The sequence below is a fragment of the Heptranchias perlo genome, chromosome 9 (genome assembly GCF_035084215.1).
Source record: "Heptranchias perlo isolate sHepPer1 chromosome 9, sHepPer1.hap1, whole genome shotgun sequence".
NCBI lineage: Eukaryota > Metazoa > Chordata > Chondrichthyes > Hexanchiformes > Hexanchidae > Heptranchias > Heptranchias perlo.
In genome coordinates, this window is record NC_090333.1 from 11,819,336 (window position 1) to 11,963,514 (window position 144,179).

Here is a 144,179-nt window from a genome sequence, read left to right on the forward strand (position 1 = left end):
AAACTGTATGCAGTATTCCAGGTGCGGTCTCATCAATACCTTCTATAACTGCAGTAATACCTCCCTGTTTTTATATTCTATCCCCCTAGCAATAAAAGCCAACATTCCGTTGGCCTTCTTGATCACCTGTTTCTTGATATCACGTGGAGTGAATCGAATTGGCTGAAGACCGGCTTCTGTGATGGTGGGGATATCGAGGAGGCCGAGAGGGATCATCCACTCGGCACTTCTGGCTGAAGATGGTTGCAAACGCTTCAGCCTTGTCTTTGGACTCTGCCATCATTGAGGATGGGGATGTTTACAGAGCCTCCTCCTCCCATTAGTTGTTTAACTGTTCACCACCATTCACCACTGGATGTGGCAGGACTGCAGAGCTTTGATCTGATCCGTTGGTTGTGGAATCGCTTAGCTCTGTCTATAGCATGTTGCTTCCGCTGTTTAGCATGCATATAGTCCTGAGTTGTAGCTTCACCAGGTTGGCACCTCGTTTTTAGGTACGCCTGATGCTGCTCCTGGCATACTCTTCTACGCTCCTCATTGAACCAGGGTTGATCCCCTGGCTTGTTGGTAATGGTGGAGTGAGCAATATGCCGGGCCATGAGGTTACAGATTGTGCTGGAATACAAATCTGCTGCTGCTGATGGCCCACAGTGCCTCATGGATGCCCAGTTTTGAGCTGCTAGATCTGTTCTGAATTTATCCCATTTAGCACGGTGGTAGTGCCACACAACACGTTGGATGGTGTCCTCAGTGCGAAGACGGGACTTTGTCTTCACGAGGACTATGTACGTGGTATTCTTATTGAATGGTGGACCAGGTTCGAGGGGCCAAATGGCCTACTCCTACTCCCATTTCTTATGTTCCTATGTTCTTATGAACCAAAGGGGAGATGAGGAGAATTTTTTTTTACGCAGCGAGTTGTTGTGATATGGAATGAACCGCCTGAAAGAGTGGTGGAAGCAGATTCAATAATAACTTTGAAAAGGGAATTGGATAAATACTTGAATAGGAAAAAATTTGCAGGGATATGGGGAAAGAGCGGTGGGTATAGGACTAATTGGACAGCTCTTTCAAAAAGCCGGCACAGGCACGGTGGGCCAAATGGCCTCCTTCTGTGCTCTATGATTCTAAGAAAATTTCACTTGAGGCATAAATATTGGCATTCATGATGTTGAAGATGTATCAAAAAGCCACGAGGTGCAGGTAATGGAGCAGCACAACAAACATTTTATAGAAATACCGCTCAGAAATCCATTAAAAACGCAAAATAGGGCTCACCGATCCCAACTCAATCGTTCTTGAGGCTGAGAAAATAATTTTGTTACAAATACTCGTCGGGGCAATTGCAGCCCCATAGGGGTGAACTTCCACGGGGTGGGGGGTCTCCAGGTCCTCCGCAGAGATGACCGAAGACCCACAGAAACCTCGGAAAAACACCATTAGTTACAGCGAGCAAGTAGGAGAAGTCCCCTTGAAAAGTCACCCCCATGTGTGTCTTTTTCAAACTTAACTTTTGGAAAATAGTGGGCAGGTATTTTATAGTGTTTTGCAAAAATAGCTATAAGGTATTAAAATCTTGAGTCGGTAACAGCGGAAGTGATAGCAATTGCTGTTATTCCTCCTTCTTCCAGAAGATGGCGCTGCAACCTCTACCAAACAATATTGCAAGAAAGCCTCTTAGTTAACAACAACTTGCATTTATATATTGCCTTTTACGTAGTGAAACGTCCCAAGGTGCTTCACAGGACCGTTATCAAATAAAATTTTGACACCGAGCCACATAAAGGGATATTCAAACAGGTGACTAAATGTTTGGTAAAAGAGATAAGTTTTAAGGAGCGACTGAAAGAAAGGGAGAGAGAGGTAGAGATGCGGAGAGGTTTATAGAGGGAATTCCAGAGCTTAGGGTCTAGGCAGCTGAAGGCATGGCCACCAATAGTGGAACGATGGAAATCGGGGATGCGCAAGAGGCCAGAATTGGAGGAGCACAGAGATCTTGGAGGGTTGTAGGAGGTTACAGAGATAGGCTGGGGCAAGGCCATGGAGGCATTTGAACACAAGGATGAGTTCATTATTCTTACCATTCTACTCTTGTTGGAGCCAGTTTTGACTTTTGGGCGTCCGACCGGCATTGAAGAGCTCCCCCGCGATTTTGTCTCTTTGGTTCCATCGCTCATGGAACTGGTCGGAGTTTGCACAGCACAAGCTCCAACCAGTTCCAACCAGAAATGGCGATCGGGGTCTTATCTACGTCATTGGACCCCGATTTCCATGTTATCGCTTGAAACAGTCATGTGCTTTGGACACTTGGCTATAAGCCCCTTTCAAAATGGAGCCGGCTGCATCACCATTGTTAATGGGGGCGGTGAGCCTACCAATCCCACCCTGTTAACGCCAGGCAAAGGCAGTGGAAACGGACCCTGTTATGTTTTGCCCCCTTATTCACTCACAAGCAGGCATATACACCTCTACCTCTTCTGCTGAACTCTCGCAAGTACCTCAACTACCATCAGCTTTCAATTGGTTTTACAGAACATGTTTGGCTGTGTATTTTTCAACATAAACATGTTCTGATGCCAAAAGATGTCAGAAAGACAAACTTAGCATGATTGGTTAAAAAAAAGGAAGATGGGTGTAGTTCCCTCTGAATGCACAGTGCTTAATACCTTTCCACATAATTCATTTTGTACACTAGTAGAATCATAGAAAGGTTACACGCATGGAAGGAGGCCATTCGGCCCATCGAGTCTGTGCCGGCTCAATGCAAGAGCAATCCAGCGTTTTTCCTTTCAAGTACTTATCCAGTTCCCTTTTGAAGGCCATGATTGAATCTGCCTCCACCACCCTCTCAGGCAGTACATTCCAGATCCTAACCACTCGCTGTGTGAAAAAGTTTAATACTAAACCATTTGAAATAATGGGTGTCAAAAGAGTGGATAACGGAGTTATGAATGTAATTGCCTGAAGCAGTTCGCTAAGGTAGGTTTGTGCAGCCACTTTAACGACCTTTGGGATCTGAGCAGTATATTGAGGAGTAATTACGCATAGTTACCACCCAAGTGATAATGTCTGATTTAGTACACTTACTCATGGAAACCTACTACTGATAGAAAGGTGAGCCACAGGAAGAAAACATGTACACGGTAATTGTATTCAGCATCTTAATGAGGCTGAAATTAGGCCCAGGATCTTGATTAATCTTCTCAGTTCTGGTGAAGGGTCATAACTGAAACTATCTTAATAAGCAACAACCAATCATTTCAACAAATGGTTCATTCCCGCCCCCCCACCCCACCCCTAAAGACCTAATTTGACGCTTCTGTGCCTAACTTGCCGAGTGTTTCCTGCACTTCCTGATTTTATTTGCAGATTTCCAGTATTTTGTTTTGTGCTTAGCTCTATCTCTGTCCCACGCTCCCTTTGAGAGTGTGAGATCAGTACTTTTACTCTTAAAGCTATTAACAGTGACTATTTTAGCAGGATCTTAGCACTCCCATTGAATGTCTGAGGAGGAATTGCTTTGCTCAAAGACTGAGAGAGATTTGGAATAATCTACTGAACAAAAAACATTGGGGTTCTTCCACTCTTTCCCCTAAAACATTAACTTGTCACTTCTCTCCGTAGATACTGGGACTTGCTGAAGTAGTTCCAACATTTTCTGTCAGAGATAGAGTTACAAGATTCTCTGAACCATGTTCCCTTCAAGCACGAGTGGGACTAGTGTGGGATCACCACACGAAACTGCAGCACTTCACTCAGTGTCACGACTTTTGCCTCTGAGTCAGAAGGTCGTGGGTTCAAGTCCCGCTCCAGAAACTTGAGCACAAAACTTAGGCTGACATTCCAGCGCAGTGCGGTGGCAATGCTGCACTGTCACAGGTGCCGTCTTTCGGATGAGATGTTAAACCGAAGCCCCATCTGCCCTCTCAGGTGGACATAAAGATCCCACAGCACTATTTCAAAGAAGACCAGGGAAGTTCTCCTCACTGTCCCGGTCAACATTTATCCCTCAACCAACATCACTAATAACAAATGATCTGGTCATTATTACATTGCTGTTTGTGGGATCTTGCTGTGCACAAATTGGCAGCTGCTTTCCCTACATTACAACAGTGACTACACTTCAAAAGTACTTCATTGGCTGAAAAGTGCTTTGGGATGTCCTGAGATTGTGAAAGGCACGATATAAATGCAAGTTCTTTCTTTCTTTCACGGGGGTGGGGGGGTAGAATGGGGTATCTAGAGCAGCATCTCACCCATTGCACCAGAGTTTCTGGCAGCACAGGGTCGACGTCTCATTGTGAGGTCAGCGCTGGGGGTCACCTTTGGGCATGATCCTGGCATAACCTCCAGGATCGGAGCCCATGGATTTACATCCCCTTTATAATCAAGTCCTTTAAATTGATTCGCATTTGGCTCTCTCATGTCCGGCATTCAAAATGTCCTGTCAACTTTTGGCTGTTTCAACAAATTGTGTCCTTTTAATCCCCTCGCCCGCCCCCATAGAACAAACACACTGCAAAGGTCTTAATGACCTGAATCTTTAGAAAGGATGATAAAGCAAAGCAAAGAAAAAAATGATTCGAGGGACCAACGCTGGCTGTTAAAGGGCAGATGATAACTTGGAAATGTTTACTTAGAAACATCTAGAACTGCCTCTGATGGCTCAGTGAGCTTATCCAATCAGTAGCTGAATTATACAGCTTCCAATCCCCTGGCTGTATTGAGTTAGTTACATAGAATTACATACAAGTTACAACACAGAAACAGGCCTTTTGGCCCAACTGGTCTATGTCGTTGTTTATGCTCCACACGAGCCTCCTCCCACCTTAACACATCTCACCCTATCAGCATATCATAAGAACATAACAACATAAGAAATAGGAACAGGAGTAGGTCATACGGCCCCTCGAGCCTGCTCCGCCATTCAATAAGATCGTGGCTGATCTTTTACTTCAGCTCGATCCCCATATGCCTTGTTTCCCTTAAAAATCTTTCAATCTCAGTTTTGAATATACTCAACGACTGAGCACCCACAACCCTCTGGGGTAGAGAATTCCAACCCTCTGAGTGAAGAATTTTTTCCTCATCTCAGTCCTAAATGGCTGACCACTTATCCTGAGACTATGACCTCTAGTTCTAGACTCTCCAGTCAGGGGAAACAGCCTCTCAGCATCTACCCTGTCAAGACCTCCAAGAATTTTATACGTTTCAATAAGATCACCTCTCATTCTTCTATTCCTTTCTCCTTCATGTGTTTATCCAGCTTCCTCTTAAATGCATCTATGCAATTTGCCTCAACTACTCCTTGTGGTAGCAAGTTCTACATTCTCATCACTCTCTGAGTAAAGAAGTGCTTTTAGAATTCCTTATTGGATTTATCAGTTATTATCTTATATTTATGACCCATAGTTTTGGACTCCCGCACAAGTGGAAACATTTTCTCTACGTCTACCCTATCGAACCCTTTCATAATTTTAAAGACCTCTATCAGGTCATGCCTCAGCCTTCTCCTTTCTAGAGAAAAGAGCCCCAGCCTGTTCAGTCTTTCCTAATAGGTATATCCTCTCAGTTCTGGTATCGTCCTAGTAAATCCTTTTTTGCACTTTATCCAGTGCTTCTATACCCTTTTAATAATACGGAGACCAGGACTGTGCACAGTACTCCAAGGGTGGTCTAACCAAGGTTCAATATAAGCTTTACATAACTTCTTTGCTTTAAATTCTATTCAAAAGTTGAGTTGTCACGGTGAGAGTTGGAAGGCTGCAGTTGGCCTTGGCCTTAGCACGCAGGCTTGAAGAGGGAAAATGCGACGAGGTTTCTCGCTTCAGGCCGCTGACCAATGACTCCTACCGGAAAGGGCACCATTGGATGTTGGGTGAGCACAGGATTGGGCTTGACTGCGATGCACTCTGTGATCAAATAGCCCGCTGACACTCACTGCAAAAAGCTTGGGCATGAATAATGGCCACTTGGACAAGAAACTGGGCAAGGTACAAGAGGGTGACCGGTGCCTGTGGAACTGTGCCTCAGCAAAGACTCAATTGTTTCAGGGAAAGCGGGGAGGGGTGAGAATTGGTGTTGACAATGAAAATTGGTGAGATTAAAACAGAGGATCTAGATTCGGAAATAAACTCTTCCTTCACACTCAGACCTTTCACAAGACTATATTTATGTCCCTTCATTAAGGTGATAAGCTTGCCTCAGTGGTCGAACTGTTTCCTCTGAGTCAGAAGGTTCAAGTCCCACTCCAGAGCCGAGCACATAATCTAGGCTGATACTTCAGCACATTACTGAGGGAGTGCTGCACTGTCGGAGGTGCCGTCTTTCAGATAAACCGAATTTTTCCCATCTGTCCTCTGAGGTGGACATCAAAAATCCCATGTAGCAGAGCAGGGGAGTTCTCCTCAACCAACGTCACAACAACAGATTATCTGACCATTTTACTTATTGCTGCCTGTGGGATCTTGATGTGCACAAATTGGCTGCCGCGTTTCCCTACGTTACAACAGCGACCACTTCCAAAGTTCTTTGTTGGCTGGGAATCACTTTGGGACATCCTATGGTCTTCTTTATTAATATTGGTAATGTTTTGGTTAAGCAACACTGTTATTTCATTTTTACTTGCCGATTTTCCCCTTTGGTTCTTCTATGACCCTCTCCAATTTAAAACTAATTCCTTATTAAGCCATTTTTTTTGGCCAGTTCTTCCCGAAAGCCGATCTTAATGAATCTGGAAAGTGTACACCAGGGTTCCCACAAGTTACATGAGATCCCTGTGTCAGGACTGGGCAGCCTTAACGCCAACCAACCGACATCACTAAAAATAGATCGCTTGGTCATTTATCACATTGCTGTTTGTGGGACCTTGCTGTGAGAAAATTGGCTGCTGCATTTCCTACACTAGAACAGTGACTATACTTCAAAAGTACTTCATTGGCAGTAAAGAGCTTTGGGACATTTTTGGGACAATTTGGGTGCAGAAACGTCCCACAAACAGCAATGTGATAATAAGCAGCTAATCTGTTTTGTATTTAGTGATGTTGGTTGAGAAATAAATATTGGCCAGGACACCGGGGGGAAATCTCCTGCTCTTCTTCGAAATAGTGCCATGGGATCTTTTATGTCCACCTGAGAAGGCAGACAGGGTCTTGGTTTAACATCTCATCCAAAAGATGGCATCTCCGACAGTGCAGTATTCCCTCACTACCGGGCTAAAGTGTCAGCCTGGATTACATGCTCAAATCTCTGGAGAGGGACTTGTAGCCACAACCTTCTAACTCAGAGCATGAGAGGGCTACCCACTGAGCCACGACTGACAACTTTAACTTTGGAGAGCTTGTCAAATGCAGAATGTATTCCAGACGGGCGAATATCTAATAACTCACAAGTGACTGAGTTGTCAGGTTTTCCTCATGAGCGGAATGAATTCTGCGTCCAACAATTAACCACTGAGTATCTTCTATGTGTGAGATGCTATTACGAGTGGGGCATATTGGTCATCCTCGTGACTAGAATTAATTCTCTATTTCACAGTTGCCCTGCTTGACTATTCTATTTATACAAGACATTTATAAGTAATGACATTTAAACTGTGTTTTATTTATCTTTTCTGAGGACTATCAGAAACATGAAAGTCACTTCGGCACTTAAGGTATCTCTTCCTTCTTCCTGGAGCTGAATGGCCATCAACTTGATAACACCTTCCCCAACATAGACAAAGAATTCAGTATCGAGCACTTCACTGCGGTGTCACAAAACCCAGAGAAAGTTCTAGTTCTGTGAGTTAACTAGCAAAGGTGTCAAATAAACGAACAAATGGAAAGCAGAAAAACAACAACTTGCATTTATGTAGCGTCTTTCGGATGAGATGTTAAACCGAGGCCCCGTCTGCCCTATCAGGTGGACGTAAAAGATCCCATGGCACTATTTTGCAGAAGAGCAGAGGAGTTCTCCCCGGTGTCCTGGCTAATATTTATCCCTCAACCAACATCACTAAAAACAGTTTATCTGGTCATTATCACATTGCTGTTTGTCGGAGCTTGCTGTCCACAAATCGGCTGTTGCTTTCCCCAACAGGGACTACACTTCAAAAGTACTTCATTGGCTGTAAAGTGCTTTGGGACGTCCTGAGGTTGTGAAAGGCGCTATATAAATGCAAATTGAACCCACAACCTTCTGACTTAGAGGCAACAGTGTTACCACTGAGTCAGAGCTGAAACATAAGAACTAGAGGTGGGTAAGAACACAACACAACTCTTTGTAAATGGGTTTATGGTTTAGCAAACAGAGAAAATCCCATACCTCAATATTGTTTGATGGAGAAACAGACTACTTTCTTTCTTACATGCTGCTACAGCGTGTTTTAAGTGTAGCGTGTACCTTTGTGTGATCGCGCATGTGTGTGCGTGCACATAAACTCGGGGGAGTTAATTATCCCAATGCAGACTTCTAGAGGCAGAATCACACATAAAGAACAGTTCTGTGAATTGAAGCAAGGTGGACGAGAGAGGCAAACAGAATCCCATAACTTTTTTGCACAGAGGGTTGTGAAAAGCACTGACAACTCAGAGTTGGTGTTTGAGGCAGGGACCAAACCAACAGTAAAGAATAGATTGGACAGGTGGTTAAAAGAAAGGGGAATAAAGGGATATGGGAACAGGATGGGCACATAGAATAATAGAAATTTACAGCACAGAAGGAGGCCATTTGGCCCATTGTGTCTGTGCCGGCCGAAAAAGAGCCATCCAGCCTAATCCCACTTTCTAGCTCTTGGTCCGTTGCCCTATAGGTTACGGCACTTCAAGTGCACATCCAAGTACTTTTTAAATGCCATGAGGGTTTCTGCCTCTACCACCCTTTCAGGCAGTGAGTTCCAGACCCCCACCACCCTCTGGGTAAAAAAAATTTCTCCTCAACTCCCCTCTAATCCTTCTACCAACTACTTTAAATCTATATCCCCTGGTTATTGACCTCTCTGCTAAGGGAAATAGGTCCTTATTATCCACTCTATCTAGGCCCCTCATAATTTTATACACCTCCATTAAATCTCCCCTCAGTCTCCTATGTCCCAAAGAAAACAACCCCAGCCCACCCAATCTTTCCTCATAGCTAAAATTCTCCAGTCCTCGTAAATCTCCTCTGTACCCTCTCTAGTGCAATCACATCTTTTCTGTAATGTGGTGACCAGAACTGTACGCAGCACTCTAGCTGTGGCCTAACTAGTGTTTTATATAGTTCTAGCATAACCTCCCTGCACTTATATTCTATGCCTCGGCTAATAAAGGAAAGTATCCCATATGCCTTTGTAACCACCTTATCTACCTGTCCTGCTACCTTCAGGGGTCTGTGGACATGCACTCCAAGGTCCCTCTGTTCCTCTACACCTCTCAGTATCCTCCCATTTATTGTGTTCTCCCTTGCCTTGTTTGCCCTCCCCAAATGCATTACCTCACACTTCTCTGGATTGAATTCCATTTGCCACTTTTCTGCCCACCTGACAGTCCATTGATATCTTCCTGCAGTCTACAGCTTTCTTCCTCACTATCAACCACATGACCAACTTTTGTAGCATCTGCAAACTTCTTAATCATGCCCCCTACATTTAAGTCTAAATCATTGACGTATACCACAAAAAGCAAGGGATCTAGCACTGAGCCCTGCGGAACCCCACTGGAAACGGCTTTCCAGTCACAAAAACAACTGTTGACCATTACCCCTTGCTTCCTGCCACTGAGCCAATTCTGGATCCAACTTGTCACTTTCCGTTGGATCCCATGGGTTTTACTTTTCTGACCGGTCTGCCATGTGGGACCTTATCAAAAGCCTTGCTAAAACCCATGTCGACTACATCAAATGCGTCACCCTCATCGACCCTCCTTGTTGCCTCCTCAAAAAATTCAATCAAGTTGGTGAGACATGGGGGTAGGATTACTGCTCGTAATAACTTCCCCACCCCACCCCCCCACCCCAGGTGACTGCCAGGAGGGTAAGCGCCAACATGGACTGGTTATATAGGAACATAACAGCAACATAGTAACAGTTTCAGGCAGGAGATGACCTTTGGTCCATCCATCCCACCTATCCACAGTATTCCCTCAGTGCATTTCTAATAATCCTGCATCTCATTTGTTGACAAGAAGCTGTCTAGTTCCTTCTTGAAACCCATTAAGGTTTCTTGTTCCACCACCTGTGCCAATAATCTGTTCCTCATTCTCACCACCCTCTCAGTAAAAAGGTTCCTCCTGCATTTCCTATTTTCTTTTGTTGTCGTTAAATTGTAAATATGACCACAAGTGTTTAAACTCTGTTCATGGCAAAAGAGCTTAGTTGGATCCAATTTGTCCAAACCTTTCATAATTGTAAACACTCCTGTTGTGCAGAATGGCCTGTTTCTGTGTTGTAACATCCATGTAATTCTATGTAACCCATTTCAAAGCGTTTTGGGCCGGACACAACCCCCTTATCCCTCTTCCCCATCCTTCCCCCCCAACCCCCAGGTGGCTGTGCCTAGAGAATATTCAGACATTTGTAATCTTTTCTTGAGATCAATTTGCGACCACAAGCTAAACAGTGCTATAACTTTTCATGCTGAGGTACCTCAAACTCTGTGCAAAATTATCAAACTTTCTAGCGTCACCCTTCAGGCTAAAGTCCACCGTGGTTATTTATTTTGTTGAGTAAACCTCTCCATGATTTGTAATCTGTACGAACCATGCCATAAAGTCACCATGACCTGGAACTGCAGAGTTGTGCAGCAAGAAGCCTGAGTTACTCCATGCTCGTGTTAGTTTAGCTCGTGTTGATAGCACTTGAACCTCAAGATCAAAAGGCTGTGGATTCAAGCCCCACATACTAGCAGTAGAACATGTAAACTAGGTCGACATTCCGGTGCAGTACTGAGAGAGTGCTGCACTATCAGGCATACTGTCCTTTGGATAAGACACTAAACTGAGGTTCTATCTACCTGTTATGGGGCAAGTCAAGGATCCCGCACTACTAGTTGAAGACCAGTAAGGAGTTCGCACAGAGTCCTGGCCAACATTCCTCCCTCAATCAACATAACCAAAAACAGATTGATTTGTCATTCAGTTTTGGGTTTTTTGGGGGGGATTGTTGATTGTGCAGAGCAGTTACTCAATGTATCAGTCTTAGCTCAGTTGGTAGCACTCTCGCCTCATGAATCAGAAGGTTATAGGTTCAAGTCCCCCTCTGGAGACTTGAGTACAAGATTCTAAGCTAGAGACTACAATGCAATACTGAGGGGATGCTGCATAGTTGAAGGTGCTGTCTTTTGGATGAGAGGTTAAACCAACGCCCTGTCTGCTCTCTCAGATGGACGTAAAAGATCCCACGAGTGGGGGAGTTCTCCCTGATGTTCTGGCCAATATTTATCCCTCAACCAACACCACTAAAATAGATTATCTGGTCATTATCTCATTGATGTTGGTGGGACCTTGCTGTGTGCAAATTGGCTGCTGCATTTCCTACATTACAACAGAGACTACACTTCAAAAGTACTGCATTGTCTGAAAAGCTGCTTTGGGACTTCCTGAGGTCATGAAAGGTGATATTTAAATGCAAGTTCTTTCTTTCTATCTAACAACAGTGACTATACTTCAAAAGTAATTTATTCTGTGAAGTACTTCGAGACATTTCAGTGTGATAATAATGTGCTAAATAAATATTGAGCAAGGTGAGAATTCTTTGCTTGCTGTGCTGAAGTGGTGAGAAATTCTACTTGGTGGATTGAAATGAACATACCCACATGCACATATCGCCTTTGCCTTGTGCACCAGTTCCTAGAATCATAGAATGATACAGCAGAAAAGGAGGCCATTTGGCCCATCGTGCTTGTGCTGGAAAAAAAGATTTCTGGGGAAGTAGGGAGCAGAAAAAGCTTTTTTTTAAAATTAATTCTTGGGATATTGGCATCGCTAGTAAGTTGGCATTTATTGCCCATCCCTAGTTACCCTTGAGAAGGTGATGGGGAACCTTCCTGAACCTCTGCAATCCGTGCAGTAAAGATTCTCCCCCTGCTAGATTGGGAATTTGAGGATTTTGACCCAGCGACAATAAAGGAACGGCGATATATGTCCAAGTCAGGATGGCGTGTGACCACAAGGGGATCTTGGAGGAGATGGGGTTTCCATGTCCCTGCTGTCCTTGTCCTTCTAGGCAGTAACGGTCGCAGGTTTGGGAGGTGCTGTCATATCTCTTCCCCATTAGCGCGCAATGTGCATTTTCTGGCAAGCTAAGGCCCATCTGGAGGAAGCTCCTATTTGAAACAGGCAGGAATGGATCCACTGCCCGTTTTACACTGCGCCCAATTTTAACTTCCATTGTCCTTCCACCGGGCGGGTGGGGTTAAAATCGGCCACAATGGTTTGAACAAAATTATTACCAATTATATTGCTTTTCAGCGAATCATTCTAGCAGGTCTTACCTATAATTATTGAATAAGTAGACACTGGGTGAGAAAATGGGTTCCTAGTGATGACCAAATACCCAAAACATAAGAAGATGGTTAAGTTAACTTGTGTCTTTCCTGTTTCATCAAACTTCTCTGCTACCAGACTTATTGGTCCCAGTAAAAAGTTGCATAGTTTCCTGTGGATTTGGGGTAGGCGGAGACTTGCGGTGGCAGTAATTGGGACAGGATATGCTGGATCTCCACCCCATTCAAAGTTTCCTGTGGAGGCGGGGCTAGCAGTTGTGTATTCACCTTCTGACTCATGGGGAGGGTTGTGTTAGCAACTCCAACTCCAACTTACCTTGTTCAAGGCTCTAGGGCTCCTATCTATAAACCGTGCAAAAAGCTTCTCTATGGAGATGTTACAGATTCCATCATTAGTTCAAATCTTGGATGGTGCAATCCCCTCCAGAACGCAGCACAAAAATAATATATGACCCTGAGTCATCCAAAAAGGGACTAGATTATAATTTCCAGCAGAGGGAACACAAGAGTATTGTGAAAATACGCTATTATATACTCAACTGGTCATTTACAAATGAAATATAAAAGAGGTTAGTTTTATATTTCAAACATTAAAGCAAAAAGATAACAGCAATTTTTTGACATGTCGAGACATTTGTGCAGACTCTAGGTCACCATAACCCATAAAGCAATACAGTGCCAAGGTCTAGTGCCAAGTGTGACATAGAGAGATTGCAAATACACTTTTAAAACAGAAAAGCCTATCTCTCTTCAAAATCATTGCAAAGACATTCATTGAAGATCTTGTTTACTGAACAATTTTTGCTACTTCCAAAAAAATTAAATACTTTATCCTCCACTAGTCCATGAGTCAAACCAAACTGCATGGAAAATGATTGGTCGCAGAATAGGGCACATGCGGTCACATGGGTTTGAGTATTTGCTATAAAGGGGCAGCGAGAGACGCAAGTCGCATTTGGTATTTATTATAATGAGGGCGTTTATTTTTGCACTGGTCTTTGTCCTTGTGGGTAAGTTTATATTGCCTCAATCTTCAGGCCATGGAGAGGGTGCAGAGTAGATTTGCTAGAATGATAGCCAGGATGAGGAACTTCAGTTATGTGGAGAGACTGGAGAAGTTGGGATTGTTCTCCTTAGAGCTGAGGAGGTTAAAGGGAGATTTAATAGAGGTGCTTTGATAGAGTAAGTAAGGAGAAGCTGCTTCTACTGGCAGGAGGGTCAATAACCAGAGAACGCAGATTTAATATAATTGGCAAAAGAACCAGGCGGAAGATGAGACGAATTATTTTTTACGCAGCGAGTTGTTATGATCTGGAAAGCACTGCCTGAAAGGGTGGTGGAAGCAGATTCAATAGTAACTTTCAAAAGGTAATTGGATAAGTACTTGGAAAAGGAAACATTTGCAGGGTTATGGGGAAAGAGCGGGGGAGAGTGGGACTAATTGGATCGCTCTTTCAAAGAGCCGGCACAGGCACGATGGACCGAATGGCTTCCTTTTGCGTTGTAAGATTCTATGATCATATTCAGTTCAACTACTTATGCGAATTGTTCGAGCAAAAAAAAAAGCAATATTTTAAAAGTATTTCATGAATGGAACACTCTTTCTGACTTTTCTTCATTGTTTTTTCCCCTCAGGGAGCCAACAATTGCACCATGGTAAGGATTTTTTTCTTCTGGATTTCAAGTGGCTTAAGAATGCCATTTTTTTTTAACCACTGACCCTGTACATGCTTAAACTATTACTAACTCCCTTTACTTGTAGAGCCTGTTTTCCGTCAAAGGAAGTCGTACATTTACCAGTATGAAGGCGTCATTCTGACCGGCCTTCCAGAAGATGGCTTGGCTAAGGGAGGTCTTAAGATAACCAGCAAAGTGCAAATTACTTCAATGGGGCAGAAGAACCACCTCCTTAAGGTAAGTATCATTTAAGTTACGGAATCGTAGTCAGCTAGCATAATTTAAATTGTACCAAAATTCGGTGGGTAGGTTTTCCAATTGCGCCCTCCCATGGAAAATCGCGGGTTGCACAAGCCTGGTCCCCCTACATTCGCTCCCGAGCTGAGAGCTCCCATTTGCCCTGAGTTGATCAATTGAATGCAGAAAATGCTGGAAACTTAAAAAGCCATCCTCTGAGAAAAAGAGTAAACAGATTAACATTTCGGTTAGCAAAGCTTTGGCAGAATTGTTCAAAAACAAAACATGGGATTGGGGAGAACAGGTAACATTACGAATCAAAGTTTCTAATTTAGTAACGTTCCTTCAGTCGGTCCCATAACGGGGTGGAGGGGGAGAGGTGGAGGCTGGGAGAAGGGGCCTGTCTATCCACCTTCCTCCTTTTCAATTCTGATTTTTTATCCTCAAAGACCTTTTTCACTTTTCAAACGCTGACAGGCCTGCAGTGCCTTCTCAGAAATTTCTGTTCTTACTTCAGATTTCCAGCACGTACAGTTTTTTTATTATTATTATATTTTATTTTATTATATCTCGGTTATTTAAATATTGCCCAGCGGTGGCCATCGCTAACGATTGGCTATTTTATAACGAGTTGGCAAATTGTGCCGAAACGGGGGTGAGATTTTTAATTTGCCCTTCGGGTGTCAAGTTTGTGATTGGCATTGGCCGCCCATTATAGAAAAGGCCCGATTTTCATTCCCTTGATTTCAATGTCAATGAAAACAGGGTGGTTTCTATAACGGGCGGTCGATTTGCAACGCCAGCTTTACACCTAAGCGGCAAGTTTAAAATCTACCTCTGTAATGCCATGTGTGGCCATTTCCCCGACTGCTAGATTTTAATTGCCAGTGACGTCATGCTTCACCTTGATAAATATGTACAAATGTGCTTTTAATGGTCGCGGGGAGGGGGAGTTGAAGATCACGTGGGGGGGGGAGTCAAACATCACCGGGGTGGGGGGGGGGGCAGTGTGGAGTCGGACATGGTAGGGGGAGAAGGGCAGGGGGTCGGACGATCACGGGGGGTCGGATCGCGGGAGGTAAACATGGAAGCTTGGTGGGCCGGGGGGGGGGAAGCACTCCTCCTCCTCCTCCTGCCTGACAAGCAGTGCTGTAAAGTCACTTACCTGATGGATCCAGACCTCCTCGGGTTTCCCGCGACCCGGGGAACCTGGCCTGCAGGTGTTAAAAATAAAACTTTACTTACAATGGAGGCACGCAGCCTCCTTGAAATATTTTAGTGAACGACCCACCGCCTGAGAGCGGATTGGTCGCCCTCGTCCCGACCCGCCTCCGTTAAAACCGGAAGTGGGCAGGTTAGAGGTGGGTTGCCCGTTTTTAACCCCCCACAAGCCCTGGGGTGTTAAAATCACCACCTATGCCTCTATTTATAAAGCCAAAGATCCGCATGCTTTTTTAACAGCCTTATCAGCTGTGCATTTTAATCCCTGCTTCCACTCCTCCCACAAGTAAAAAATGGACTTGTTGCACAGAATGCACTAAGGCTCTGCTCTATTACAAACTGGGGCTTAATTCAGTTATCATAAAACCACTTTTACTTTGCTCTTAACAATAATCAACATTTCTTCAAGTTAGTAGACCAGACAAAGGCACCAGCAACCTTAATATCTAATGATGCAGTTATACTGCCAAGTACACAAAAGTGACAATATAATTCCAGAGTGCAGTGATGTCAGACCCTCAGTGAGGCCACCTCACACCCCTTATGTTTAGCACTGCCTTGAATATAACTCCAGAGCAGTGTAAAGAGCTCAGACGGACCTCGTGAGCACTTCCATAAGTGTACTGGGGTAAAAATTTGATATGACCCATTTTCGGGCAAATAAACTGATGGTTCGACAGAAATTGCACCTTCTTGTTAGCTATGGCTCAGTTGGTAGCACTCTCACCTCTGAGTTAGAAGATTGTGAGGTTCACGTCCCACTCCATCTGGCTGATGCTCTAGTGCAGTCCAGTTCAGATGAGACCTTAAATCGGAGGTCCCGTCTGCCCTCTCGGATGGGTGTAAAAGATCTAATGGCACAATCTTGAGAAGAGCAGTAGAATTTTCCCCGGTGTCCCTCACCGACATCTAAAACCTGGTCATTATCACATTGCTAGCTCGTGGCAAAGAGGCAGCTCGTGGGCGTTACCAGGATCCAATTCGCGCTGCTTCCCTCATCGGCAGCTGTTCCCAAATAAGTCCCGGGTGGTGGAGGGGCTTGGGGGCTAGTGTAGGCCAGCAGCAGCCTACATTAGTGCTGTGGAACTGGGAGGGACACTCTTACTCTTCCTGGCTCCACATTACAGTAAATTTTTCCTGTTTGTTGGTTAGGCTGTCACAAACGATTTGGAAATCCTGGCAGAGCAGGCCCGGCGCCCAATTTCTCGAAGGAGTCCTTAACAAGCGTTAGGCCCCTCATTAACATATGCAAGGGGCTTAATGGCTGTTTAAGGCGGCTGCCCCGGGATGCCTGAATATCGTCCGAGGCCAATACGACGTTGGACATATTTCAGGCATCCATGGGGCACGGGACATGGCCCCTCAAATTTGCTCCTTTTTGCCCCTCCCCCATTCCCCTCCCCCCCCCCCCCCCCGCAGTTTCCACGTGAAAAACAGGCACAACAAGGATTAATTTCTCCCCCGCTGAGTCTTTTTTAATGTTTCGTGCAAAACTCTCTCCTGGCAGCAAGAGTTCAATTTGCAGTCAGACGAACACAACAGTGGTCTTGTTGGCTGCAAATCGCAGTCCAAGATCTCCGGTGTCAGACTGCTAGCACAGTACAACTACTGCCTAAAAGTATGAATAAAACTCAGTGTTACATACAATCGTTTCTTCACATGCACTGGCGTACATTTTATAATTATTAAGCAGTGACCGAGTGGTAATTCGTACAAGCGTAGATCAACGCTCTCCAAAAGCACTTAACGTTTCTTTCTTTTGAAAAACATTATTGTTCTTTGCTCTTCCTCCCTCAAGATTATCTCACCTCAAATTCAAGAGTACAGCGGGATTTGGCCAGACGATCAATTTATTCCAGCTCGGAAGCTGACTCGGAAGCTGAGCGTGCAACTCAGCAAACCTATAAGGTTTGAATACAGCAATGGCCGGGTTGGAAACATTTACGCCCCTCCAGACCTGTCCGAGAATATCCTCAACATCTACAGAGGCATTCTGGACATCCTGCAGATCAGTATTAAAAAGACGCAGAATATCTATGAGTTGCAAGAGGTACATCATTTTTTTTTATTATTATACCCATTCACGGGATGTGGGAGTCGCTGGCACATTTATTGCCCATCCCTAGTTGTTCTTGAGAAGGTGGTGGTGAGCCTTCTTCTTGAACCACTGCAGTCCGTGTGCTGATGGTGCTCGCACAGTGCTGTTAGGTAGGGAGTTCCAGGATTTTGACCCAGCGACGATGAAGGAACGGCTGATATATTTCCAAGTCGGGATGGTGTGTGACTTGAAGGGGAACTTGGAGGTGGTGGTGTTCCCACTCACCTGCTGCCCTTGTCCTTCTAGGTGGTGGAGGTCGTGAGTTTGAGAGTCCGTAACATGACAAGAGTGTTGGCGATATTTTTTCCATGTTGTACTGTGCACTGATCAAGTCTGTTGTTTTGCCTAGAATGGGGTGGAAGGCATCTGTCACGCAAGCTACGTAATTCAGGAAGATAAGAAGGCCGGACGCATCACTGTCACAAAATCCAAGGATCTGAACCGCTGTCAGGAGAAAATCTCAGTGACCAAGGGTGCTGCTTATACTCAGTCATGTGAAATCTGCCAACTGGTAAATGCAAAAATTATACTTTGTGTGGACGCTTAGTCAAGAAAAAAAATAATGAATAGCAGAGAAATCAGATGAACGCTTAACACATTTAAATGACCCTCCACGCCTACCTTTTCAGTGGAGATAGTAGCCTTCCATTAAAAGAGGGGGCAGAGAAAGGTCAAACAAACATGTTTTTTTTATTCGTTCATGGGTTCATTCGTTCATGCACCATTTGTATGCTAATATCACGCATCATATCTGGGTTAAAGTGAATGTATAAGCATTAAACACTGCTCTCATATGTGGAGAGGCTTTGCTAACATTTATTTCATGCTCACTGTACATTCACTTTATTTTTCCTTTACGCTCAAGATTAACGATGGAATTAATTGAAGTGCTTCCTATACAGTTTCTTACAGAGGTAATTTTGACCTTGTGCGATAGTGCAAACCGGGTGATAGCAAATCGGCAGCCCTCAAAATTGCAATCAAGCTCGTTGAAATCAATGGAAATACATTTTACACTATCGCACAAAGTCAAAATTGCCCCCCATGTGTGTTCACTGCTGTGAATGCAGTTTTCTTTTTCACTCAAAGGTTTCACTATAAAATTCTAATTAATCTAGAGTCATTAAGACTGTGGACAGTAGGGGTTCAATGGATGTGGGACGTATGGGTTTCCAGGAGACATTTGATAAGGTTTGGCACACGAGATTGCAAGCGAAAATTAAGACTAATGGAACCAGAGGCAATCTTTTGCAATCTGGCTTTGGAGAGAGTTCAGCAGGGATTCACCAGAATGGAAGGAGTGAGCTATGATGGGAGATTGGATAAACTCGGGTTACGTGCCCCGGAAATGAGGAGGATAAGGGGTGATCTGATCAAAGTGTTCAAATATTAAAGGGAATTGACAGGGCTGACAGGGAATTACTCTTCTCCATATTAGGCAAATCCCAACCGGAGTCAGGATCTTAGAATTTGAGCGAAGCCAGTTAAATGCAAATCCGGGAGAAACGTGTTCACACAAAGACTTGAAGGGAAAGTATTAACGGATATGGAGAAAAAAAAGCAAGGAATTGGAAGGAAATGGATCAAGCTGCCTTGACAAACAAAACAACAGGCTTTTAATTAGCCAAATGGTCAAACTCCTGTTCTTAAGTATTTAGGTTCCTAACTGGACCAGTACATCATGAATTCTTGAGGGAATAGCAGTGATGTTGAAACTGCACAGAAATTCCTCATTCCAGTTGGTGAGAGGTATTAGAGACTATGGGGCAAATTTTAATCTTCACTGCACAGGTGGTAATCGATTTTAGAACCTGACCGATTTTAATTCCATCAACTTCAATGAATTGAAAATCGGCCGGGTTCTATAACAGGCCATCGATCCGCTTGGCCAGATTGCCACCAGACGAAAATTTATCAAAATCAGCCAGAGGCTTATGTGGAGGGAAAGAAACTTAAGACAAGGCCACTATAATTAAAATCAAAGTCAAACAGTTCCTGTTCTCTTCTTACGTAGAAAGGCAAGAACCTGCGGAGTGTTTCCACTTACACTTACGCTATGAAAAGTACAGAAGACGGGGCTGAGATTTCCGAAGTCATAAGCCAGGAAACACATCAGTTCACCCCGTTTAATGAACTTGATGGTGCTGCCAGTACGGAATCAAGGTAAACGTAAAAGAATATTTCCTATTGCAGGATGTGCAAGTTTCTCCATAAAGCTGTGTTCCAAACCTTGTAAGTGTATAACCTGTTCCTTCCGTGCAGATTATTTATTTATTGCCAATTTTCTTCCCTCTTTGTTTCCTGAAGGCATTAGCTCCTTATTGGGGAACTGGCCATCGGACATCCTCTGGTACCTAGTCCAAGTAACTATTCTTCATTCATGAAGCCAGACAATGGATTTTGGTAGGCTATCAGTCCTCACAACTAGAACTGACCCTACCTTCACCCAACATCGCCATGATTCACACTCTTTCCATGCCATTGGGTTGCGTGTCATTCTGTGGCAGTTTGTTAATAGAGAATGACCAGAACCCCTTACCTCTCCCTAATCTGAGCTCAATTTCAGCCCCCTCCTTTGCAACTCTCGCTGAGATCAGCGAAGAAGTTTAATAAATTATAAATTATTGGTTAGGCTTCAGCTGGAGTATTGTGTCCAATTCTGGGCACCACACTTTAGAAAGGATGTCAAGGCCTTGGTGTTAATTATATGATTTATATCAATGAGTGTTAATTGTATTCAGGTGGTGGGTCTCAACTGGGGACCCTCATATCTTTTTTGATAGGAGAGCTTATCTAGGGTGTGGTGTGTGTGTAAGGGGAATCTCTGTGAATAAAGTCTTGGAAACAACTGAAGACCAGGCTCTGGTATTCGATCCTTCACCACATGCTGTATAACTCTATGACTCTATAATATGGGATTAGAGTAGACAGGGCTGATGGCCGGCGCGGACACGATGGGCCGAAGGGCCTCTATCCGTGCTGTATAACTCTAACTCTATGACATGGCTATCCAACTTTAACACTTGGAGGGGGTGCAGAGGAGATCTATTTGAATGATACAAGGGATGAGGGACTTGTGTGGAGAGACTAGAGAAGCTGGGATTGTTCTCCTTAGAGCAGAGAAGGTTAAGAGGAGATTTAAGAAAGGTGTTCAAAATTATGAGGTGTTTTGATAGAGTAAATAAGGATTCGGATCCTACACATTGTGTTAAACAGCTAAGCAATTGGAAGAATCGTCGATGAATTTGTGTGTACTTTTGCAGTTTTGGATGTAAATATCAATTATTGGGGTTCATTTTGACTTTGGGAAATGGTGTAAAGCGGGCGATATCGATTCAGCTGCCCGTTATACATCTCTCCTGATTTTCATTTCCACTGAAGTCCAAGTGGAGCCACCCAGCGCCCTGCTCACCCCCCCCCCCCCAGACCAGCATCTTCCTCCTGGGGTCTTCAGCAAGGGAGGATGCTGCAGATGTGACCCCACATTGCCCAAGGCCTGCTTGAGCAGGCCCTCCTCCTCCTTACACAATGAACTTTGGCAGGATCAGTGGTGCAGTTCGACAGTGGGCTCATTCCCAGCATTTACTCCAAGTTGAACTCTTACCCGGAGTTTCAGGCCAAGGTCTCTCGATAGTATAAATCATTTACCAGGGAGGACCCGTCCACCATGGCGGATGATGAGATTCGCTCGTCTCAGAAGACAGCTGTCCACACAGTAAGTCCAGTGCTTCTCTAAATTATTTGAATTCTGCGTAATAACTTGTCTTTGGTTTTGGAAACAGGCAGCACCTTTTCTTGTTGGAATTAATAAATCAGTCGTCATCCATGCCAACTGAGCCCATGGAGAAGCGGGGGACTCTGAGATATCAGTTTTCCAATGAACTATTGCAGATGCCAATGCACTTAGTCAAGACCTCACTTAATGATACTCAGGTACATCTGATTGTGATGCTTGCATAAATGTATGAAATTTGTACTTTTATCACCGGTGGGCTGAAATCGCATTGTGTGACATTCATATTTAAACACGCATTCACCTCACGCATAATTGTAGATTGCTATCGTTCTTTTTGAATTATCCTATTGAAAATTCTATTGCATTCCAAGACTCTGCTGCCCATTTCCTAACTCGTGCCAAGTCCCATTAACCCATAACCCCTGTGCTCGCTGACCTACATTAGCTCCTGGTCCAGCAATACCTCGATTTTAAAATTCTCATCCTTGTTTTCAAATCCCTCCATGACCTCACTCCTCCCTATCTCTGTAACCTCCCCCAGCCCTACAACCCTCCAAGATCTCTGCGCTCCTCCAATCCTGACCTCTTGTGCATCCCCGATTTTAATCGCTCCACCATTGGCGGATGTGAGTGACCTATTAAATGGTTCGGTCTTTAATCAAAAAGGCTCTGAGCTGGTTTGTTTCAAAGTATAATAGGTTTTTTTAAGAAGCTGTAATAAATAGTAAAGATGTTAAAATATAAGAATACAATTAAACATACTAATAAGATGTTGGATACAACCTGGCAAAATTCATCACCATACAAGGTTTCGAGGTGCACTTTTCGAAGGTCCTTGATATTACTTGAGTGTGTCCAGCCTCGGTATAAGAACATTCTAACAAATATGATTTACTTCTCAGTATGTACACATTTATTAACACAAACAGTTCTACAGGGTCGTGTGCAAACTCGGGCCCTTCCATCAATCATCCTCTCTGTCTCATGGAGCTGCCATCCATTTTACTCCCTTTACACTCCAGATGACACACAATATCTGACATCACCCCCCTCCCCCCCCGCCCCCCCCATGATTAGTTTTCTCCAACTTATCAAGGGCACTATGTTTGCCCAAAGCATGCTGTATTCTTACTAAACTATGGCCAACTCCCTTTACCCATATTATGCACATGGGGTAAGGATGACACAGGATGTTCATTACTCAAGGATGCCTCATTTACACAAGGTGACCAAAAGCCTCTGATGCTAACATACAGGGAACAGAAAACCTTGTTCACAGGAAAAGCCTGTATAATGCTTTTCCTAACAAGGTTAGCAATATTATATGGAAAGCTTTTAAAATGCTTCTCTTACAGTGGCCGTGCCTTCAGCTGCCTAGGCCCTAAGCTCTGGAATTCCCTCCCTAAACCTCTCCGCCGCTCTACTTCTCTCTCCTCTCTTAAGACCCACTTTAATAACCTCCTTCGACCAAGCTTTTAGTCGCCTGTCCTAATATCTCCTTATGTGGCTCGGTGTCAAATTTTGTTTGATGATCACTCCTGTGAAGCGCCTTGGGACATTTTACTATGTTAAAGTGGCTAAATAAAATGCAAGTTGCTGTTGTTGTTGTTGAATTAATAGAATTGTGAAAAAGTATAGAAAGAGTTGCATTGACAATTAAAGATAGAACAGTTGTACATTACATGTTGGATGTCTTATATATACTGTCTAGTTATTAGCTTATGGAGACACTTAAAATTGTCCTCATTATTAATGACCGTTCAGTGTTTCTACTCTGTATTTTCAAAGATATCGGATGTATCAAAACTAACCCTGGGTTAGCAATTAAACCATAGAGTGATTAAACTAATAGATATTTTGATACAGAAGCAGGCTATTCAGTCCATAAAGATAAGAACCCCATCAGAGCTGTGTACTCTAATTCTGTTTATCTGCTCTTTCTCTATCCTTTTAACACATCAAGTTACATTGAGTTACATCAAAACTACAGCTCAGGAACAGGCCATTCGGCCCAACTGGTCAATGCCGGCGTTTATGCTCCACACAAGCCTCCTCCCTCCCTACTTCATCTAACGCTATCAGGATATCCTCCTATTCCTTTCTCCCTCATGTGTTTATCTCGCTTCCTCTTAAATGCATCTATGCTATTTGCCTCAACTACTCCTTGTGATAGCGCATTCCACATTCTTACCACTCTTTCGGTAAAGAAGTTTCTCCTGAATTCCCTATTGGATTTATTTTATATTTAGCGACTATTTTATATTTATGACCTCTAGCTTTGGAGTCCCCAACAAGTGGAAACATTTCCTCTATGTCTACCCTATCAAGTCATCCCTCAGCCTTCTCTTTTCTGGAGAAAAGAGTCCCAGCCTTTTCAGCCTTTCCTGATAAGGATATCCTCTCAGCTCTGGTATCATCCTTGTGAATCTTTTTTGTACCTTCTCCAATGCCTCTATATCCTTTCTATAATATGGAGATCAGAACTGTGCACAGTATTCCAAGTGTGGTCTAACCAAGGTTCTATACAAGTTTAACATAACTTCTCTGCTTTTCAATTCTATCCCTCTAGAAATGAACTCTAGTGCTTGATTTACCTTTTTTATTGTCTTATTAGCCTGCATCGCTACTTTTAGTGATTTGTGTATCTGTACCCCGAGATCCCTTTTGCTCCTCTATCCCATTTAGACTCTTATTATCCAAGCAGCATGTGGCTTCCTTATTTTCTACTAAAATGCACCACCTCACACTTATCTTTATTGAAATCCATTTGCCAATTACACACCCATTTTGCAAGTTTATTAATGTCCTTTTGCATTTTGACGCATTCTTCCTTCGTATTAACCACACCCCCCAATTTGGTGTTGTCCGCAAATTTTGAAATTGTACTTCCGAATCCCGAGTCCAAATCATTAATGTGAATTGAGATTACCTTGCATCATTAAATGTTTATCAAATGTCCCCAAGTTCAATTGACTTGACTTCAATAGTTCCTTGTGGTAATGGATTCCATAAGCGAATAAGCTTTGCATTTTAAAAAATATTCTACCCTCCCCATTTATGGTCCTAGTACTAATCCTGAATTTATTTCCTTTGTTAGTGATTTATTTATTGAATGTAAATAATATATTTTATACTAATCTTCATAATGGATGAGCAAAAAGACTGAAACTAATTGGCAACCCCTTTATATAGATGGTAACAACAGCTTGTATTGATACAGCGACTTTAATGTAGACAAAGGGGCTGGACAGCATGCCTATTGATAGATTATTCCAGTTTGATAGATTGAGGAGGACCAGTGGTCATGCGTGTTAAACTTCGCAAAAGTAGAGAGTAGTGAGCCTCTGGAACGGGTTGCCGGGTGGTGCGGTGGGTGCTGACTCTCTGCACACCTCCAGGAGAGAGCTGGGCCACTTCTTAATTGGGGCAGGAATTGCATCATTTAGAAGGTAAATGGTTTTACAGATTACACTTGATCCATGTGATCTCCTGGGCTGGTTTTGATCGCCTGAGACGGTCAGGGAGGAATTTTCCAGAGCATTTTTTTCTTTATTGGCCCAGGGATTTTCTCTTTTTTTGCATTTCCCAGGAGATTACATTGCTGCAGGGGTAGGGGGAGGGGTTAAGTGTCTAGTCAGAGTGCAGGCAGGATGATGGACCAGCTGGTCTTTCCCAGCCCGTCATTTTCGTATGTTCGTGTGTTCACTTCGTAGTGGCATAAGGAAGATAGAACTGAACATAAGAACATCAGAAATAGGACAAGGAGGAGGCCATATGGCCCCTCGAGCCTGCTCCGCCATTCAATAAGATAATGTCTGATCTTCAACCTCAACTCCACTTTCCCACCCGATCCCCATATCCCTTGAATCCCTTAGAGTCCAAAAATCTATCTATCTCAGCCTTGAATATACTCAACGACTCAGCTTTCATAGCCCTCTGCGGTAGAGAATTCCAAAGATTCACAACCCTCTGAATAAAGAAATTCCTCCTCATCTCAGTCTTGAATGGCCGACCCCTTATCTTCAGACTATGCCCCCAGTTCTAGACTCTCCAGCCATGGGAAAGAGCCTCTCAGCATCTAACCTGTCAAGCCCCTTAAGAATCTTATATGTTTCAATGAGATCACCTCTCATTCTTCTAAACTCCAGAAAATGTCGTCCCATTTTAATCAATCTCTCATCATGGGACAATCCTCTCATCCTAGGAATCAATCTAGTGAACCTTTGTTGCACTGCCTCTAAGGCAAGTATATCCTTCCTTAGGTAAGTGATTTATTTATTGAATGTAAATAATATACTCCAGGTGTGGTCTTACCAAAGCCCTGTACAATTGTAGCAAGACTTCCTTATTCTTGTACTCCAACCCCCTTGCAATAAATGTCAACATGCCATTTGCCTTCCTAATTGCTTGCTGTACCTGCATGCTAACTTTCTATGTTTCTTGTACGATTTCTCTGAACACCAACATTTAATAGTTTCTCACCATTTAAAAAGTGTTCTGCTTTCCAATTCTTCCTACCAAAGTGAATAACCTCACATTTCCTCACATTATACTCCATCTGCCACCTTCTCGCCCACTCACTTAACCTGTCTATATCCCTTTGCAGACTCTTTGGGCTCAATTTTAAAACAGAAGTCTGGGTGCGTTAGGGGCTGGAGGGGGGGCAAAACAAAATCGGCATCTTCTGGAGCGGGCAGGAACCCCGACTCCAACACGCTATAGAACACGATCCAGAGTCATCTTGAAATGTGCATGAATGTAATTAATTATTCTGGCAAGCGATTTCAACGCTGCCTCAGTGTGTGTTTCCCATGCTGTGTGAAGCACGTCATGGTGAAGGAGTCGAGTTTCAGCCAGCAGCCATTTGGACACTTAAATGCCTGTTTGACAGATGGGGATAAAAGGTGAGTTATTGCAGCAGGGCACTCTGTTCTCTCAGACAAACATTTGGCTGGGAGATCTTTGTGTTTAGACTGAAAATTCTTGGTTTCCACTCAGAATTGTTCTGTTTACACATATTTACCAACTTTTCGGACCCCCTCAAACTGACACCATCGGGATTGGGGGCACAATGGCTGCACTCACCACTACATCCGAGGACGAGCAACATCACCATCCTCGCCAGGCACGGTGTGCACTTCCGCCACGTGGAGCTCCACAACACAGTGCTGCGCCACAGGCACCTGCACAAGAGCACGGAGGGCAACAACAGAGGGAGCGACATCGCAGGAGGCACTACCCTCGTCAGAGGGTCTGCAGAACGAGGCTCAGCTTCCTGGACCTCTCTGAGGAGCAGTGTACACAGAGGCTGAGAGTGAGTCGCCAGATGGTCGCAGACATCTGCAGCCTCCTCCTTGCTGAGCTGCTCCCGGCTGGGCCTGGCGGCATCTCATTACCCGTCGCAGTTAAAGTCAACACTGCCCTCAACTTCTTCGCCTCCGGATCATTCCAGGGGTCTCTCTCGTCTGCACACAAGTGCATAAGGCAGGTCACCGATGGTTTGTTTCACAGGGCCTTGCAATATGTTAACTTCCCCATGGACGATCTCAGCCAGACGGGATTCCACTCTGTGGCTGGCTTCCCACAGGTGCAGGGTGCAATTGATTGCACCCATATAGCAATCCGAGCACCTCCACACGAGCCAGGACTGTTCATCAACAGAAAGGGGTATCACTCCATCAAAGCTCAGCTCGTTTGTGACCACAGCAAAAGATTTCTTCATTTGTGCGCCAGATTCCCTGGCAACTGCCACGATTCGTTCATTCTGAGGGAATCCAACATCCCGGGCCTCTTCCACGCGCCGAACACCCTTAAGGGCTGACTCCTCGGGAACGCACGGCTCATGACACCTCTGAGGAACCTCATCAGCGAGCAACAGCATCGATACGACAGCCACATCACCACCAGGTCTAAAACTGAACATGCGATAGGGTTGCTGAAGATGCAATTTAGGTGCCTCGATCATTCTGGGGGAGCGCTTCAATACGCACCAGACAAAGTGGGTCGCTTTATAGTAGTGAGTTGTGTCCTGCACATCATGGCGCAACAGAGAGGGGTGCAGGTTGAGGAGGCGTCATTCCCATCCACATTGAGGAACAACACGACCAGGAAGGGAAGGAGGAGGAGGAGGAAGACTAATCCATGGGCAGAGCAGCCGCTCACCTGGCTGCTCGTGAGGCCAGGGAATTACTCATATGTGAACGGTTCTCGTAAGATCAGAAAGTGAGAAGAGTCCAGTCCTCACACCACCTGGAAAGACCAGCGCTAACACCAGCCACCACCTTCCCACCACCCCCCCCGGCCCCCGCACAAAACAGTCCTGCAACTACACATTCACCCACTATAAAGTCACCCACTGGATGGCATCAAGTGTTGCCATTCATGGTCAAGCACATGAAAGGGCCCTATCACAAAAGGCAGTCGAGAATGGGCAAGACGTGACAGTAGTGGTGAGAATGATAACATTTAATGTGACTTTAACAGAAACCAAATATGAATAAAAAACCTGACAGTCTGTCAGACACCCTTGTGCACACCCTTTGTGATCACAAATCCTTAGCCTTTCTCTTCCTACCACTTCTACGTGGTGCATCTCCTGTGGCTGCAGCAGAGGTAGTGGCAGGTTGCTCATGTCCATGGCCGGACTGCTTAGATGCTTTCGGTCTACGCCCTCTCGGCTTTGGAGCCCGTGAAGGCCCCTCCAAAGACTGCTCCAGCTGCACCTGTGCAGGGGCTGACTCAGCCACCTGGAGAGGGGGCACCATTGCAGATACTGGTTGAGAGGGGGACAACAGGTGAGACATGGGAGCACTTTGAGTGGCGTCCCCACTTCCATGTCCCCTTTCGCCATCATCCCTCTCCTGGGCCAGGCCCACATCACTCCTACCACCCTGCTGGACAACAGTTTGGAAGACATGTGTGATGCCTTGTAAGGCCACTCCTAAAGTATCTGTCAGCCTGTTTAAGGCGGCAGAATGGTGTTCACCTTATGGTGTTCACCTTGAGTCCGAACGGCTGTTGTCAGGGCCTGAATGGACTCATTTGTGAGCTGTGCTTGAAGCTCAATGGAGGCTAGCCTTCTCTCCATCGCAGACATTTCCACACTTACCTGTGACACTATCTCAGACATTTCAGCAGTTACGTGCGACATTATCTCAGACAGTTCCTCACGCCCCTGTGTCACTATCTGAGATTCCCTCGCGTACCTGGGCCACCATTCCAATAATGCAGAAGTTGGACTCCTCCATCCTCTGTGCTATTGTGGAGAGTGTGTGTGGCACCTGTTCCAGTACCTCGCAAATGTGCTGCTGTCGCTCGGTCATTCTCCTTTTAAAGGATGGCCCCTGGGGTTCAGCATCTGCGTCCAGCTGAGCAGAGCCTGGAGAGGAGTGCGCCCACCGACGCGGACTCTCCACAGCTGCCCCTGCCGCCGGTGTCTGTTCGTGCTCACTTGTGTGTGGTGACTCACCAGGTGCCTGGAGGTCCTCTGAGGAATCGCCCTCTGCCGTCACTGCGGTCATTGAAGGGCCTGTGAGAGAACAGAAGGCGATATTAAACATCATCACAGATGTGCCATGTTGCGATGAGCATACTGAGGTTTTCAACATGGCAAGCATTAACATCAATTCATGTTGTGTGTGATGAATGTTAAAGTTGTGTCAACAGACGTTTGTGGGGTGCCAGTCTCAGTGTCTCCGGCGGACAGACACTCGAGCTGATCTCCAGAGCCTCCTCCTCCGCCTCTGTTAGGATCTCTGTTTGTGGAGGCCCCCCTTCCAGTCCTCGCCCTCTCGCGTGCATTTTGCGCTCTCTTCTATAAAAGGGAGAAAGTTCAGACGTGTGAGTGAGTGATGGCGAAGTGGCCAACCGATGAATGCATTGCTTTGGGTGAGGCTGACCGTGAAAGAGATGCATCAGAGACATCACATTGGATCAGGATTGGGGTGAGTGGTAGTGGTGGGGTCACAAATGGGGAGGTGAGGAAGTGCTCAGCAAGTGAAGGTAAGTTGAGGATGAGCCTTCAGTGGGTGTGAGGCGTGATGTGATGGAGTAGTCTTGGCAGTGCAGAATGAGTTAGGGGAGAGGGGCACGGTGAAGTGCAACACAGAATGTAGAATCAATAAGTGTACTCACTTTTGCTGACCTAGTTAGGTCATTGGAATGCTTCCTGCACTAGACCCAGGTGCGGGATATGTTGCTGCTGCTGGTGGCCTCAAGCCAAGCCTTCTTGGTGGCAGAGGCAGGGCACTTTCTCCTGTCGGCCGGGTAAAATAGTTCCTTCCTCCTCCTCACCCCGACCCGTAGCAGCTGAAGTGAGGCATCGTTGAATCTTGGAGCAGCCGTGCCCCTCTGCTGCTCCATTGATTCTTCAATGGATTTTGCTGGAGCAAAGGCCAAGGAGCAATGGCCCTTTAAATCTAGACGCTGCAGCTGACAGCCTGTCGTGCGGGTGCGCAGTCCGCCCACTGCGCAGCTTTCGGACGGCAAACCCAGAAACAAGATTAATGGCCACCAATTAAGCCGCGATCGCATGGGGAAAGGTAAGTTTTAATTAGTGGGGTTTGTCGCGAGCCCATTGACCCCTCCCGCAGCCCTTTTAAAAATGAGCCTTTTGTGTCCTCTCACAGCTTACTTTCCCACCTACCTTTGTATCGTCAGCAAACTTGGATACATTGCACTCGGTCCCTTTGTCTAAGTCACTAATATAGATTGTAAATAGCTGAGGCCCAAGCACTGATCCTTGCAGCACCCCACTGGTTACAGCCTGCCAACATGAAAATGACCCGCTTATCCCTATTCTCTGTTTTCTGTCTGTAAACCAATCTTCTACCCATGCTAATATATTATCCCCAACCCCATGAGCCGTTATTTTGCATAACATCCTTTGGTGTGGCACCTTATGGAAATGCCTTTTGGAAATTCAATATACTACATTCACTGGTTCCTCTTTATCTACTCTGCTAGTTACATCCTCTAAGAACTCTAATAAATTTGTTAAACACGATTTCCCTTTCATAAAACCATGCTGACTCTGCCTCATCATATTATGGTTTTCTAAGTGCCCTGTTACCACTTCCTTAATAATGGATTCCAGCATTTTCCCGACGACTGATGTCAGGCTAATTGGCCTGTAGATCCCTGTTTTCTCTCTCTCTCTCTCTCTCTTTCCTTTCTTGAATAGCGGTGTTACATTTGCTACCTTCCAATCCGCTGGGACCACTCTAGAATCTAGGGAATTTTGGAAGATCACAACCAATGCATCCACTATCTATGCAGCCATCTCTTTTAGAACCCTAGGATTTAGGCCATTAGGTCCAGGGAATTTGACTTTTAATCTATTGGTATTAATTGCTTTAAATTCCTCACTCTCATTAGCCCCTTGGTTCCCCATTCTTTCCGGTATGCTTTTTGTGTCTTCTACTGTGAAGACAGATACAAAATATTTGTTTAACATCTCTGCCATTTCCTTATTCTCCATTATAATTTCTCTTGTCTCAGCCTCTAAGGGACCAACGTTTATTTTTGCTACTTTCTACCTTTTTACATACTTGTAGAATCTCTTACAATCTGTTTTCATATTTCTTGCTAGTTTACTCTAATATTCTATTTTCTCCCTTTTTATCAATGTTTTGGTCATCCTAAAACTTTATATCAATGTCTTGGGTTCGAAAACTTTCCCAATCCTCAGTCGTACTATTCTTCTTCGCAACATTATAGTCCTCTTCTTTTAATCTAATACTATCCTTAACTTCTTTAGTTAGCCACAGATGGATCACTTTTCCGTGGAGTTTTCATTTCTCAATGGAATGTATATTTGTTGAGAATTTTGAAATATTTCTTTAAGTGTTTGCCATTGCTTATCTACCATTATGCCTTTTAATCTAATTTCCCAACCTACCTTAGCCAACTCGCTCCTCATACCTATGTAATTGGCTTTATTTAAGTTTAAGACTCTAATTTCGGACTTAAGTATGTCACTTTCAAACTCAATGTGAAATTCTATCATATTATGATCACTCTTCCCCAGATGTTCTTTTACCGTGAGATTACTAATTAACCCTGTCTTATTACACAATACAAGATCTAAAATAGCCTATTCCCTGGTTGGTTCCATGACGTATTGTTCTAGGAAACTGTCTCTAATGCATTCCATGAACTCGTCTTCCAGGCTATCTTTGCCAATTTGATTTGTCCAGTCTATATGAAGATTAAATTCCCCTACGATTATTGCATTATCTTTGTTACAAGATCTTATTATTTTTTGACTAATATCCTGCCCAGCAATATAACTACTATTAGGGGGCCTATAAATTACTCCCACCAGTGTTTTCTGCCTCTTGTTATTTCTTATTTCCACCCATACTGATTCTACTTCCTGATCCTCTGAGCCAAGATCCTTTCTCACCACTGTCCTTATATCATCCTTTATTATCAAGGCTACCCCCCTCTTTTCCACTCTGCCTGTCTTTCTGAAATGTCAAGTATCCTGGAATATTTAGTTCCCAACCTTGGTCCCCTTGCAACCACGTCTCTGTAATGGTTATTAGATCAAACCCATTTATCTCTATTTATGCCATTAATTCTTCTATCTTGTCATGAATGCTTCGTGCATTCAGATAACGAGCCTTTAATTTTAACTTTTTACAATTATTCCCTGCCTTGACCTTATTCATTGATGCACTGTTTGCTTTAAGCTCTGTCCCTTCCTGCCACACTCTGCTTATCTTTACCCAAACACTACACTGCTCTGTTGCCTTGTCTTTTTTCGTTAGATTTCTAAATTTCCCCTCACCTGACCCTTTCTCCTTTTTAGTGTAAAGCCCTATCTACAGCCCTAGTTAGTCGATTCGCCAGGACACTGGCCCCAGCTCGGTTTAAGTGGAGTCCGTCCCATCGGAATAGCTCCCTCTTTCCCCAGTACTGGTGTCAGTGCCCCATGAATCGAAACCCCTTCCTCCCACACCACACTTTGAGCCACGCATTTTTAACTCTGATCTGTTTGACCCTGTGCCTCGTTCTCCCAGCTTTTAATTTAACCCACTGCCCTAACTTAGAGAGCAAACAAAGCTGTAATACTCACCAACCAGTCACCTACCTGCTGTCCTGTGACATCACTTTTTTATCAATCCAACCGAATATATAATATATTATATATAATATATAATATATACTGCCTCCATTCCCCGCTCTTTATTTACCTGCTCCGCTCCAATCCCCAATCAGATCCGTTCCTGCCTCCACTGCTTCCAGTGTAACTGAAATGTATTTATAAAGACTGATGAAGTGATTTAGTTGTTAAATAAGGAGACTGTTAGGGCATATTTACACTACAACTGTAGCACTGGTGTGTAGCGGTCTCAATCTGGGTTCAGGGCTCAATCTGACACTGGAGCGAAGTGGCTTGAGTCTTCCGAGAGAAGGCATCTCATCCACTTCAATCTGGAAAATCAGGTCAGACCTTTACACATCAGTCTGACTCCTGATAATCCAAAGTCGTCTCATGCACACAAAAAAAATTGAATTATCTAATAATCTGAACGAAGCGCCATCATTATCACAGCAAAGTGGGGAGTACAGTGCTCAAAAAACTTGGATTATCAGATCATTTGAACTAGGTGACTTTGGCCGGAGATTTCCACAGAGCTTTGCTGCTGTCACTTCACTGGAAGTGTGGCATAAACTTAGTGTTCACACCGTACACTAGTGTACACGTTGCATATCTGGCAAAGTGAGATCAGCTTCGAGGAAATTACCGACCTTTGAACTGTGCACAAACTTAGCGTTGGTGCAATGCCGAAACAGCGTTGTCTGAATGCTAATCCTGTGGGAAACCTGCGCCCCTTTTCACTTCTGTGGAACACATTAGGAAACTGATAACGAAGGAAGTTCGTTACTTCTGCAGGATTTTTGGCTTCACGCATTCAAGTAGAGTCAACAGTCCACCCAGATCATTCCGCCATCCCAGTTGCATCCGTAATTTTATTTTCATTCTTGGCATATAGGCAACACTGCCAAGGCCCATTGCCCATCCTTAGCTGCCCTGAGAAGGGAAGGTGGCGATGGGCTTTCTTCTTGAAGCGCTGCAGTTCGTATGGTGATTCTTCGTGGAGCTTTGATACAACGGAGTAGCTCACTGGGCCATTTCAGAGTGCAGTTCAGAGTCAACCACTTTGGGGTGGGACAGGAGTCACACATGGGCCCAGCTGGGTAAGAACAGCAGGATCCTTTCCCTAAAGAAAACTAGTTGGGTTTTTACAACAATCCGACAGCTTCATGGTAACTTTTTTTTTACTAATACCAGATTTTATTTTTATATTTTTTTTAAGCTGGGATTTGAACTCACATTGTCTGTATTATTAACACAGGCCTCTAGATTATTAGGCCAGTACCATAACCACTGTACTACCAAACCCTGGCTGTTCTACCTTCTGAAACACCATCTTCAGGCAGTTCTCGACTGGATGATTTCCTTCCACAATTCAGGGCTAACGAGGAATAGAAAAATAAGAATGCTGATGAAGACCGGACCTTCACAGCTCAAGCTGGCAGTGATGTTGATGAAACAAAGTTTGCTGATGATACAAAGCTAGGTGGGAAAGTAAGCTGTGAGGAGGACACAGAGTCTGCAAAGGGATATAGACAGGTTAAGTGGGGTTTTTTATTCACTCATGGGATGTGGGCACCGCTGGCAAGGCCAGCAATTATTGCCAATCCCTAATTGCCCTTGAGAAGGTGGTGGTGAGCCACCTTCTTGAACCGCTGCAGTCCATGTGGTCAAGTTACTCACAAAGTGCTGTTGGATAGGGAGTTCCAGGATTTTGACCCAACAACGATGAAGGAACGGCGATATATTTCCAAGTCAGGATGGTGTGTGACTTGGAGGGGAACGTGCAGGTGTTGTTTCCATGTGCCTGCTGCCCATCATAGAATCATAGAAAGTTACGGCACAGAAGGAGGCCATTCGGCCCACCGTGACCACGTCGGCCCAAAAACAGCTATCCAGCTTAATCCCACTTTCCAGCACTTGGTCCGTAGTCCTGTAGCTTACAGCACTTCAGGTGCACATCCAAGTACTTTTTTAAATGAGCTGAGGGTTTCTGCCTCTACGACCCTTTCAGGCAGTGAGTTCCAGACCCCCACCACCCTTTGCATGAAAAAATTTCTGCTCAGCTCCCTCTAATTCTTCTAGCAGTTACTTTAAATCTATGCCCCCTGTTCACTGACCCTTCTGCTAAGGGAAATAGGTCTTCCATATCCACTCTATCGAGTACTGTCATAATTTTATATACCTCAGTTAAATCTCCCCTCAGCCTCCTTTGTTCCAAAGAAAACAACTCCAGCCTATCCAATCTTTTCTCATAGCTAAAATTCTCCAGCCCTGGCAACATTCTCGTCAATCTCCTCTGTACCCTCTCTAGTGCAATCACACCTTTCCTGTAATGTGGTGACTAGAACTGTACGCAGTACTCATGTTGTGGCCTAACCAATGTTTTACACAATTCTAGTATAACCTCCCTGCTGTTATATTCTATGCCTCAGCTAATAAAGGAAAGTATCCCGTATGCCTTTTCAACACCTTATCTACCTGTCCTGCTACCTTCAGGGATCAGTGGACATGGACTACAAGGTCCCTTTGTTCCTCTACACCTCTCAGTATCCTCCCATTTAATGTGTACTCCTTTGCCTTGTTTACCCTCCCCAAATGTATTACCTCACACTTCTCTGGATTGAATTCCAATTGCCACTTTTCTGTCCACCTGACCAGTCCATTGATATCTTCCTGCAGTCTACAGCTTTCCTCCTCACTATCAACCGCATGGCCAATTTTTATATCATCTGCAAACTTCTTGATCAAGCCCCCCCACATTCAAGTCCAAATCATTAATATATTCCACAAAAAGCAAGGGACCTAGTACTGAGCCCTGCGGGACCCCACTGGAAACAGCCTTCGAGTCTCAAAAACACCCGTCGACCATTACCCCTTGCTTCCTGCCACTGAGCCAATTCTGGATCCAACTTGCCACTTTCGATTGGATCCCATGGCTTTTACTTTTCTGACCAGTCTGCCATGTGGGACCTTATCTTACCCTGTATGCTTCATGTCATCCAGGAGGATCCAGATTTGGCAGTCCCACCCTTTTTCTTTGTGGGAACATGTTTACTCTGAACCCCTTGAATGCCTGACGCCTGACACTGATTTACCTTCAAGTAGCTGTTTCCAGTTCACTTTTGCTAAATCACTTCTCAGCTTAGTAAAATTGGCCTTTCCCCAATTTAGAACTTTTACTCCTGTTCTCTCTCTGTCCTTTTCTATAACAATGCTAAATCTAACTGAATTATGATCACTACCACCAAAGTGCTCTCCCACTCTTACTCCTTCCACCTGCCCAGCTTCATTCCCTAAAACTAAACCCAGAACTGCCCCCCCTCTTGTTGGGCTTGCTACGTGCTGGCTAAAAAAGTTCTCCTGAATGAAATTTAAGAATCCTGCGTCCTCGATACCTTTTGCACTGATTGTATCCCAGTTAATATTAGGGTAGTTGAAATCCCCTACTATTACTGCCCTATTGTTTTTGCGCGTCTTAGAAATTTGCCGACATATTTGCTCTTCAATCTCCCTCTGACTGTTTGGGGGTCTATAGTACACTCCCAGCAGTGTGACTGCCCCTTTTTTGTTCTTTAGCTCAGCCCATTTGGCCTCATTTGATGATCCTTCTAACATATCATCCCTCCTCACAGCTGTAATTGTTTCTTTTACCAATATTGCCACCCCCTCTCCTTTTTTATCCACCTCTCTATCTCATCTGAAAACCCTGTAACCAGGAACGTTGAGCTGCCATTCCTGCCCCTCTTTAAGCCATGTTTCTGTAATAGCTAAGATATCGTACTTCCACGTGTCTGTCTGTGCCCTTAGCTCATCTGCCTTATTCACTATACTCCTTGCATTGAGTTATATACCATTAAGCACTGCCAAACTCCTTTGTTGTCTAGTTTCTAACCTTTGTTTCCTCTGCCTTCCAAACTCACTTACTAATTTTCTGCCTTCCATTTCCAGCTCTGCTTCTCTCCCTTCTGGATCTACGCTCAGGTTCCCATTCCCCTGCCAATCTAGTTTAAACCCTCCCCAATAGCACTAGCAAACCTACCCGCGAGGATATTGGTCCAGGCCCTGTTAGGTGCAAACCATACGGCTTGTACAGATCCCACCTCCCCCAGAACCAGTTCCAATGCCCCAGGAATCTAAAGCCCTCCCTCCTGCACCAACTCTTCAGCCACGCATTCATCTGCTCTATCCTCCTATTTCAATACTCGCTAGCGTGTGGCACCAGGAGTAATCCGGAGATTAATATATTTTAGGTCCTGCTTACTAATCTCTTTCTTAACTCCTTAAAATCTGCCTGCAAATTTGTCCTTCCAGGTGGTAGAGGTCGCAGGTTTGGCACTTTTTGTCGAAGAAGCCTTGGCGAGTTGCTGCAGTGCATCGTGTAGATGGTACACACTGCAGCCACAGTGCGCTGGTGGTGGAGGGAGTGAATGTTTAATGTGGTGGATGGGATGCCAATCAAGCGGGCTGCTTTGTGCTGGATGGTGTTGAGCTCCTTGAGTGTTGTTGGTGCTGCACTCATTCAGGCAAGTGGAGAGAATTCCATCACACTCCTGACTTGTGCCTTGTAGATGGTGGAAAGGCTTTGGGGAGTCAGGAGGTGAGTGACTCATCGTAGAATACCCAGCCTCTGACCTGCTCTTGTAGCCACAGTATTTATGTGGCTGATGCAGTTAAGTTTCTGGTCAATGGTGACCCCCAGGATTTGATGATGGGGGATTCAGTGATGGTAATACCGTTGAATGTCAAGGGGAGGTGGTTAGACTCTCTCTTGTTGGAGGTAGTCATTGCCTGGCATTTGTCTGGCAAGAATGTTATTTGCCCCTTATAAGCCCAAGCCTGGATTTTGTCCAGGCCTTGCTGCATGCGGGCACGGACTGCTTCATTATCTGAGGGGTTGCGAATGGAACTGAACACTGTGCAATCATCAGCGAACATCCCCATTTCTGACCTCATGATGGAGCGAAGGTCATTGATGAAGCAGCTGAAAATGGTTGGGGCTAAGACGCTGCCTTGAGGAACTCCCGCAACAATGTCCTGCGGCTGAGATGATTGGCCTCCAACAACCTCTACTATCTTCCTTTGTGCTAGGTATGACTCCAGCCACTGGAGAGTTTTCCCCCTGATTCCCATTGACTTCAATTTTACTAGGGCTCCTTGGTGCCACACTCGGTCAAATGCTACCTTGATGTCAAGGGCAGTCACTCTCACCTCGCTTCTGGAATTCAGTTCCTTTGTCCATGTTTGGACCAAGGCTGTAATGAGGTTTGGAGCAGAGTGGTCCTGGCGGAACCCAAACTGAGCATCGGCGAGCAGGTTATTGGTGAGTAAGTGCCGTTTGATAGCACTTTTATGGCACCTTCCATCACTTTGCTGATGATTGAGAGTAGACTGATGGGGCGGTGATTGATCGGATTGGAGTTGTCCTGCGTTTTGTGGACAGGACATACCTGGGCAATTTTCCACATTATCGGATAGATGCCAGTGTTGTAGCTGTACTGGAACAGCTTAGCTAGAGGCGCAGCTAGTTCTGGAGCACAAGTCTTCAGCACTACAGTCGGGATGTTTTCGGGGCCCATAGCCTTTGCTGTATTCAATGCACTCAGCCATTTCTTGGTATCACGTGGAGTGAATCAATTTGGCTGACAACTGGCTTCTGTGATGGTGTGGATCTCGGGAGGAGGCCGAGATGGATCATCCACTCGGCACTTCTGGCTGAAGATGGTTGCAAACGCTTCAGCCTTGTCTTCTGTGTTCACGTGCTGGGATCTGCTATCATTGGGGATGGCGATGTTTACAGAGCCTCCTCCTCCTGTTAGTTGTTTAATTGTCCACCACCATTCATGACTGGATGTGGCAGGACTGCGGAGCTTTGATCTGATCTGTTGGTTGTGGAATCGCTTAGCTCTGTCTATAGCATGTTGCTTCCGCTGTTTAGCATGCATGTAGTCCTGAGTTGTAGCTTCACCAGGTTGGCACCTCATTTTTAAGTACGCCTGTTGATGCCCCTGGCATGCTCTTCTACACTCCTCATTGAACCAGGGTTGATCCCCTGGCTTGGTAATGGTAGAATGAGGAATATACCAGGCCATGAGGTTACAGATTGTCGTCGAGTACAATTCTGCTTATGGCCCAGAGCACCTCATGGATGCCCAGATTTGAGCTGCTAGATCTGTTCTGAATCTATCCCATTTAGCACGGTGGTAGTGCCACACAACACGTTGGATGGTGTCCTCAGTGTGAAGACGGGACTTCGTCGCCACAAGGACTGCGCGGTGGTCACTCCAACCAATACTGTTATGGACAGATGCATCCGCAACAGGTAGATTGGTGAGGACAAAGTCAAGTAGGTTTTTCCCTCATTTTGGTTCTCTCACCACCTGCCACAGGCCCAGTCTGGCAGCTGTGTTCTTCAGGACTCAGCCAGCTCAGTCAGTAGTGGTGCTACCGAGCCACTCTTGGTGATGGACATTGAAGTCCCCCACTCAGAGTACATTCTGTACCCTTGATACCCTCAGTGCTTCCTCCAAGTGCTGCTTAACATGGAAGAGGACTGATTCAACAGCTGAGGGAGGGCAGCAGGTGCTAATCATCAGGAGGTTTCTTTGCTTATATTTGACTTGATGCCATGAGACTTCATGGGATCCAGAATCAATGTTGAGGACTCCCAGGGCCATTCCCTCCTGACTGTATATCACTGTGCTGCCACCTCTGGTGTCTGTCCTGCCGGTGTGTTAGGACATACCCAGGGATGGTGATGGAAGAGTCTGGGACGTTGGCTGAAAGGTATGATTCTGTGAGTATGGCTATGTCAGGCTGTTGCTTGACTAGTCTGTGGGACAAAAACATAGAAACATAGAAAATAGGAGCAGAAGTAGGCCATTTGGCCCTTCGAGCCTGCTCCACCATTCAATATGATCATGGCCGATCCTCTATCTCAATACCATATTCCCGCGCTCTCCCCATACCCCTTGATGCTTTTTGTGTCTAGAAATCTATCTCGCTCCTTCTTAAATATATTCAGTGACTTGGGCTCCACAGCCTTCTGTGGTAGAGAATTCCACAGGTTCACCACCATCTGATTGAAGAAATTTGTCCTTGTCTCAGTCCTAAATGTCCTACCCTGTACCCTGAGACTGTGACCTCTCGTTCTGGACCCCCCAGCCGGGGAAACATCCTGCCTGTATTCAGTCTGTCTAGCCCTGTCAGAATTTTATGTTTCAAAGAGATCCCCTCTCATTTTTCTAAACTCTAGTGAATACAAGCCAAGTCGACCTAATCTCTCCTCATATGACAATCCTGCCATCCCAGGAATCAGTCTGGTGAACCTTCGCTGCACTCACTCTATGGCAAGTATATCCTTTCTTAGGTAAGGAGACCAAAACTGCACACAATACTCCAGGTGCGGTCTCACCAAGGCCCTATATAACTGCAGTAAGACATCCTTGCTTCTGTACTCAAATCCTCTTGCAATGAAGGCCAATATACCATTTGCCTTCCTAACTCCTTGCTTTTAGTGACTGGTGTACAAGGACACCCAGGTCCCTTTGTACAACAACATTTCCCAATCTATCACCATTTAAATAATATTCTGCCTTTCTGTTTTTCCTTCTGAAGTGAATAACTTCACATTTGTCCACATCATACTGCATCTGCCATGTATTTGCCCACTCATTCAACTTGCCTAAATCGCCTTGAAGCCTCTTTGCATCCTCCTCACAACTCACAATCCCACCTAGCTTTGTGTCATCAGCAAACTTAGAAATGTTACATTTGGTTCCCTCATCCAAATCATTGATACATATTGTGAATAGCTGGGGCCCAAGCACTGATCCCTGCGATACCCCACTAGTCACTGCCTACCACCCCGAAAAAAACCCATTTATTCCTACTCTGTTTCCTGTCTGTTAACCAATTTTCAATCCATGCCAGTATATTACCCCCAATCCCATGTGCTTTAATTTTGCATGCTAACCTCGTATGTGGGACTTTACTAAAGGCCTTCTGAAAATCCAAATAAACCACATCCACTGGTTCTCCTTTATCTATTCTACCAGTTACATCCTCAAACTCCAGTAGGTTTGTCAAACATGATATCGATTTCATAAATCCATGTTGACTTTGTCTAAACCCGTTGATATTTTCTAAGTGTCCTGTTATCACATCCTTTATAATAGACTCTAGCATTTTCCCTACTACTGATGTTAGGTTAACCGGTCTGTAGTTCCCTGTTTTCTCTCTCCCTCCTTTTTTAAATGGTGGGGTTACATTTGCTACCCTCCAATCTGTAGGAATTGTTCCATAATCTATAGAATTTTGGAAGATGACAACTAATGCATCCACTATTTCCATGGCTGCCTCTTTTAGTACTCTGGGATGCAGATTATCAGGCCCTGGGGACTTATTGGCTTTCAGTCCTATTAATTTCTCCAGCATTTTTTTTACTGATACTAATTTCCTTTAATTCCTCCTTCTCACTTGTACCTTGGTTCCCTAGCATTTCTGGGAAGTTATTTGTGTCGTCTTCCATGAAGACAGAACCAAAGTATTTGTTTAATTGCTCTGCCATTTCCTTGTTCCCCATTATAAATTCTCCCGTTTCCGACTGTGAGGGACCTACACTTGGCTTCACTAATCTTTTTCTTTTTACATACCTGTAGAAGCTTTTACAGTCCACTTTTATGTTCCTTGCAAGTTTACTCTCATACTCTATTTTTCCCCTCTTAATCAATCTCTTGGTCCTTTTTTGTTGAATTCTAAACTGCTCCCAATCCTCAAGCTTGCTACTTTTTCTGGCAATTTTATATGACTCCTCTTTGGATCGAATACTATCCTTAATTTCTTTTGTTAGCCATGGTTGGGCCTCTTTTCCTTTTGTGTTTTTGCGCCGAAAGGAATGTATAATTGTTGTAATTCATGCATTTGTTCCATGAAAGTTAGCCATTGCCTATCCACCGTCATGCCTTTTAATGAAGCTTCCCAATCTATTATAGCCAACTCACTCCTCATATCTTCGTCGTTTCCTTTGTTTAGATTTAGGACAGCTCTCCCAATTTTGGCACAAGTCCCCAGATGTTAGTGAGGGGGACTTTGCAGGGTTAACTGGGCTTGGTTTGCCTTTTCCACGTCCGGTGCCTAGTAATTCGTCCAGTTTTATTCTTATTATGACTTTTTGTAGCGGAATTGTACAGTTGAGTGGCTTGCTAGGCCATTTCAGAAGGCAGTTAAGAATCAACCACATAGCCGTGGGTCTGGAGTCACATATAAGCCAGATCAGGTAAAGTCAGCAGGTTTTCTTCCCTAAAGGACATTAGTGAACCAGATGGGTTTTTACGACAATCCAGTAGTTTCATGGTCACCAGTACTGATACTAGCTTTTTATTCCACATTTTGTTTAATTAACTAACTAAATTTAACTTCCCTAGCTGCTATAGCAGGATTTGAACTTATATCTCCAAGATTATTTGTCCAGGCCTGCGGGATTACTAATCCAGTAATATAACCACTATGCTACCGTACCCAACAAGAGTACAGTATGTGTAGGCAAGAAGATGGCAGATGGATTATAATGTGGGGAAATGTGAGGGTAGTCACTTTGGTAGGAAGAATAGAAAAACAGAATATTTTTTAAATGGTGGGAAACTATTAAATGTTGGTGTTTAGAGAGATTTGGGAGTCCTTGTACACAAAATACAACAAGTTAACATGCAGGTACAGAAAGCAATTAGGAAGGCAAATGGTATGATAGCCTTTATTGCAAGGGGGTTGAAGTACAAGAGTAAGGAAGTCTTGGTGCAATTGTTCAGGGCTTTAGTGAGACCACACCTGGAGTACTGTGTGCAGTTTTGGTCTCCTTACCTCAGGAAGGATATACTTGCCTTAGAGTCAGTGCAACGAAGGTTCACTAGATTGATTCCTGGGATGAGAGGGTTGTCCTATATGGAGAGATTGAGTAGAACTCTCTAGAGTTTAGAAGAATGAGAGGTGATCTCAATGAAACATTAGATTTTGAGAAGGCTTGACAGGGTAGATGCTGAGAGGATGTTACCGCTCATGGGGGAATCTAAAACTAGGGGGCATAGTCTCAGAATAAGGGGTCGCCCGTTTAAGACGGAAATGAGGGGGAATTTCTTCTCCCAGAGGGTCATGAATCTTTGGAATTCTTTACCCCAAAAAGCTGTGGAGGCTGAGTCATTGAATGCATCCAAGGCTGAGTTAGACAAATTTTTGATCAGCAAGGGAGTCAAAGGATATGGGGAAAGGGCGGGAAAGTGGAGTTGAGGTAAAAATCAGATCAGCCACAATCTCATTAAATCGCGGAGCAGGCTCGAGGGGCCGAATGGCCTACTCCTGCTCCTATCTCTTTTGGTGTTATGGAGAGGCTGTTTCCCCTGGCTGGAGAGTCTAGTACTATGGGACATAGTCTCAGGATAAGTGGTTGGACATTTAAGACTGAGATGAGGAGGAAATTCTTCACTCAGAGGATTGTGAATCTTTGGAATTCTCTATCCCAAAGGGCTGTGGATGCTCAGTCATTGAGTAAATTCAAGACTGAGAGATAGATTTTTGGACTCCAGAGGAATCAAAGAATATGGGGATCGGGTGGGAAAGTGGAGTTAAGATTGAAAATCAGCCATGATCTTATTGATATAGCAAAATAAAGGAAAATCCTAAGATGTTTTATAAGTATATTAAGGGTAAGAGGATGACTAAGGAAAAAATAGGGCCCATTAGGGACAAAAATGGCAATCTGTGTGTGGAGCCGGCAGATGTAGGAGGGGTTCTAAATGAATTTTTTGCATCTGTTTTCACTATGGAGAAGGACGATGTAGACATAGAAATACGGCAGGGGGACTGTGATATACTCGAACATATTAACATCGAGCGGGAGGAGGTATTGGCGGTTTTAGCAGGCCTAAAAATGGATAAATCCCCAGGCCCGGACGAAATGTATCCCAGGCTACTGTGTGAGGCAAAGGAGGAGATTGCGGGGGCTCTAACACATATATTCAGAACCTCTCTGGCCACAGGGGATGTGCCAGAGGACTGGAGAACCGCTAATGTAGTACCATTATTCAAGAAGGGGAGTAGGGAAAAACCGGGGAACTACAGGCCAGTGAGCCTAACATCAGTGGTAGGAAAATTATTGGAAAAAATTCTGAAGGACAAAATTAGTCTCCACTTGGAGAAGCAAGGATTAATCAGGGATAGTCAACATGGCTTTGTCAAGGGAAGATCATGTCTGACTAATTTGATTGAATTTTTTGAGGGGGTGACTAGGCATGTGGATGAGGGTAACGCAGTGGATGTGGTATACATGGATTTCAGTAAGGCCTTCGATAAAGTCCCCCACAGGAGACTGGTCAAGAAGGTACGAGCCCATGGAATCCAGGGTGCCTTGGCACTTTGGATACAAAACTGGCTTAGTGGCAGAAGGCAGAGGGTGATGGTCGAAGGTTGTTTTTGTGACTGGAAGCCTGTGGCCAGTGGGGTACCACAGGGATCGGTGCTGGGTCCCTTGCTGTTTGTGGTCTACATTAATGACTTGGATATGAATGTAAAAGGTATGATCAGTAAGTTCGCTGATGATACAAAAATTGGTAAGGTGGTAAATAGCGAGGAGGATAGCCTCAGTCTGCAGGACGATATAGATGGGTTGGTCAGATGGGCGGAACAGTGGCAAATGGAATTTAACCCGGAAAAGTGCAAGGTGATGCACTTTGGAGGGACTAACAAGGCAAGGGAATACACAATGAATGGGAGAACCCAAGGCAAGGCAGAGGGTCAGAGGGATCTTGGTGTGCAAGTTCACAGATCCCTGAAGGCGGCGGAACAGGTAGATAAGGTGGTAAAGATACTTGCCTTTATTAGCCAAAGCATAGAATATAAGAGCAAGGAGGTTATGATGGAGCTGTATAAAACACTGGTTAGGCCACAGCTGGAGTACTGTGTGCAGTTCTGGTCGCCACACTACAGGAAGGATGTGATCGCTTTGGAGAGGGTGTAGAGGAGATTCACCAGGATGTTACCAGGGCTGGAGCGCTTCAGCTATGAAGAGAGACTGGGAAGATTGGGTTTGTTTTCCTTGGAGCAGAGGAGGCTGAGGGGGGACATGATTGAGATGTACAAAATCATGAGGGGCACAGATAGGATGGATACTAAGGAGCTTTTTCCCTTCGTTGAGGGTTCTATAACAAGGGGACATAGATTCAAGGTAAAAGGCGGGAGGTTTAGAGGGGATTTGAGAAATAACTTTTTCACCCAGAGGGTGGTTGGAGTCTGGAACTCACTGCCTGAAAGGGTTGTGGAGGCAGGAACCCTCACAACATTCAAGAAGTATTTGGATGAGCACTTGAAATGCCATAGCATACAAGGCTACGGACCAAATGCTGGAATATGGGATTAGAGTAGACAGGGCTTGATGGCCGGCGCGGACACGATGGGCCGAAGGGCCTCTATCCGTGCTGTATAACTCTATGACTCTATGAATGGCAGAGCAGGCTCAAGGGGCCGCATGGCCTACTCCTGCTCCTATTTCTTATATTCTTATGTTCTTTTATCTGTATTCCCCTCTCCTCTTCGGATGAGGCTCCTCTGCTTCAGAGAGGCAAGTCAGATGATCTGTTTGCTACCTAGGTCCCTCCAACTTCAGGGGAGAGTTTTGATAGATCCTACTCCTAATTTGACAACTCTAGGATTAAGGCTTCTGTTCCTCTGCCTTCTGGCTAAACGCGGTCTAGTTAATCTTACCGTCCAAGGCGACAACTCGGGGCTTAGGCTTCAGTGAAGCTCCTGCCTCAAAAACTGGCCGAGGCCATGAACAGAAAATCACGGCAACCTCCAAAGCTCAAAAGCACAACACGAATTTGGCATGCAATATAATAATGAAAGCAACAATAAAGGACATGCTGTTGAGAGAACAATATGCGGGATGATGGGTGAGGTTGTTTCCTGGCTTTTCAAAATTATGCTCTTTTTTAATTTCTGTGTGTGGTATTACTTGCAAAGGAATCAATACCTAAACCGAAAATCAGAAAGGGACAAATATTACTGTGTCTAAAATTATTTTTTTTTAAAGTATTGATGTGGGAAAATGATTTGTTAGAACTTAACAATTAAACACCCTGGGGGCAATTTTCAACTGTCCACCCCCTCCCCTCCCATTTCTCACCTGAAATACAGGCAGCCAGCAGTTGAAAACTGGAACGGGGGGCACCTTAGCCATTCCACTAAGGCCCGCTTGATGCAATTCTCAGCTGGACCTATAAATGAGCGAGCAACATGCCTGCCTGTTTCCAGTGGGAGGCTGTAAAGGTGGCCGGCCTTTCCATGTTCAGGAACCAGGAATGGAACAGAGCGCTGGCACAGAGACAAAAGTGTTGCAATGGGTGTTGAGTTATGAAGACCAATCCCCCGATTGAGGTTCAAAAGGGGTCACGCTCCTAGCAATCCCTGCTCGTGCTTCCCTCCAAGCACACATAGTGCCCTGTGGAAAATCCACTCTGATTCCCAGGATCCATGCAGATGGCACATATCAGATAATTGCCATTTTCTATCAATTGTAATGGTGCGCAGCCTTGTAAACTTTACCTTCTGGTGTGTATCGGTACGCTCACTGATAGTCTCACTGTAACTGAAGAATACCAAGCAAAATGTGGGGACTCTCGGTCGTTCACTAATTCCCTACCGCCTGTTGGTTCTGCCCATCATGATGGATAATGGACATCCCACTTGCATATCAACAGTGCGTAAACTCATAAACTTGGTTTGTTTAACAGATTGCCGAAGCGCTGGAAAATTTGGTTCAAATCAACCAAGACAAAGCTCATCCTGACGCTCCACAAAAGTTCCTGCAGCTCATCCAGCTCCTGCGTTCGGCAACTTTGAAAAACCTTCAAAGTATTTGGAAAAAGAATGCACCCAAACAAAACCACAGGTGAATAAGGAGTGTGGGGGTGGGGCAGGGGGGTGAAGGTTGCTTAAGAGACACACATCAGTGCTTGGCTTGAATTCTACATACCTGTAGGTGCTTTCTTATGATGTTGCAGTACTGCGTTCAGTTCTAGACACCGCACCTCAGGAAGGGTATATTGGCCCTGGAGGGGATGCAGCGCAGATTCACCAGAATGAAACCAGGTCTAAAGGGTTCAATTATGAGGACAGATTTCATAGACTAGCCTTGTATTCCCTTGAGTATAGCTGATTCTTGAGTAAAGAAGGAGATAGTAGAGCAATTGGATAGGATAAAAATAGATAAAGAGGAGGTACTTAAAAGGTAGGCAGTACTCAAAGCAGAAAAGTCACCTGGTCCGGATATGATGCATCTTAGGTTGTTGAAGGAAATAAAGGTAGAAATTGCGGAGGCTCTGGCCACAATCTTCCAACCCTCCTTAGATATGGGAGTGGTGCCAGTGGAGGAGGATTGCAAATGTTACACCCATCTTCAAAAAAAGGGAGAGGGATAAACCCGGCAATTACAGGCCAGTCAGTCTAACGTCAATGGTGGGGAAACTTTTAGAGACAATAATCCGGGACAAAATTGATTGGCACTTGGAAAAATATGGGTTAATAAATGAAAGCCAACACGGGTTTGTTAAAGGCAAATCGTGTTTGATTAACTTGATTGAATTCTTTGATGAAGTAGCGGAGAGGGTTGATGAGGGTAGTATGGTTGATGTTGTGTATATGGACTTCCAAAAGGCATTTGATAAAGTACCACATAATAGACTTGTTAGCAAAATTGAAACCCATATGATTAAAAGGACAGTGGCAGTGTGGACACAAAGTTGGCTAAGGGACAGAAAGCGGAGAGTAGTGGTGAGCAGTTGTTTTTCAGACTGGAGGGAAGTATACAGTGTCAGTGTGGGAACCACTGCTCTTTTAGATATACACTAATGACCTGGATTTGGGTGTACAGGGCATAATTTCAAAGTTTGCAGATGACACGAAACTCGGAAATGTAGTGATCATTGAGGTGGATGGTAACAGACTTCAGGATGACATAGATGGACTGGTGAAATGGGAAGACACATGACAGGTGAAATTTAACACAAAGAAGTGTGAAGTAATTCATTTTGGTAGGTAGAATAAGGAGAGGCAACATAAAGTATATGGTACAATTTTAAAGAGGGTGCAGGAACAGAGAGACCTGGGGGTGTACGTACACAAGTCTTTGAAGGAAGCAGAACAAGTTGAGAAGGCTGTTAAAAGGCATACAGGATCCATGGCTTTATTAATAGAGGCATAGAGTACAAAAGCAAGGAAGTTATGCTAAACAGTTATAAAACACTGGTTAGGCCCCATCTGGAGTATTGTGGCCAATTCTGGACATCACACTTTCGGAAGGATGTCAAGGCCTTAGAGAGGGTGCAGAGGAGATTTACTAGAATGGTACCAGGGATGAAGGACTTCAATTATGTGGAGAGACTATAGAAACTAGGGTTGTTTTCCTTAGAACAGAGAAGGTTAAGGGGAGATTTGATAGAGATGTTCAAAATCATAAAGGGTTTTGATAGAGTAAATAAAGAGAAACTTTCCAGTGGCAGAAGGATCAGTAACCATAGAACACAGATTTACGGTAATTGGCAAAAGAACCAGAGGCGATATGAGGAAAAATGTTTTTACACAGCAAGTTGTTATGATCTGGAATGCACTGCCTGAAAGGGTGGTGGAAGCAGATGCAATAGTAACTTTCAAAGGGAATTGGATAGATACTTGAAGGGGAAAGTTTACAGAGCTATGGGTAAAGAGCAGGGGAGCGGAACTAATTGGATAGCTCTTTCAAAGGGCAGACACAGGTATGGTGGGCCGAATGTCCTCCTGTGCTGTATCATTCTATGATTCTACTAAGGGATGATCTAATTGAGGTGTTTAAGATGATTAATGGATTTGATAGGGCAGATAGAGAGAAACTATTTCCTCTGGTGGGGGAGTCCGGAACACTGGGGCATAACCTTAAAATTAGAGCTAGGCCGTGCAAGGGTGATGTCAGGAAGCACTTCACACAAAGGGTGGTGGAAATCTGGAACTCTCTTCCCCCTCAAAAAGCTGTTGAGGCTGGGGGTCAACTGAGCATTTCAAAACTGAGATTGATAGATATTTGCTAGGCAAGGATATTAAGGGATATGAAACTAAGGCGGGTAAATGGAGTTAAGGTACAGATCAGCCATGATTTAATTCAATGGTAGAATAGGTTCGAGGGGCTGAATGACCTATTCCTGGTCCTATGTTCTCCGTGATTAATCTTTTTTGCTCTGAAACTAGACGCTGGATTTTGGATACCCTACCAACTACAGCGACACCTGAGGCAATTCATTTCATCCAAACAAGAATTGAGCAGGGAGAGCTCACACAGGTTGAAGCAGCTCAGGCTTTGGTTTTTGTATTACATTCCATCAAAGCCGACTGCCATGGTGTGGATAATGCTACGGTATGACCTATCTTCTCTGTTGATATAGTGATGTGCTGAGTAGAATAGGGGGGGGTTAAAGGGATAGTGTGCGTGGTTAACACATTTGTGCATAATTCCCTGTCCGCTATTTGCATAGCTCTTCATCACATCCTCGGGACATCCCAGCATGCTTCACAACCAACTGATCATTTTTGAAGGGCACCCACTGTTGTTACTTAGGCAAATGCAGCAGCCAATTAGTGCATATCAAGATCCCACAAACAGCTGTGACTTCGGTCGTGTGGGCTTTAAGCTTTGGAAATCCCTCCCCAAACCTGTTGCCTCTCTAGCTCTCTCTCTCCTCCTTTAAGACGCTGCTTAAAACCCACCTCTTTGGCCAAGCATTTGGTCACTTTTCCTAATGTCTCCTTCTTTAGCTCAGTGTTAAATGTTTGTCTGATTACACTCCTGTGAAGCGCATTAGGATGTTTTACTACGTTAAAGTTGCTATATAAATGCAAATTATTGTTGTAAGTGAGATAAATGGCCAGATAATTTGTTTTTGGTGGTGTTGGTTAATGGAGAAAAGTTGACCAGGACACAAAGAACTACCTGCTCTTCTTCAAACAGTGCCACGTAATCTACTAGGTCGACTTGAAGATAGGGCTTCAGTTTCAATCGAAAGATCTCTGACAATGGAACATCCCCTCAGCACTTTGGCTGGAGTACAGGCCTAGATCATGTTGCCCAAGTCACTGGAAGTGGGTGCTTGAACCCATGACCTTCTGACTCAGAGGTGAGCGTGCTACCAACTGAGCCAAGCTGATGAAGGGATTAACCGGTTTAAACATGATTCATGGGTGGGTGATTGAGGGCTGCGGTTAGCTGGCACATACTGATGGCAGGAGTGATGCAGATCAGTGGTGCTGGAGAGGAGAGTAGGAAGGGGTGTACAGTAATTTAGGGGCGGTCACATTATCCACCAATTTTGATGAACCATCAGCTGAGGGGAGGGATCCCATCCAATATGGTGGAGCTTCAAGGGTCCAACCTATCTACAAGATTCTAAGTTGTCTGTTGAGGGTTCTTTTCGGTAGTTGCGATCTAAATTGCATTCACAAAAGATATATTTCTCACGACGTTAGCCGTGGCTGAGTGGTTAGCACACTCGCGTCTGTGGAAGGTCGTGGGTTCGACCCCAGCGACTTGAGCACAAAATCCAGGCTGTCGGAGGTGTTGTCTTTCAGTTGAGATGTTAAAACGAGGCCCTGTCTGCCCATTCAGGTGGACGTAAAAGATCCCACGGCACTATTTCGAAGAAGAGCAGGGGAGGTCTCCCCGGTGTCGTGGTCAATATTCATCCCTCCACCAATATCACTAAAACAGATTATCTGGTCATGATCACATTGCTGTTTGTGGGATCTCGCTGTTCGCAAATTGGCTGCCACATTTCCTACATTACAACAGTCACTACACTTCAAAAGTACTTCATTGGTTGTGAAAGGCGTTTTATAAATGCAAGTCTTTTTTTTTAAAAAAGAATCTCTTATTTCTACATTACCCTTGTTTTATTTTCTGATAAACTGTAGTGAGAGAGGAAACTAACATCAATTTTATAGCGATCATCTTTTTTTAATTTTGAAGAGCAAAATGATCTTGAACTAAGATGTGCTGGGATTGTACCTACTGATGCCCTCCCACTGGAGTTTATAGGGCCGGGGGAGAGCACCTAATTTACACGGCATAATGCACCTTCTGGGGTGGGGCTGTTCCACCCCCCACCATCAGAAAACACCCATACCCCCAGCTGCCCCTTTTGTAAGGGGACCACAGTTAAAATCTTCAGGGATCCAGACCATAATCCAGGTCTGGGCTTCCCCCCATCCCCCCAACCCACCTCCCCCCACCCCCGACTCCCCACTTCCGATGAGACCCACTTCCACTCTTCAGAAGGCCAGCATGCCTCCAAAATTACACCGGGTCCCTAAGAAGCTGAAGACGCCGGAGTTCGCAGGGTAGGGAGCCCCACTACCTCTTGTGGTGCCCTTGTAAGGACCGTGAAACATAACCCCCAACAGGCAGCTCACTGACCACGTTACAAACTGGGATCCCAAACCAAAATGGTTCGTTCCCCCCCCCCCATGAGTCGCCTGCGCACGCCCCACTCACTACCTGCCCGATTTATGCTCCACATGAAAAGCACCCTCACCCCCCCATATTTGAGTTTACTTCAGAAATCTTTCTTGTTTTGGCCAATCATAAATTGACAGCAAAATATTTCTGCTTTTCCCAAGGTGCTTTTGTCCAGCCCTTACATGCAGAGAAACCCCTTCCTTCGCAGAGTCACGTTGCTCGCTTACGGATCGTTGGTCCAAAGATATTGCACGACTGTCCGGACTTGCCCTGACGAAGCTCTCCAGGTACGTGAGTATCAGAAACCTGGCCGTAGATTCTTGCCTGGGCGGTGAGCTGAGGGAACAGATCAATAGAACGGAAATCAGGCGGATTCTATAACAGGCAGGCAAGAATCAACCCCCCCCCCCGCCACCGATCTCTTTTATATATAAATACAGTCCCCACCACGTTTAAAACGGGCAGCCGTTTCTATTAGCCAAAAAACGCTAATCATTTGCAATAGCATCAATTTCAAAGCTGCCGGTTACAGCGTCTTAAGGTCTCCATTTATTTCGGGCAGAAACAGCTGCGTTTACACACCAGTTCACACCTCGTTAAGGTGCACTGAATACAAAAACAAACTATAAGTAAATAAAAGTAATGTTCAGATACCTTTTCTATACTTAAACCCTTCTAATCCCCTCTAAATGGTGTGAGGTTACGGTTTGTTCTAAGCACCGACTGAAGTTTAAATGAAGCTACTTACATTGCATGTAGTCTTGTTTAGTTTATTCAATAGTGATCTGCGACATTAATTACTGTAATATCGCTACCCCGTTATACCGGCCATCGCGGATAGCACGCAAATTGCGTTTGCCACGAACGTGCCCGCCTTAAGCGGTGGGGACTGTAATATTGGAACATAGAAACAGGGGTGGGCCGTTCAGCCCCTCAAGCCTGTTCTGCCATTCAATTAGATCTCGGCTGATCTGTGTCTTAACTCCATCTACCCGCCTTGGTTCCATAACCCTTACTACCCTTGCCGAACAAAAATCTGTCAATCTCAGTTTTGAAATTTTCAATTGACTCCCAGCCTCAGCAGCTTTTTGAGGGAGAGAGTTCCAGATTTCCACAATCCTTTGTGTGAAGAAAATCTTCCTGACATGATCCCTGAACGGCCTAGCTCTAATTTTAAGGTTATGCCCCCTTGTTCTGGACTTCCCCACCAGAGGAAATAGTTTCTCTCTATCTACTCTACTGAATCCTTTAATCATCTGAAGTAGATCACCCCTTAATCTTCTATTCTCAAGGGAATACAAGCCTAGTCTATGCAGCCTGACCTAAGCATTGTAAGCGCCCATTTTCCAGGCTCTACGTTGATGTTCTGTTCTTTGCAGCCACTCCACGAGCTTGTCATTGAAGCCAGGAGCAGGGTCCAGGAAGGAGAAATGATCCTCGGCCTCAAAGCGATTGGCAACGCAGGGCAGCCAGCGAGTATGAAGCACATCCAGAAACTCCTGCCGGGATTTGGGAACGCCGCCAGTGGCATCCCGAGCAGAGTCCAAGGGGAGGCCGTGATGGCCCTGCGTAACATCGCCAAGAAGGAGCCGCGCAAGGTAAGATGAGATGGCTTCGCGCAGCGCAGAGAAAAGGGGTGGCGGGACTGAGGAATTCACTCCCGAGGCACGTGGTTGTGGCTGAAACCGTGGCGGGGGTTTCCCCGCCGTGCTTCCAATGTCAACATTCGAGATGAAGATTGGATAGAGGAATGAATTACATAAATTTACATTGAATTTACAGCACAGAAACAGGCCATTGGACCTAACTAGCCTGTGCCGGTGTTTATGCTCCACATGAACTTCCTCCCACCCCTCTTCATCAAAACCCGATCAGCATAATCCTTCTAGTCCTTTCTCCCTCATGTACTTATCTAGATTCCCCTTAAATACATTTATGTTATTCGCCTCAACTACTCCCCTGCGGTGGCAAGATTCACATTTTCATCATTCTCTGGGTAAAGAAGTTTATCCTGAATTCCTTACTGGATTTATTAGTGACTATTGGATATTTACGGCCGCGAGTTTGGGACTCCCCCACAAGTGAAGGAAAAGAGCTGGCACAGGAACGATGGGCCGAATGGCCTCCTTCTGTGCTGAATCATTCAATGATTCTAAGAAAGACGGGATATGGCAACAGGGAGGGTAAATTTGTTTAGAACTATTTTCTCACATGGAGGGCAAACACCAACATGGACTGGTTGGGCCGAATGGCCTGTTTCCATGTTGTAACTTCCATGTGCAAGAAGTTTAGGCATTGACCTTTTACTAATGGGCGCAATAAGCCCAGACTGATCAAAAGATCACAAAATAACGCCAGATAAGGAATACCATTTGTCCATTTTAATTCATCCATCGAGAAAGATCCCATTATTCCCCTATTGTAGCATCTAACCACCTCACAAATTATTCTAAGCTTTCTGCCTCCACCATTCCATCCGGAAGCCCATTCCGCACTATAATGGGAATGAAGTTTCCCCAGTCTGTTGGCTTGAGGGTCTCATGTCAATGGCATTTAGCCAGTCTCAGTACAGTTCAGAAGCCAACACAAAACTATCCGCAATTCAGCACTAATTGGCATTAAGTCAGCATTAAAAAGGCAGGGGGGAGATGAGGAGAATTTTTTTTTGGCAGGGAGTTGCTATGATCTGGAATGCACTGCTTGAGAAGGCAGTGGAAGCAGATCCAATAGTAACTTTCAAAAGGGGCATGGATATATACTTGAAAAGGAAAAACTTGCAGGGCTATGGGGAAAGAGCCAGGGGAGTGGGACTAATTGGATAGCTCTTTCAAAGAGCCGGCAGAGGCACGATGGGTCGAATGGCCTTCTTCTGTGCTGTATGATTCTATGATTCTAAGTTGGCAGTCTCACTCAGAGAAGCCACAGCAAAGGCCGGTGAAAATGTGCAGGAGGTTCAGGCTGAGTTGGGGCTGATTAGACGTAGTTTTACATTGCTGTACCTTTTTTTTTTATTCGTTCACGGGATGTGGGCGTCGCTGGCGAGGCTGGCATTTATTGCCCATCCCTAATTGCCCTCGAGAAGGTGGTGGTGAGCCGCCTTCTTGAACCGCTGCAGTCCGTGTGGTGACGGTTCTCCCACAGTGCTGTTAGGAAGGGAGTTCCAGGATTTTGACCCAGCGACAATGAAGGAACGGCGATATATTTCCAAGTCGGGATGGTGTGTGACTTGGAGGGGAACGTGCAGGTGGTGTTGTTCCCATGCGCCTGCTGCTCTTGTCCTTCTAGGTGGTAGAGGTCGTGGGTTTGGGAAGTGCTGTCGAAGAAGCCTTGGCGAGTTGCTGCAGTGCATCCTGTGGACGGTGCACACTGCAGCCACAGTGCGCCGGTGGTGAAGGGAGTGAATGTTTAGGGTGGTGGATGGGGTGCCAATCAAGCGGGCTGCTTTATCTTGGATGGTGTCGAGCTTCTTGAGTGTTGTTGGAGCTGCACTCATCCAGGCAAGTGGAGAGTATTCCATCACACTCCTGACTTGTGCCTTGTAGATGGTGGAAAGGCTTTGGGGAGTCAGGAGGTGAGTCACTCGCCGCAGAATACCCAGCCTCTGACCTGCTCTCGTAGCCACAGTATTTATATGGCTGGTCCAGTTAAGTTTCTGGTCAATGGTGACCCCCCAGGATGTTGATGGTGGGGGATTCGGCGATGGTAATGCCGTTGAATGTCAAGGGGAGGTGGTTAAACTCTCTCTTGTTGGAGATGGTCATTGCCTGGCACTTACCTGGCGCGAATGTTACTTGCCACTTGTGAGCCCAAGCCTGGATGTTGTCCAGGTCTTGCTGCATGCAGGCTCGGACTGCTTCATTATTTGAGGGGTTGCGAATGGAACTGAACACTGTGCAGTCATCAGCGAACATCCCCATTTCTGACCTTATGGTGGAGGGAAGGTCATTGATGAAGCAGCTGAAGATAGTTGGGCCTAGGACACTGCCCTGAGGAACTCCTGCAGCAATGCCCTGGGGCTGAGATGATTAGCCTCCAACAACCACTACCATCTTCCTTTGTGCTAGGTATGACTCCAGCCACTGGAGAGTTTTCCCCCTGATTCCCATTGACTTCAATTTTATAGAATCATAGAATCATAGAATCATAGAAGTTACAACATGGAAACAGGCCCTTCGGCCCAACATGTCCATGTCGCCCAGTTTATACCACTAAGCTAGTCCCAATTGCCTGCACTTGGCCCATATCCCTCTATACCCATCTTACCCATGTAACTGTCCAAATGCTTTTTAAAAGAAAAAATTGTACCCGCCTCTACTACTGCCTCTGGCAGCTCGTTCCAGACACTCACCACCCTTTGAGTGAAAAAATTGCCCCTCTGGACCCTTTTGTATCTCTCCCCTCTCACCTTAAATCTATGCCCCCTCGTTATAGACTCCCCTACCTTTGGGAAAAGATTTTGACTATCGACCTTATCTATGCCCCTCATTATTTTATAGACTTCTATAAGATCACCCCTTAACCTCCTACTCTCCAGGGAAAAAAGTCCCAGTCTGTCTAACCTCTCCCTGTAAGTCAAACCATCAAGTCCCGGTAGCATCCTAGTAAATCTTTTCTGCACTCTTTCTAGTTTAATAATATCCTTTCTATAATAGGGTGACCAGAACTGTACACAGTACTCCAAGTGTGGCCTCACCAATGCCCTGTACAACTTCAACAAGACATCCCAACTCCTGCATTCAATGTTCTGACCAATGAAACCAAGCATGCCGAATGCCTTCTTCACCACCCTATCCACCTGTGACTCCACTTTCAAGGAGCTATGAATCTGTACTCCCAGATCTCTTTGTTCTATAACTCTCCCCAACGCCCTACCATTAACGGAGTAGGTCCTGGCCCGATTCGATCTACCAAAATGCATCACCTCACATTTATCTAAATTAAACTCCATCTGCCATTCATCGGCCCACTGGCCCAATTGATCAAGATCCCGTTGCAATCCTAGATAACCTTCTTCACTGTCCACAATGCCACCAATCTTGGTGTCATCTGCAAACTTACTAACCATGCCTCCTAAATTCTCATCCAAATCATTAATATAAATAACAAATAACAGCGGACCCAGCACCGATCCCTGAGGCACACCGCTGGACACAGGCATCCAGTTTGAAAAACAACCCTCTACAACCACCCTCTGTCTTCTGTCGTCAAGCCAATTTTGTATCCAATTGGCTACCTCACCTTGGATCCCATGAGATTTAACCTTATGTAACAACCTACCATGCGGTACCTTGTCAAATGCTTTGCTGAAGTCCATGTAGACCACGTCTACTGCACAGCCCTCATCTATCTTCTTGGTTAGCCCTTCAAAAAACTCAATCAAATTCGTGAGACATGATTTTCCTCTCACAAAACCATGCTGACTGTTCCTAATTAGTCCCTGCCTCTCCAAATGCCTGTAGATCCTGTCCCTCAGAATACCCTCTAACAACTTACCCACTACAGATGTCAGGCTCACCGGTCTGTAGTTCCCAGGCTTTTCCCTGCCGCCCTTCTTAAACAAAGGCACAACATTTGCTACCCTCCAATCTTCAGGCACCTCACCTGTAGCGGTGGATGATTCGAGGACCCGCAATTTCCTCCCTAATCTCCCATAACGTCCTGGGATACATTTCATCAGGTCCCGGAGATTTATCTACCTTGATGCGCGTTAAGACTTCCAGCACCTCCCTCTCTGTAATATGTACACTCCTCAAGACATCACTATTTATTTCCCCAAGTTCCCTAACATCCATGCCTTTCTCAACCGTAAATACCGATGTGAAATATTCATTCAGGATCTCAACCATCTCTTGTGGTTCCGCACATAGATGACCTTGTTGATCCTTAAGAGGCCCTACTCTCTCCCTAGTTACCCTTTTGCCCTTTATGTATTTGTAGAAGCTTTTTGGATTCACCTTTGCCTGATCTGCCAAAGCAATCTCATATCCCCTTTTTGCCCTCCTGATTTCTCTCTTAACTCTACTCCGGCAATCTCTATACTCTTCAAGGGATCCACTTGATCCCAGCTGCCTATGCATGTCATATGCCTCCTTCTTCTTTTTGACTAGTGCCTCAATCTCCCGAGTCATCCAAGGTTCCCTACTTCTACCAGCCTTGCCCTTCACTTTATAAGGAATGTGCTTACCCTGAACCCTGGTTAACACACTTTTGAAAGCCTCCCACTTACCAGACGTCCCTTTGCCTGCCAACAGACTCTCCCAATCAACTTCTGAAAGTTCTTGTCTAATACCATCAAAATTGGCCTTTCCCCAATTTAGAATTTTAACTTTTGGGCCAGACCTATCCTTCTCCATAGCTATCTTAAAACTAATGGAATTATGATCACTGGTCCCAAAGTGATCCCTCACTAACACTTCTGTCACCTGCCCTTCCTTATTTCCCAAGAGGAGGTCAAGTTTTGCCCCCTCTCTAGTCGGGCCATCCACATACTGAATGAGAAATTCCTCCTGAATACACTCAACAAATTTCTCTCCATCCAAGCCCCTAATGCTATGGCTGTCCCAGTCAAAGTTGGGAAAGTTAAAGTCCCCTACTATTACCACCCTATTTTTCTTGCAGCTGTCTGTAATCTCCTTACATATTTGCTCCTCAATTTCCCGTTGACTATTTGGGGGTATGTAGTACAATCCTATCAAAGTGATCTCTCCCTTCTTATTTTTCAGTTCTACCCATATAGACTCAGTGGGCGAACCCTCGGATATATCCCCTCTCACTACTGCCGTGATGTTCTCCCTAATCAAGAACGCAACTCCCCCTCCTCTCTTACCTCCTGCTCTATCTTTCCTATAGCATCTGTACCCTGGAACATTGAGCTGCCAGTCCTGCCCCTCCCTTAGCCATGTTTCAGTAATAGCTATAACATCCCAGTCCCATGTACCCATCCATGCCCTGAGTTCATCTGCCTTGCCCATCAGACTTCTTGCATTGAAATAAATGCAGTTTAATCTAGACTTCCCTTGGTCTTTGCCCTGCTTTCTCAGACCATCTGTCCGGTCATGTTCTGTACACTCTCCCTTACTGCCTTTTGTTTCTGTCACCACTTTATTTCCCACTGACTTCCTGCATCGGTTCCCATCCCCCTGCCACATTAGTTTAAACCCTCCCCAACAGCACTGGCAAACACTCCCCCTAGGACATTGGTTCCAGTCCTGCCCAGATGCAGACCGTCCAATTTGTCCTGGTCCCACCTCCCCCAGAACCGGTTCCAATGGCCCAGGAATTTGAATCCCTCCCTCTTGCACCATCTCTCAAGCCACGTATTCATCTTAGCTATCCTGTCATTCCTACTCTGACTAACCCGTGGCACTGGTAGCAATCCTGAGATTACTACCTTTGAGGTCCTACTCTTTAGTTTAACTCCTAACTCCCTAAATTCAGCTTGTAGGACCTCATCCTGTTTTTTACCTATATCGTTGGTGCCTATATGCACCACGACAACTGGCTGTTCACCCTCCCCCTCCAGAATGTCCTGCAGCCGCTCCGAGACATCCTTGACCCTTGCACCAGGGAGGCAACATACCATCCTGGAGTCTCGGTTGCGTCCGCAGAAACGCCTGTCTATTCCCCTTACAATCGAGTCCCCTATCACTATAGCTCTGCCACTCTTTTTCCTGCCCTCCTGTGCAGCAGAGCCAGCCACGGTGCCATGAACCTGGCCACTGCCACCTTCCCCTGGTGAGCCATCTCCCCCAACAGTATCCAAAACGGTATACCTGTTTTGGAGGGAGATGACCGCAGGGGACCCCTGCACTGCCTTCCTACTCTTCCTCTGTCTGTTGGTCACCCATTCACTATCTCCCTCAGTAATTTTTATCTGTGGTGTGACCAACTCACTGAACGTGCTATCCACGACTTTCTCAGCATCGCGGATGCTCCAAAGTGAGTCCATCCGCAGCTCCAGAGCCGTCAAGCGGTCAAACAATAGCTGCAGCTGGACACACTTCCCGCAGGTGAAGGAATCAGGGATACAGGAAGGAGCCCTGAATTCCCACATCCCACAAGAGGAACATGACACGGCCCTGGGATCTCCTGCCATGACTTAACCCTTAAATTAGCTTAAGAACAACTACAATGTCAAGAGAAAAAAAAAGGAAAGAAAAACTACTTACCACTCCCTTTAAGGAGTTTACTCCTTTAAATTGTTCTCAATTTAGAGAATGTTAACTACACTAGCGACCTTGATTCACTAAAAAATAAACGCTACTTCCTATAAGACCTGCAGACCTTCCCTTTCCTTTTACTTCAGTTACTGTAGATAAGTAGAAATACTGACCTGAACCTACTCACCAATCAGGTGCCTCCCCTGTGTCGCGTCCCGATCTGATTTCTGACGTCACTTCGAACTCGGTCGCAGCTCCGCTCGGCTCGGCTCCTCTCAGCGCTCTGAAATCCCGCCTTTTATCGGACGCTCCCTCCGCTCGGCTCGGCTCCTCTCAGCGCTCTGAAATCCCGCCTTTTATCGGACGCTCCCTCCGCTCGGCTCGGCTCCTCTCAGCTGTTCTCAGCGCTCTGAAATCCCGCCTTTTATCGGACGCTCCCTCCGCTCGGCTCCTCTCAGCTGTTCTCAGCACTCTGAAATCCCGCCTTTTATCGGACGCTCCCTCCGCTCGGCTCGGCTTCTCTCAGCTGTTCTCAGCGCTCTGAAATCCCGCCTTTTATCGGACGCTCCCTCCGCTCGGCTCGGCTCCTCTCAGCTGTTCTCAGCGCTCTGAAATCCAGCCTTTTATCGGACGGTCCCTCCGCTCCGCAGGGCTCCTTGGTGCCACACTCGGTCAAATGCTGCCTTGATGTCAAGGGCAGTCACTCTCACCTCACCCCTGGAATTCAGCTCTTTTGTCCATGTTTGGACCAAGGCTGTAATGAGGTCTGGAGCCGAGTGGTCCTGGCGGAACCCAAACTGAGCATCGGTGAGCAGGTTATTGGTGAGTAAGTGCCGCTTGATAGCACTGTCGACGACACCTTCCATCACTTTGCTGATGATTGAGAGTAGACTGATGGGGCGGTAATTGGCCGGATTGGATTTGTCCTGCTTTTTGTGGACAGGACATACCTGGGCAATTTTCCACATTGTCGGGTAGATGCCAGTGTTGTAGCTGTACTGGAACAGCTTGGCTAGAGGCCTGGGAGTGTCAGAACCTATATTTCACGAGTGCATGCCAGCGCAGAAGAGCTTTCCCTGAGCCAGTGCAGTCCGGAGAATGCCAGGTACATATTGTAAAATTGCCTACAGGGTGCTGGAACTGGAAAGAGATTAATTGACATCCATCACTCTGAGCTCAGAAAACTAAGTACTAAAATTGATTTTACAAAATAGCCACTCAAACTGAAGGGTGCCATTCTGAGTTTACAGTACAATAACTGTACCTGCGGCATGCATGCCTTTATTCTTTCTTTAAAAGAAAGAAAGACTTGCATTTAAATAGCACCTTTCATGACCTCGGGACATTCCAAAGTGCTTTACAGCCAATGAAGTACTTTTGAAGTGTAGGTAACTGTTGTAATGTAGCAAATAGCTTTTAGTCACCTGTCCTATTATCTCCTTACGTGGCTCGGTTTCAAATTTTGTCTGATAATCGCTCCTGTGAAGCGCCTTGGGATGTTTTACTACGTTAAAGGCACTATATAAATGCAAATTGTTGTTGTTTCTTTCCTTTCTTCTTTTATGAAATCATCCATGTTCCTCTCTAATGCATCAATGTCCTTATGAGGTTTGGAGATTGCATATGATATTCCATATACAACCTTAACAAACAGGTTATTCAGGGTTAAAATAACTTATTTTGACTTATAAATATATGCCCTGATTAGCCTTGTTAATAACTGATTCAATGAATCACCGGTAATCGTATCTAAGTGCTCTTTTCCACTTTTGATAATGGGCCCCATTTATTATGTAAATGTTTCATCCTTCCTGCTCCAAATGTGTGCACTGCTCTTCATTTATCCACATTAAAATCCATCAACTCTCCACACAGCTTCGTGTCATCAGCAAATGTTATAATATAATACTAGATGTGCCATGCTCTATTATTTAGTGCAAAGACAAGTGATTCAAAACACACCCCTGTGGAACTCCACTAAGTACCTGTCCCAGAAAGAGTCAAACATTTATCATCAGCTTCCGTTTTCAAAAGGTGTCAGCCTTGGCTCAGTTGGTAGTTGCTTCTGAGTTAGAAGGTTGTGTGTTCATGTTCCACTCCAGAGACTTGAGCACATAATCTAGACTGACACTCCAGTGCAGTACTGAGGGAGTGCTGCACTGTCGGAGGGCAGTCAGTAAACTGAGTCACTGACTGCCCTCTCAGATGGGTGTAAAAGATCTCATGGCACTATTTCAAAGAACACCAGGAAAAAGTCCTGGCCAATATTTATCCCTCAACCAACATCACTAAAATCAGATTATCTGGTCATTATCACATTGTTGCTTGTGGGACCTTACCGTGTGCAAATTGGCTGCCACGTTTCATACATTACAACGTGACTGCACTTCAAAAGTCCTTCATTGGCTGCAAAGCGCTTTGGAACATCCTGAGGTTGTGAAAGGCACTATATAAATGCAAGTCTTTCTTTTTCTTTTAAAGCTTAGCCAATTTTCAATCCAGTTTGCTCATTTATCAACCAGCCTTAATTTTCTCAGAGCCTCGCATGCAGAACTTGTTAAATGACGTCTGAAAATCTGAGTAAATATCTACTGGTCGGTCTTTATTTACATCTCTGATTTAGTTACCGATTGAAGGGATTCAGGAGGTGTGACCCATGCTTCAGAAAACATGCTGATTAATTTACAATGTCTTTTGCTAACGGCTGGCAGCGTCTTATAAAATACAATCCAGCACTTTCCCAACTACAGACCTCATAGACCAATCAGCCTAAATCATAACTTCCTCTGGTGTCAGCCTTGGCTCAGTTGGTAGCCTGCTTGCCACTGAGTCAGAAGGGCATGGGTTCAAGTCCCACTCCAGAGACTTGAGCATAAAATCTAGGCTGATATTGCAGTGTAATACTGAGGGAGTGCTGCACTGTGTAACGGTGCTGTCTTTCATATGAGACATTAAACCAAGGCCTCACCTGCTCTCAGGTGGATGTAAAAGATGCTATGGCACTATTTTGAAGAAGAGCAGGGGAGTTCTCCCTGGACAATATTTATCTCTCAACCAATATCCCAAAAAAACAATTATCTGCTTATTATCACATTGGTATTTGCGGGACCTTGCTTTATGCAAATTGGCTGTCGCATTTCCTGCATTACAACAGTGACAACCCTTCAAAAGTACTTAATTGGCTGTAAAGCACTTTAGGACATCCTGAGGTTGTGAAAGGCACTATATGGGAGGAAATTGCGGGTCCCCTAGCAGAGATATTTGAATCATCGACAGCTACAGGTGAGGTGCCTGAAGATTGGAGGGTAGCAAATGTTGTGCCTTTGTTTAAGAAGGGCGGCAGGGAAAAGCCTGGGAACTACAGACCGGTGAGCCTGACATCAGTAGTGGGTAAGTTGTTAGAGGGTATTCTGAGAGACAGGATCTACAGGCATTTGGAGAGGCAGGGACTGATTAGGAACAGTCAGCATGGTTTTGTGAGAGGAAAATCATGTCTCACGAATTTGATTGAGTTTTTTGAAGGGGTAACCAAGAAGATAGATGAGGGCTGTGCAGTAGACGTGGTCTACATGGACTTTAGCAAAGCCTTTGACAAGGTACCACATGGCAGGTTGTTACATAAGGTTAAATCTCACGGGATCCGAGGTGAGGTAGCCAATTGGATACAAAATTGGATTGACGACAGAAGACAGAGGGTGGTTGTGGAGGGTTGTTTTTCGGACTGGAGGCCTGTGACCAGCGGTGTGCCTCAGGGATCGGTGCTGGGTCCGCTGTTATTTGTTATTTATATTAATGATTTGGATAAGAATTTAGGAGGCATGATTAGTAAGTTTGCAGATGACACCAAAATTGGTGGCATTGTGGACAGTGAAGAAGGTTATCTAGGATTGCAATGGGATCTTGATAAATTGGGCCAGTGGGCCGATGAATGGCAGATGGAGTTTAATTTAGATAAATGTGAGGTGATGCATTTTGGTAGATCGAATCGGGCCAGGACCTACTCCGTTAATGGTAGGGCGTTGGGGAGAGTTATAGAACAAAGAGATCTGGGAGTACAGATTCATAGCTCCTTGAAAGTGGAGTCACAGGTGGATAGGGTGGTGAAGAAGGCATTCAGCATGCTTGGTTTCATTGGTCAGAACATTGAATACAGGAGTTGGGATGTCTTGTTGAAGTTGTACAAGACATTAGTAAGGCCACACTTGGAATACTGTGTACAGTTCTGGTCACCCTATTATAGAAAGGATATTATTAAACTAGAAAGAGTGCAGAAAAGATTTACTAGGATGCTACCGGGACTTGATGGTTTGACTTATAGGAAGAGGTTGGATAGACTGAGACTTTTTTCCCTGGAGAGTAGGAGGTTTAGGGGTGATCTTATAGAAGTCTATAAAATAATGAGGGGCATAGACAAGGTAGATAGTCAAAATCTTTTCCCAAAGGTAGGGGAGTCTATAACGAGGGGGCATAGATTTAAGGTGAGAGGGGAGAGATACAAAAGGGTCCAGAGATGCAATTTTTTCACTCAAAGGGTGGTGAGTGTCTGGAACGAGCTGCCAGATGCAGTAGTAGAGGCAGGTACAATTTTGTCTTTTTAAAAGCATTTGGACAGTTACATGGGTAAGATGGGTATAGAGGGATATGGGCCAAGTGCAGGCAATTGGGACTAGCTTAGTGGTATAAACTGGGCGACATGGACATGTTGGCCCGAAGGGCCTGTTTCCATGTTGTAAACTTCTATGATTCTATATAAATGCAAGTTCTCTCTTGACACTGTCTTGCTCCAACTTTCCCATCTTTGCATAACCCTGGATTGCTCAGTGCTCCATGTTGATATTTCATCTCATCATTCTCTTTGCTAAGTCCTACCTTCACTGTTTCTTCTGCAATTGCATCTCCTGCCCCCAATTTGACAGCGGTGCAGTTCGCCTCATCCTCCGCCTGCCTGCTGCGGAAAGTCAGGGCCTGCTCCCATCGCTGGAGTGCCTCCTCAAATTGTTCCATATCTGCACAGGGGTAGGGGTCAGAGGAACAGCAACATCCTCATTATTATCACAAACTGGGCACAGATTAAAATAAAAACTGCAAATATTGAAGAGAAAAAAGAAAAAAAGAAAGAACTTGCATTTATATAGCGCCTTTCACTGTCGGAGGTGCCGTCTTTTGGATCAGATGTTAAACTGAGGCCCCATCTGCCCTCTCAGATGGACGTAAAAGATCCCATGACACTATTCGAAGAAGAGCAGGAGAGTTATGCCCGGTGTCCTGGCCAACATTTATCCCTCAATCAACATTGCTAAAAAAAAGATTAACTGGTTATTATCACATTGTTGTTTGTGGGACCTTGCTGTGTGCAAATTGGCTGCCGCGTTTCCTACATTACAACAGTGACTACACATCAAAAAGTACTTCATTGGCTGTGAGGTACTTTGGGATGTCCTGAGGTCTTGAAGGGTGCTATAGAAATGCAAGTCTTTCTTTTTCTTTCCATCCATGTGATTAAGTTTACAGAACTGTATATCAGACCTAACTTAGCTGTGATCTCTTGCACAGGTGCAAGGCATCATCGTACAGTTATTTATGAACAAAAGGAACCATGCCGAAGTGCGAATGAGGGCTTTCATTGTCTTGCTGGAAACCAAACCAACCTTGGCTTTAATAGCAACCGTGACTGACTCACTGGCCAGAGAGACCAATTTACACTTGACCAGCTTTGCTCATTCCTACATGAAATCTCTAGCAGGAACCTCGCTGCCGGATCTCCAGTCACTGTGAGTATAAAAACTCCTGTGAAAGCTTAAAACATTGAGTGTTAACTTGGTCAGCTAAATTGAGAGTTTCATTTCTAACACCACTGATTTTCACAGGGCCGCTACCTGCAACATCGCAGTCAAACGATTGAACCAAAAGTGCGACAGGCTCGGTTATCGGTACAGCAAAGGCCTGCATTTCGGCGCGTTTAAAGGTAATCGGAAGCTCGAATCTATTGTTTCAGATCATTTTTCTTTCTCTTTAATAACTTTGAACAAAACTAAAGGAAACTTACCAACTAAATTATAATGCAGACCAATGCTCCCAGTGCCAATGCTGAGGGAGTGCTGCACTGTCGAAAGTGCCATCATTTTGATAAGACATTAAACCGAGGCCCCATCTGCCCTCTCAGGTGGACGACAAAGATCCCACAGCTCTATTTCGAAGAAGAGCAGGGGAGTTCTCCCTGGTGTCCTGGCCAATATTTATCCCTCAACCAACATCATGAGAAACAGATTATCTCGTCATTTATCTCGCTGCTGTTTGTGGGACCTTGCAGTGCGTGAACTGGCTGCCGCATTTCCTACATTATAACAGTGACTGCACTTCAAAAGTACTTCATTGGCTGTGAAGCGTTTTGGGATGTCCTGAGGTCATGAAAGGTGCTAAATGAATGCAAGTCTTTCTTTATTTTATAACATTATTCCTTACATCCACAAAACACTCCAGATCCTTGCGTGCCCACCGATCGCGCAAGGCCTCAAGCGTACCAGCCTAGGTTTCTCCAGGGCCAAGGTTTGGTTTAGCTTTTGGCATCTGAAGTTGAGATGGTCATTCAGTTTTTTTCAGCTAGCACCTTCGAAAGTCGTGGGTATTTGCAAAGTCGGAGGTAAAAACCTAATCCCATGTCCCACAGGCCACACTGTTCAAGCCCTCTGCCATGGTACAACGGCAGAGCTAACAGGAAATGCTGCAAGTACACAGCAGGTCCAGTGGTCTCTGGTGTAAACCCTTCTCTGGGTTCAGCATCCGCAATTGCTGTTTTTATTTAAGATTTGCTGTGTGTTTCTTTTTCTTTTTCAAAGCTTTCTTCTACTATATGATTAGGGCAAATCGACACACAAGATAATTATGAATGAGGAAGGCCATCCGACCCATCTTATTTCATCTATCCAGAATCATAAGCACAGAAGGAAGCAATTCGGCTCATTGTGTCTGTGCTGGCTCTTTGAAAGTGATGTCCAACTAGTCTACTCACTTGTTCTTTATCCATAGCCCTTTTCCAGTACATATGCAGGACCCTACATTCCCCCCATTGCTGCATCTACTTGTTTCTGGAATGATTCTCGGGTTTTCGCCTCCACCACTCCACTATTCCAAATGTTGAAAAAATGAACTTGCATTCATAGAGCACCCCTCACAACCTCAGGATGTCCCAAAGTGCTTTACAGCCAGTAAAGTATTTTTGAAGAGTAGTCACTGTTGTAATGTAGGAAACGTGGCAGCCAATCTGCGCACAGCAAGGTCAATTTGACAGGTGACCCCATCGTTATTAGCTGATCTCCAGTGGTGTTGCGCACAGCAGAGTCAAAACCAAGTGTGGCCTTCAAGTGAAGTTGGGTTAGAGGGCAGGAGATCAATGGACCAGGATGCACCGCTGTATTCGGTTGCCATATTAAAGTCATACATCACAAAAAATGGAATGTTGTCATTTATTGCAAGGGGAATGGAATATAAAAGTAGAAATGTTTTGCTACAGTTGTACAGGGCATTGGTGAGGCCACATCTAGAATACTGTGTGCAGTTTTGGCCTCCTTATTTAAGAAAGGACTTAAATTGCTTTAGAGGGGGTTCAGAGAAGGTTCACTCCACTGATTCCTGGGATGAGGGGGTTATCTTATGAGGAAAGGTTGGACAAGTTGGGCCTGTATACATTGGAGTTTGGAAGAATGAGAGGTGATCTTATTGAAACATGTAAGATCCTGAAGGGGTAGATGCTGAGAGGATGTTTCCCTTTGTCGGAGAGTCTAGAATTAGGGGCCACAGTTTAAAAATAAGGGGTCTCCCATTTAAGACAGAGACGAGGAGCCATTTTTTCTCTCAGAGGGTCGTGAGTCTGTGGAACTCCCTTCCCCAGAGAGCGGTGGAGGCAGGGTCATTGAATATTTTTAAGGCTGAGTTAGATAGATTCCTGATTAACAAGGGAGTCAAAGGTTATAGTAGGTAGACGGGAAAGAAGAGTTGAGGTCACAATCAGATCAGCCATGATCTTATCAAATGGCAGAGCAGGCTCGAGGGGCTGAATGGCCTACTCCTGCTCTTAATTCGTATGTTCGTATGTTCATATTCTTTCCTTATGTTTGTATGTTTGCATTGTAAATTCCTGTGTCTACATTGATAATGGAAACTACCTATGTAAACAGGTCACGCTGCAATTACATGCTCTTGCCAGTGGTGGCACCGTAGGACATGCTCTAGGTGGAGGGGGTGTACCTACAGTGTGACAAGGTTACATAGGCAGTTTCCATTATAAATGCGGCTACAGAAATTTATTATGGAAAAAGTTGACAGAAGTGCACACAGATGTGACAAATATATATAGTCCCTCCCCCAATCTTCATCTTGCCACCTCCCTTCCTGCCTTCACAAGCCTCCTAAATTTGTCCTTCTATGACCATTCTTCCATCCCTTCTTAATCCCTCTCTTCCTCCTGCTCAAATGGTGTACTGTAGCCGAGTTGTAGTGTTGGTCTAGCAACCTTGAGGTCATGAGTTCAAATCCCACCATGGCAAGTTGTGATACTGTGTTCAATAAATCTGGGAATTTGTGGGCTGGCACTAGAAAATAAACGTGAAAGCTACAACCACCCATCTGGTTCATTAATGTCGTGCGGAGAAGGGGACCTGCTGCCCCTACCTGGTCTGGCCTACTTGTGACTCCAGTCCAGCATTATGTGATTGACTCTTAATTCCCCCAGGGGCAACCAGGGATGAGTAGTAAATCCCAACAACAAATAAAAAAACAATGTCTATCCATTACCCTTTAAGGTGTTCGGAGAGGTCTCTCTGTGCATACAAAAACGTAAATTGTTATGATATATGGGACTGCATATTTTGCTTATTGTGTTATTGATAACAGAACAATGAGTGTTGAGAACTTTTCCCGCAGATAAGATTTTGGCTGGGATCGATGCCAACTTTTACTTAATAAAGAGGTCAGAGGGTATTCTCCCGACTGCAGCCGTGGCCAATTTCAAGGTTTACGGCCTTGGAGTCTCCACAGATTTTCTGGAGGTAACTCAACCATGAAATATTAATAAACGAGAGTGCCGCCTGCCCTGAATGTTACGGTGTCCAAGTACAATAATCCTATGCTTGTATTTGTAAAGGTCGGTATCCAAGCAGAAGGACTGCAACAGGCCTTGTGGAGAAACAGTCCACCCTACAGGAGAGGACCGAGGAACAACAGCACCCAACGCATTATGGAGAAGGTAAAGAGAATTCCTTATCCCTCCATTTTCTTGCTATTTATCCTGAAGACTGTTGCTAGCGTCTGTTCCTCAGGTGTTGGTCACCCTCTAGTACCTTGCCCGAGTGTCCATTGTTCAGGTGTGATCGAAGGCAGTGAGTTTTGGCAGGCCATTCTACCACAGAGGGCATCGCAACATCGGAATCTAGGAACAGGAGTCAGCCATTCAACCCCTCGAGCCTGTTCCGCCACTCAATTAGATAATGGCTGATGTGCATCTTAACTCCAAGGCCAATATATCCTTCCTGCAACCAAGCACAATCCTGTCCTCACCCAATGTCCACATACGAACACTTTCTAGTAAGGGGCACCAGTTGATGATCAACAACAGGGACCCTCATCTGTGTTGCTCATGCTGCACTTACACTCTGAGGGATGGGGGAGATTGTATAACAATAATTTAATATGCTTCATAATTAGTAGGCAAGGGTGCTGTAGTGTAGTAATTGTTACTGGACTAGTAATCCAGAGACCTGGACTAATAATACAGAGAACATAGGAAGATAAGAAATAGGAGCAGGAGTAGGCCATACGGCCATTCAATAAGATCATGATTGATCTTCTCCCTCAACTCCACTTTCCCACCCTATCCTCATATCCCTTGATTCCCTTAGTGTCTAAAAATCCATCGGTCTCAGTCTTGAATATAGTCAATGACTGAGCATCCACAGCCCTCTGGGGTAGAGAATTCGAAAGATTCACAACCCTCTGAGTGAAGAAATTGCTTCTCATCACAGTCTTAAATGGCTGACCCCTTATCCTCAGACTATACCCCCTAGTTCTAGATTCTCCAGCCAGGGGAAACAACCTCTCAGCATTTAACCTGTCAAGTTCCTTAAGAATCTTATGTTTCAATGAGATCACCTCCCATTCTTCTAAACTCCAGAGAATATCAGCTCATTTTACTCAATCGCTTATCATAGGACATAGGAACATAGGAACATAGGCCATTCGGCGCCTCGAGCCCACTCCGCCATTTGATAAGATCATGGCTGATCTGTGATCTAACTCCATATACCTGCCTTTGGCCCATATCCCTTAATACCTTTGGTTGCCAAAAAGCTATCTATCTCAGATTTAAATTTAGCAATTGAGCTAGCATCAATTGCTGTTTGCGGAAGAGAGTTCCAAACTTCTACCACCCTTTGTGTGTAGAAGTGTTTTCTAATCTTGCTCCTGAAAGGTCTGGCTCTAATTTTTAGACTGTGCCCCCTACTCCTAGAATCCCCAACCAGCGGAAATAGTTTCTCTCTATCCACCCTATCTGTTCCTCTCAATGTCTTATAAACGTTGATCAGATCACCCCTTAACCTTCGAAACTCTAGAGAATACAACCCCAATTTGTGTAATCTCTCCTCGTAACTTAAACCTTGAAGTCCGGGTAACATTCTAGTAAACCTACGCTGCACTCCCTCCAAGGCCAATATGTCCTTCCGAAGGTGCGATGCCCAGAACTGCTCACAGTACTCCAGGTGCAGTCTAACCAGGGTTTTGTATAGCTGCAGCATGACTTCTGCCCCCTTGTCTAGTCCTCTGGATATAAAGGCCAGCATTCCATTAGCCTTATTGATTATTTTCTGCACCTGTTCATGACACTTCAATGATCGATGGACCTGAACCCCGAAGTCCCTTTGGACAGCCACTGTTTTTAAATTTTACCATTTAGAAAGTACCCTGTTCTATCCTTTTTTGGTCCAAAGTGCATGACCTCACATTTGCCTACATTGAATTCCATTTGCCACAGTTTTGCCTATTCACCTAATCTATCAACATCCCTTTATAATCTTATGTTTTCATCTACACTGCTTACAATGCCACCAATCTTTGTGTCATCAGCAAACTTAGATATGAGACTTTCTATGCCTTCATCTAAGTCGTTAATAAATAATGTGAATAATTGAGGCCCCAATACAGATACCTGCCAATACAGGACTCCACTAGTCACATCCTGCCAATGTGAGTACCTTCCCATTATCCCTACTCTCCATCGCCTTTCGCTCAGCCAACTTCCTAACCAAGACCATACTTTTCCTTTGATTCCATGGGCTTCTATCTTAGCTAACAGTCTCTTATGTGGGACTTTATCAAATGCCTTCTGGATGTCCATATAAATAACATCCAATGACATTCCCCTGTCCACTACTTTAGTCACCTCTTCAAAAAATTCAGTCAGGTTTGTCAGGCACGACCTGCCTTTTACAAATCCATGCTGGCTCTCTCTGATTAACTGAAAATTCTCAAGGTGTTCAGTCACCCTATCCTTAATTATAGACTCCAGCATTTTCCCCACAACAGATGTTAGGCTAACTGGTCTATAATTCCCTGGTTTCCCCCTCTCTCCTTTCTTAAAAAACAGAGTGATATGTGCAATTTTCCAATCCAGAGGGACAGTTCCTGAATCTAGAGAATTTTGAAAGATTATAGTTAGGGCATCTGCAATCTGCTCACCTACTTCCTTTAAAACCCTGGGATGGAAACCATCTGGTCCTGGGGATTTGTCACTCTTTAGTGCTATTATTTTCTTCATTACTGTTGTTTCACTTATATTAATTTTATTGAGTCCCTGTCCCCGATTCAATGTTAGTTTTCTTGAGATTTCCAGCATGCTATCCTCTTTTTCTACTGTAAATACTGACGCAAAGTAACTATTCAACACGTCCGCCATTTCCCCATTGTCAATGACTATCCCCACTTTCAGTTTTTAAGGGGCCAACACTGCTCCTGACCACCCTCTTTTTCCTAATATAACTATAAAAGTTCTTCGTATTGGTTTTGATATCCCTTGCATACTCTTTTCATACTCTCTTTTTGTAGCTCTTACTATCCATTTTGTGACCCTTTGTTGATCTTTGTATCTTTCCCATTCGCCAGGATCTGTGCCATTTTTTGCCTTTTTGTATGCCCTTTCCTTATGTCTTATGTCTTTCGTTGCCCATGGCTGTATTTTTTGGCAAGTAGAGTTCTTGCCCCTCAGGGGTATAAACCGGTTCTGTATCATGTTAAATGTTTCTTTAAACATTTCCCACTGATCATCAGTCATTTTGCCCATTAACAGATTTGCCCAGTTTATTGTGGACAGTCTCTGTCTCATCCCATTGAAGTCAGCCTTACCCAAGTCTGGAATCTTAGCAGCTGATTCACTTTTTTCCCTTTCAAACACTGCCTTGAACTCGATCTCGTTAGGATCGTTATTGGATAGATGTTCACGCACAGTTAAGCCGTTAATTAAATCTGGTTCATTACTCATTACTAAATCTAGTTTGGCTTTCCACCTTGTTGCCTCCAGGACATACTGCTGTAGAAAACTATCCCAGACACACTCAAGAAATTCACTACCTCTGACAGTTGCTAGTCTGCTTTTCCCAATCTATGTGAAGGTTAAAGTCCCCCATTAAGACCACTATGCCTTTCTTACACGCTTGTCTAATCTCTGCATTTATACAATCTAGCACTTCAGAGCTGCTGCCAGGTGTCCTATACACAACTCCCACTATAGTCTTAGATCCTTTCCTATTTCTCAATTCAACCCATAAGGTCTCTGTTGGCTGCTTACCTCTCGTTATATCCTCCTTTATCATTGAATTGATTTCATCTCTAATCACTAAGGCTACTCCTCCCCCTCTTCCATTTTCCCTATCTCTCCTGTAGACCTTGTAACCTGGTATAACTAGTTCCCAATCCTGACCATCCTGCAGCCATGTCTCAGTAATAGCTATCATGTCATACCCTCCAATTTGAATTTGTGCCTGTAGTTCATTTAATTTATTCCTTATACTCCATGTGTTTGTATATAGAACTCTTAATGGGGCCACGCACCCTAGTCTGTCCTTCAGCTTTGATGCTGGGTTAATCTCTTTACACCTTCTAGTTTTCACTTTATCTGTAGTGCCTAAAGTACACTCTTTTTCTGCTGCTCTACGCCCTTCCCTTTCACTTGTTCTTGAACAACTATTTGTACTATTTGCATTGTAAATTTTCCCTGGGTCCTCCCCTCTCTTGCTTCTCTCAACTTTACTCTCTTCTGACTCCCCGCTCAGGTTCCCAACCCTCTCATCCCAGGAATCAATCTAGTGAACCTTCGTTGCACCCCTTCTAAGGCAAATATATCCTTCCTTAGGTAAGGAGCCCAAAACTGTACACAGTACATCAGCTGTGGTCTCACCAGAGCCCTATATAATTGCAGCAAGACCTCCTTACTCTTATACTCCAACTCCCTTGCAATAAAGGTTAATATACCATTTGCCTTCCTAATTGCTTGGTGTACCTTCATGTTAACTTTCTGTGTTTCGTGTACAAGGACACCCAAATCCCTCTGAATGCCAACATTTCTTAGTCTCTCACCTTTTAAAAAATATTCTGTTTTTCTATTCTTCCTACCAAACCGGATAACCTCACATTTCCCCACTTTGTACTCCATCTGCCACCTTCTCACTCACTCACTTAACCTGTCTATAATCCCTTTGCAGCCTCTTTGCTTAAAATCATCATATCTTTTAATCTAATTTCCAAATTTACCTCAGCCAACTCGTCCCCCATACCTATGTAATTGGCTTTATGTAGTTGAACATGAGTTCAAATCCCACCACGGCCATTTTGAGAATTTGAATTCAATTTTTTTTAAAAGTCTGGAAATAGAAAGCGACCATAAACCTATTGGATTGTCGTAAATACCCAACTGGTTCACTGTTGTCCTTTAGAGAAGAAAACTGTCCTTACCCGGTCTGGCCTATATGTAACTCCAGTCCCACATCAATATAACTGCCCTCTGATGTGAACGAGCAAGCCACTCAGTTGTATCAAAATGCGACAAAGAATGCGGACCACTGTGGTTCAAGAACACTGCTCACCACCACCTTCTCAAGGGGAATGAGGGACGGGCAATAAATGCCAGCCTTGCCAGTGACGCCCATATCCTAGCATCATAGAGTCATACAAAGATTACAGCAAGGAATTAGGCCATTCGGCCCATCGTGTCCATGCCGGCTCTATGCAAGAGCGATCCAGCTAGTCCCAGTGCCCCACCCTATCCCCGTAGCCCTGCAAATTTTTTCCTTTCAAGTACTTATCCAGTTCCCTTTTGAAGGCCATGATTGAATCTGCCTCCACCACCCACCTTGGCAGTGCATTCCAGATCCTAACCACATGCTGTGTGAAAAGGTTTTTTCTCATGTCAGCTTTGGTTCTTTTGCCAATCACCTTAAATCTATGTCCTCTGGTTCTTGACCCTTCCACTAATGGGAACAGTTTCTCTCTTCTGCTCTGTCTAGACCCTTCATGATTTTGAATACCTCTATCAAATCTCCTCCCAACCTTCTCTGTTCCCCAGCCTCTTCAGTCTATCCACGTAACTAAAGTCTCTCATCCCTGGAATCATTTTAGTAAATCTCTTCTGCCCCTCTCTAAGGCCTTCACATCTTTCCTAAAGTGCAGTGCCCAGAACTGGACACATTACTCCAGTTGTGGCCGAACCAATGTTTTATAAAGGCTCATCATGACTTCCTTGCTTTTGTACTCAATGCCTCTATTTATAAAGCCCAGGATCCTCTATGATTTTTTAACCGCTTTCTCAACCTGCCCTATCACCTTCAACGATTTGTGTACATATATACCCCCAGATCTCTCTGTTCCTGTACCCCTTTTAGAATTGTGCCCTTTAGTTTATATTGCCTCTCCTCATTCTTCCTACCGAAATGTATCACTTTGCATTTTTCTGCATTAAATTTCATCTGCCACGTATCTGCCCATGCCACCAGCCTGTCCATATCCTCTTGAAGTCTATCACTATCCTCCTCACTTTTCACTACCCTTCCAAGTTTTGTGTCATCTGTAAATTTTGAAATTGTGCCCTGTATACCTAAGTCCAAGTCATTAATATATATCAAGAAAAGCAGTGGTCCCAGCACTGACACCGGGGAACACCACTGTACACCTCCCTCCAGTCCGAAAAACAACTGTTCACCAATACTCTGTTTCCTGTTACTTAGCCAATTCTGTATCCATGCTGCTACTGCCCCTTTTATTCCATGGGCTTCAATCTTGATGACAAGCCTATTATGCGGCACTTTATCAAACGCCTTTTGAAAGTCCATATACACCACATCAACTGCATTGCCCTTTCTATTATCTCATCAAAAAACTCTATCTAGATAGTTAAACACTATTTGCCTTTAACAAATTTGTGCAGGCTTTCCCTAATCAATCCATATTTGTCCAAGTGACAGCCAATTCTGTCCCAGGTTACCGTTTCTAAAAGTTTCCCCACCACTGAGGTTGAACTGACTGGCCTGTAGTTGCTGGGTTTATCCTTGCACCCTTTTTTGAACATGGGGTATAACTTTTGCAATTCTCCAGTCCTCTGGCACCACCCCCCTATCTAAGGATTTTTGGAAGATTACGGCCAGTATCTCCACAATTTCCCCCCTTACTTCCCTCAGCAACCTAGGATGCATCCCATCCGGACCGGGTGACTTATCTACTTTAAGTACAGCTAGCCTTTCAAGTACCTCCTCTTCATCAATTATTAGCCCACCCAGTTTCTCAACTACATCTTCCTTTACTGAGACTCTGGCAGCATCTTCCTTGGTAAAGAAAGATGCAAAGTATTCATTTAGTACCTCAGCCATGCCCTCTCCCTCCATGAGTAGATCTCCTTTTTGGTCCCTAATTAACCCCACCCCTCCTCTTACTACCCATTTACTGTTTATATGCCTATAGAAGACTTTTGGATTCCCTTTTATGTTAGCCGCCAGTCTATTCTCATACTCTCTCTTTGCCCCCCTTATTTCCTTTTTCACTTCCCCTCTGAACTTTCCATATTCAGCCTGGTTCTCACTTGTGGTATCAACCTAACATCTGCCATACGCCCCTTTTTCTGCTTCATCTTACTCTCTCTCTCTTTTGTCATCCAGGGATCTCTGGCTTTAGTTGCCCTACCTTTGCCCCTCGTGGGAATGTACCTAGACTGTACCCGAACCATCTCCTCCTTAAAGGCCGCCCATTGTTCAATTACAGTTTTGCCTGCCAATCTTTGATTCCAATTTATCCGGGCCAGATTTGATCTCATCCCACTGAAATTGGGCCTCCTCCAATTGAGTATTTTTACTTTACAGTGGTCCATGTCCTTTTCCATAGCTATTCTAAACTTTATGATGCTATGATCGCTGTTCCCTAAATGTTCCCCACTGACGCTTGCTCCACTTTGCCCACCTCATTCCCCAGAACCAAATCCAGCAAATGTCTCCTTCCTCGTTGGGCCAGAAAAGTACTGGTCAAGAAAGTTCTCCTGAACACACTTCAAGAATTCCTCCCCCTCATTGCCCCTTATATTATTACTATCCCAGTCTATATTGGGATAGTTCAAGTCCCCTGTTATCACTACTCTATAGCCTTTACATCTCTCTGTAATTTCCCTGTAAATTTGTTCCTCTATATCCTTCCCACTAGTTGGTGGCCTATAGAATACACCCAGTAGTGTAATGGCACCTCTATTGTTTCTTAACTCTAACCAAATAGTTTCTGTCCTTGACTCCTCCAGGACATCCTCTCTCCAGCACTGCAATATTCTCCTTAATCAATGCTGCACCACCCCACCCCCTCACCCCCACACACACACCTTTCTTTCCTTCCCTATCTTTCCTGAACACCTTGTATCCAGGAATATTTAGTACCCAATCCTGCCCTTTTTTAAGCCAGGTCACAGTTATCGCCACAACATCATATTCCCATGAGGCTAATTGTGCCTGCAGTTCTCCAACCTTATTTAACACACTTCGTGTGTTTACACTGTAAACCAATCTTAAATTTTCGTGTACTCTCTCTTAGTCTGATCCCACCTAATACCGTACTATATCTTATTCTAGTGCTATCATTCTCTCCCAATCCTTTGTGCACCTTGTTTCTCCTTTCCAATGCTACATCCTGGTGCCCAGCCCCTGCCAAATTAGTTTAAACTCCCCCCCCCCCGACAGCACTAGTGAACCTCCCCGCAAGGACATTGGTCCCAGCTCCATTGAGGTGCAACCCATCTGGCCTGTTGAGGTCCCACCTCCCCCAGAGCTGGTCCCAATGCCCCAGGAATCTAAAGCCCTCCCTCCTGCACCATCTCTCCAGATGGTGAGAATCCTGAGAATAAGGTCCCCTTTGCGTATTATTGTTAGAGATTTGAGTCTCAGCATTGCCCACTGCATTGTGTTCCTGGCCATAATCTTCCAAATATCTATCAGTTTGACCCAGTGCATAAATATACCTACATAATGATCGGCCTGTCCCCAGTCTATATCAACAGTGGAAGGGAAAATCAGAGTCATTCAGCAGATCAAAAAAAAGAACAGCTATTGTATCCCTAATGGTGAGAAATTCACTGTATGGTATAGGGTAAAATTCACCGAATCCGAGCTCCCAGCGAAGAGCCAACTCAAAGGGAGCAGCTGTCATATTTAGAGGCACACTATTGTAATTTGATTCTCTTTGAAACTATCACACAAAATGGTAGAAATATATCACATCTCCATCAGTATCATTTTTTTATTGATTCTCGGGATGTGGGCATCGCTGGCAAGGCCGGCATTTATTGCCCATCCCTCGTTGCCCTTGAGAAGGTGGTGGTGAGCCGCCTTTTTCTTTTGAAGTCCGTGTGGTGAAGGTGCTCCCACACTGCTGTTAGGTAGGGAATTTCAGGACTTTGACCTAGCGACGTTGAAGGAACGGCGATATATGTCCAAGTTCGGATGGCATGTGACTTAGAGGGGAACTCGGAGGTGATGGTGTTCCCACACACCTGCTGCCCTTGTCCTTCTAGGTGATGGAGGTCACAGTTTGGGAGGTGCTGTTGAAGAAGCCTTGGCGAGTTGCTGCAGTGCATCCTGTAGATTGTACACACTGCAGCCACAGTGCACCGGTGATGGAGGAAGTGTAGAGGGAAAAGACAGAGCAACGTCTCGGGTGTAAACCCTTCCTCAAAACACCATCTGAAATATTTACCTTTCTTTTCTCTTCGGAAGCTGGAAATCTTAGCCATTCTCAGTTTTTGTTTCAGACTTACAGCCTTTGCAGATTTCTCTTTCTTTCGATCTTTGTTGCCCTCTAGGTGTCTGGATGGAAACCAATGCCCACAATTAAGCCCTTGGCGGTCGCCTACATCAAGTTGTTTGGTCAAGAGCTTGCTTTTGTCGAACTTAACCAGAATGATATTCAAGAGGCTGTAAAGGTATGAACAATGCAATTGAAATGGATGATGCCAGGGATGAGGAGAGACTTGAGATACTGGGATTATTTCCAATGTAGCAGAGAAGGCTAGGAGGAGATTTATTAGAGGTTTTTGAAATAGAGTGAATAGGAAAAGATTATTTCCTTTGGTTGGGGAGTCAGTGATAAGGGATCATCAATTTAAAATTGTCACTGAGAGTGAGGAGAGAGATTAGGAGAAATTTATTTAGAGTGTTGTTGGAGCATGGGATTGAGACAGAGACCATTGAATCTTTTAAGGAAAATGTAAATAAATATTTGAAGCAGAGGAAGCTGCTATGAGGAGAAAGCAGAGTAGCGGAATTAGTTCTGGAATGCTCCAATAAAGAGCCGCCATAGGCTCGATGGGCTGAATGGCCTTCTTCTGTGCTGTAAACATCTATGTGGGTTTTGGATGGCTAGAAACTCAAGAATGGGCTTTGCTGAGTCAGTGGAAGGTCACCTCATTTACATGGGGCTATTGGACACTCACGTCACTATGGGTTCATCTCCAGTACACAATTTGCACCAAGTGGCTGCAAAATCTGGCACCTTCCCTTCATGTGGGTTGCTCAGTCCCCAAAGCTCCATGGTGCCCCACTTAAAATCTATGAGAGGGGCCTGATCTAAAAATGTCGTACCTCTTCAGGGCTCCGGGCTGCTTCCCCTCACCTTGCACTCTTTCTTATTTGCATTTATTTTTTGCACAGTTAATGAACAACCAAGCAAGAAAGGACGGGCTAATAAAGAAATTGATAAACCTGCTACAGCGCGGAATCACAACACAATGGACTAAACCCTTGCTGGTAACCGAGATTCGGCACATTGTGCCAACAGCACTCGGCCTGCCGTTGGAGCTGGCGTTTTACTACACTGTCGTTTCAGCAGCTGCAGTACAGGGTAATGATTTCTTGGATAGTTGTGACAGGGTATGTGAAACCAATACGCAGCCGAGGGAGAGAGAAAGAAATAAAGAAAGAGGCAGACTTGCATTTATATTGGGCCTTATTGCATTTTTCAGAAACATAGGAACAGGAGGAGGTCATTCAACCCCTCGAGCCTGTTCCGCCATTCAATTAGATCATGGCTGATCTGTATCTTAACTCCATTTTCCCCGCCTTAGCGCCATATCCATTGATACCCTTACCTAACAAAACTCCATCAATTTCAGTCTTGAAAGCTCCAATTGTGCCCAGCATCCACAGCCTTTTGGGGGAGAGAAGTCCACATTTCTACTACCCTTTGTATGAAAAAGTGCTTCCTGATTTCCCTCCTAAATGGCCTAGCCCTTATTATAAGATTATGTCCCCTTGTTCTTGATTCCGCCACCAGAGGAAATAGTTTCCCTGTATCCACCCTATCGAATGCTTTTAACATTTTAAAAACACTTCAAAATGCTTCATATTTAATAGGCTACTTTGAGGTGCAGTGGCTATTATTATGTAGGCAAACGGAAAAACTATTTTGAAAGACCAGTGACTCTACTTTTGGCTGTATTGTTAAGGGAGGAATTCAGGCCAGAACACTGAGAGAATTCCCTTCACTTTTTCGAATAATAGTAAAAGATCTATCTTTTGATTAGAGGCCGTCCACAAGATTGAACAAAGCAAAGGTGGAATATTTGATTTGTGACCTTTACCCTCCCCGCCATCTTTGTTTTGGTGAATTCTGTCAAAGGTCTCCTACCTGAAACATCCACCAGTCTTCCGATGTTGACTGACCTGCTGTGTATTTCCAGCATTTTCTGCTTTTATTTCAGAGTTCCAGCATTTGCAGTTTGTTTTATCATTTATTGGATCATATGTTCCTATGTTCCTATAAAGCCAGTTAGCTAAATGACCATTTTCATTTTTACTTATTGAACTCTTCCAACAGCCAAAGTGCGGTTCACACCAGTCCCTTCCAATTTTACACTACCTCAGCTCCTGAATACCAGCATTCAGCTTGATGCTCAGCTCACCCCAAGGTATTTATTTCGCAGAACAGTCAGACAAATGTAATTAAACCGCCGGGTGAAACGGATAAACGTTTTTAATCTACTGATTTCCACCCCCTTGACCCAATTTTTTTTCAACTTTGTTTCCTGCAGTATTGCATCGCAGTACTTCTTTTTTTCTTTATCCCCTCCAGTTCAGTCAAAGATGTTATAGCCATCATGGGAATAAACACGCCTTTGATTCAGACAGGAGTGGAAGTGCAGTTGAAAACAAACACTGCCATCCCTGCGAACTTTACTGCGAGAGTACACTTGAAGAATGGCAACGTCAAAATTGAAACCCCCCCATGGCAACAAGAGTATAAGCTGTTCTCTGCCAGGTAACAGAAACCTACCCATTTGCACTAAAGGTCATTTTTTTATGGCAGTTTTTTATAACCTGTTGCATTTATATAGCGCCTTTACCGTAGTAAAAAATCTTAAGGCTTTGCAGGAGCGTAATCACTCAAAAATTGACACCGAGCCAAAGATGGAGACATTGGTCCAGCAGGTAGGTTTAAAGCAGCATCTTAAAAGAGGAGAGAACGGTGAAGAGGTGGAGAGGTTTAGAGTGGGAATTCCAGAGGATAGGGCCTGGATGGCTAAAGGCATGGCCGCCAATGGAGGAGCGAAGGAAATAGGGGATGAACAAGAATCCAGAATTGGAGGAGCGCAGAGATCTCAGAGGGCTGTAGGGCTGGAAGAGGTTACAGAAATAGGGAAGGGCGATGTCATGGAGGGATTTGAACACGAGGATGAGAATTTTAAAATTGAGGCATTGACTGACTGGAGCCAATGTAGGTCAGCGAGCACAGGGGCGATGGGTGAATGAGACTTGGTGCCAATTAGGATATGGGCAGCAGGGTTTTGGATGAGCTCAAGTTTATTGAGGGTGGAAAATTGGAGACTGGTCAGGAGAGCAGTGGAATGGTCGAGTCTAGAAGTAGCAAAGGCATGGATGTTTATATGGCGTATTTAAAGTCGACATTTAGAGCACTGGTTCGTAGGCATGTGGAACCCTTACAGCAGATATTTGGAGTTGATTGACACTTTTAAAGAGAAACTGGATCGCTATCTATTGAGAAGGGAGGGCGAGGAGGGTTAGAGAGATATTAACAGAACTGTTTGATTTTGTTTTTCAGGAAGGCACTACCTGAAAGGGTGGTGGAAGGCAGATTCAATAGTATCTTTCAATAGAAAATTGGATATATACTTGAAAAGGAAAAATTTGCTGGGCTATGGGGTCAGGGCAAGGGAGTGGACTAATTGGATAGCTCTTTCAAAGAGCCAGCACAGGCATGATTGGACGAAGGCCTCCTTCTGTGCTGTAATATTCTATGATTCTATGATAGGAAAGATGAAGGAACTTAAAGAAAGAAAAGAAAAAGAAAGACATGCATTTATATAGGGCCTTACATGACCTCAGGATGTTGCAAAGCACTTTAAAGCCAACTACGTACTTTTGAAGTGTAGTCACAGTTGTAATGTAGGAAATGCGGCAGCTAATTTGCACACAGCCAGGTCCCACAAACAGCAATGAGATAAATGACAAGATAATCTGTTTTGGTGATGTTGGTAGAGGGATAAATATTGGCCAGGCTACTAGGGGGAACTCCTCTGCACTTCTTCGAAATAATGCTATGGAATGGTTTACTTCCACCTGAGAGGGCAGACATGGCCGTGGTTTAACGTCTCATCCTAAAGACGGTGTCTCTGACAGTACTGCACTAGAGTGTCAGACTAGATTTTGTGCTCAAGTCTCTGAAGTGGGACTTAAACCCACAACCTTGTGACTCAGAAGCAAGAGTGCTACTAACTGAGCCATGGCTTACACGCAGAGGAATTGCATATGGACTCTAGATGCAGTGAGATTGGTGACCCCAATGGCCTTTACTTCTATTCTTATATAGGTCACGGGCTTTTGCCTTCTCAAGAAATATTGAAGATTTGGCTGCAGCAAAAGTGACCCCAATTCATAAGTTTGGAACGGTGAACAGAAATTTCAGATTAGCAAAGAATTCATCGGCAAATCACGAGCAAGTGATGGTAAATAAAACCCTTTATTGCTTTCTCCTTGGGCAGGGTTGAATTGTGGATTGCTACAACTGATTTAAATTGGGGTTGTGTTACAGGAGACAGTGTTGCCTCTTACCATACCACGGGGATCTGTGTGCACTGCTGAAGATACACCAGACATACCAAGCCCAACCGTCCACCAGGCTTGTGCGAAGGCCAATACATTCGGATTTGAAGTTTGTTACAAAACCAGTGCAGAAAACATTGCCTTCGCCACCAACTCCCCGTTGTACAAAGTGCTTGGAGAGAAATCAATTGAAGTCACAATCAATCCAGGTAAAGGCAATGGTAAAGGTAGCACAGATTCATGCAGCACAGAAGAAGGCCATTCAGCCCATCGTGCCCATGCCGGCTCTTTGAAAGAGCTATCCAATTAGTCCCACTCCCCTGCTCTTTCCCCATAGCCCTGAAAATGTTTCCTTTTTAAGTATATGTTTAATCCCTTTTAAAAGTTACTATTGAATCTGCTTCCATCCCCCTTTCAGGCAGTGCATTCCAAATCATAACAACTCACTGCGAAAAAAAATTCTCATCTCCCCTCTGGTTCTTTCGCCAATTATTTTTAAATCTGTTTTCCTCTGGTTATCGACTCTCCTGCCACTGGAAATAGTTTCTCCTTATTTACTCTATCAAAACCCCTCATAATTTTGAACACCTCTATTAAATCTCCTCTTAGTCTTCTCTGCTCTAAGTAGCACTCTAGACGTTTATGTTTTTTTTTACTGGCCAATTTTTTCCCTCTTCTGCTGAAGGCATTGACTTCCTGCTGGGGTGTGGCTCCACAGTCACCCTCCAGTACCTCACCCAAGTGACCATTCATCACGTGTGAGCCCGGACAATGAATGTCGGCCAACCTTTCATCATGAAGGGTCGTCACAGCCAAGCCCAATTCGGACGTGCACTTTCCAACAAGAGTCACTGAATAATGATTAGGGGCTGAAACCATGGCTGATGTTCCCCTCTTACCCAGGGGTACAATTGTAGCCCCCCTATTACTACTCCCGCATAGACTGGAAATTGAACCTGGGGCTTTCCTGGTCTGAGTGGTTTAGTTACTCACTGGATAGACTCACTGATCCATCAGGAAAGGCCCACTGTATATTCCACAACAGAAGGTGAGCCTAACATTGATACGCTGAGAGTAAAGTACAAACTTACACTGTTGCCAGATCCAGGGAAATTCCAGGCTTCTTGGGTTGGCAGTTTTTTTAATGCAATCGGGTTAATGCTGGGACAATTTGAGTTTTCAAGATGGAGATTGATAGATTTTTGTTGGGTAAGGGTATCAAACGATATGGAGCTAAGGCGGGTAAATGGAGTTGAGGTACAGATCAGCCATAATCTAATTGAATGGTGGAGCAGGCCCAAGAGGCTGAATGGCCTACTCCTGTCCCAGTGTTCCTATGAATCAGGTTGGGACCCATCTCCAGAGTTATGCTATCACTTTTGCGTGACTGTGAAGCAGAAACACCATTGGCAGTGACAAAAAAGTGACATTATAACTGCAGGAAAGCTGGACTCCAGGGTCAAAATCCTGGAACTCCCTTCCTAACAGCACTGTGGGAGAACCGTCACCACACGGACTGCAGCGGTTCAAGAAGGCGGCTCACCACCACCTTCTCAAGGGCAATTAGGGATGGGCAATAAATGCTGGCCTCGCCAGCGACGCCCACATCCCGTGAACGAATAAAAAAAACTTGAGAGTTCACCTCTTTGCTTTCAGGTCTTAAGGACTTACATATTGAACACATTAGCAGAGATTTTTTTTTTGTTTGTAGTTATTACGCCAAACGCAATCAAAAAGTTACAACTAGAACTCAAGATGCAAACAGCGGACCAATTCATTGCAAAAGTAAGTCACTTGATGAAGAAGAGAAACAGGAGTGATACAGAAACAACACAGTCCGAGGATAAATTAGCCCTCCTGAAATTGAACAAATTCTATCGTGCAAAGCAGGTAAATATCCTTCTATAACAGGGCAAAGCCCCTTCCTCTGTCCTTTTACTTCTAAAGACTATTGCCCTATCTTTGCACTCTTGCCTATGAATCAGAAGGTTGTGGGTTAATCCTCACTTCAAGGGGATAATTTTGACTTCAATTGAAACGAAAATTGGGAAAGGTGTTTAAAAGGCCACCGAGCCGATATCACGTGTTTTACACTATTGTCCAAAGTCAAAATTACCTCCCAAGACTTGAATACATAATCTAGACTGATACTCCAGCGCAGTACTGAAGGAGTGCTGCTTTGCAGGTGTTACTGTCTTTCAGTTGAGATATTGTTTGTCTTTTCCCCCATCCCCTCCTGCTCCACTGAAGGTATTAACTCCCTGTGGTGGTACAGTTGCTCTCCATCACCTTACTTTCTTAATGTGTGGGCCTGTCCAGTGAGGATCTGAAGGTTATGTGACCCCCAAAGGACACTGACACTGAACCTAATCCTAGCCTGACCTCCACATTGAATAGTCGTTAGGTTGGCAACTTCGGATGATTTGCCTTCCTAACTTAAGCTGTGCCCTGAGGCCAACTATTGTGTTCCTATTTCACCCCTAACTAACACATCACAGAGTGGGGACCTAACCCAAGATTCTCCTGTTCTGACTTAACCAGCTGAGCCATCCGGGGAGACTGTAGTCCTATCATTTAATGATAAGAACGTTAGTAGCTTGTTTACAAGAAGATAACAGTTATAAATCCACATGTTGAGATTAACTTACTGGCAGGCAGTTGCTGCTAGACGCTACTGCGGTAATATACAACAGCAGTGAAGGATTGTTGTGCTATGGCCTGTTGAGATGCTGAAGCAATATCATTCAGTTGTTTTCCTTTCCCAAACCAAGCTTTTCCGCTTTTGAGCAATTGCTACCCAAATAAGATGCAAATTGGACAATGGGTTTTAGACCTGATGGTATGTCACAGCATTGTAAGAGAGCAAAAGATACTGATTGAAATTTAGCTGGACAATGATGTAAACTTCTGACCTATATAGGTGACAAGTTCTCTTTCGTTGCAAGCATTCAACTTGTTTGCTTGGTAATCAGATCTGAACTACTCTCGGGCCGAGTTGACTGACTAGAGCCTGCAGAGACTCAGTACAGTACAAAGCCACACAATGGGCTTATTGCCTCTTTCCCAAGCCGCTTCACAGGAGAGTAATCAGACAAAAATTGACACCCAGCCAAAGGAGGAGACATTAGGACAAGTGACCAAACGTTTGGTCAAAGAGGTAGGTTTTAAGCAGCATCTTAAAGGAGGAGAGGGAGGTGAAGAGGCAAAGAGGTTTGGCGAGAGAATTCCAGAGATTAGGGCCTAGAAGCCTGAATGCCTGGCCGCCAGTGGTGGGGCATAAGAAGTGGGAGATGCACACGAGGCCAGGATTGGATGAGCATAGATTTTTTTTGGAGGGTTTCAGAGATAGGGAGGGGCAAGACCATGGAGGGATTTGAATACCAGGATGAGAATTTTAAAATTGGACTGGGAGCCAATGTAGGTCAGCGAGCACAGGGGTGATGGGTGAACGGGACTTGGTGCAAGTCAGGATACGGACAGCAGAGTTTTACATGAGCTCATGTTTGTGGAGCCACAAGCAGGTTTTGGTTTTTGCCATTGGGAATGTTTGTTTCTATTTTTCCACCAGAAATCTTTTTCACAAATGAGTTATTTTGTCAACAGGCTAAAAGAGAACACAAATATACCATGAGCAGCTCGGCATCAAGTTCCCAGACATCAAGCAGAAGGTCAACAGGTTTCACCAGACAACCTGATGAAAATAAGAAAGAGCACACGAGCAATCAGCATCAATACGCACCAAAAGCAGAGAGCAGAGACGGCGATCATGGTCATCGTGGTCCTAATCGGGGATCACCGAGGCTAATAACACATCAGTCGACCTCCTCTATCTCATCAGCGGATCAATCAATGCATCGCCACAGCAAGCACGCCAGACATGGGCTATTTAGCTCTTCACCGAGAGCTGGTACCTCCAGCAGCTCAACGGTTAGGCACCGCAAGACAGTAAATAAACGGCCATCCACAAAGCGTCGCATCAGCATCAGCAAAAGATGTAAAGATGGTAAATGCACCCTTAAGTATACCAAAACAAACTCAACCATTATGCACAGATCTGAGGAGGGCCACAGTACCTGGGCCTCCAGCTCAAAATCATCAGAACAGGTAAAATCTTTCGGTGCAATTTCACTGGCACATTCATCTAACCACAATGCTTCGGGATGTAACAAAGTATTTTTTTAACAATACTCTTTTTTGTTTATTATTATAGGGATCAGCCAATGCAAACATCTTCCAGCTTCGTTTCAAGCCATCTTATGTTAACCTGGTATGATATATTTAAGGACCAACAAATATCTTGTTTGTGTAACCAGTGTGGTTTAATATGGAGAAACATTTCATTTATTAAACCGGTTTTTCCTGCTTGGAACTAATAATTGAGCAGTTCCCATTTTACTTTTCAGCTTGCCTCACTCTCACCCCTGAATCAGAGGGCTGTGGGTCCAAGTCCTACTCATTGGGCTCAATTTTGAAATGGTGGCGGGTTGGCAGCGGGGGGGGGTGAAGGTGCACGTGACAAACCTGAATTTAAAAATTTACCTTTTCTGACGCGATCGCGATGTAATTGATGGTCATTAAAGTTGTTTCTGGGTTTCGCGCCCAGCTGCCAGCCTGACTGACAGGCTGGCTGCTGACAGGAGCTGCAATGCCGAGGGTGGGGGAGGAGAGAAAGAGAGAGTGAGAGAGAGAGAGAGAGACGTCATCCGGCTCTGGAACAGAGAGTGGAGGGCACTGAAGATCGATTGGGGCGGGGGGGGAGAGTGGGAGGTCGGGGTGGGGGGGGGGGGGAGGTCAGGGGGGGGGAAGTGGGAGGTCGGGGGGGCAATCGGAGAGGGAGACATCGAGGGTGGGAGAGGGGGAGATCGGAGAGGGAGACATCGAGGGTGGGAGAGGGGGAGATCGGAGAGGGAGACATCGAAGGTGGGAGAGGGGGAGATTGGAGAGGGAGAACGGTGGGACTTCCGCATCCGCGCAGACACCTGTGGGAAACTCGGAAGTCTGTAAGGGGTTTCTTTTTTTTACTGTTTCTCGGGCTTATAATAGGTCAGCCAGTTATGTTTTCCTGAGCTGCCCTGCCCGCAGTGCGGTTGCGAATCGCTTACCCCTTCCTGATTCTGAGCTGAGGACTTATCGAGTGGTAACAAAGACAGACAAACAGACCAGTGGATTGGTACAAGGAAAAACAATGTTTATTAATAAGAAAACTAAAACTACAAGGTAAACAGTATAACACAGAAGATAAAAGAAATAAATCGCTATGGATGTAATACAGTCTTACACTTATCGGAGTGGAAGAAACGGACACATCGAGGGAAAATTCTAAAATCACAATTTTAGCAATATCCCTTTTAACCCCCCACCCTTAGACCTATGCTAGGTTGTCTTGTGGCGACCAGAAAATTAATGCTCACCGGTGAAACAGATGAAAAGGCCTGGCCTCCTGCTGCTGCCGTCGACATGTGTTTGCGAGGTTTACTGGATGGCCTTCCTTCTTGGTTGCGAGCAGGCAGCAGGACTCCGGCCACCAGGCGAAGAGAAAAAAGAGCGAGAGAGATACTGGGCAGCCCAGTTATACCCTCTTGGTAACAGGTTTTTTTCATACCTCATCAGCTTGCTTCATTGTTTGATTTAAGCACGAAACGTAAGACAAAGGACCCCATCTCTGGCCCATTTACATTAATGGCCAATTCCTGTATTTCTGAGTTCCATAACTGCTTTAAGACAAAGTACCTAATTTCTGGCCCATTTACATAATGGCCGGTTCCTGTATCGATCTGTTCGCTAACTGCTTTACCATTGTTCCGAATGTACCTTGATGGTTCACCTTTTGTCCTGCGATCACTTCCTGCTCGAATTTTGATGTGTTGGCCGGCCATGTTGATAGCTTGCCTCAGGGCTAGAATGCAGCTGCATTGTTTAAAGAAACCTGTCTGAAACACGAAGCCTGCCGAGTTGTTGAGAATGCAATTTCAAATCTGCCGGTCCTCGGCCATGTGTCTGACTGCAGCCATTTTGAGAGACCTTGGATTTTTTAAAACAGTCACACCAGGGTTTCTTTAATAACTCCAATGAATCTTCAGGGTGGGGGGAACATGTGAAATTTTGCGAATCCCTTCAAGTCGGCGGGCTGGGGTTGGCTTCCTCACCCGCTCGAGATTTCCCCGATTTTCACAGCCCCCCTGCCCCCAACATACCCGAAATTTCCTTTGAAAATCAGGGTCATTATCTCAGTTGACACTTTAGTGTAGTGGTCAGGCAGCCGTGCATTGTTGAACATGGTATCATTCGCATGTTAAAACAAAAGCAAGGAAATTATGCTACACCTTTATAAAACACAGGTTAGGTCCCAGCTAGAGTATTGTGTTTAATTCTGGGCATCACACTTTAGGAAGGATGTCAAGGCCTTAGAGAGGGTGCAGAAGAGATTTACTCGAATGGTACTAGGGATGAGGGCCTTCAGTTACGTGGATGGACCGGAGAATCTGGGCTTGTTCTTCTTAGAGCAGAGAAGGTTAAGAAGAGATTTGATTGAGATGTCCAAAATCATGAACAAATTAGGAGAAACTATTTCCAGTGGCAGAAGGGTCGGCAACCAGAGGACACAGAGTTAAGGTGATTGGCAAAAGAACATTTTTTTACGTAGCGAGTTGCTGTGATCTGGATTACATTGCCTGAAAGGGTGGTGGAAGCAGATTTAAGAGTAACTTTTAAAAGGGAATTGGATAAATACTTGTGGGGAAAAAAATTTATAAAGTTATGGGGAAAGAATAGGGTAGTGGGATTAATTGGATAGCTCTTTCCAAGTGCCGGCAAAGGCACGATGGGCCAAATGGCCTCCTCCTGTGCTGTACCTACTATGATACCATGATTTAAGACATGTTAAAACAAGGCCCTGTCTGCCTGTTCAGATGGATGTAAAAGAACACATGGTGCTATATAAAGCATTTGGATGAGCACTTGAAATGCCATAGCATACAAGGCTACGGACCAAATGCTGGAATATGGGATTAGAGTAGACAGGGCTGATGGCCGGCGCGGACACGATGGGCCGAAGGGCCTCTATCTGTGCTGTATAACTCTATGACTCTATGACTCTATAAAGAGGTTGTCCTTCTTGGCCTCTCTGCGATCTTTGACACAGTCAACCATACATTCCTCCTCCAATGCTTTTCCTCCACTGTTCAACTCAATGAGACTGCCCTCCCTTGGTTCCACTTTTACCTATCCAACCAGCAATGGCTTCTCTTCCCAGTCCTGCAACATTACATCTGGAGTCCTCCAAGGATATATCCTTGACCTCCCTCTTCTTCCTCATCCACATGCTGAAAATGGGAACATCAGCTGAAGACATGGGGTCAAGTTCTATGCGTATCATGACTATACCCAGCTGTACCTCTCCACCACCTTTCTCAACCCCTCCATTGCCTCTGTGTTGTCAGACTGCTTTTCTGACATCCAGTCCTGGCTGTTCCGCAATTTCCTCCAGTTAAACATTAAGAAGACAGAAATTATGATCTTCGGCTCCTACAATAAACCCTTTCCACCGATTCCATCCCCCTCCCTGGTGCTGTCTCAGGCTGAACCAGACTGTTCGCAATCTGAGCACCCTAATTCACCCCGAGCTCTGTAAACAGGTTTTCCACTGCACTTCCGACAAAGTAACGCCGACAGAGTTAGGAGCTGGAATTAGTCATTTTCCGGCAGTAATCTAGGCTGACACTTCAGCGCAGTACTGAGGGAGTACCGCATTGTCAGAGGTGCCATCTTTCGGATGAGATGTTAAACCATAGAGGAATACTTGTTCAGGTGAATGTAAAAGATCCCATGCCACTATTTGAAGCAGAAAGTTCTACCAGCATCCTAACCAATATTTATCCTTCAACCAGCACCACCAAAATAGATTAGCTCATCGTTTATCTCATTTCCTGTTTGTGGGACCTTTCTGTGCACAAATTGACCATTGCATTTGCCTACACGACAACAGTGACTACACTTCTAAATCCATAATTCATTGGCTGTGAAATGCTTTGGGATAACCTCAGAACATGAAAGGTGCTTATATATGCAATTCCCCTTCCCACTCCCACTCTGACCTCTCTGTCCTTGGCCTCTTACACTGTTCCAATGAAGCTCAGGGTAAGCTCGAGGAACAGCACCTCATCTTTTGTTTAGGCACTTTACAACCTTCCGGACTCAAAATTGATTTCAATAACTTCAGATCATAACCACTGCTCCCATTTTTTCGGTCAGCTAGTGCTGGTAATGGTTCTGCTGCTGCCATTTACAGCTACTCCTGATCAATCTTTTGTTTCTTAACCTGTCCCATTACCACCCTCCTTGCCTTGCACCATCATCCCTTTTGTCATTTAATCACTCATGCCCTCCACCTTATCAGAGACCTTTCCTTTTGTTCTTTCCTCCCCTCCCCTCCCTCCCTCCCCTTTCCCTGGCTCTGTATTTGCTCAAAAACTTTAACTCTTTTCACATCTTCCAGTTCTGACGAAAGGTCTTCGACCTGAAACGTTAACTCTGTTTCTCTCTCCACAGATGCTGCCTGACCTGCTGAGCTTCTCCAGCATTTTCTGTTTTTATTTCAGATTCCCAGCATCCGCAGTACTTTGCTTTTGATTTTTTATATATGTGCAAGTTATTTTGTAAAGTCCCCACATTTTGTTAATTCGGATGATCTTTGATTTCAGTCACAAAACAAAGGGCGATTAAGCTTCGAGTCATCATCTGAATCCAGTTCGGAGTCCAGAATGAGTTTCTCCAGCTCATCTTCATCTTCATCGCAGCAGGTAAATGCTTAAAAAGATTTGGTAAAGGCTCAGCCAATGACTTATGGGGAATTGCAGCATTCAATGAGGTGTACATATCTCTGGTCTGTGCTGAGTCAAGTGATCTCAGGCAGTTGGCAGCTGTCCTCAATGCCTCTGGGTTAAGGAGGAGAGAAAAAAATTCAGGTGTGTGGAACATCGAGTTACATCGAGTCTACAGCACAGAAACAGGCCATTCGGCCCAACTTGTCTATGCTGGCATTTATGCTCCACACAAGTCTCCTCCCACCTTACTTCATCTCACCCTATCAACATATCCTTCTATTCCTTTCTCCTTCATTTACTTACCCAGCTTCCCCTTAAATGTGTCTATGCTATTCTAATATTAGTAAATAGCAAGTAAGAACAGAAAATGTTGCAAACATTCAGCAGTTCAGGCAGCATCTGTGGAGAGAGAAACAGAGTTAATGTTTCAGGTCGATGACCTTTAACTGTTTCTCTCTCCACAGATGCTGCCTGACCTGCTGAGTATTTCCAGCATTTTCTGCTTTTATTTCAGATTTCCAGCATCCGCAGTATTTTGCTTTTGTATAAGTAAATAGCACCCCATTAAGGTACATTGAAGCACGAACAATCAGAAGTAAATAGCACCTCTTTAAAGTTCAATTATCTCTTGTATACTTGAGCCCTTCTAATCCCCTATAAGTGGTGTGGGGTTACAGTTTGTACTAAGCAACAACTGCAGTAGCAAACATGACTAATATCTTCAATAGTGTTCTACAGTATATAGTGGAGCACTGTCATAGCGCTACCCCGTTATACCGGCCATCGCATATAGCGGGCAAACCGCATTCGTGCCAACGCACCTGCTATAAATGGTGGGGACTGTACCAATATTTAAGGGAGAGATTTCCTCCTTACACTGGATCTTAGAAAATCTTAACCCCAAAAATTACCCCCATGTCACCATTTTCTGAGGCGATTTTCCTCATTGCAGCACCTGGAAAACATTCAGTTCCCAGGTCGCAGCAAACTGGAAAGAGGGGTGAAGACCTGTTACATCCATCTCCAAACCAGCTACACTCTCCTGGGATTTCCTGCGGTTTGCCAAAGTTATGTTGCCGGTCCTGCATCTGGGCTAGAGGCTGGCCCGGTGTTCGATGGTAATGTGGCGGGGCAGATGTTCCCAGCTTCCTGCCTCATTTGCCTCATTGGTCGAACGTCAGGCACCTCAGCAGAGCGGCGCCCGAAGAAACTGAGTATAAGGGTTTGAGCTAGACGATCTGCGGTGGTCCTAGGGCCAGCCCAAATATCGAAGAGGAGTGTAGGAGAATCCAGGGAGAGGTGCTTTCCTCCCTCCCTCTCCCCCAACACCACGAGCCAATTTAAGGCCCCAGTGCCTGTTTCCACACCTAAATCCCGGCACAAGCCCTGCCTGAGGGCCTCGCCTCTCCCTATCTCTGTAATCTCCTCCAGCCCTACAACTCTCTGAGTTCTCTGCACTCCTCCAATCCTGGCCTCTTCTGCATCCCCAATTTTTATCGCTCCACCATTGGCGGCCCTGCCAGCAGCTGCCTAGGCCCTAGGCTCTGGAATTGCCTCCCTAAACCTCTCCTTCTTCCTTTTAAATCACTCCTTAAAACCTACCTCTTTGACCAAGCTTTTGGTCGCCTGTCCTAGTCTCTATGTGAAGCACCTTGGGACATTTTTACAATGTTAAAGATGCTTTATAACTGCAAGTTGTTGTTGTTGTTGATTAAGTCTCAAAGAACAATAGCATAAATCAACTCCATTCAACATTAATATTTCTGAATAACATCGCGTATGTTCTTGATTTCATTTTTCTACCTCCAGTCCTTGTTCCTTGGAGACTCAGTGCCACCAATATTCTCATTGCTAACCCAAGCCATAACAACTGATGGCAAAGGGAAAGGCTACCAGGCAAACGTGTACATGGATAACTCAATGGAGCAGCGAGCAGTGCAACTGTTTGTAGATGAACTTGAAGAAGGAGGCAGCTGGAGAGCTTGTGTTGACGCTGAGATGCCCAATGCACACAGAGCAGTGGTAATGTACAACTGTATTAACACATAGGCTCATCAAAGTCTGTTACATTTCAACATAGCACCTAGATAATGGTGACTAAATAAGTCACAATCCATTTTTATTCCTTAAGAACATAAAAACATAAGAAATAGGAGCAGGAGTAGGCCATACGGCCCCTCGAGCCTGCGCCACCATTCAATAAGATCATGGTTGACCTTCGACCTCAACTCCACTTTCCTGAACAACCCCATATCCCTTGATTCCCTTAGAGTCCAAAACTCTATCGATCTCAGCCTTGAATATATTCAACGGCTGAGCATCCACAGCCCTCTGGGGCAAAGATTTCCAAAGATTTACAACCCTCAATTTCTCCTCTTCTCAGTCTTAAATGGTTCCCCATAGTTCTAGAGTCTTCAGCCAGAGGAGACAGCCTCACAACATCTAACCTGTCAAGCCCTCTCAGTATCTTATATGTTTCAATGAGATCACCTCTCATTTTTCTAAACTCCAGAGAGTATAGGCCCATTCTACTCAATCTCTCCTCATAGGACAACCCTCTCATCCCAGGAATCAATCTAGTGAAGCTTCATTGCACCGGCTCTCAGGCAAGTATATCCTTTCATAGGTAAGGAGACCAAAACTGTACACTGTACTCCAAGTGTGGTCTCACCAAAGCCTTGTACAATAGTAGCAAGACTTCCTTACTCTTGTACTCCAAGCCCCTTGCAATAAAGGCCAACATACCATTTGCCTTCCTAATTGCTTGCTGCACCTGCATGTTAACTTTCTGTGTTTTGTGAACAAGGACACCCAAATCCCTCTGAACACCAACATTTAATAGTTTCTCACCATTTAAAAAAATTCTGTTTTACTATTCTTCCTATCAAAGTGAATAACCTCCCATATTATACTCCACTTGCTACCTTCTTGCCCACTCACTTAATCTGTCTATATCCCTTTTCAGACTCTTTGCATCCTCCTCACAGCTTACTTTCCCACCTAGGTTTGTATCGTCAGCAAATTTGGATACATTATACTCGGTCCCTTCATCTGAGTCATTAATATAGATTATAAATAGCTGAGGCCCAAGCACGGATCCTTGTGGCACTCCACTAGTTACAGCCTGCCAACCTGAAAATGACCCGTTTATTCCTACTCTCTGTTTTCTATCCATTAGCCAATCCTCTATCCATGTTAATATATTATCCCCAACCCCATGAGCCCTCATCTTATGTAACAACCTTTTGTGTGGCACCTTATCGAATGCCTTTTGAAAATCCAAATATACTACTTCCACTGACTCCCCTTTATCTACCCTACTAGTTACATCCTCAAAAATCTGTAATAGGTTTGTCAAACATGATTTCCCTTTCATAAAACCATGTTGACTCTGCCTAATCATATTATGATTGCCTCATTACCATGTCTTTAATAATAGATTCCAGCATTTTCCCAATGTCAGATTAACTGGCCCGTAGTTCCCTGTTTTCTCTCTCCCCCCTTTTCTTGAATAGCAGTGCTCCATTTGCTACCTTCCAATCCACTGGGACCATTCTAGAATCTAAGGAATTTTGGAAGATTACAGCCAATGCATCCACTATCTCTGCAGCCACCTCTTTTAGAAGGCTAGGATGTAGCCATTAGGTCCAGGGGATTTGTGGGCTTTTAGTCCCATTAATTTCTCCAGTACTTTTTCTTTACTAAGGTCTGCTGGATTTTTAGTGTTTAAAATGTTAAGTGTTTGAAATGTTAAAAGGATGCGATAGGGTAGATATGGAGAGATTATTTCCTCTGGTCTTGGGTCAAGAACGAGGAGACATAATCTTAAAATTAGACCAAGACCGGTCAGGAGTGAAATCAGGAAGCACTTTTTCACGCAAAGGTTAGTAGAAATCTAGAACTCGCTTCCCCAAAAGGCTGTGGATGTTGGGACAATTGGAGCTTTCAAGACTGAGATCGCTAGATTTTTACTTAGGTAAGGATATCAATGGATATGGAGCCAAGGCGGGTAAACGGAGTTGAGGTGCGGATCAGCCATGATTTAATTGAATGGCGAGGCAGACCCGAGGGACCGAATGGCCTACTCCTGTTCCTTTATCAGTGCTTGGAGCATCATATTGTAGATACAAAGGGGCTGCTATTCCCGAAATCCAGGGCCAAATAGAGGTAATTTCCCCATAGCCCTGCTGCTGGCACAGTAGCAGTGAGCATGGGTCAGACAATTGGGACAGTAATAGTGTTGTCATATCTCTGGCCCACACTCATATCTAGCCAGGCTCCACACCCCGAGCAGAGCCTCACAAAGTTACCCGAATAAATACAGTTCCTCTTTCATTAGCGTTTTCCTTGTGTTTTGGGCATTACCTTCTTTGCTCACTGAATACTGTAGTGTAGTGGTTATGCTACTAGACTGGTAATCCAGTAAAATGTGAGTACCAATCCCACCATGAGAATTTGAATTTAGTTTTTAAAAAATCTGGAAATAAAAAGCTGGCGTCAGTAAAAAAGTGACCATAAAGCTTTTGGATTGTCGTAAAAACCCAAGTGGTTCGTTAATGGGAAGGAAACCTGCTGTGTGATCTCAGTGAATCCAGTTCCACACCAACGTGGTTGACTCTTTAATCCCCTCTGAAGTGGCCTAACAAGCCATTCTCAGTTGTACAGGGCAACTAGGGCTGGGTAATAAATTCTGGCCTTGCCAGTGATGCCCACATCTTGAGAATCGATTAAAATTTCTGTCCGTTTTTTCCATGAGAACCAAACACCAATAGCTTTGCAATGTAATCAAAAACATAGACAACATATGCATGTTTGCAGCACTCACTGTGGATTGGGCCTACCTCTATGGTTCATAATTCCTCTTTTTTTTTTCCTGAGCTGCTTCATGGATTAGGAAAAAAAACTTATTTTCCCACAGGATAGTGGATGTGGAACAGCCTGTCAGAGGGAGGGGGGTAGGGGCTGGCTGATCCAGGGTCAGTTGGTACATGTAAAAAGGAACTGGATTAATTCCTGATGAAGATGACAATTGAGGGTTAGATTTTAACAGCACTACTGAGAACTTCCTTCTCTTGGAATCTGTTTCTCTATCCCATCGGGAAAAAAATCTAATCTCAATCCTTGCTCAATGCTTTTGAGTTTCGTACTCAGTCCTGCACTCAGTATCCAAGTTAAATACTTGTCCATTTCAACCCTATCTATATCTTTCATTATTTTAAAGACTTGTATTTGAAAAGGAGGATTATAAAAGGATACAGGAAAAGGGCAGGATTACATAGAATTTACAACGCAGTAACAAGCCATTCGGCACAACAGGTCCACGCCGGTGTTTATGCTCCACACAAGCCTCCTCCCATCCGACTTCATCTAACCCTATCAGCATATCCTTCTATTCCTTTCTCCCTCATGTACTTAACTAGCTTCCCCTTAAATGCATCTATGCTAATCACCTCAACCAGTCCACGTGGTAGCAAGTTCCACAATCTCACCACACTCTGAGTAAAGAAGTTTCTCCTGAATTGCTTATTGGATTTATTAGTGACTCTCTTATATTTATGACCCCTAGTTTTGAGCTCCCCCACAAGTGCAAACATCTTCTCTACCTCTATCCTATCAAGCCCTTTCATAATTTTAAAGACCTCTATTAGGTCAGCCCTCAGCTTTCTCTTTTCTAGAGAAAAGAGTCCCAGCCTGTTAAATCTTTCCTGATAGGTATAACCTTTCAGTTCTGGTAGCAACCTTATAAATCTTTTTGCACCTTCTCCAGTGCCTCTATATCCTTTTTGTAATATGGAGACCAGAACTGTCCACAGTATAGTTCCAGTTGAAGAGCACAGACACGATCAGCCAAATAGACTCCTTTCCATCATTTCTGATTTCATGACCATGTCTCCCCTTGCTCCAGGGAAATAAATTGACATTTGAGTCTATCTTCATAACTTAGTCCCCTACGGTTAGGATATTGCTGTCCTCCGAATCGTTCCTCATCCATCGATATCCTTTCTTTGAGGTAGGATAATCAACACTGCACCTCAATAAGGGATATAGATGCATTAGAAAGAGTTCATAGTTCAGAGGATGGTCTTAAGGCTTATTATTGTACAATCTTATTATACAGACTAGGTGAACCTGCTATAGGCAATGATTATACAGACAGAACAAAGCAGTAATGACTTCTTTCAGGCTTCTTGAAAACAACAACAAAATTCATCTTCACCAGAAGAATTAGCTTGGAATTGTCAGAATGGCTCAGTTGGTGGTATGCCTGCTTCTACACCAAAGGGCTATGGGTTTAAGCCCCCACTGCAGGACCTGAGTACATTGTCTAAACTGACACTCCAGTAGGGTACAGAGGGAGTGCTGCACTGTTACAGGTGCTAGTCTTCAGATGAGGTTTTGAGCTGAGGGCCACATCAGCCTCTTCAGATTGGCATTAAAGATCCCACGGCACTATTTGAAGAAGAGTTGGGAGTTCTCCTTCTAACATTCTTCCCTGAATCAATACCATCGAGGACAGATCAACTGCACATTCATCTAATGAATGTTCGTTGGATCTTGGATCTGCTGTGTACTAAGCCACTGTACTTCAAAGTAATGTTTAGTGCACAAGAAATACAAATGAGATATTTCTGAGAGATGTGTTGGGGTGCTACATAAAGAAAAGACCTTCTGTTGATAATTTTGCCATGTCCTAAGAATGGAAATAACATTTTTCTTCCCATGTATAAAATTTCAGGCAGTATTGAAATGGGGCAAAGATTGCCGAGACTACAAGATTGCAGCAAAAGCAACTACTGGTCATTTTGAGCATCATCCTGCCTTACTGATCAAAGCACAGTGGGACAAGATACCTCAATCCCTAAAAGAAACTGTAGAAATGTAGGAACCCTTCTAATGAACTAACATCTTTCACTGTATTATTGTGCATTCAGAGCAACGTGTGGAAAATTAACTCCCATTACTTTTGTTACAGGATGGCTGACGAGCTAGCAAGCTTTGCCTTCATGTTAGAATTCTCTGAAAGGCATCAGAAAAGTCCTTCTCATCAGCTTTGGGTGATTGCAGCTGCAACATCTCAACGAACGCTCGACGTTGTGGTTAAAACTCCATGGGTATTTCTCATTTCACTAACATTTCCTCCCCAAATTTTCTCCCTTCATCTCCTGGAGGCACTTAGTCCTTGTTAGGGTTTGGTTCCACAGGTGCTGGACACCATCCAGTACCTCTGCCAAGCAGCCATTCATGACGTGATAGCCTTCTTGTTAGCATTCGACTATGAGGGGGCCGCAGAGCAGAGCTGAGCCCAATCCTGCCTATCAGCCTTGGCTCGGTTGGTAGCACTCTCACCTCTTGAGTCAGAAGGTCGTAGGTTCACGTCCCACTCCAGAGACTTGAGCACTAAATCTAGGCTGACACACACGTGCAATACTGAAGGAGTGCTGCACTGTTGGAGTGGCTGTCTTTCAGATGAGACATTAAACCGCGCCCCGTCTGTGCTCTCAGGTCCTGTGGCACTATTTCAAGGAAGAACAGGGGAGTTCTCCTTGGTGTTCAGGCTAATATTTATCCCTCAACCAATATCACTAAAATAGATTATCTGGTCATTATCACCTTTCTGTTTGTGGAATCTTGCTGTGTGCAAATAGGTTGCCACGTTTCTTACATTACAATAGTGACTACATTTCAAAAGTACTTCCTTGGCTGTAAAGCGGTTTGGGACGTCCTGAGGTTGTGAAAGACCCTATATAAAATGCAAGTCTTTCTACCGGATAAGCTGACTGAGCAAGGCAGGTCTGCATCAACGTTTTCAGTAGGAAGGTTTCCTCCGTGCAATTGCTTTCGAGAAATCGTAAATCCACTCATAAGAACGGATTTAGGATTTCAATGCATCATTGAACAGAAGAGGTCTTCATCCTCGGAGCTTTAAATCGAATCTTTCCTGACGCTGTTTCTTTTCCATGTAGCATATATTCAGTCGCCGAGCCCTTCTCATCCCAGCACCATTACCTTTTGATGTAAGCTCCCCCTCAGTGCAACAAAGAGGATTACACGTCCTTACTGATTTACCTGCCATGATTTCAGTAACATCCACAGGTACATTAATTTGTTTACTCTGCTTTTATGTGCAACATTATTAGATCTCTGAGTGTGCCGAAATGAGGTACATCATGGATCTCTCAGCTGGAATATTGTGTCCAATTCTGGGCACCGCACTTTAGGAAGGATGTCAAGACCTTAGAGAGGGTGCAGAGGAGATTTACTGGAACGGTATCAGGGATGAGGGACTTCAGTTATGTGGAGAGACTGGAGAAGCTGGGATTGTTCTCCTTAGGGCTGAGAAGCTTAAGGGGAGATTTAATAGAGGTGTTCAAAACTATGAGGGGTTTTGATAGAGTGGATAAGGAGAAACTGCTTCCACTGGCAGAAGGGTCGATAACCAGAGCGCACAGCTTTAAGATAATTGGCAAAAGGACCTGAGGGGGAGGAGGAGTCATTTTTTGTGCAGTGAGTTGGAATGCACTGCCTGAAAGGGTGGTGGAAGCAGATTCAATAGTAACTTCCAAAAGGGAATTCTACTTCGCCATGCAAATTTTTGCTTTTTATGAGGAAAGAGCAGAGTGAGTGGGACTAATTGGATAACTCTTTCAAAGAGCCCGCACGGGCACGTTGGGCCAAATGGCCTCCTTCTGTGCTCTATGATTCTATCTCATATTTCACGCACATTTTAAACTAACACTGAACAGCATCTGTTATAGGAGCTGCTATTACGTGATAGCGTACTGCGGTGTTGTTATTAACTAATTTTGGCTTTGATGTTCGAAGGTGTTCGGCCTTGGGGCCGAATTCCCTCGGAGTCATTATGCCGAGACCGTGTCCTCCGGCACTGACCCCACCGGAATTTGCTGGGGTACAAGTACCAGTACGGACACCTCTTTGACGCCCGGCTGTCCCGCGCGACCAGAAACTTCAGTGTCCGCCCGCCACTGGGAGGAGGGATGCTATGCCCTCCCTCCACCTTAGTCATGTTTCCCTCACCTCCTGTGTAAGGGAGACTATCTGTAAAAAATTTAAAACAAAATGTACCTACTTTCTTTCAATGGTTCAGGGCACTTCCAGCCAGTGGGGCCCACATTCGGAGGCCGAAGGGCCTCACCTCATCTCACCGGGTGTACCGGCCTCCAATGATATGCCGGGTCCCGACCGATTCACTGTGGCAGGAACTCCGGTGCAGTGAGTCCCCACCCCTCGGCTACGTCTCCCTGACGATATTTGCCTTGTAAGTGGTGGCTGGAGGTCCCATTCCCTCACAAGGTAAATCGGAGAGTCCTGTAAACGCCTGAGACATGGCACAACTGGGGCTCTGCCATTTTCCAGGGTGGTTCCGACAATCTCCCGGGGGAGTTACGGCGGGCGACCACTAGAACTCTTAAGGAACTTCCCCCCCCCCCACTTTTATCTACCAATAGCCAATCATACTCAATAGTAAGGCGGTCCCACTGATCTGCCTGTGTAATATATGACCGTCAATCTGATTCAGCGATAATGGTTATGAAAAGTTGAGTTTGAACTTCAGACACATCTAAATATTATTTCCAGGTTACATTGAGTTATATTGAGTCTACAGCACAAGAACAGGCCATTCAGCCTAACTGGTCTATGCTGGCATTTATACTCCTCCTCCTTCCTTTCTTCATCTAACCGTATCAGCATATCCTTCTATTCCTTTTTCCTTCATGTGCTTATCAAGCCTCCCCTTAAATGTATCTGCGCTAGACCCCTCAACTACTCCTTGTGGTAGCGCGTTTCACATTCTTACCACTCTCTGAGTAAAGAAGTTTTTCCTGAACTCACTATTGGATTCATTAGTGACTATCCAAATTGATGACTTTTAGTTTTGGACTCCCCCACAAGCGGAAACGTTTTCTTTACATCTAACAAACCCTTTCATTATCTTAAACCCCTCTATTAGGTCACCCCTCAGCTTTCTCTTTTCGAGAGAAAAGAGCCCCAGCCTGTTTTGTCTTTCCTGATAAGTATATCATCTCAGTTCTGGTATCATCCTTATGAATCATTTTTGCACCTTCTCCAATGCCTCTATATCCTTTTTATAATATGGAGACCAGAACTGTGCCCAGTACTCCAAGTGTAGTCTAACCAAGGTTCTATACAAGTTTAACATAACTTCTCTGCTTTTCAATTCTGTCCTTCCAGAAATGAACCCCAGTGCTTGGTTTGCCTTTTTTACCGCCTTATTAACCTGCGTCGCTACATTTAGTGATTTGTGTATCTGTACCCCTTGATTCCGTTGCTCTCTACCCCATTTAGACTCTTATTATCCAAGCAATATCCTTATTCTTCCTACCAAAATGCACCACCTCACACTTATCTACATTTGGGTACGGTAGCATTGTGGTTATGTTACTGGACTAGTAATCCAGAGGCCTAGACTAATAATCCTGCCATAGCAGCTGGAGAATCTAAATTCAATTAATTAAATTTTAAAAATCTGGAATTAAAAAAACTAGTATCAGTAATGGTGGCCATGAAACTACCGGATTGTCGTAAAAACCCATCTGATTCACTAATGCCCTTTCGGGAAGGAAAACTGCTGTCCTTACCCAGTCTGGCCTATATGTGACTCCAGACCCACAGCAATGTGGTTGATTCTTAATCGCTCTCTGAAATGGCCTAGCAAGCCACTCAGTTGTCACCACCACCTTCTCAAGGGCAATTAGGGATGGGCAATAAATGCTGGTCTTGCCAGCGACACCCAGATCCCATGAACGAATAAAAAAAATATTGAAATTCATTTGCCAATTATACAACCATTCTGCAAGTTTAACAATGTCTTTTTGTATTTTGTCACATTCTTCCTTTGTATTAACTATATCCCCCAATTTAGCGTTGTTCACAAATTTTGAAATTGTACTTCCGATTCCCGAATCCAAATCATTAATGTAAATGGTGAACAACAGTGGTCCCAGAGCCGATCCCTATGGAACACCACTTCCCATCTTTTGACAGTTTGAGTACCCTTAACCTCTACTCTCTGTTTTCTATTTTGTAGTCAGCTTATTATCCATTCTGCTACCTATCCCCTGACTCCACATGCTCTGACCTCAGTCATAAGAACATAAGAAATAGAAGCAGGAGTAGGCCATACGGCCCCTCGAGCCTGCTCTGCCATTCAATAAGATCGTGGCTGATCTTCGACCTCAACTCCATTTTCCCACCCGATCCCCATGTCTTTTGATTCCCCTAGAGTCCAAAAATCTATCAATCTCAGCCTTGAATATGTTCAATGACTCAGCATCCACAGCCCTCTGGGATAGAGAATTCCAAAGGTGGGTCATGGTTCTTCAACGTTGTACCTTATCAAAGGCCTTTTGAAAACCCAAATATATTACATCTACGACATTGCCCTTGTCTACTCTTTCTGTTATTTCTTCAAAGAATTCAATAAGGTTGGTCAAGCATGACTTTCCCTTCTTAAATCCATGCTGATTACTCTTTATTATATTTTTATTTTCTATATGTTATTTTGTTATATCGTCGAATAAAAATACCATTATCCTTCCTACCACCAACGTTAAGGTAACTGGTCTATAGTTCCCTGGACTTGTTCTATCTCCCTTTTTAAATGTAGAAATAACATTAGCTGTCCGCCAGTCCTCTGGCACTATTCCCTTTTCTAATGAATTTTTATATGTATGTAATAGTGCCTTTGCTATCTCTTCCCTAACTTCTTTTAATATGGGCAGGTGCAATCCATCTGGACCAGAGTTTTATCCTCCCTAAGTTTGATTAGTTTATCAATTTTGTCACATTCTTCCTTTATTAACTACACCCTCCAATTTAGCGTTGTTCACAAATTTTGAAATTGTACTTCCGATTCCCGAGTCCAAATCATTAATGTAAATGGTGAACAACAGTGGTCCCAGCGCCGATCCCTATGGAACACCACTTCCCACATTTTGGCAGTCTGAGTAGTTACCCATTAGATTAGTTTATCAATTATCTCCCCCCTTTCTATCTTAAATGTCTTCATACCTTTTTTGATCTCCTCTTCTAATGTCATGCCCACCTTGTTAGTCTCCCTGGTAAATATTGAGGCAAAGAAACTATTCAATATTTCTGCCATTTCGCTGTCATTAACTATGAGTTTATCTTGTGCATCCCTCAGTGGCCCTATCCCTATCCTGATTTTTCTTTTCTTATTTATTTGTCTGTAGAATACTTTACTATTTCTTTTTATATTCCTTGATAATTTAATTTCCTCTTTGCTTTCCTAATTGCTTTTTTTTTACATTCTTCCGAACCAAATTGACAAAGGTAGCTGGAAGGATGAGTTCTTGAATGCATTCGAGATACTTTCCAAGAACAATACATCATGGAACCAACCAGGGAACAGGCTATTTTAGATCTTGTCTTGAGTAATGAGGCAGGGTTAATTAGTAATCTCTGGGGAAGAGTGATCATAATATGATAGAATTTCACATTGAGTTTGAAAGTGACATACTTAAGTCCAAAATTAGAGTCTTAAACTTAAATAAAGCCAATTACATAGGTATGAGGAGCAAGTTGGCTAAGGTAGATTGGGAAATTAGATTAAAAGGTATGACGATAGATAAGCAATGGCAAACATTTAAAGAAATATTTCAAAATTGTCAATGAACATACATTCCATTGAGAAATAAAAATTCCATGGGAAAAGTAATCCATCCGTGGCTGACTAAAGAAGTTAAAGAAAGTGTTAGATTGAAAGAAGAGGCTTATAATGTTGCCAAGAATAGTAAGTCTAAGGATTGGGAGAGTTTTAGAAACCGCAAAGGATGACCAAAAAATTGATAAATATGGAGAAAATAGAATATGAAAGTAAACTTGCAAGAAATATAAAAACAGATTGCATGAGCTTTTACAAGTATATAAAAAAGGAAGAGAGTAGCAAAAGTCAACATGGGTCCCTTCGAGGCTGAGACAGGAGAAATTATAATGGGGAGTACGGAAATGGCAGAGACATTAAACAAATATTTTGTATCTGTCTTCACAGTAGAAGACACAAAAAACATACCAGTAATAGTGGGGGACCAAGGGTCCAGCGAGAGTGAGGAACTTAAAGTAATTAATACTAGTAAAGAAAACATACTAAAGAAATTAATGGCATTAAAAGCCAACAAATCCCCTGGACCTAATGGTCTATATCCTAGGGTTCTAAAAGAGGTGGCTGCAGAGATAGTGGATACATTGGTTGTGATCTTCCAAAATTCCCAAGATTCTAGAGCAGTCCCAATGGATTGGAAGGTAGCAAATGTAACACTGCTATTCAAGAAAAGAGGGAGAAAGAAAACAGGGAACTACAGACCAGTTAACCTGACATTAGTCGTCGGGAAAATGCTGAAATCCATTATTATGGAAGTTGTACAGGGCACTTAGAAAATCATAACATGTTTAAGCAGTCAGTGTGGTTTTATGAAAGGGAAATCGTATTTGACAAATCTATTAGAGTTTTTTGAGGATGTAACTAGCAGGGTGGATAAAGGGGAACCAGTGGATGTAGTATATTTGGTTTTTCAAAAGGCATTCGATAAGGTGCCACATAGAAAGTTGTTATGCAAGATAAGGGCTCATGGGGTTGGGGGTAATATATTAGCATGGATAGAGGATTGGTTAACAGACAGAAAACAGAGAATGGGGATAAATGGGTCATTTTCGGGATGGCAGGCTGTAACTAGTGGGGTGCCTCAAGGATCGGTGCTTAGGCCTCAGCTATATCAATGACTTAGATGAAGGGACCAAGTGTAACGTATCCAAGTTTGCTGACGATACAAAGCTAAGTGGGAAAGTAAGCTGTGAGGAGGATGCAAAGAATCTGCAAAGAGATATTGACAGGTTGAATGAGAGGGCAAAAAGGTGGCAGATGGAGTATAAAGTGGGAAAATGTGAGGTTATTCACTTTGGTAGGATGAATAGAAAAACAGTATTTTTTAAATGATGAGAAACTATTAAATGTTGGTGTCCAGAAGGATTTAGATGTCCTTGTACATGAAACAGAGAAAGATAATATGCAGTTACAGCAAGCAATTAGGAAGGAAAATGGTATGTTGGCCTTTACTGCAAAGCAGTTAGAGTAAGGTAGTCTTGCTGCAATTGTACAGGGCTTTGGTGAGACTACACCCAGAGTACCGTGTGCAGTTTTGGTCTCCTTACCTATGGAAGGATATACTTGTCTTAGAGGTGGTGCAACGAAGGTTCACTAGATTGATTCCTGGGATAAGAGGGTTGTCTTATGAGGAGAGATTGAATAGATTGGGCCTATACTCTCTGTACTTTAGAAGAATGAGAGATGATCTCATTGAAACATATAAGATTCTAAGAGGACTTGACAGAGTAGGTGCTGAGAGGATGTTTCCCCTGGCTGGAGAGTCTAGAACTAGGGGCACAGTCTCAGGATAAGAGGTCGGACATTTAAGACTAAGATGAGGAGGAATTTCTTCAGTTAGAGGGTTGTAAATCTTTGGAATTCTCTACCCCAGATGGCTATGGATTCTCCGTCATTGAGTGTATGCAAGACTGAGATCGATAGATTTTTGGACTGTAAAGGAATCAAGGGATATGGGGATCGAGCGGGAAAGTGGAGTTGAGGTTGAAGATCAGCCATGATCTTATTGAATGGCAGAGCCGGCTGAAAGGGCTGTATGGCCTACTTCTGCTCCTATTTCTTGTGTTCTTAACCTCTTCTTATTCCCTTATGTCATCCTTTCCTTTACTGTCTATGTACTTAAGAGTAGCCTTTTTTTTGTTTGAATTTTACCCTTGACTCTTTATTTATCCATGGCATTTCATTATTGGCTACTTTGTTCTTGTTTTTTAGAGGAATATATTTCTCCTGAACTCTATTGATCACCGTTTTAACTATTTCCCACAGCTGTTTTATCTCTTTACCTGTCAAAATTTGCTTCCAGTTTACCTTCCCTAGCTCTATTCTCATCCCCTCAAAATTATCTTTTTTCCAATCTATTACTTTGGTCTTTGTCTTACTTATGTCTTTCTCAATCATTATTTTAAACCTTATTATGTTATGATCGCTATTGCCTTGATGTTCCCCGACGCTTACTTCTTTTATCTGCCCGGTTCATTTCTCCTTTCTTACCCAGTATGTGAGAAGCCCAAGAGTGATTCCACTCTTGGGCTTCTCACATACTGGGTAAGAAACGAGTCATGTACACACTGTAAAAACTCAATTCCCTTTTCTCCTTTCCCTACCTCTTCTTGCTAGTTTATTTGGGGTAGTTGAAATCTCCCATGATTATTATTCGATGTTTTTTACTCATTTCATAGAATTACATAGAATGTGTAGCACAGAAACATGCCATTGGGCCCAACTGGTCTATGCTGGTCTTTATGCTGAAAACGAGCTGATCTCAGCTGAGGTGGTAATTGGGGCAGTTACAATTGGCCTCAGTACCCCTCGGCCAGGGTTCCTGCTCCTGGTTGCTCTCCCACGACCCCTGCTGGAAAGTGTGTGTGTGGGTGATGGGCGAGAACAAATTTGGGCTCAGCTGTCTTGTCCCCTACGATTCAATAGCTGGGCAACACAAACTGACGAGGCTTATACAAGAACTGCCAGCAGTTAGGAAGGCGAATGGTACGTTGGCCTTCGTTGCAAGAGGATTTGAGTACAGGAGCAGGGATGTCTTACTGCAGTTATCCAGGGCCTTGGTGAGACCACATCTGGAATATTGTGTGCAGTTTTGATCTCCTTATCTGAGGAAGGATGTCCTTGCCATGGAGGGAGTGCAACAAAGTTTTACCAGACTGATTCCTGGGATGGCAGGACTGACGTATGAGGAGAGATTGGGTCGACTAGGCCTATATTCACTTGAGTTTAGAAGAATGAGAGGTGATCTCATCGAAACATATAAAATTCTAACAGGACTAGACAAGCTAGATGCAGGGAGGATGTTCCCAATGGCTAGGGAGTACAGAACCAAGAGTCACAGTCTCAGGATACAGGGTATGCCATTTAGAACCGAGATGAGGAGAAATTTCTTCACTCAGAGGGTGGTGAACCTGTGGAATTCTCTACCACAGAAGGCAGTGGAGGCCAAATCATTAGATGTATTCAAGAAGGAGATAGATATATTTCTTAATGCTAAAGGGACCAAGGGATATGGGGGAAAAGCAGGAACAGGGTACTGAGTTAGACGATCAGCCATGATCATTTTGAATGGCGAAGCAGGCCTGAAGGGCCGAATGACCTACTCTTGCTCCTATTTTCTATGTTTCTATGTTTCTATTGAATGAGGTACCAGAAGTGTTCGTGAAACTCTACCTCAGCAAGGAGTCAATATTTTAGGAGGGAGTGGAGAAAATGGGCAAAAAAAATGTTTGGCATCACATGATGATGATTTGTTTTATTTTGCCCTCGGGATGTGGGTGACATTGGAACGGCCACATTTACTGCTCATCAGTAGTTGCCCTGAGAAGTTGATGGTGGGCCTTCTCCTAGAACAGCTGCAGTCCTTGTGCTGAAGGTGCTCCCATTGGAGACGTTAGGTAGGGAATTCCAGGATATTGACCCAGTAACGATGATATATGTTCAAGTCAGGATGGTGTGTGACTCGAAGGGGAACTTGTCGGTGATGGTGGTGCCATGACATTGTTGATCTTGTCTTTCGCGATGGTAGAGGTCGTAGGGGAGGGAGGTGCTGTAGAAGTAACCTTGGTGAGTTGGTGCAGTGCATCCTGCAGGCAGTACACACTGCAGCCATATTCGGGCCTCATCTTAACACCGGGTCATTAATTAATCGGTAGTTAATTATGGAGATATGTGCTAACTATTATAAAATATTTTTTCCAGCTGAGTGCACAGTTGTGCAAAACAAATTCACCCCATTTAGTGAGAACAGTTTTGAGTACCAAATGCCTGAAGACTGTGCCCACGTATTGGTCCAAGACTGTACACCTGAACTGAAGTTCATAGTACTGATAAGACACAGTGCAGAATCGCTGTCTGTGGAGCTGAGTCTGCCTTTCAGGTAAGAAACACCAACATGTTCAGCACATGAGAAGTATTCGACAGGGTCGCACTTTTGGTAACGTGCTGTCTTTTTTTTGGGGGGGGAAAGTGAAATAGAAATCAATTCTACAACGATAGGAAACCTCCAACTGTTCATCAACGGAAGCAAGACGTCATTGGCAAGCCTTCCATTTACAGATCCAAGTACGTAACTTCACTTCTTCAATATAAAGAATACATATATTGAGAGTCGTCTTCTCACACAAGCCCTGGAAGTGGTGCAAAGAAGGGTTGTAAGGTTGATCCCTAACTCTAACTGAGTTACAAGTAAAGCTTAGAAATATATTAAGTGGAATAGAAACAGTCAATACTGAGCACTATGTCAATGGCAGACGAATACAGGACAAGAGGAGAAATGTATAAACTGCTGAAGGGCAAGTTCAGAGAGGTTCTCAGCTAAAGGACCGCAGGCCATAATCCTCTCGTTGGATCGCCTGGGTGCAGCGCATAGAGGGAAATCGGACAGGAAGGATTGCTCGCTGTATAAGAGAGGACACCCAATTTTCAGTCCATTTAAATGAATGGGTGGAAATCAGGGTAAGGTGCTTCCTTATGGGCCTGCGATCCACCCAGCCAGGTCTTCCTCCATCATCTGTGCCCAGACAATCCAATATACCCAAGGCCCAATCACAGGAAAAACTGCCCCAGTGAGTCCCTGGCTGAAGAGTAAGATTGTGACTAAAGTCACCTTTAACACCATTCCCCCACAAGCAGTTACAATGATTATTGGCTCTCTTTAAGTGGGATTTAGGTTAAAAGTGTGGGCTGAGGGCTGCTCTGATGGTTAAGGCAATGAGTAGCTCATCCCTGTAGATCAGGAAGGTCCCCATTCTGTGCCCACATGTGAGGAATGGCCACTCGGCCAAGGTACTTCAGGGCACCTGGATTCCCAAGAGCCATTCTCTGGCTTTAGATAGGGGGAGTGAGAGGTGAGGTGGAATATGACCTCTTATAGCTTCAAAGATAAATGGGGGCAATTTTAGTTCCCCCCTGCTGGGCTTCATGGCTATGGGTCATTCAGTCACAGAGCTCAGTGTCTTGAAGTTCCCCGACTGCAGTCCCATCACGCAAAGCTCTGCACTGGGAGTGCAAACTGGTAGAATTTACCTCATGGTAATTTGATAATTAGCCACTGTGCTATTATTCATTGAATAATTAAACGTGTATTTTTCTGAACAGATTCGAAATCAGAATTGGCTTTCGGTTTTGAAATGCGTTTGTTGTGAATTCCAGTAACGGTATTCAGTGTCCACTTTGCACTGCAAAACATCAAACTTATTTTGAATCAAACTCTCTCCTACAAATTCAGAGCTTGTAATTCTTTGTCTCCATCTGGTAGCAGCTTCTGAAAACCTCACACGTTCTTCTAGGTCAGACAGACTTGAGTCTGATTCTGTTTAACGGTGACCTTTTTACTGTTACAGGATCCTTGACCATTGAGAGAAGTGACAATGGGCTGATGATAAAAGCACCTCAAGTCGGCCTTGAAAAGCTCTACTTTGATGGCAAAGCAATCAAGGTGCTTAATATTTTATGTTTCTTATCTTGTTTTTGCAATTTTTAAATATTTTAGTTCATGCTTTTTTGGGGGATCGTTTTTGTGCTGGTCAGAGTGAGGGACTGTAACCTTATTGGTTTCAATGTACGAAGCATGGAGATAGTAACGGCCAGGTCTCATTTACATCCCTCCGGCCAGCTGGCCACCCAAAACGGATGCAGTTAAAACTGAGGATGGCGACCTTCTAGATGATCAAGGAAATCAAAAAGTACAATTCAGAATAATATAGAACCCTGACGATCTTGTAAAATTGGTTCAAGAATTAAGAGCCCAGACTAAAAAGCAGAAAGGTGAGGAGGATAAGGTCTCATTTACATCCCTTCGGCTGCTGGCCGGCTGAGGGCAAGCAAAGATCAGGTGGCCCAGACCTCTCCCACTGCTCACCGGCACTCAGGTACCTCGTGGAGGGGTTCGGCAGGGTCTCGCGGGTGGGAAAAGAGAGGAGCGGAGTGAGGCCGGGGCAGTAGAGGCCCAGACGTTCCTGCTCTTCCTGGTCTCACCAAAGTATGTTTAGAGCTTACCTTATAGGGGCCCCTCTTCTTCCCCGACACGTTGAACAGGGTTGGGGCCCACGGTGGGCTCAGTACACCGTTAAAATGCCGTAGGAGTCTTATTACTGCACTCCAGAGACTTCAGCACATAATCCAGGTTGACACTTCACTACAGTACTGAGGGAGTGCTGCACAGGCGGAGGTGCTGTATTTTGGATGCGGCATTAAACCGAGGCCCCATCTGCCCTCTCAGGTGGATGTAAAAGATTCCATGGAACTATTCAAGGAAGAGCAGGGGAGTTCCCCCTGTGTCCTGGCCAACATTTATCCCTCAACCAACATCACTGGTCATTATCACATTACTGTTTGTGGGACCTTACTGTGCGCAAATTGGCTTCCACATTTCCTACATTACAACAGTGACCACACTTCAAAAGTGCTTTGGGACGTCCTGAGGTTGCGAAAGGTGTTATGTAATTGCAAGTTCTTTCTTGCATTCTTTCTTGCATTCTTTCTTCTTTCTTGCATTCTTTCTTGCTTTCTTTCCTTCCTTCCATCACAGGACCCCGATAGGCTGATGTTAATGAGGTTTCCGTTTGAGTCAGGTCGGACACCTCAGCCGCCCACAAGATCAGCCGAGGTTAAACCTGCTGCGGAGTGGGAATGGAGCAGCAAGTAGAACCATTCGATCTTAACTCCCGCTGGGCGGAGGGAGTTAAAATCGCCCCTTTTGTGTCTACGTGACAGCTTGACCGGTTATGAATGGAGGATTATACTACCATTTCATTAAGCTGCTCTTTTTCTTCTGCCTGCCTGATCCAGGTTGCAGTAACACCGTGGATGGCCGGGAGTACGTGTGGTTTGTGCGGGCAAGGTGCCTCCCAGGGGAGGAACGAGTATCAACAACCAAACAGACGCAACACCGAGGAGATTCTCAAATTTGCGAACTCGTGGTTACTGCCAGGGGAAAACTGCAAAGACAGTAATGAAATCCATTTATGTATCCTTTAAGTAGGAATGGCTAATGAAGATTTTAGCATTCTGTAATCTTCCAGATGCCAACATGGCTTAAGTTTCCCAAATACATGCGAGCAGCCCCTTCTCGAATAATTTGGACCGAGGCGTCAGGATGAGGGGCCTGGATAGAGTGTATAGGAAGGACCGGTTTCCCTTAGTAGAGGGGTCAATAACCTGGGGGCATGGATTTAAAGTGATTGGTAAAAGGATTAGAGGGGAGCTGAGGAGATTTTTTTTCACCCAGTGGGTGGTGGGGGTCTAGAACTCACTGCCTGAAAGGGTGGTCGAGGCAGAAACCCTCAACTCATTTAAAAAGTGCGCGGATGTGCACCTGAAGGGCCGTGACCTACAAGACTACGGACCAAGTGCTGGAAAGTGGGATTAGGCTGAGTGGCTCATTTTCGGCTGGCGCAGACACGATGGGCCGAATGGCCTCCTTCTGTGCTGTAAATTTTCTATGATTCTATGTGTTTTCCATTACTTTTCTTGGGAAAGAAAACTTGCACTTTTTTACTTTTCTTTGTCAGTTTTCCTCCCCTCCCCCTCCCCTCCCCAAATCTTTCACCGCACTATGATGTCAGTTGCCCTCTGGTGCCACGACCATTGGTCATGTGTGATCCTTGACGGTGAGTCCCGGGAGGCTACTCGCTCACAGTGGGTGGACACAGAGGCATCAGAGCAAAGCCCATCCTCAGCCTCATCCACTGGCCATGCATCACTCAATTCTGGCAGGAGTCACTGGATTACAATCAGGAGCTAGGAAGAGCGGACAATTCCACCTCTTTAGCCCGGGCGTGGGGGTGGGGGTGGTGGTTGAGGTGAGTGATAGCACCCGCCTGTCTGCTAACTCAGCACAAATGGGGAATCGGAGCTAGGACCCTCTTTAAGGCGCCCTTACTCACTGGTTGAGCCACTTCAGATACACTCTTTCGTTTTCAGGAATCCGATATCAGAGTCAAGCACCTTCAGTTCTAGGTAGATGCAGAGAAAAGCTCCCTCTACACAGGCCCAATAACATTGCTCAGTCTGAACTTCAGCAGAATGCCCCCCATACTATACTCCAAAAGTACTTCATTGACTGTAAAGCGCTTTGGGATGTCCTGAGGTCATGAAAGACGCTATATAAATGCAAGTCTTTCTTTCAGGCCTATAAATTAATGAACAACCATCTAATGAGAGTCCATAATTTTAATGCAGATGTTAACTTGTTTATTTTAAATGCCTCTGCTAAAATAGAGGACAAGGTTATGTCATAGGAACGCATTAAGCATTCACCCTTTGATGTTTCCACCAGTCATTTTTAGGTTTGTTTGCCAAATTAAGGGTAGCTTTGAGGTGTTTTTACCAATACCCAGGAGGAACTGGATTGAGCCTATCCAAATTCTCTTTGCACCAGCACTTAGAACATAAGAACATAAGAACATAAGAAATTGGAGCAGGAGTAGGCCAATCGGCCCCTCGAGCCTGCTCCGCCATTCAATAAGATCATGGCTGATGTTTCCCTCAGAGGTGGCCTTACCACCGGAACTATAGCAGTGTGGGTCTTTGGCCCTGCATCGGTGAGCCCAGATGATGGCTTAATTTGAATCTTGATGCGGGGCTCCCAACGGTATCCATGGCTGCATGGGTAATGTACCTGGAGGAGGACAGGAAAATGGCTGTGACAGGCATGGGACACCTACCACAGAATGGCATGGCTGGCATCTTCTGGAGCTAGCCCAAAAGATTTAATTTTATTCTGCAAATCTTGCCTTGTTGACTGCAATCTGGCCTGCATGAGGCAAGGCAGCCCTTTAAAATTTAATCCCCTACCCGCTTAGCGACACTGAACAGCCAGAATGCACTTGGCAGTCATCCAGCTTCTTATTACAGGGTGATGTCATGTGTCTGCGGCAAGTTACTCACCTCCTGACTCCCCAAAGCCTTTCCACCATCTACAAGGCACAAGTCAGGAGTGTGATGGAATACTCTCCACTTGCCTGGATGAGTGCAGCTCCAACAACACTCAAGATGCTCAACACCATCCAGGACAAAGCAGCCCGCTTGATTGGCACCCCATCCACCACCCTAAACATTCATTCCCTTCACCACCGGCGCACCGTGGCTGCAATGTGTACCATCCATAGGATGCACTGCAGCAACTCGCCAAGGCTTCTTCTCAGCACCTCCCAAACCCGCGACCTCTACCACCTAGAAAGACAAAGGCAGCAGCCACATGGGAACAACACCACCACCAAGTTCCCCTCCAAGTCACACATCATCCCGACTTGGAAAGATATTGCCGTTCCTTCATCGTCGCTGGGTCAAAATCCTGGAACTCCCTACCTAACCACACGGACTGCAGCGGTTCAAGAAGGCGGCTCACCACCACCTTCTCAAGGGCAATTAGGGATCAGCAATAAATGCCGGCCTTGCCAGCGACGCCCACATCCCATGAACGAATAAAAAAAAATGCCCCATCATTAACATCTCATTTGAATACATCTCACCCAAATATGGGCAGTCCCAGAAGTGTGACAAGCCATGGCAAGCTGGCGGAATGGTTCCCCGCCCAAACTCCTACTCCTACTTGCCCTCTGCCACCTAAGAACAGCCAACAGCAAGTGGAAAATCTAGGCCTCACAGCTGACAGGCCCAACCTGTTGTTGACTAAGATTATCCTCACTGCGATCATTACCTAACTCTTGTTTTAACCATTCTTTCAGCTTGTAAACTGATGAAAAGAACGGTGAAATTAGAGAAACTGGTTAGCTTACACGGACAGGAAACGAAATGCTACTCAGTTGAACCAGTTTTACGCTGTCAGTTTGGATGTTCACCAATTGAAACCGTCCCTGTTGCCTATGGCTTCCACTGCCTTCCAGTTGGTATGTTTCCGAGTTAGTTTGTACATTGCTGTGCTATCTTGTTTCAATTATTCTGCTGCGGCTAATTAATTGGACATCGTCGCCATTAATGACTGATGACTTCCTCAACAAAATCTTCTCTTTAACAACTCGCTATGGAATGGAAAAGCAAATTGTTTGAAGCCAATGGAGGTCATTTTGACTTTGGGCAATACTGTAAAACAGGTGACATCGATTCAGCTGCCCGTTATACATCTCTCCCACCGCCCGGCCCCAGCTCACCACCCCACCCCCCCACCCCCACCCCCGGACCAGCCACCTTCCTCCCAGAGTCTTCAGCAACGGAGGGTTTTGCGGATGTGACCCCATATTGCCCAAGGCCCTCCCTCCTGCTTACACCATGAACTTTAGCAGGATCAGTGGTACAGTTCGACAGCGGGCTCATTTTACGCCAAGCTGCAGTCTTACTCGAAATCCTCATCCTTGTCTAAAAATCCCTTCACGCCCTCGCCCCCACTTGGTAATTTCCTTCAGCGTTGTGTTCTGCTCTACTAGTCTACTGTACCCTCCGCCCCACCCCCCCCCCCCTCCACTTTACCATCGGTCGTCATTCCCCTGCGCTCTGAAACTCTCTTCCCAAATCACTCCACCTTAATACATCTTTCCCAACTTCAAGAGACTCCTAAAAACCTCTTTGCCCATTGCTTCGCTCACCTACCCCAACTCTTCTCGTAGGTTCTGTTTGGTGTTCTGTCCCGATAAGTGAAGCAGCTTGGGATGTCAGACTACGTTAAACACACAGGCTTTGAAATTCTGTACGGGTTCTACCAGCCCCCAGCCTTAACTCCGGCGGAGGATTAACAGAACTCCCAGGGAAACAGCGTAAACGGCCCCCACTGAATTTCAATGCCACTGTATCAGTTCAGGTAGCCTTGGGGTTGTGGCTCAGTTTGGAGTACTTTAGAGCAGTTGTACTGTTTTGTAAGCATTTGCAGCCCTGTAACCATGTTACTTGATTTATAGTGCAAATTCTTTAAAGCGGAATCATCACCCCTGAGAAATTGTTAGAGAAGCTTTCTCCCAATGCTTGCTTGTCCGCCAGGTATTTGTGATGAAGATGTCATGTGTCTCTCCCAGGCTCCTTCCCTTCCCAGGTGTCGGCCTTGCACTCTTGCCTCTGAGTCAGAAGGTTGTGGGTGCAATCTCCACTCCAGAGATTTGAGCACACAATCTACGCTGACACTTCAGTGCAGTACTGAAGGAGTGCTGCACTGCCAGAGGTGCTGTCTTTCGGATGAGACATTAAACCAAGGCTACATCTGTCCTCTCAGGTGGATGTAAAAGATCCCATGGCACTTTTTAAAGCAACGCAGGGGGATTCTCCCCAGTGTCCTGGCCTATATTTCTCCTTCAACCAACATCAATAGAACAGATATCCTGGTCATTATCTCATTGCCGTCTTCTACAAAATAGTTCCCTGGGATCTTCTACCTGAAAGAACAGATGAAGTCTTAGTTTAATGTCTCATCCAAAAGATGACACCTCCGACAGTGCAGCATTCCCTCAGTACTGCACTGGAGTGTCAGCCTAGATTGTGCCTCTGGAGCCACAACCTTCTGACTCAGAGGCAAGAGTGTTACCAATTGAGCTACAGCTGACAGCCAATCATCACTTTTAATGATGTTTGATCAATAGAAATGTTTTGGATTATAGGAAATGCTTTTCTTTTCAAAGAAGTGTCCCGATTAGGAGCCCTCTAATATAACTGGATTAAAATCAGTGGGGATAATTTTAACTTTTATCGCTCGGCGACATTGATGTCGATGGAAAAGAAAATCTGGCGGGGCATAAAATGGGCGGCCGATTTGCCATCAATGGTTTCTCACCCGGCAATAAAAGTTAAAATTGCCCCCATTTATATATTATTAAAACTCTTGAGTAAGGTGTCCACTTCCTGTCTATAAACCTCATTTCCTGTGATCAGTCAATATTTACCATTATAAGTTGTTATGTCAACATTTCCCATTTAATTTTGCTACGTCAACTATAACACTATAGTTGCCAGCTATTGCCACTAGGTGGCTCTGTGGAGCAAGTTTCTGAAATCTCTCTCCTAACTCCATCGCTATCTTGTATATTAAAAAAAAAGTCATATTCATCAACTGACTAGGCAATAGCGAGCAATTTACTGGTGTCTTATATATATGTAAAGTAATTAATTTTGTGTCAACTGGCTCAGTTGATAGCACTCTCACCTCTGAACCAGAAGGTTGTAGGTTCAAGTCCCACTCCACAACTTAAGCATCTAATCTAGGTCGATACTCTAGCACAGCACTGGAGAACTGCTGCATTATTGGAGGTGTAGTACTTTGGATGGTAAAGGGAGGCTCTGTCTACCTGTTCCCTGTGGTATAGTCGGGTGTTACGGCACTATTTGAAGAAAAGCAGGGAATCCTGGTGTCTTGGCCAACATTCTTCCCTACCTAATGCCAGAAAAGTAAATTAACTGACCATTTATCTCATGGTTGCTTGCTGTTTGCAAAATGGCTGCTGCATAACATTCCTTAAAGCAATTCATTACATGTAAAGTGTCTTGAGATGCTTCTGAGAAACGTGACAACACGCTATATTGATGCAAGCCTTTGTCTTAGCAACAGCAGTGTCATCTTAACACAGCAGAGACAACATTTGGGTAGCTTCCCACCCCCCCCCCCCCAGGTCCAACTAAACATGGTTTAATATTTTGCAGATTCCCTCGCGAATCCTACAGATGAACAGATGATATCCGCCAACTTTGGTCAGAAGAGTGAAGACTTGACAGGCACCGTTGAAGCCCATACTGCTTGTTCATGCTCTTCTGAATGTAGATAACTGGATATTTCTCTCCATATGGTGCAAAGCTCCGCGACTAAATACGTGTATTACTGCTGCAATTAAAGAGATGAAGATGTGTAATGACACATTTAATGACTTTTAAAATGAATTAGTTTTAGATGTGCTGAACTGTCATTTGTTGTACTCAATAAATCAGCTTCTAGCAGGCAAATTAATTTTATCGTTCAGCATACAATTTGTATGTTGCACATAATCTGCCTTAAAGTAAATCTTAATCTTAATCTTTAAATAATAGCTTTATTTGCAAAATGAAGTGCTTATTTCGTTAAACACTCAGGTACGCTTGCTTCTCCCAGCTCCCTTGATAACTCAGTTGGAAGAGACCACACACGTACCTCATTTATACACACAGGTTATGGTCTGTGCTGTCAGCCGGGGAAGCAGCGGTAGGTGCTGCAACTGGCCTCGGTGCTCCTGGATTAGCGAGGGGAAAATGTAGTAGCGGTCTGGCTCCTGACTGCTACTCAGTGACCCCTGCTAGTAGGTGCATGTGTGTGTGCATAGTCAATGACCTCGGGGTCAGGCTGCTCTGTGAGGGCAATACACCCTGTCAACTCTCACCGTCTAGACTCACAGTGGGCACCTGGGTGAGGCTCCAGAGGCAGTTGGCATTAGCGACTTCAGGAGAGGGAAAAGGAAGAAAACCAGCAGAGGAAACAAGATTATCGCTATAATTTTACTATTATTTATCATGTAATTTAAAAACAACGGCTCATTTCCTATTTTAGCTCACCTGTGGCACAGTGGAGCTCTCCATATCCTAAATTACAGTGCCTTTACATCCCTGAAATTTAAACCAAACCCAAGGGTCCTGCACAAGATTAGTTTTGTCAATCTCAATCCAGAAATTCAAAACAATCCAAAGGATTTTACAGAAGCTTAACTGGGCCGTCCATATCAATACCATGGCTACAAGAAGGAGAACAACAACAACTTGTATTTATATCGCGCCTTTAACGTAATACGACATCCAAAGGCGCTTCACAGGAGCGTAATCAGACAAAATTTCACACCGAGCCATATAAGGAAATATTAGGACAGGTGACCAAAAGCTTGGTCAAAGAGGTAGGTTTTAAGGAGCGTCTTAAAGGAGAGAGAGGTAGAGAGAGTGGGTACCCTATGACAATTGGCTCACCTCCTGACCCTCAAAGTCTCTCCAACATCTGCAAGGCTCAAATTAGGAGTGTGATTTAATACTCACCGTTCACTCGCATGGATGTCGCCACAACACTCAAGGAGCTTGATACCATCTCAACACAGAGCAGTTTCTTCAGTGCCCTTGCCACTAGACTCGATATCCATCCCCTCCACCACCGGTGCACTGTGGCTGCAGTAAGCACGATCTACGGAATGCAATGCAGCAACTCAACAAAGTTACTTCAATAGCACCTCCATCCCCTGTGACCTCTACCACCGAGAAGGACAAGAGCAGCAATATCATGGGAAAACCATCACCTCCAAGCTCCTCCACCAAGTCACGCACCATCCTGACCTGGACATATATCGCCATTCCTTCATCGTTATTGGGTCAATATCATGGAATTCCTTGCCTAACACCATCGTGGGAGCACCATCACTACAAAGACTGCAGTGGTTCAAAGAGAAGGCCCACCAAAGCCATCTCAGGTCAACTACTGACGGGCAATAAATGCGGCCTTGCCAACATCACCCACATCTTGAGATCAAATGTATTTATTTTAAATGAGTTTGGGCAGTCTCAATCCAGTTCCTACTGACTCACGGCATAAACTTGTCCCTGTCACTCAGGTTAACCGTCAGGGGGCAGCGTGCTGTGTGCCACAAGGTAGCGGGTATAGGAAAAGGATAATGTCACTCTGGTGCAGTAAGTGCTCTGCTGAGATTGGAACTGAAGCCCTCGGTGGTGGCCACAGTACTGGGAGCTTTCTTCTGTATCCAGCCATGTTGTGCCTGACCTGAGAGCGCTTGATGCTAGCAGCTGGATGCCTGGAATCGGAAAGTTTTCTGTTTACCAATGCTGACATGCCTCATCTTGATTTTTAAAAAAAATTCAAGTTACACAATGCTCTCCTCTGTTCTAAGAGGAAACTGCATTGGATGTATTTGCAGGCTTCATATAGCTGAATAAGTGATGGTATAATATTTCCCCAATACATGTGTGAAACTAAGGCCTGAACAGAAAATCTGCTTCAAAAAGCACTCGTTTATCTGAGTTCTATTATTGCATTGATTGAGATGTTAACCGAGGCCCCGTCAGACCTCTCAGGTGAACGTTAAAAGATCCTACGGCACTATTCGAAAGTCAGCAGGGGAGTTCTCCCCAGTGTCGGGCTAATATTTATCCCTCAACCAACATCACTAAAACAGATTATTTGGTCATTTATCTCATTGCTCTTTGTGGGATCTTGCTGTGTGCAAATTGGCTGCCGCATTTCCTTTTATTACAACAGTGACTATTTCTTTAGCTGTGAAGCGCTTTGAGACGTCCTGAAGATGTGAAAGGTGCTATATAAAGGCAAGTTCTTTCTTCTTTCTTTTCTCTTTCTTTCTTTCTTGCTTTCTTTCTTTACTATTTACTGTCATTGATAAAGATGCATGGGTGTTGGACGTTATCCCTGGGGTTACAAGGGAATTCGGTCTGTGCCATGGTTTTATGTATTGTAAGAAGTGGCTATGAGCCTGCAATAATCAATTCGCAGGCCATCTTCAACAAGGGGATAGTAGAAGGAACCACGTTGGTCATTCTGATGTTGGTGCTCTCACAACGGTGTTAAATAGGGAATTCCAAGATATTGACCCAGCAACGATAAAGGAATGGTCCAAGTCAGAATCGTGTGTGACTTGGAGGGGAACTTGGAGGTAATGTTGTTTCCATGACATTTCTGCTCTTGTCCTTCTCAAGGGTAGAGGTCACAGGGGAGGGAAGTGCCACTGAAGTAACTTTGGTGAGTTGCTGCAATGCAATCTGTAAATCATACGAACTGGAGCCTCAGTGCATTGGTGGTGGAATGAGTGATTATTAAGTCCAAGGGCACCGGTCAAACAAACGACTGTCCTGGGCGGTGTCCAGTTTCTTGAGTGTTGTGGCTGTACTCATCCAGGCGAGTGGTGAGGACTCCATCACACTGCTGACTTAAGCCTTGTAGATGGTGGAGAAGTTTTGAGGGGTTGGGAAGTGAGCCACTTGTTGCAGATGACCCCCCAAAATGTTAATGGTGGAGGGACTCGGTGATGGTCGCGCCGTTGAATTTTAGGGGGAGATAGATGGGCTTTCCCTTGTTCGAGAAGAACATGGTGTGAATGTTACTAGCCCAAGCTTAGATATTATCCAGGGCCTGCTGCAGGCTGGCATAACATGTTTCATTATCAGAGCAGTTGTGAATCATCTGTGGAATCATCAACGAACAGCCCCACCCCTGACCTTATGGTGCACCACCTCATAATTATCTATATGGAAATTAATTCACCAAATACACACCCATTCCGCAAGTTTAGTAGCGTCCTTGTCAAACTTACCGTGACAATTTTTTATTGGCTGCAACTTCCTGTTCTCCAATGGACTGAAATTTTGGGCCACTTGTTTTGGTTAGTAGTTTTGGTATTTGGTTTGGTATTTCTGCAGTCCTGTGTGCATGTGTGCTTGGTGCTTTGGCATGTGTGTATGTATGTATGCATACACAGTGAAGACACTTATCAGGCTTATGTAGAAATTACAACAGGGGAGCAGGCCAAACCAGTCCGTGTTGGTGTCTGTCCCCCACATAAGCAGGGGTCCTAACCCCATGTGCTCACTCTGTTCCCATATCCGTTTCATAGAATTATAGAATGATACAGCAAAGGAAGAGACCATTCGGCCCACTGTGCCTGTGCTGGCTCTTTGAAAGAGCTATCCAATTAGTCCCACTCCCCTGCTCTTTCCGCATAGCCCCACAAATTTTCATCCTTCAAGTATTTATCCAATTCCCTTTTGAAAGTTATTGAATTTGTTTCCACCGCCCTTTCAGGCAGTGTATTCCAGATCATCATAACTCGTTGCGTAAATTTTATTTTCCTCTTGACGCCTCTGGCTCTTTTGCTAATCACCTTAAATCTGTGCCCTCTGGTTACCGACTCTTCTGCCCACTGGAAACAGTTTCTGCTTATTTACTCTATCAAAACCGTTCATGATTTTGAACACCTCTATCCCCTTGACCTTCGCTCCTCGAAGGAAAACAACCCAAGTTTCTACAGTCTCTCCAAATAACTGAAGTCTTTCATCCCTGGTACCATTCTAGTAAATCTCCTCTGCATCCTCTCTAAGGCCTTGACATCCTTCCGAAAGTGTGGTGCCCCAAATTGGCCACAATACTCCAACTGAGGCTTAACCAGTGTTTTAGAAAGGTCCAGTATAACTTCCTTGCTTTTGTATTCTATGCCTCTATTTATAAAGCCAAGGATCCCGTATGCCTTTTTAACAGCCTTCTCAACTTGTCCTGCCTGTCTAACTATTGTTAATATGCGAAGGATTTTAACTGCAAGCGGGTTTCGAGTGGACAGGCAGATAGGTGGGAACGGGAGAGAGCTGGGGAATGGGAGTAATTGGATAGCTTTTTCAAAGAGCTGGTACGGGCACGATGGGCCGAATAGCCTCCTTCTGTGCTGTATGATGCTATATATGCAGAAACCAATCACTGTGCGTAGCTCTCCAAACCAAACTGCTGAGAAATCCACATAAGTAGAGTTTCTGTTTGCACCTTGTGCGCATTTACCACCTAAACAGGGACACAGCCCATTTGCCTGAAGCCAGGGAAGATAGGAGTGGTTTGCCAACAGCCAAGAGTTAGGAGGGCAATTTTCCTCTTGAGCTTGGGTGTGAAGGATCTCCTGGCTGAATGACATGGAGGGAAATTGAGTGGGTAGAATGACACGCCTCTAACAGCGCCCTCTATGTGCTGTGGCAATCCTTTATTCAGTAAAAGAGAAATCTATCCTCGGAACCCTCAAGTGGACTTTAACTTTATTTTAAATGGCTTAGCACCTCCCCTACAATACGAGGGGAAAGAAATTCAGAGGGGCACATTGGGGGGAATTTTAACTCTCAAAAATGGGTGGGTTTGGAGCTGGTGGGAGGTGAAAATCACAGCTTTTTGGATCAGGACCGCAACCCGGCTCTAACGGGCCCATTTCCAGGTTTAACATGGGCGTGTTTGGATGCGAGCGAGGAATGTACTCGCCGAGGTCGCGCCCCCAATTAGTGCCAGCGGGCGGGCCATTGGCGGGGCAATTATTGTCAATAGGAGACGTCAAGTAGCTTTTTTTAAGTTGAATTTAAACTAACTTCAAATTTAACTTCTCCAGCACAGCTTTCCCGGGGCTTCTGAATCTCACCAGTGAAAAGGAGGCGGGAAGGGCCGGATCCATGAGGTGAGTGCCTTTATTGCACTGCTTGTGGGCCAGGAGGAGCAGGAGTGCTTCATCCAGGCCCAACAAGCTTACCTGCTGCGATCGGACCCCCCAAGATCGACCAACCCCTCCTCCGATGTCCGCCTCCCCGCAAATTATGAGACCCCTCCCCACCTCCAATCACCAACTCTAATCCCTGCCTCAGATCACCAACTCTTCCACCAACCCGGTCACCAACTCTTCCACCAACCCGATCACCAACTCTTCCACCAACCCGGTCACCAACTCTTCCACCAACCCGGTCACCAACTCTTCCACCAAACCGGTCACCAACTATTCCACCAACCCGATCACCAACTCTTCCACCAACCCGGTCACCAACTCTTCCACCAACCCGCTCACCAACTCTTCCACCAACCCAGTCACCAGCTCTTCCACCAACCCGATCACCAACTCTTCCACCAACCCGGTCACCAACTCTTCCACCAACCCGATCACCAACTCTTCCACCAACCCGATCACCAACTCTTCCACCGAACCGATCACCAACTCTTCCACCAACCCGATCACCAACTCTTCCACCGAACCGATCACCAACTCTTCCACCAACCCGATCACCAACTCTTCCACCGAACCGATCACCAACTCTTCCACCAACCTGATCACCATCTCTTCCACCGAACCGATCACCAACTCTTCCACTAACCCGATCACCAACTTTTCCACTAACCCGATCACCAACTCTTCCACTAACCCGATCACCAACTCTTCCACCAACCCGATCACCAACTCTTCCACCAACCCAATCACCAACTTTTCCACTAACCCGATCACCAACTCTTCCACCAACCCGATCACCAACTCTTCCACCGAACCGATCACAAACTCTTCCACCAACCCGATCACCAACTCTTCCACCGACCTGGTCACAAACTCTTCCACCAACCCGATCACCAACTCTTCCACCGAACCCGATCACCAACTCTTCCACCGAACCCGATCACCAACTCTTCCATCAAACCGATCATCAACTATTCCACTAACCCGATCACCAACTATTCCACAAACTGATCACTAACTCTTCCACCGAACCGATCACCAACTATTCCACCAACGTGATCACCAACTCTTCCACCGAACCGATCACCAACTCTTCCACTAAACCCGATCACCAACTTTTCCACTAACCCGATCACCAACTCTTCCACTAAACCCGATCACCAACTCTTCCACCAACCTGATCACCAACTCTTCCACCGAACCGATCACCAACTCTTCCACTATCCCGATCATCAACTCTTCCACCAACCCGATCATCAAATCTTCCACCAACGTGATCACCAACTCTTCCACCGAATCGATCACCAACTCTTCTACTAACCCGATCAGCAACTCTTCCACCAACCCGATCACCAACTCATCCACCAACCCGATCACCAACTCTTCCACCAAACCGATCACCAACTCTTCCACCAACCCGGTCACCAACTCTTCCACCGAACCGATCACCAACTTTTCCACCAACCCAATCACCAACTCTTCCACTAACCCGATCACCAACTCTTCCACCGAACCGGGTCACCAACTCTTCCACCAACCCAATCACCAACTCTTCCACCGAACCGATCACCAACTCATCCACCAACCTGGTCACCAACTCTTCCACCGAACCGATCACCAACTCTTCCACTAACCCGATCACCAACTCTTCCACCAACCCGATCAACAACTCTTCCACTTACCCGATCACCAACTCTTCCACCGAACCCGGTCACCAACTCTTCCACTAACCCGATCACCAACTCTTCCACCAACCCGATCACCAACTCTTCCACCGAACCCGGTCACCAACTCCTCCACCAACCCGATCACCAACTCTTCCACCGAACCGATCACCAACTCTTCCACCAACCCGATCACCAACTATTCCACCAACCCGATCACCAACTATTCCACCAACCCGATCACCAACTCTTCCACCAACCCGATCACCAACTCTTCCACCAACCCGATCACCAACTCTTCCACCAACCCAATCACCAACTTTTCCACTAACCCGATCACCAACTCTTCCACCAACCCGATCACCAACTCTTCCACCGAACCGATCACAAACTCTTCCACCAACCCGATCACCAACTCTTCCACCGACCTGGTCACAAACTCTTCCACCAACCCGATCACCAACTCTTCCACCGAACCCGATCACCAACTCTTCCACCGAACCCGATCACCAACTCTTCCATCAAACCGATCATCAACTATTCCACTAACCCGATCACCAACTATTCCACAAACTGATCACTAACTCTTCCACCGAACCGATCACCAACTATTCCACCAACGTGATCACCAACTCTTCCACCGAACCGATCACCAACTCTTCCACTAAACCCGATCACCAACTTTTCCACTAACCCGATCACCAACTCTTCCACTAAACCCGATCACCAACTCTTCCACCAACCTGATCACCAACTCTTCCACCGAACCGATCACCAACTCTTCCACTATCCCGATCATCAACTCTTCCACCAACCCGATCATCAAATCTTCCACCAACGTGATCACCAACTCTTCCACCGAATCGATCACCAACTCTTCTACTAACCCGATCAGCAACTCTTCCACCAACCCGATCACCAACTCATCCACCAACCCGATCACCAACTCTTCCACCAAACCGATCACCAACTCTTCCACCAACCCGGTCACCAACTCTTCCACCGAACCGATCACCAACTTTTCCACCAACCCAATCACCAACTCTTCCACTAACCCGATCACCAACTCTTCCACCGAACCGGGTCACCAACTCTTCCACCAACCCAATCACCAACTCTTCCACCGAACCGATCACCAACTCATCCACCAACCTGGTCACCAACTCTTCCACCGAACCGATCACCAACTCTTCCACTAACCCGATCACCAACTCTTCCACCAACCCGATCAACAACTCTTCCACTTACCCGATCACCAACTCTTCCACCGAACCCGGTCACCAACTCTTCCACTAACCCGATCACCAACTCTTCCACCAACCCGATCACCAACTCTTCCACCGAACCCGGTCACCAACTCCTCCACCAACCCGATCACCAACTCTTCCACCGAACCGATCACCAACTCTTCCACCAACCCGATCACCAACTATTCCACCAACCCGATCACCAACTATTCCACCAACCCGATCACCAACTCTTCCACCAACCCGGTCACCAACTCTTCCACCGAACCTGATCACCAACTTTCCAGCGAACCGATCACCAACTCTTCCACCAACCCGATCACCAACTCTTCCACCGAACCGATCACCAACTCTTCCACTAAACCGATCACCAACTCTTCCACCGACCCGGTCACCAACTCTTCCACCAAACCCGATCACCAACTCTTCCACCAAGCCGATCACCAACTCTTCCACCGACCCGGTCACCAACTCTTCCATCAAACCGATCATCAACTATTCCACTAACCCGATCATCAACTCTTCCACCAACCCGATCACCAACTCTTCCAACAACCCGATCACCAACTATTCCACCAACCTGATCACCAACTCTTCCACTGAACCGATCACCAACTATTCCACCAACCTGATCACCAACACTTCCACCGAACCGATCACCAACTCTTCTAACAAACCCGATCATCAACTCTTCCACCGCACCCGGTCACCAACTCTTCCACCAACCCAATCACCAACTCTTCCACTAACCCGATCACCAACTCTTCCACCAACCCGATCATCAACTCTTCCACTAACCCGATCACCAACTCTTCCACCGAACCGATCACCAACTATTCCACCAACCTGATCACCAACTCTTCCACTAAACCCGATCAACAACTCTTCTAACAAACCCGATCACCAACTATTCCACCAACCCGATCACCAACTCTTCCACCAACCCGATCACCAACTCTTCCACCAACCCGATCACCAACTCTTCCACCAACCCGATCACCAACTCTTCCAGCAACCCGGTCACCAACTCTTCCACCGAACCGATCACCAACTCTTCCACCAGCCCGATCACCAACTATTCCACCAACCCGATCACCAACTCTTCCACCAACCCGATCACCAACTCTTCCACCAACCCGATCACCAACTCTTCCACCAACCCGATCACCAACTCTTCCACCAACCCGATCACCAACTCTTCCAGCAACCCGGTCACCAACTCTTCCACCGAACCGATCACCAACTCTTCCACCAACCCGGTCACCAACTCTTCCACCAACCCGATCACCAACGCTTCCACCAACCCGATCACCAACTCTTCCACCGAACCTGATCACCAACTTTCCAGCGAACCGATCACCAACTCTTCCACCGACCTGGTCACCAACTCTTCCACCAACCCGATCACCAACTCTTCCAACAACCTGATCACCAATTATTCCACTAACCTGATCACCAACTCTTCCACTAACCCGATCACCAACTCTTCCACCAACCCGATCACCAACTCTTCCACCAACCCGATCAACAACTCTTCCACCAACCCGATCACCAACTCTTCCACCAACCCGATCACCAACTCTTCCACCAACCCGATCACCAACTTTTCCACTAACCCGATCACCAACTCTTCCACCAACCTGATCACCAACTCTTCCACCGAACCGATCACAAACTCTTCCACCAACCCGATCACCAACTCTTCCACCGACCTGGTCACCAACTCTTCCACAAACCCGATCAACAACTCTTCCACCATCCCGATCACCAACTCTTCCACCGAACCCGATCACCAACTCTTCCACCATCCCGATCACCAACTCTTCCACCGAACCGATCACCAACTCTTCCACCAGCCCGATCACCAACTATTCCACCAACCCGATCACCAACTCTTCCACCAACCCGATCACCAACTCTTCCACCAACCCGATCACTAACTCTTCCACCAACCCGATCACCAACTCTTCCAGCAACCCGGTCACCAACTCTTCCACCGAAACTGATCACCAACTTTCCAGCGAACCGATCACCAACTCTTCCACCAACCCGATCACCAACTCTTCCTCCGACCCGGTCACCAACTCTTCCACCAAACCCGATCACCAACTCTTCCACCAAGCCGATCACCAACTCTTCCACCGACCCGGTCACCAACTCTTCCATCAAACCGATCATCAACTATTCCACTAAGCCGATCATCAACTCTTCCACCAACCCGATCACCAACTCTTCCAACAACCCGATCACCAACTATTCCACCAACCTGATCACCAACTCTTCCACCGAACCGATCACCAACTATTCCACCAACCTGATCACCAACACTTCCACCGAACCGATCACCAACTCTTATAACAAACCCGATCATCAACTCTTCCACCGAACCCGGTCACCAACTCTTCCACCAACCCAATCACCAACTCTTCCACCAACCCGATCATCAACTCTTCCACTAACCCGATCACCAACTCTTCCACCGAACCGATCACCAACTATTCCACCAACCTGATCACCAACTCTTCCACTAAACCCGATCAACAACTCTTCTAACAAACCCGATCACCAACTCTTCCACCAACCAGGTCACCAACTCTTCCACCAAACCCGGTCACCAACTCTTCCACGAACCCGATCACCAACTCTTCCACTAACCCGATCACCAACTCTTCCACGAACCCGATCACCAACTCTTCCACCATCCCGATCACCAACTCTTCCACCGAACCCGATCACCAACTCTTCCACCATCCCGATCACCAACTCTTCCACCGAACCGATCACCAACTCTTCCACCAGCCCGATCACCAACTATTCCACCAACCCGATCACCAACTCTTCCACCAACCCGATCACCAACTCTTCCACCAACCCGATCACCAACTCTTCCACCAACCCGATCAACAACTCTTCCAGCAACCCGGTCACCAACTCTTCCACCGAACCGATCATCAACTATTCCACCAACCCGGTCACCAACTCTTCCACCAACCCGATCACCAACGCTTCCACCAACCCGATCACGAACTCTTCCACCGAACCTGATCACCAACTTTCCAGCGAACCGATCACCAACTCTTCCACCGACCTGGTCACCAACTCTTCCACCAACCCGATCACCAACTCTTCCAACAACCCGATCACCAACTATTCCACTAACCCGATCACCAACTCTTCCACTAACCCGATCACCAACTCTTCCACCAACCCGATCACCAACTCTTCCACCAACCCGATCAACAACTCTTCCACCAACCCGATCACCAACTCTTCCAGCAACCCAATCACCAACTCTTCCACCAACCCGATCACCAACTTTTCCACTAACCCGATCACCAACTCTTCCACCAACCTGATCACCATCTCTTCCACCGAACCGATCACAAACTCTTCCACCAACCCGATCACCAACTCTTCCACCGACCTGGTCACCAACTCTTCCACCGAACCCGATCACCAACTCTTGTACCAACCCGATCACCAACTCTTCCACCGACCTGGTCACCAACTCTTCCATCAAACCGATCATCAACTATTCCACTAACCCGATCATCAACTCTTCCACCAACCCGATCACCAACTCTTCCAACAACCCGATCACCAACTATTCCACAAACCTGATCATCAACTCTTCCACCGAACCGATCACCAACTATTCCACCAACGTGATCACCAACTCTTCCACCGAACCGATCACCAACTCTTCCACTAAACCCGATCACCAACTCTTCCACCAACCTGGTCAACAACTCTTCCACTAACCCGATCACCAACTCTTCCACCGAACCCGATCACCAACTCTTCCACCAACCTGATCACCAACTCTTCCACTAACCCGATCACCAACTCTTCCACCGAACCGATCACCAACTATTCCACCAACCTGATCACCAACTCTTCCACTAAACCCGATCAACAACTCTTCTAACAAACCCGATCACCAACTCTTCCACCAACCTGGTCACCAACTCTTCCACCCAACCGATCACCAACTCTTCCACTAACCCGATCACCAACTCTTCCACTGAACCCGAACACCAACTCTTCCACCAACCCGATCACCAACTCTTCCACCAACCCGATCAACAACTCTTCCACCATCCCGATCACCAACTCTTCCACTGAACCCGGTCACCAACTCTTCCACTAACCCGATCACCAACTCTTCCACTGAACCCGGTCACCAACTCTTCCACTAACCCGATCACCAACTCTTCCACCGAACCCGATCACCAACTCTTCCACCATCCTGATCACCAACTCTTCCACCGAACCGATCACCAACTCTTCCACCAGCCCGATCACCAACTATTCCACCAACCCGATCACCAACTCTTCCACCAACCCGATCACCAACTCTTCCACCAACCCGATCACTAACTCTTCCACCAACCCGATCACCAACACTTCCAGCAACCCGATCACCAACTCTTCCACCAACCCGATCACTAACTCTTCCACCAACCCGATCACCAACTCTTCCAGCAACCCGGTCACCAACTCTCCACCAACCCGATCACCAACTCTTCCACCAACCTGATCACCAACTCTTCCACCAACCTGATCACCAACTCTTCCACCAACCCGATCACTAACTCTTCCACCAACCCGATCACCAACTCTTCCACCAACCCGATCACTAACTCTTCCACCAACCTGATCACCAACTCTTCCACCAACCCGATCACTAACTCTTCCACTAACCCGATCACCAACTCTTCCACCAACCCGATCACTAACTCTTCCACCAACCCGATCACCAACTCTTCCAGCAACCCGGTCACCAACTCTTCCACCAAACCGATCACCAACTCTTCCACCAACCCGGTCACCAACTCTTCCACCAACCCGATCACCAACTCTTCCACCGAACCTGATCACCAACTTTCCAGCGAACCGATCACCATCTCTTCCACCGACCTGGTCACCAACTCTTCCACCAACCCGATCACCAACTCTTCCAACAACCCGATCACCAACTATTCCACAAACCAGATCACCAACTCTTCCACCGAACCGATCACCAACTATTCCACCAACGTGATCACCAACTCTTCCACCGAACTGATCACCAACTCTTCCACTAAACCCGATCACCAACTCTTCCACCAACCCGATCACCAACTCTTCCACCGAACCGATCACCAACTCTTCCACCAACCCGGTCACCAACTCTTCCACCAACCCGATCACCAACTCTTCCACCGAACCGATCACCAACTCTTCCACCAACCCGGTCACCAACTCTTCCACCAACCCGATCACCAGCTCTACCACCGAACCTGATCACCAACTTTCCAGCGAACCGATCACCAACTCTTCCACCGACCTGGTCACCAACTCTTCCACCGAACCGATCACCAACTATTCCACCAACGTGATCACCAACTCTTCCAACAACCCGATCACCAACTATTCCACTAACCCGATCAGCAACTCTTCCACTAATCCGATCACCAACTCTTCCACCAACCCGATCACCAACTCTTCCACCAACCCGATCACCAACTCTTCCACCAACCCGATCACCAACTTTTCCACTAACCCGATCACCAACTCTTCCACCAACCCGATCACCAACTCTTCCACCGAACCGATCACCAACTCTTCCACCAACCCGATCACCAACTCTTCCACCAACCCGATCACCAACGCTTCCACCAACCCGATCACCAACTCTTCCACCGAACCTGATCACCAACTTTCCAGCGAACCGATCACCAACTCTTCCACCGACCTGGTCACCAACTCTTCCACCAACCCGATCACCAACTCTTCCAACAACCTGATCACCAATTATTCCACTAACCTGATCACCAACTCTTCCACTAACCCGATCACCAACTCTTCCACCAACCCGATCACCAACTCTTCCACCAACCCGATCAACAACTCTTCCACCAACCCGATCACCAACTCTTCCACCAACCCGATCACCAACTCTTCCACCAACCCGATCACCAACTTTTCCACTAACCCGATCACCAACTCTTCCACCAACCTGATCACCAACTCTTCCACCGAACCGATCACAAACTCTTCCACCAACCCGATCACCAACTCTTCCACCGACCTGGTCACCAACTCTTCCACAAACCCGATCAACAACTCTTCCACCATCCCGATCACCAACTCTTCCACCGAACCCGATCACCAACTCTTCCACCATCCCGATCACCAACTCTTCCACCGAACCGATCACCAACTCTTCCACCAGCCCGATCACCAACTATTCCACCAACCCGATCACCAACTCTTCCACCAACCCGATCACCAACTCTTCCACCAACCCGATCACTAACTCTTCCACCAACCCGATCACCAACTCTTCCAGCAACCCGGTCACCAACTCTTCCACCGAAACTGATCACCAACTTTCCAGCGAACCGATCACCAACTCTTCCACCAACCCGATCACCAACTCTTCCACCGAACCGATCACCAACTCTTCCACCAAACCGATCACCAACTCTTCCTCCGACCCGGTCACCAACTCTTCCACCAAACCCGATCACCAACTCTTCCACCAAGCCGATCACCAACTCTTCCACCGACCCGGTCACCAACTCTTCCATCAAACCGATCATCAACTATTCCACTAAGCCGATCATCAACTCTTCCACCAACCCGATCACCAACTCTTCCAACAACCCGATCACCAACTATTCCACCAACCTGATCACCAACTCTTCCACCGAACCGATCACCAACTATTCCACCAACCTGATCACCAACACTTCCACCAACCCGATCACCAACTCTTCCACCAACCCGATCACCAACTTTTCCACTAACCCGATCACCAACTCTTCCACCAACCCGATCACCAACTCTTCCACCGAACCGATCACCAACTCTTCCACCAACCCGATCACCAACTCTTCCACCAACCCGATCACCAACGCTTCCACCAACCCGATCACCAACTCTTCCACCGAACCTGATCACCAACTTTCCAGCGAACCGATCACCAACTCTTCCACCGACCTGGTCACCAACTCTTCCACCAACCCGATCACCAACTCTTCCAACAACCTGATCACCAATTATTCCACTAACCTGATCACCAACTCTTCCACTAACCCGATCACCAACTCTTCCACCAACCCGATCACCAACTCTTCCACCAACCCAATCAACAACTCTTCCACCAACCCGATCACCAACTCTTCCACCAACCCGATCACCAACTCTTCCACCAACCCGATCACCAACTTTTCCACTAACCCGATCACCAACTCTTCCACCAACCTGATCACCAACTCTTCCACCGAACCGATCACAAACTCTTCCACCAACCCGATCACCAACTCTTCCACCGACCTGGTCACCAACTCTTCCACAAACCCGATCAACAACTCTTCCACCATCCCGATCACCAACTCTTCCACCGAACCCGATCACCAACTCTTCCACCAGCCCGATCACCAACTATTCCACCAACCCGATCACCAACTCTTCCACCAACCCGATCACCAACTCTTCCACCAACCCGATCACTAACTCTTCCACCAACCCGATCACCAACTCTTCCAGCAACCCGGTCACCAACTCTTCCACCGAAACTGATCACCAACTTTCCAGCGAACCGATCACCAACTCTTCCACCAACCCGATCACCAACTCTTCCACCGAACCGATCACCAACTCTTCCACCAAACCGATCACCAACTCTTCCTCCGACCCGGTCACCAACTCTTCCACCAAACCCGATCACCAACTCTTCCACCAAGCCGATCACCAACTCTTCCACCGACCCGGTCACCAACTCTTCCATCAAACCGATCATCAACTATTCCACTAAGCCGATCATCAACTCTTCCACCAACCCGATCACCAACTCTTCCAACAACCCGATCACCAACTATTCCACCAACCTGATCACCAACTCTTCCACCGAACCGATCACCAACTATTCCACCAACCTGATCACCAACACTTCCACCGAACCGATCACCAACTCTTATAACAAACCCGATCATCAACTCTTCCACCGAACCCGGTCACCAACTCTTCCACCAACCCAATCACCAACTCTTCCACCAACCCGATCATCAACTCTTCCACTAACCCGATCACCAACTCTTCCACCGAACCGATCACCAACTATTCCACCAACCTGATCACCAACTCTTCCACTAAACCCGATCAACAACTCTTCTAACAAACCCGATCACCAACTCTTCCACCAACCAGGTCACCAACTCTTCCACCAAACCCGGTCACCAACTCTTCCACGAACCCGATCACCAACTCTTCCACTAACCCGATCACCAACTCTTCCACGAACCCGATCACCAACTCTTCCACCATCCCGATCACCAACTCTTCCACCGAACCCGATCACCAACTCTTCCACCATCCCGATCACCAACTCTTCCACCGAACCGATCACCAACTCTTCCACCAGCCCGATCACCAACTATTCCACCAACCCGATCACCAACTCTTCCACCAACCCGATCACCAACTCTTCCACCAACCCGATCACCAACTCTTCCACCAACCCGATCAACAACTCTTCCAGCAACCCGGTCACCAACTCTTCCACCGAACCGATCATCAACTATTCCACCAACCCGGTCACCAACTCTTCCACCAACCCGATCACCAACGCTTCCACCAACCCGATCACGAACTCTTCCACCGAACCTGATCACCAACTTTCCAGCGAACCGATCACCAACTCTTCCACCGACCTGGTCACCAACTCTTCCACCAACCCGATCACCAACTCTTCCAACAACCCGATCACCAACTATTCCACTAACCCGATCACCAACTCTTCCACTAACCCGATCACCAACTCTTCCACCAACCCGATCACCAACTCTTCCACCAACCCGATCAACAACTCTTCCACCAACCCGATCACCAACTCTTCCAGCAACCCAATCACCAACTCTTCCACCAACCCGATCACCAACTTTTCCACTAACCCGATCACCAACTCTTCCACCAATCTGATCACCATCTCTTCCACCGAACCGATCACAAACTCTTCCACCAACCCGATCACCAACTCTTCCACCGACCTGGTCACCAACTCTTCCACCGAACCCGATCACCAACTCTTGTACCAACCCGATCACCAACTCTTCCACCGACCTGGTCACCAACTCTTCCATCAAACCGATCATCAACTATTCCACTAACCCGATCATCAACTCTTCCACCAACCCGATCACCAACTCTTCCAACAACCCGATCACCAACTATTCCACAAACCTGATCATCAACTCTTCCACTGAACCGATCACCAACTATTCCACCAACGTGATCACCAACTCTTCCACCGAACCGATCACCAACTCTTCCACTAAACCCGATCACCAACTCTTCCACCAACCTGGTCAACAACTCTTCCACTAACCCGATCACCAACTCTTCCACCGAACCCGATCACCAACTCTTCCACCAACCTGATCACCAACTCTTCCACTAACCCGATCACCAACTCTTCCACCGAACCGATCACCAACTATTCCACCAACCTGATCACCAACTCTTCCACTAAACCCGATCAACAACTCTTCTAACAAACCCGATCACCAACTCTTCCACCAACCTGGTCACCAACTCTTCCACCGAACCGATCACCAACTCTTCCACTAACCCGATCACCAACTCTTCCACTGAACCCGAACACCAACTCTTCCACCAACCCGATCAACAACTCTTCCACCATCCCGATCACCAACTCTTCCACCGAACCCGATCACCAACTCTTCCACCAACCCGATCAACAACTCTTCCACCATCCCGATCACCAACTCTTCCACTGAACCCGGTCACCAACTCTTCCACTAACCCGATCACCAACTCTTCCACTGAACCCGGTCACCAACTCTTCCACTAACCCGATCACCAACTCTTCCACCGAACCCGATCACCAACTCTTCCACCATCCTGATCACCAACTCTTCCACCGAACCGATCACCAACTCTTCCACCAGCCCGATCACCAACTATTCCACCAACCCGATCACCAACTCTTCCACCAACCCGATCACCAACTCTTCCACCAACCCGATCACTAACTCTTCCACCAACCCGATCACCAACACTTCCAGCAACCCGATCACCAACTCTTCCACCAACCCGATCACTAACTCTTCCACCAACCCGATCACCAACTCTTCCAGCAACCCGGTCACCAACTCTCCACCAACCCGATCACCAACTCTTCCACCAACCTGATCACCAACTCTTCCACCAACCTGATCACCAACTCTTCCACCAACCCGATCACTAACTCTTCCACCAACCTGATCACCAACTCTTCCACCAACCCGATCACTAACTCTTCCACCAACCTGATCACCAACTCTTCCACCAACCCGATCACTAACTCTTCCACTAACCCGATCACCAACTCTTCCACCAACCCGATCACTAACTCTTCCACCAACCCGATCACCAACTCTTCCAGCAACCCGGTCACCAACTCTTCCACCAAACCGATCACCAACTCTTCCACCAACCCGGTCACCAACTCTTCCACCAACCCGATCACCAACTCTTCCACCGAACCTGATCACCAACTTTCCAGCGAACCGATCACCATCTCTTCCACCGACCTGGTGACCAACTCTTCCACCAACCCGATCACCAACTCTTCCAACAACCCGATCACCAACTATTCCACAAACCAGATCACCAACTCTTCCACCGAACCGATCACCAACTATTCCACCAACGTGATCACCAACTCTTCCACCGAACTGATCACCAACTCTTCCACTAAACCCGATCACCAACTCTTCCACCAACCCGATCACCAACTCTTCCACCGAACCGATCACCAACTCTTCCACCAACCCGGTCACCAACTCTTCCACCAACCCGATCAACAACTCTTCCACCGAACCGATCACCAACTCTTCCACCAACCCGGTCACCAACTCTTCCACCAACCCGATCACCAGCTCTACCACCGAACCTGATCACCAACTTTCCAGCGAACCGATCACCAACTCTTCCACCGACCTGGTCACCAACTCTTCCACCGAACCGATCACCAACTATTCCACCAACGTGATCACCAACTCTTCCAACAACCCGATCACCAACTATTCCACTAACCCGATCAGCAACTCTTCCACTAATCCGATCACCAACTCTTCCACCAACCCGATCACCAACTCTTCCACCAACCCGATCACCAACTCTTCCACCAACCCGATCACCAACTTTTCCACTAACCCGATCACCAACTCTTCCACCAACCCGATCACCAACTCTTCCACCGAACCGATCACCAACTCTTCCACCAACCCGATCACCAACTCTTCCACCGACCTGGTCACCAACTCTTCCATCAAACCGATCATCAACTATTCCACTAACCCGATCATCAACTCTTCCACCAACCCGATCACCAACTCTTCCAACAACCCGATCACCAACTATTCCACAAACCTGATCACCAACTCTTCCAACGAACCGATCACCAACTATTCCACCAACGTGATCACCAACTCTTCCACCGAACCGATCACCAACTCTTCCACTAAACCCGATCACCAACTCTTCCACAAACGTGATCACCAACTCTTCCACCGAACCGATCACCAACTCTTCCACGAACCCGATCATCAACTCTTCCACCAACCCGATCACCAAATCTTCCACCAACGTGATCACCAACTCTTCCACCGAACCGATCAACAACTCTTCCACTAACCCGATCAGCAACTCTTCCACCAACCCGATCACCAACTCATCCACCAACCCGATCACCAACTCTTCCACCAACCCGGTCATCAACCTGGTCACCAACTCTTCCACCAACCCGATCACCAACTCTTCCACCAAACCGATCACCAACTCTTCCACCAACCCGGTCACCAACTCTTCCACCGAACCGATCACCAACTATTCCACCAACCCAATCACCAACTCTTCCACTAACCCGATCACCAACTCTTCCACCAACCCGATCACCAACTCTTCCACCGAACCGGGTCACCAACTCTTCCACCAACCCAATCACCAAGTCTTCCACCGAACCGATCACCAACTCATCCAACAACCTGGTCACCAACTCTTCCACCGAACCGATCACCAACTCTTCCACTAACCCGATCACCAACTCTTCCACCGAACCCGGTCACCAACTCTTCGACCAACCCGATCACCAACTCTTCCACCGAACCCGGTCACCAACTCCTCCACCAACCCGATCACCAACTCTTCCACCATCCGATCACCAACTCTTCCACCAACCCGATCACCAACTATTCCACCAACCCGATCACCAACTATTCCACCAACCCGATCACCAACTCTTCCACCAACCCGATCACCAACTCTTCCACCAACCCGGTCACCAACTCTTCCACCGAACCTGATCACCAACTTTCCAGCGAACCAATCACCAACTCTTCCACCAACCCGATCACCAACTCTTCCACCGAACCGATCACCAACTCTTCCACCAAACCGATCACCAACTCTTCCACCGACCCGGTCACCAACTCTTCCACCAAACCCGATCACCAACTCTTCCACCAAGCCGATCACCAACTCTTCCACCTACCCGGTCACCAACTCTTCCATCAAACCGATCATCAACTATTCCATTAACCCGATCATCAACTCTTCCACCAACCCGATCACCAACTCTTCCAACAACCCGATCACCAACTATTCCACCAACCTGATCACCAACTCTTCCACCGAACTGATCACCAACTATTCCACCAACCTGATCACCAACACTTCCACCGAACCGATCACCAACTCTTCCAACAAACCCGATCATCAACTCTTCCACCGAACCCGGTCACCAACTCTTCCACCAACCCAATCACCAACTCTTCCACCGAACCGATCACCAACTCTTCCACCAACCTGGTCACCAACTCTTCCACTAACCCGATCACCAACTCTTCCACTAACCCGATCACCAACTCTTCCACCAACCCGATCACCAACTCTTCCACTAACCCGATCACCAACTCTTCCACCAACCCGATCACCAACTCTTCCACCAACCCGATCACCAACTCTTCCACCAACCTGATCACCAACTCTTCCACCGAACCGATCACCAACTCTTCCACTAAACCCGATCACCAACTCATCCACCAACGTGATCACCAACTCTTCCACCGAACCGATCACCAACTCTTCCACTAAACCCGATCACCAACTCTTCCACCAACCTGATCACCAACTCTTCCACCGAACCGATCACCAACTCTTCCACTAACCCGATCATCAAATCTTCCACCAACCCGATCACCAAATCTTCCACCAACGTGATCAACAACTCTTCCACCGAACCGATCACCAACTATTCCACCAACGTGATCACCAACTTTTCCACCGAACCGATCACCAACTCTTCCACTGAACCCGATCACCAACTCTTCCACCAACCTGATCACCAACTCTGACACCGAACCGATCAGCAACTCTTCCACCAACTCGATCACCAACTCATCCACCAACCCGATCACCAACTCTTCCACCAACCCGGTCATCAACCTGGTCACCAACTCTTCCACCAACCCGATCACCAACTCTTCCACCAAACCGATCACCAACTCTTCCACCAACCCGGTCACCAACTCTTCCACCGAACCGATCACCAACTTTTCCACCAACCCGGTCACCAACTCTTCCACCAACCCGGTCACCAACTCTTCCACCAACCCGGTCACCAACTCTTCCACCGAACCCGATCACCAACTCTTCCACCAACCCGATCACCAACTCTTCCACCGACCTGGTCACCAAGTCTTCCATCAAACCGATCATCAACTATTCCACTAACCCGATCATCAACTCTTCCACCAACCCGATCACCAACTCTTCCAACAACCCGATCACCAACTATTCCACAAACCTGATCACCAACTCTTCCACCAACCTGATCACCAACTCTTCCACCAACCCGATCACTAACTCTTCCACCAACCTGATCACCAACTCTTCCACCAACCCGATCACTAACTCTTCCACCAACCTGATCACCAACTCTTCCACCAACCCGATCACTAACTCTTCCACTAACCCGATCACCAACTCTTCCACCAACCCGATCACTAACTCTTCCACCAACCCGATCACCAACTCTTCCAGCAACCCGGTCACCAACTCTTCCACCAAACCGATCACCAACTCTTCCACCAACCCGGTCACCAACTCTTCCACCAACCCGATCACCAACTCTTCCACCGAACCTGATCACCAACTTTCCAGCGAACCGATCACCATCTCTTCCACCGACCTGGTGACCAACTCTTCCACCAACCCGATCACCAACTCTTCCAACAACCCGATCACCAACTATTCCACAAACCAGATCACCAACTCTTCCACCGAACCGATCACCAACTATTCCACCAACGTGATCACCAACTCTTCCACCGAACTGATCACCAACTCTTCCACTAAACCCGATCACCAACTCTTCCACCAACCCGATCACCAACTCTTCCACCGAACCGATCACCAACTCTTCCACCAACCCGGTCACCAACTCTTCCACCAACCCGATCAACAACTCTTCCACCGAACCGATCACCAACTCTTCCACCAACCCGGTCACCAACTCTTCCACCAACCCGATCACCAGCTCTACCACCGAACCTGATCACCAACTTTCCAGCGAACCGATCACCAACTCTTCCACCGACCTGGTCACCAACTCTTCCACCGAACCGATCACCAACTATTCCACCAACGTGATCACCAACTCTTCCAACAACCCGATCACCAACTATTCCACTAACCCGATCAGCAACTCTTCCACTAATCCGATCACCAACTCTTCCACCAACCCGATCACCAACTCTTCCACCAACCCGATCACCAACTCTTCCACCAACCCGATCACCAACTTTTCCACTAACCCGATCACCAACTCTTCCACCAACCCGATCACCAACTCTTCCACCGAACCGATCACCAACTCTTCCACCAACCCGATCACCAACTCTTCCACCGACCTGGTCACCAACTCTTCCATCAAACCGATCATCAACTATTCCACTAACCCGATCATCAACTCTTCCACCAACCCGATCACCAACTCTTCCAACAACCCGATCACCAACTATTCCACAAACCTGATCACCAACTCTTCCAACGAACCGATCACCAACTATTCCACCAACGTGATCACCAACTCTTCCACCGAACCGATCACCAACTCTTCCACTAAACCCGATCACCAACTCTTCCACAAACGTGATCACCAACTCTTCCACCGAACCGATCACCAACTCTTCCACGAACCCGATCATCAACTCTTCCACCAACCCGATCACCAAATCTTCCACCAACGTGATCACCAACTCTTCCACCGAACCGATCAACAACTCTTCCACTAACCCGATCAGCAACTCTTCCACCAACCCGATCACCAACTCATCCACCAACCCGATCACCAACTCTTCCACCAACCCGGTCATCAACCTGGTCACCAACTCTTCCACCAACCCGATCACCAACTCTTCCACCAAACCGATCACCAACTCTTCCACCAACCCGGTCACCAACTCTTCCACCGAACCGATCACCAACTATTCCACCAACCCAATCACCAACTCTTCCACTAACCCGATCACCAACTCTTCCACCAACCCGATCACCAACTCTTCCACCGAACCGGGTCACCAACTCTTCCACCAACCCAATCACCAAGTCTTCCACCGAACCGATCACCAACTCATCCAACAACCTGGTCACCAACTCTTCCACCGAACCGATCACCAACTCTTCCACTAACCCGATCACCAACTCTTCCACCGAACCCGGTCACCAACTCTTCGACCAACCCGATCACCAACTCTTCCACCGAACCCGGTCACCAACTCCTCCACCAACCCGATCACCAACTCTTCCACCATCCGATCACCAACTCTTCCACCAACCCGATCACCAACTATTCCACCAACCCGATCACCAACTATTCCACCAACCCGATCACCAACTCTTCCACCAACCCGATCACCAACTCTTCCACCAACCCGGTCACCAACTCTTCCACCGAACCTGATCACCAACTTTCCAGCGAACCAATCACCAACTCTTCCACCAACCCGATCACCAACTCTTCCACCGAACCGATCACCAACTCTTCCACCAAACCGATCACCAACTCTTCCACCGACCCGGTCACCAACTCTTCCACCAAACCCGATCACCAACTCTTCCACCAAGCCGATCACCAACTCTTCCACCTACCCGGTCACCAACTCTTCCATCAAACCGATCATCAACTATTCCATTAACCCGATCATCAACTCTTCCACCAACCCGATCACCAACTCTTCCAACAACCCGATCACCAACTATTCCACCAACCTGATCACCAACTCTTCCACCGAACTGATCACCAACTATTCCACCAACCTGATCACCAACACTTCCACCGAACCGATCACCAACTCTTCCAACAAACCCGATCATCAACTCTTCCACCGAACCCGGTCACCAACTCTTCCACCAACCCAATCACCAACTCTTCCACCGAACCGATCACCAACTCTTCCACCAACCTGGTCACCAACTCTTCCACTAACCCGATCACCAACTCTTCCACTAACCCGATCACCAACTCTTCCACCAACCCGATCACCAACTCTTCCACTAACCCGATCACCAACTCTTCCACCAACCCGATCACCAACTCTTCCACCAACCCGATCACCAACTCTTCCACCAACCTGATCACCAACTCTTCCACCGAACCGATCACCAACTCTTCCACTAAACCCGATCACCAACTCATCCACCAACGTGATCACCAACTCTTCCACCGAACCGATCACCAACTCTTCCACTAAACCCGATCACCAACTCTTCCACCAACCTGATCACCAACTCTTCCACCGAACCGATCACCAACTCTTCCACTAACCCGATCATCAAATCTTCCACCAACCCGATCACCAAATCTTCCACCAACGTGATCAACAACTCTTCCACCGAACCGATCACCAACTATTCCACCAACGTGATCACCAACTTTTCCACCGAACCGATCACCAACTCTTCCACTGAACCCGATCACCAACTCTTCCACCAACCTGATCACCAACTCTGACACCGAACCGATCAGCAACTCTTCCACCAACTCGATCACCAACTCATCCACCAACCCGATCACCAACTCTTCCACCAACCCGGTCATCAACCTGGTCACCAACTCTTCCACCAACCCGATCACCAACTCTTCCACCAAACCGATCACCAACTCTTCCACCAACCCGGTCACCAACTCTTCCACCGAACCGATCACCAACTTTTCCACCAACCCGGTCACCAACTCTTCCACCAACCCGGTCACCAACTCTTCCACCAACCCGGTCACCAACTCTTCCACCGAACCCGATCACCAACTCTTCCACCAACCCGATCACCAACTCTTCCACCGACCTGGTCACCAACTCTTCCATCAAACCGATCATCAACTATTCCACTAACCCGATCATCAACTCTTCCACCAACCCGATCACCAACTCTTCCAACAACCCGATCACCAACTATTCCACAAACCTGATCACCAACTCTTCCACCGAACCGATCACCAACTATTCCACCAACGTGATCACCAACTCTTCCACCGAACCGATCACCAACTCTTCCACTAACCCAATCATCAACTCTTCCACCAACCCGATCAACAAATCTTCCACCAACGTGATCACCAACTCTTCCACCGAACCGATCACCAACTCTTCCACTAACCCGGTCACCAACTCCTCCACCAACCCGATCACCAACTCTTCCACCAACCCGATCACCAACTATTCCACCAACCCGATCACCAACTCTTCCACCAACCTGATCACCAACTCTTCCACCAACCCGATCACCAACTCTTCCACCGAACCGATCACCAACTCTTCCACCAAACCGATCACCAACTCTTCCACCGACCCAGTCACCAACTCTTCCACCAAACCCGATCACCAACTCTTCCACCAAGCCGATCACCAACTCTTCCACCGACCCGGTCACCAACTCTTCCACCAAACCCGATCACCAACTCTTCCACCAAGCCGATCACCAACTCTTCCACCGACCCGGTCACCAACTCTTCCATCAAACCGATCATCAACTATTCCACTAACCCGATCATCAACTCTTCCACCAACCCGATCACCAACTCTTCCAACAACCCGATCACCAACTATTCCACCAAACTGATCACCAACTCTTCCACCGAACCGATCACCAACTATTCCACCAAACTGATCACCAACACTTCCACCGAACCGATCACCAACTCTTCTAACAAACCCGATCATCAACTCTTCCACCGAACCCGGTCACCAACTCTTCCACCAACCCAATCACCAACTCTTCCACCGACCCGATCACCAACTCTTCCACCAACCTGGTCAACAACTCTTCCACTAACCCGATCACCAACTCTTCCACTAACCCGATCACCAACTCTTCCACCAACCCGATCACCAACTCTTCCACTAACCCGATCACCAACTCTTCCACTAAACCCGATCAACAACTCTTCTAACAAACCCGATCACCAACTCTTCCACCAACCCGGTCACCAACTCTTCCACTAACCCGATCACCAACTCTTCCACTAAACCCGATCAACAACTCTTCTAACAAACCCGATCAACAACTCTTCCACCATCCCGATCACCAACTCTTCCACCGAACCCGATCACCAACTCTTCCACCATCCCGATCACCAACTCTTCCACCGAACCGATCACCAACTATTCCACCAACCCGATCACCAACTCTTCCACCAACCCGATCACCAACTCTTCCACCAACCTGATGACCAACTCTTCCAGCAACCCGGTCACCAACTCTTCCACCGAACCGATCACCAACTCTTCCACCAACCCGGTCACCAACTCTTCCACCAACCCGATCACCAACTCTTCCACCAACCCGATCACCAACTCTTCCACCGACCCGATCACCAACTCTTCCACCAACCTGGTCAACAACTCTTCCACTAACCCGATCACCAACTCTTCCACCGACCCGGTCACCAACTCTTCCACCAAACCCGATCACCAACTCTTCCACCAAGCCGATCACCAACTCTTCCACCGACCCGGTCACCAACTCTTCCATCAAACCGATCATCAACTATTCCACTAACCCGATCATCAACTCTTCCACCAACCCGATCACCAACTCTTCCAACAACCCGATCACCAACTATTCCACCAACCTGATCACCAACTCTTCCACCAACCCGATCACCAACTCTTCCAACAACCCGATCACCAACTATTCCACCAACCTGATCACCAACTCTTCCACCAACCCGATCACCAACTCTTCCAACAACCCGATCA

At 45.7% G+C, this 144,179-nt stretch overlaps 1 protein-coding gene across 1 annotated transcript; it reads left to right on the top strand.

Moving 5' to 3' along the window:
• Positions 1–14,296: 14,296 nt before the first annotated feature.
• On the top strand, positions 14,297–116,639 carry vtg3 (vitellogenin 3, phosvitinless). Its single transcript, XM_067989845.1, has 33 exons — positions 14,297–14,371; positions 17,391–17,642; positions 18,040–18,201; positions 19,705–19,853; positions 21,473–21,623; positions 46,309–46,466; positions 48,794–48,959; positions 51,215–51,340; positions 52,433–52,651; positions 64,766–64,983; positions 65,080–65,177; positions 68,132–68,256; positions 68,352–68,453; positions 77,577–77,696; positions 78,424–78,613; positions 79,589–79,679; positions 79,844–80,029; positions 81,599–81,734; positions 81,821–82,040; positions 83,543–83,721; positions 85,435–85,935; positions 86,042–86,098; positions 90,531–90,629; positions 92,463–92,675; positions 97,390–97,532; positions 97,627–97,765; positions 98,618–98,747; positions 107,515–107,692; positions 107,783–107,877; positions 109,158–109,252; positions 110,605–110,764; positions 113,505–113,666; positions 116,395–116,639. The coding sequence occupies exons 1-33, from the start codon at positions 14,345–14,347 to the stop codon at positions 116,514–116,516; spliced, it is 5,169 nt and encodes a 1,722-aa protein (XP_067845946.1). The 5' UTR covers positions 14,297–14,344; the 3' UTR covers positions 116,517–116,639.
• The last annotated feature ends 27,540 nt before the right edge of the window (positions 116,640–144,179 follow it).

What these genes read in the sequence shown, in the direction of transcription:
- vtg3 (XM_067989845.1), top strand. Translation starts at nt 14,345, where the DNA reads ATGGGGCAGAAGAACCACCTCCTTAAG. An exon ending in AGAAGAACCACCTCCTTAAG is followed by an intron (nt 14,372 to 17,390) that starts GTAAGTATCATT and finishes TCCTCCCTCAAG; the next exon opens with ATTATCTCACCTCAAATTCA. An exon ending in GCACCCAAACAAAACCACAG is followed by an intron (nt 46,467 to 48,793) that starts GTGAATAAGGAG and finishes CTCTGAAACTAG; the next exon opens with ACGCTGGATTTTGGATACCC.